General features: G+C 31.8%; 3 protein-coding genes and 1 pseudogene across 7 annotated transcripts; 1 reads left to right on the forward strand and 3 right to left on the reverse strand.

Moving 5' to 3' along the window:
- Nucleotides 1-12,584: 12,584 nt before the first annotated feature.
- On the reverse strand, nucleotides 12,585-27,421 carry LOC116774810 (sodium-coupled monocarboxylate transporter 2). Its single transcript, XM_032667574.2, has 10 exons — nucleotides 27,274-27,421; nucleotides 20,424-20,638; nucleotides 18,452-18,594; nucleotides 16,297-16,499; nucleotides 15,973-16,104; nucleotides 15,327-15,686; nucleotides 15,118-15,248; nucleotides 14,684-14,934; nucleotides 14,450-14,580; nucleotides 12,585-14,326 (listed from the first exon to the last, which is right to left on the reverse strand). Exons 2-10 carry the CDS (start codon nucleotides 20,629-20,631, stop codon nucleotides 13,984-13,986), a joined length of 1,902 nt encoding a protein of 633 aa, XP_032523465.2. The 5' UTR covers nucleotides 20,632-20,638; nucleotides 27,274-27,421; the 3' UTR covers nucleotides 12,585-13,983.
- A 6,965-nt stretch (nucleotides 27,422-34,386) lies between these two features.
- On the reverse strand, nucleotides 34,387-37,314 carry LOC133319472 (uncharacterized; annotated as a pseudogene).
- Nucleotides 37,315-40,817: 3,503 nt separating this feature from the next.
- On the reverse strand, nucleotides 40,818-75,066 carry LOC116774618 (dedicator of cytokinesis protein 1). 5 transcript variants are annotated; one of them, XM_061524000.1, is made up of 37 exons: nucleotides 74,905-75,066; nucleotides 67,239-67,410; nucleotides 65,519-65,621; nucleotides 64,747-64,892; nucleotides 64,231-64,354; nucleotides 63,873-64,100; nucleotides 62,959-63,050; nucleotides 62,108-62,236; nucleotides 61,827-61,944; nucleotides 61,399-61,605; nucleotides 60,881-60,979; nucleotides 60,346-60,522; nucleotides 59,871-60,066; nucleotides 59,337-59,485; nucleotides 58,836-58,996; nucleotides 58,048-58,225; nucleotides 57,370-57,500; nucleotides 56,836-57,010; nucleotides 53,276-53,374; nucleotides 52,424-52,609; nucleotides 51,943-52,148; nucleotides 51,427-51,653; nucleotides 50,763-50,909; nucleotides 49,887-50,184; nucleotides 49,444-49,609; nucleotides 48,719-48,967; nucleotides 48,252-48,387; nucleotides 47,535-47,678; nucleotides 46,759-46,860; nucleotides 46,013-46,327; nucleotides 45,604-45,689; nucleotides 44,978-45,075; nucleotides 44,652-44,702; nucleotides 44,010-44,067; nucleotides 43,444-43,622; nucleotides 43,134-43,255; nucleotides 40,818-42,041 (listed from the first exon to the last, which is right to left on the reverse strand). In XM_061524000.1, exons 1-37 carry the CDS (start codon nucleotides 74,948-74,950, stop codon nucleotides 41,842-41,844), a joined length of 5,700 nt encoding a protein of 1,899 aa, XP_061379984.1. In that variant the 5' UTR covers nucleotides 74,951-75,066; the 3' UTR covers nucleotides 40,818-41,841. The 5 variants fall into 5 exon arrangements, with proteins under 5 accessions (XP_061379984.1, XP_061379985.1, XP_061379983.1 ...); XM_061524001.1 differs by having other exon boundaries at nucleotides 43,134-43,239; nucleotides 43,446-43,622; nucleotides 62,944-63,050; XM_061523999.1 differs by having other exon boundaries at nucleotides 62,944-63,050.
- Nucleotides 75,067-88,080: 13,014 nt separating this feature from the next.
- On the forward strand, nucleotides 88,081-93,861 carry LOC116774929 (uncharacterized). Its single transcript, XM_032667717.2, has 7 exons — nucleotides 88,081-88,487; nucleotides 88,562-88,694; nucleotides 92,419-92,529; nucleotides 93,073-93,170; nucleotides 93,293-93,352; nucleotides 93,428-93,500; nucleotides 93,572-93,861. Exons 1-6 carry the CDS (start codon nucleotides 88,445-88,447, stop codon nucleotides 93,481-93,483), a joined length of 501 nt encoding a protein of 166 aa, XP_032523608.1. The 5' UTR covers nucleotides 88,081-88,444; the 3' UTR covers nucleotides 93,484-93,500; nucleotides 93,572-93,861.
- The last annotated feature ends 50,318 nt before the right edge of the window (nucleotides 93,862-144,179 follow it).

Genomic DNA, 144,179 nt, shown 5'->3' on the forward strand with positions numbered 1-144,179 from the left:
CTAAATTTTTTAAGTTTTTTGAATTTTCTGTTAATGATATTTAAGATTTTTGCACTTACATCATCAGCCTATCGGAGCCCATTGCTGAGCAAAGGCCTCTTCTCACATGGAGAAGGTTAAGGCATTAATCACCACGCTTGCTCAAGACGGGTTGGCGATTTCAATCTTTTAATTTGTAATTATAAAGACCAGGTTTCCTAAAGATGTTTTCCTTCACCAGCCGTCAGTGGTGTCTAAATACTCTTAGAAAGTACATATGACTCGGAAAAGATCACATTGGTACTTGCCAGGTTTCGAACCCGCGGCGTCACGTATGAGAGACGGGCCTTTAACCTCCAGGCCACCACGACTCTTACGTATTGAAATTAAACTAAGTTTTTCGAATACAACGCGTTTTCTGTTATATTGTAAGTACATAATCCTGACGTTTCGGTTCCTTTTACAGCAACCGTGATCGCTGGCAGACGAGATGAAAGTATCAGTTAGTCTTGTTATCTGTCATCAAACTTGAGTGTTTGATATGAATTGTATATCCCTTTCGTCGGGAAATAGATTGCATGTTTGAAATTATAAAATATATATATTTAATAAATTATGTAATAAAGGACTTTTCGTAATTTTCCTTATCCGTGTATGTATCCGTATAAGTTGCTTAACACTACATTTCAAGATTTTGAGTTTATTGAAAGTGCCTTCATGGTTTTTATTTACTTGAGAGTGTCGAAAGTTTTTTGTATCTTTTGATTGTGAAGACATACAAAATATATTCTTTTGCAGCTATTAAGGAAAATTGTCTATTTTATAGTTACTTCGCTTTTAACGGGTTACAATAACATTCAAAGGAACTAAAAGATTAGAACGAAGCGTTTTCTGACGACGAATTGACGAGAAATTAAGAAAAAAAAGCATATTTCAATTCAAAAAAATATAAAATGCAACGCTATTGAAATAACAAGTTCTCAGACGAAATAATTTTTAATTTATGCACATAAATGTTAGTCAAACATTGGCTAAGAACAGCCACTTCATTGTAATGTTATAGCAATAAATAATTAGTTTGTTTCAAAGCTAATAAAGCAATCAAACACTTAATGTGGCTAATTGTTATAATTTGATTGAAGCACAACATACAAATACTAAACTAATATACAATCATATCGTCTATAATTAATTTATCAATGTACAATCTAACTTGTTTAATGAAAGCCTTATATAATTCTATAGCTCTCATTAGGCATTTAATTTTTATAATCAGTATGTGATATTTTTTGATAGTATATGTTAGCTTATGTATTAAAAATTATATTTTTAGGACCACTTAAAGGAATTTTGTATTTTAATAATGCTTCTAAATCTATATACATGCCTACTTTAACCTATTTGCAGTCAGTAAAAAGTGCTGTTCATCTTCATCTGCTCTAGATTCAAGAATCTGAATAAATACTCTGAACGTACTTATAATGTGAGGGCTTTGCTACTTGAAGTAGAATTTAGTTTTTCTATAAAGAGAGCCATAATTAAAACAGAAACTTAGAATTATTTAATCAGACTGGTGCGCTCCCGATCTCTTAGAAATGAGCTCAATGATTTTCATTAAAATATTTTAAAAACACAGTTCCTTTTTATTTATCATATAATGTTAATTTCATATAAAATACGAACTTCAACAAATTTTTATACAGTTTATATTTTTCTATATCCAAAATTTTTGCTTTTTTCAAAATCTTAACCTAAAAATATATATATTATAGTTTTATGAGAAAGGAGTTTATCGTTAAGAATTTAAAAAAATAATATATCCCGAATGAGATAATGAAATATGTTCATTTATTTATTTCTTTGTACAGAAATTTGAAAAGAGGAACGAGATTTGTAGGAAATAAAACAAAAACAAATTAATGGCACCAACGAGTATTGATAGTGTTGTATTAAAAAATAAAGTAGCTCATTAAGGACTAAATAATAATTTTGATATGGTTACAAATCACTAGGTAGTATTAGGTCTTCGTGTAAGATAAATCAGTAAAAGATTTTTGCTGCCTCTGTAATCTTAGATTACATAGATCTTATTAATGTCTCTAGTAAAATTTCTCACGAATATTCTTTTAACACTAAGCTGTCTTTATGTTATAGTAGGTTATATTCCATTTTGACCATCACGAGAAGTTTGCAAACAATCCCGAGCATAAAGAAAACCCAATACAAATGTAATACGTCGTCCCATATCATTGTTGTAGTTGATATCACTATTTCTCAGTTTTCCATCAAACTGTTTGAAGGAAAGAAATTTCCTCAACGTGATATATTCTATATTGTCCAATATGATTGTTACAGTGATATTTATTTCAATAAATGGTTCAATTTCTTAAGATTTTTACGAGTCTTTCGGGTCAATCAACTTAATTATTATAATTTTTCAGAAAGAATTATCAGTGAGTAACCTGTAGGAGACAGACTTAATCCCGATTTAAATAAAATTAGTTGCCATCAGCTTCAAATTAACTAAATAACTTAATTACTTTAGGATTTTAAATAAAATTTTAAAGCCTAAAGTTACTAATGACGTACTTACTCTCTGTTGTCAATAATCTGTTGAATTAATACAAAGAAGAGCAGTTTTTTTATGTTGGTTCAGTAATTGAAAACACACATGTTTTTTCATAATCTAATACTTTAAAAAATATGTTTATAATTCACATCTGCCGGATTCAAATTTTCCTGGTGATTTAAATATTATAAAACGGATACAATTTGAAGTGATATCATTATGAATAAAAAATGTTGGCATGAGACAAACTTCACTTTTTTGTTCTTGTGTCGTTCTAAAATCAATTAATCTCTTTACATTAACATTTACAATACAGGCAATGTGTAACAGAAACCAAAGCTTAATGTAATAACCAAATTTTAAACAGAGTAAATAATTATTAATGTAAGTGCAAGGAAAACTATACTATTATTTCTCTTTACATATTAGCAATATCTATTATAGCGGTAAACAATTGTCAAAACAAACATCCCGGTAAAGTAATCCATAGAGGATAGTCACATATTATGCAAACACGAATGTTGACAGAACAAAGCTGTGTCAGCAGTACAAACTTCAGAACCGTCAAAACATAATGCAAATGACTGGAAACAGAATACAGTTTCACATAAATACAAACACCATTAATTATTCAACAAAATTCTTATAACTTTCATAGTATTTAATAACAACAGGACAGTTTTCATACAATATTGGTTTCTAAATACCTTATGATAAGCATAACCGTTTATTGTTGATGATAATTGCTTTTTTTTTTATTTTATAAAACTATTTTCAGTGACAGAATAATTAAATATATTTGAGAATTTTTTCACAATTTCTTTTCAAAGACTTGAATATGAAAACTAGCTTCAGAAAAATATAAGTTAAAGAAACTCGATTAAGCCGCTGCAAAAGGAGCTTTGATTAAACTCCTCTAACAGTGGTATATTAAAAATAGTGTTGTATATTTTGTGATTATTTTTTTATTTTCTTACGAATAACTCAAGCTGTAACAATAAAGGGGATTCTCTAAAATCAAAATTATAATTTAGAAACTTAATGTGTACATATTTGTGTTTCCTGTCAATCGTACACAAAATGGCGACTATTTAAATATAATTTAGTTTTATTGTAGCTATAGTTTTATAACAAGGACTGGGTTTCATGCCTTCGAAAATAGTTTCAGATGTACGGATATTTAAAAATTTATTTCTAATTATTTAGAGTAAGGGGAAAAATAGTAAATAAGTTTTAAAAAACATCTTAAAGTTGTTGATAAGTAGTTATTATGTATGATCTATATGGTGCTTAGACGAATTCTCCTTCACCATCATCTGTATCAATATCATCAATACATATTATAAAACAAATTCACCTGCCGCGTCTGTCTGTCTGTCTTTTCGCGATAAACTGAAAGACTACAGCACCGATTACCAAGAAGTTTTTTCTATCCGATAGCGTGATTCTTGAGGAAGGTTTTAGTATATAATTTGTTAAGTTTTTATATTTATTTGTGTGTATGTTGACGATATATGTTGAAGATTGCGTGCAAAAATGAGCCGTCAGCAGCAGCAACACTGACCCCATTTTTCACAATTTGTCCTGAAGATGATTTTGCCCGAACTCTGACAAGTGATAAGATCCCAGGTTAGTACACCTGGAACCATGCAACAAAAAGATTCCAACAGCGGAAACAAGGAACCATAGTCAAAGGGTATACAGACGTGCGAAAAATAGATGCCCTTGGCAGAGTTTATGTAGTTCATCCCAACAACAGTGGACGCTTTCATTTGAGGATTTTACTACTTTTCTATTTGAGGATTTTACGTCCCAAAGGGCCCCACTTCTTTCAGTAGTCTTCGTATTTTCCAAGGTCAAACTTATCAAACATTTGAAGGAGTTTGTAAAGCTAGGGTTTGTTAGAAGATTACTCTCATTTGGAAAGTACACTTTCTGAAGCTGCCTTATGCTGTTCTCCTAAATCAATTAGACATTTATTTGATGTCTTTCTGATGTCTTTCTGGCACGTTACTGACCCACATCTTCTTTGGCAAAATTATCTTCAAAGTATGGCTGAAGATATATTGTATAACAGACGTCAATAATTGTTATCAATTATAAAAATTACTTTTGATAAAGCTCTATTTGAATTGAATAAAGAAGTGGAATCTCTATCAGAAATAACTCTTAAAGATTTTGGATTCACATTGCCATTAAATTCCAAATTAAATGCAGTAATCAATAGAGATTACTCGAGATACCAACTATTATATAATCAGTCGAGATTTTTACAAGTAATTCAAAACAGATGTCGCTAGAATCCTGAACAAATAATGGTTATGTCCTAATATTGTCCTCAATTATATGTTACCCTAGCACATTTTACTTCTAAAACAATTTTTTTTCCTTTTTACAAATGTTCATTTTATTAATGTTGTATACAAAGAAATATTGTATATTTTATATTAACAAACTATTATTTCGTTTTAAATTAAAATATGTTTGAGGAAGAAAGATAAAGAAATTTTTTTCTTAATTTAACTCAACAAATATGTACTCGACCATTTTAACGTAACATAGGCTATTTTACATTATTTTTTATAAAGAAATGCAAATTCGGGGTGGGTACCTAGTTTGAACATAAAATCTTGATACCCAAATGAAAGGAAATAATAAAGAAATTGATCATAAAAATGTAGCTAAAATGAAATCGCAAGGGATAAATTTTACAATAGTACTTAAAGCAGTAGTAGTTCTGTTTATTTTATCCAGAGGGTGTCCTACTAAGTGTTTTTCCGATATTTGGTCTTGGACATACGGCTACATCACACGTAGAACACTGGGACTATGCTACATCAGTGGCGTTACAGCTACATTACCCCTATTAACAAAGGCAGGGGCAGTGTCCAAGATTGTGATGGTTATCCCATCAGATGGTCTGAACTCTGATGGAGGCATACAGGGAAAAAAGGACAGCTATGCATGTCGCATTCCTAGATCGGAGCGGAGAGTGAACCTCTGGAAGGGTACACTTGAAAACGGTGATCTTAAACTAAATGTGACGAAGACAGAGTACATGGCTTTCGGGAACCCAGACTCTTGCACTTTCCAAATAGGTCCTGAACCAGCCGTTAAGACGGAAAAGTTCAGGTACCTTTGATCTTTTCTACATGAGTCTGGAGGCATCGATCACGATGTCCAAGTCCGGATAAGCGCCGCTTGGGCGAAATGGCGTGAGGTCACAGGTGTGGTCTGCGACCGCAGAATACCGCCCAAGCTCAAGGGGCTAACCTAAAAGAGGACACTTCGAACGGTTCTCTTATATGGCAACGAATGTTGGCCAGTACTGTCCAAGCATACTCAGGAGCTTCACGTCACGGAGATCTAAGATTTTTGCGCCTACATATTGAAATGACACTAAGTTTTTCGAATACAAAGTGATTTCTATTATATTGTAACTACATAATCCTGACGTTCCGGTTCCTTTTACAGCAGCCGTGATCGCTGGCAGACGAGATGAAAGTCTCAGTTAGTCTTGTTATCTGTCATCAAACCTGAGTGTTTGATATGAATTGTATATCCCTTTCGTCGGAAAAGAGAAAGCATGTTTAAAATTATAAAATATATTTTTTTAATAAATTATGTAATAAAGGAATTTTCGTAATTTTCCCTGCATCCATATAAGTTGCTTAACACTAAATTTCAAATCTTGAGTTTATTGAAACTGCCTTCATGGTTTTTATTTACCTGAGAGTGTCGAAAGTTTGTTGTATCTTTTGATTGCGGAGACATACAAAATTTATTCTTTTACAGCTCTTAAGGAGCGTGTAGAACCACTTTATATAAATTTCAGATAAGATAACTATTTACTATTAAAAGAAGGATTTTGACAGACGAACTACCCATGTACTACCCATGTACTCATGAGACGTCGGGTCCAGTGTGCGTTCCTCCAGGAAACTCGCTGGAAGGGCAATAAATCTCGGAACATCGGACAGGGTTACCGGCTGATATACACTGGGTCGCCTTCAGGTAAAGCTGGTGTAGCGGTAGTGCTATCTGAAGAGCTTCGGAATGGTCTTCTTGAAGTTGATCGTCGCTGCGACCGCCTGATGCGGGTGCGGGTACTGATCGAGGGAGTGATTACTAACTTGATCAGTGCTTATACTCCTCAGGCTGGATGTAGCGGGTCCGAAAAAGAGTCATTCTGGGAGCAATTTGAAGAGGTTCTACGTGCTATACCAGCTGCTGAAGTAATCATAGTTGGGGGGGACTTAAATGGCCACGTAGGTAGGGCTGCGGAAACGTTTGATCGTGTACACGGTGGTTTTGGTTATGGTCGCCGCAATGCAGAGGGAGAAAATATTCTCAGAACCTGTATTGCGTCTGACTTAGCCGTCGTGAACACGTTCTTCCAAAAGACTCCGCAGCACCTTATCACGTATAAGAGCGGGTCCCACTCAACCCAAATAGATTATCTGCTGACCAGACGGCGTCATATCGGCAAGGTGACTAACTGTAAAGTCATTCCTGGTGAAAGCCTGACTGCCCAACATCGACTTCTTGTCATGGACTATGTCGTTATCCCGAAAAAGAAAGTGGCCGAGAAACGTAAGCCTCGCATCAGGTGGTGGTTGCTGAATGGAACGATGCAGACCAGCTTTCGGGCAGAGGTTGAGAGTCAAAATCTGTCGACTAATACCGAAACTGCTCAGGAAGTTTGGGATCGAGCCCAGTCAGCAATTATCACAGCAGGTAAACGAGTTCTAGGCCTTTCTAAGGGAGGACGGGTCATTGACAAGGAGACATGGTGGTGGAATGACGAAGTGCAGGAGGTGATTCGTGAAAAGAAGACTGCCTTTAAGAAGTGGCAGCAATCAAACTCTCCTGAAGACAGACTAGAGTACATAGCAGCGAAACGTGCCAGTAAAAGGGCTGTTGCCAGAGCCCGCAGTGATAGGTTATCACCATTATATGATACACTTGAAACTGCGGAGGGGCAGAAGCTCATTTACAAATTGGCACGAGCTCGGGATAAGGCGACGCAAGATATCGCAAAATGTCTTAGCGTGAAAGATTCCCAAGGCACGTTGCTGTGTAATCATGCCTCTGTGAAGGAGAGGTGGAGATGCTACTTCAAGGAGTTGCTAAATACTCAGCACCCGTGCAGTCTTCCAACCGAAATACCTCCTAATCTTGGACTTATTGCCCCGATAACACCTGACGAAACTCGGAATTGTCTTCGACGCATGAAGAATCGGAAAGCGGTGGGACCTGACGATATTCCGATCGAAGCGTGGAAATCATTGGGCTCTCTTGGTGTGCTCATACTGACGGACCTTTTTAACCGCGTCTTGAACACTGGGACTATGCCACATTAGTGGCGTTATAGTTACATTACCCCTATATACAAAGGCAGGGGCAGTGTTCAAGATTGTGGTAGTTATAGGGGCGTTAAGATCATGAGTCACACCATGAAGCTCTTTGAGCGTATGATCGACCTCAGGCTCCGCCGAGAGTGTACTGTCTCGGAATGTCAATATGGATTTCAGCCAGGATCGGGCACCTTGGACGCCATCTTTGCCATCAGAACTCTGATGGAGGCATACAGGGAAAAAAGGAGAGCTCTGCATGTCGCATTCCTAGATCTGCAGAAGGCCTTTGACTGCGTGCCTCGTCAATGTATCTGGTGGGCATTGCGATTCAAAGGGATCCCTGAGGCCTATATTGACATCATCAGAGACATGTACCGCGATTCCGTTTCAATGGTTAGGACTGCTGTTGGCGATACAAAACCCTTTCCGATCTCAGTAGGGGTTCACCAAGGCTCGGCTCTTAGCCCCTTCTTGTTCAATGTAGTGCTGGACACTGTCTCGGCTAACATCCAGGACCAGCCTCCATGGCTGATGATGTATGCCGATGACATAGCGCTCATTGATGAGAGCAGGTTGACGCTAGAGCGAAGAGTGAACCTCTGGAAGGGTACGCTTGAGAACGGTGGTCTTAAACTAAATGTGACGAAGACCGAGTACATGGCTTGCGGAAGCCCGGACTCTTGCACTATCCATATAGGTCCTGAACCAGCCGTTAAGTCGGAAAAGTTCAGGTACCTTGGATCTATTCTGCATGAGTCCGGAGGCATCGATCACGATGTCCAAGCCCGGATCAGCGCTGCTTGGGCGAAATGGCGTGAGGTCACAGGTGTGGTCTGCGATCGCAGAATACCTACCAAGCTCAAGGGAATAATATACAAGAGCATAATCCGACCGGTTCTCTTATATGGAAGCGAATGTTGGCCAACACTGTCCAGGCACACTCAGGAGCTTCACGTCACGGAGATGAAGATGCTGAGGTGGATGTGTGGCGTAACGCGGGCTGACCGTATACGTAACACATTTATCCGAGGTAGTTTTGGAGTCCGTGACGTAGCGGATAAGCTTCAAGAGAGTCGCCTGAGATGGTATGGCCACGTTGCACGCCGGTCTGAGAATTACGTCGGAAAAATTTGCCTTGACATGTCGGTCCCTGGAGCAAGACCCCCAGGACGCCCAAGAAAGCGATGGCTGGACACCGTGAAGCAGGATATGAGAGCCAATGGACTTACCACCGCGGATGCTAAAGACCGTGCAAAGTGGAGGAGTTTGAGCAGGAAGGCAGACCCTAGCTAATGCTGGGATAATTGTCAGGAAGAAGAAGAAGAACTACCAGGCGATCGTATAAGGGATCCGTATTTGCCTTTTGAAATATGGAATCCTAAAGTCACCAAAAAGATAAAAATTATGACTTTATGTTTTACTTTTAAGATTATCAGAGTCGTTTGAGAAAATAAAGTCTCTACAAGAATATCATAGACCATAAGAAATAAGCATAGAGTAAAAATGATCTCATCTAAATCAAACAGTAAACAATAATAAACGAAGGAGACGAAGATTAGTTTAAAATAAAATTGATCTTTTTTCTGTACTAATAATCTCAGTTTGCTAGCGATGAACATATTTTAAATCCAATAATGGATTGAAATTATTCTACACATGCACTGAATTTTAAATGGAAGAACATTTCTAAAATTCAAAAGAACATACAATTTATTATAATTATTAATATCTTTGTTCGTTTTAATATGTATAATAAATAAGTTTTTAATAAAATTTTATTTAAATGTGTATAAAAAAGACAAATTTGCTGTAATAACTAACTGTTAGAGTAATGAAAATAAGGATTTCTTATTAATATATAGAAAATATATATGGAAAGAATTTTTAAAATTATTAAATACTATGTGATATTAATTTATGTGTATTCATTTAATATACAACATAATTTTTTATAATTTAATAATTTAATTAAAATGTATTTATAATTTATATGAGTACATATATATGTGATTAATTTAATAAAAGATAATTTCAGTTTATTTCACTTCTTTTTATTTCAGTGGTCTTCATGAAACATTATTATCAAGTATGAACAATAATGTTATAACTCTGGCGAAGAACTAGACCAATGAGACGCCTGTAAATACAACTTAAAGCTGTTCGTCAAAATATGTAATTAAATTAAGTTTGAGATTAAAAGCCTCAGGTATTTATTTAATACTCATATAAAGTTATTAGCAAAGTAAAGTAAAGTAAAGTAAACTTAATGACAGGCTAAATGAAATGACAAAGGTCTGAGGTCGTGTTTTCATCACAATAACCACTGGATAGATGTTGAATGTTAATTACTTGAATTATCATCAAAATATATATCGTGAAAACTTCATTTATATTATAATGTTTGTAATGTATAAAGAAACAAAGATTCTTTATCACTAAGTGTTCGGTTATTTGATTGATATATCAATTTGGACTGCTGATTTATTTTAGTGATATTACTTAATAATTAAATTAACTACGTTTATTAAAAATAAGGTACACGTAACTTATTCTTATATAAATAACGTAATTGGTTTTTTTTTTAATTTAGATTCGGATTCCGCAGACAACGATGTTTATTTAATAATAAACATAATTAATTTTATAATTTTCGTACAAAATATTTTCTCTCAATATATTTTTCAAAAATAAAATCCAAATAGTCAGAGTCGATAAAATACAATAACTCCTTTTATTTTATTCCATCAAATTCTTCATATAACAGAAGCTTCTTATTTCAAGCCTACACTATCAATGATGTCCATTGACATTTTGTTTGTTTTGAAATAAATGGAATTCAAGTGATAAAACTTGTAAACTCTCCTCCACTCTACACGACACTGTCAGAACGGACTGTGCACGTCTTTGCACTTATGAAGGCCATATTATAAAAAAAAACATTTTAATTTTTTTTAATAAAAATATCAAATGTTACTGTTATGACAAATCCATAACATACAACTAATATTTTCATTTTCATCTCTTCTGCCCGTGATGACGGTCGCTGCAAGGTCAGCGAAACGTCGACAGTAGGTAGTTCAAAATAATAAACGCGTTCTGAATACGAAAATATTAGTTTTGTTTAAATAAGTATTGGATCTCATTACATAAAAATATATTTAAAAAGGAAATTAATACTATCAATAACCCAAAAACTGCGAATGAATAAGTAGTATACTGAACACAACGAAATAGTTATCACTTCAGATGTCTACAGGAAATTACTTGTACCTTTCATTCCTTCTAAGACATTGATAGATACACCCTAAGACCTTTGTTATACATAGTTTTAGACTAATGGATTCAGATCATGGAGTCCATTTATAATAATTTGTATAGGATTTATTTATTACTGATCAAAATAATAGATTAACGTGAAAGTTTATTAGTCTAGTTTTATGTCTTTAAAAGTGTATTTTGTGGTAGATATGAATATAGGTTTCTAACAAATGAGGATGTTAGTAAATCGGTTGGTATTGCAATTTTTTTTTCACAGGAGATGAACCTGTTTGCACGTTTTTATCTAATAACTTAGAAAAGGCTTTTAATTTAATGCATTCTAAAATTTTGTATTTTCGGTCTAAGAGATCTAGATGAAATGTGCCTTAGCCCGTGTTTAGGCTGACTTAAGTTTAGCCATCGTTTTAAATATATATTTTTTTTAATAACTACTACAGATAGTCGTATGATTGGACATATTGGTAGCTTATTTTGCTTAATGCCAATCCTATATCTTCTTTTAATTAACTTCTACTCGAACGACTTGAACTTCTATAGTTATTTTCTAATCCCAAGTTATACATTTTCCGCAATCTTCATTTTGTAACGTGAAAATTTTCTCAAAATGAATCTTGAAGTCCAGTCCTTAAACAAAATATTCTTAGATTATTATTACGAAAAGTCTGTCTAAGTTAGACACTATTACTTTCGTGGTTAAAACGTCATGATTTACTATCGGATTTCCCCTATGGCAGTTTCGTTGAAGGCGGGCTGTCTGGAGTTTAAATGGGTATGTCTATAAGTGGCCCTATTATATAAGAATATTATAAACGAAGTAAAAGGAACATATTTGACTTTCAATAAAATTATTCACATAAACTATATATATTTGTAGTTTATGTCAATAATCTGTCCACTCTGAATTACAATATAATACATCAGTATAAGGTTACCTGTCAATAAGACGACCTTAAATTCTATATTAAGTTCAATTTCAGATACTTGTATATATAGCGTTTCACGTTGAAATCATAATTTACTTCTGTACTTTAACATGCAATAAAATATTTTAATTAAACATTTTGAAAATGATCCAGACTGAAGTAGAGGGACGACGTGCATGATTCGTTGAGTTCAGATTTAAAATCCTCTAAATAACTTTATTTCAAAACTTTTCTTCTGCTCCTAGTTAAAATAGCAGTGATAGAAAGAGTAGGAACATAAAGCAATATGTTCAGTTGATCAGAGTAATTGTTTGTCTTAAAATTTATACAATATGAATATTCCAAATTTAATATTTCTCAATATTATAATTCTGTTTAAATGTATATTAATATTAATAAAATGAAGGTATTTGATATTCAAATATATTCATTAGTTTTCACCGGTAAAGGGTTCACCGTAAATTGATAGTAAATGACTTCGGAGTAACTAATTTATTCATTGAATCCAAAATTTAGTAAACGACATTAAAATACCGAAGTCATGATGAATATAAATCATGTTTTATTTTAAAATATTATTTAAACATATTTTAGTTTCCCATCTTGAGAGATTTCAGAACATTTCCGAGTCCTCCATTAGAGCAACGCACGTATAAATTTTCTCATAAGCACTAAAGTAGTTTTTACGCTATAACACAACAAATGCAATTTTCCTTTTAAAAGAGGGATGAAAGGAGAGGCTTTTCACATCAAAGTACCAGTGATAGAAAAGGTCTCATCTAAAGGGTAAATTTGATCTAATAAAACTCATATTTAACAAGCGATTGTTAACATTTTCTACGTGTTCTTTGCTTATTGAATTACATAATCTTTCAAGGACCGGAATCCAAATCTAAAACTAAAAAAGGGTCGCATTACACTTAGGTACACTCGCTACAAATGATACCTGTGAAATTTGTTTCGTACATAAACCACAAGTGACTTTACAAAGTACTTTTCACTAATGTAATGTCACGGTTCAAATATAAAAAAATAATAACTAGGAGTTATGTAATCATTCAAGCGACTTTTAATAATTTACAGCGAAGAAAAATTTATTTACAAAAATGTTTTAATATTACAAATACTGAATAACATCACATAAGTACATATTATGATGTGAATTTGCGAAATCATATATAAAAAATGCAATAAATTAATAAAGTATTTTTTTATGAAATATATTAGAAATATGTATTTACAAAATATTTCGAAATCTGTTATATCTAAATTATATTAACAATGATTTGTATCTATTAAAAAAAGTCATACAACAAATTTTAAACAACTACAATTTAAGGTTAAATGTACAAATACGCAGACCTCACATACATTAAAAAACAAAATCCATCGAAATATAATTACAAAAAAAATATAAATAATAGTCCACATTCAAACGTCTATCATTTAAATTCGGGTTGAGTTGTTGTCTTAATCTACTAAAAAAATACATACACACAAATATAACAACAAACAAAAAACATTTATAATTTAATTCGTCTCTCAAACTACCGCATAAAATTAATATATTACAAAATTATGTCACTATTTATTCTAACTTAAAAAAAAAGGATTTATCGTTATAGCAAATTCAATCACATATTTTCATTACCACAGTACAATGCGATGATTTTATTATATAATCAGTCACTTTAGCATATCACATTATGGCAATTAAATATGACTAGCCATACATTAATAAATCTTTCCATTTCATTGACTATCTACACCACAAATTATAAACTAATATTCTCGCTTTTTCCAGATCTAATATGTTTAAGAGTAAAATATTTTGCATGATTTATTACTTTAATCTAAACTTAAATCTATTGATAAATCAAAGTCTGGTTCTTGATTGCAAGTTATTATCATAAGCATCGAATAATCTACTGCCATTAGAAGATAACACTGATTTCACTTCCAGCGTCGTTTCTTCTATTTTCTCAACTTCCTGCACCTCAACTACTTTCTCTTTAATAATATTAGTGAAGGTTCTCTTTTTGCCTGGCATTTTTCTAGTAATTTTTGCCACCAATGGATGAAGGAGTTTCTCGTCAAAGGCGTCGCTTTCACTGGCCGTTAGCAAACCAATGGTAACTCCTAATATTATGCAAGTAACAGTACCTATGACAGCGTACCACATGTATGACACTGAATACATCCGCATAAGAGCAGCGAAACTGTAAAATAAAAATTCCATTAAAACCATATCAAGGAAACAGTAAAATATAATTGCGTTAAATAAAAGCCTTAGTTAGCTTTTATTTCAAGATTTTCATTTTTTATAAACTGTAAAAACTTACATGGGCGATTGATCCTTTCCTTTATTATAAACGTGTTTGTCTAAAACATTCACTATTTGCGCGATTGTTGTATTTTGACTAACTAAGAGTGGTTTATGAGCTAACACGCTTAATGTGCTGTTGGGACATTTCTGAAAAAAAATGAATATTTAAAGGATTTCGTTGTCTTTGTCTGTTGATATTTTCTGAATTTTTCCAAAGTTATAAAAACAAATTCAATTTTTGATAAATTACCTGAACAGATAACGGTAGCATAGATTTTTTATCATTGACGTATAGAATTCTTCCAATGGCCATCCATGATGTGATAAAGTGGGATCCAATCATACCACACAAAGCTCCCTTTCCGTTTGCAACAGGAAATATAGCTGCTAATAAAAATACTCCGAGTAATGCTCCAGAGGTAGCGGAAGTTACTAAGAGTGATCCTTCTATTACACCTCCGACCAAACCCACGCAGAGTGATAATGACATTATTGTTAAAGCTGAAATAAAATAAAATTGAATAATTTTAAAACATAAAGAACAATTCCATATAAAATAAAATAACAACATAATGCTTAAATAAAGTGTTAAATTAAATGATAAAAATAAACAAAAAAACATCCCAAAAAAATGGCGCAATAAACATACATACATATATGTGTGTTGCAATAAAAACATCTTACCGTATATAATTCCAATTATTTTAATGACTGTCAATTGTTGTTTGTTACTGATGCCTTTAAAAGCCGGTGCCTCTGATACAAAGTCTTCCCAAGTTACCGTTGACAGAGAATTCATATTAGATACCAGGAAGCTAAAAATTTATTAAAATATATTTAGTCCAGGTCAAAAAATAGCTATAAAGATAGTTAAACAGAGTATAAAAACAAACCTTAAAGCTCCATTAAAGATGCTCCCCAAAAACAGTCCCAACATTCCCGGCAAAAAAGTAAATTGATCTTGCACATAAAATGGCAGAACTTCATCTTTAGCTACTATTTTTCCCGACATATACGGGTCACAATATTTATAAACCGCATACAATGCCATTCCGACTACCCATGACAGACTGAAGAGTATCAATACTGCTGGCACATTAGCTAAAAGTGTCCTCTTGACTCTTTTTTCACTGGACATAGAGCAGTAACGTTGGACGAAGGTCTGCTGACAGCCGTATATTGATACGGACATGAACATTTGACCAACTAATGCAGAAAGAGTATCCACTCTGACTGTTGGGTCCCATGTAAACCTGAAATAGAAAATCATAGATTTTATAACTTTTATCAATTCATCTGTAGACTTGAAAATGTTCCTAAATTTTAGTTGTCAATTTATATATGTCTAATGCCAAATATGTTTTTATGTTGAAATTTCTAGATTGCAATGGCTATTCAGATTTGAGGATTATTTCCTATTATGTAAAAACCTTCATCTATAAATACACTAGGCGTTCTTAACACGTTATCAACTGTTTTCTGTCATTTTCTATTTCTTCATTTTAAACTATTATTTTCTTTAACATATTTTTAACCTACTTCAGAAATTCCAGTCGTCTTCCTTCGACATTGTCTGATATGACCTGGGCTGGTCCCCCAGCTTGCACTGTCGCCTGGATAATAAAGGCACCGCTGACAAGTACCATTGTAAGGGTCTGGATCACGTCTGCTCTGTGATATTTAACAATATATTTGATGATTTCGTGATTGGAATCCAAAATTAATTGCACGATAGTGAATCTAATATGATAGAAATGTAAAAATCTTTGTCTCGCTTGATGGCATCCAAAATTATTTAATGGATTTATTTTGTACATAACTTAAGGAGAAATAAAAAAGAAACATCATAATCGAAAGGTATACCTGATAGCTGCAGCTAATCCGCCCAACAAATTAAATACTATCGCAACAATAGTTAGAGCAGCTGCTGATGCCCAATGTGGTAAAGCAAGGACAGCGTGTAGAGCAACACTCGGAGTGTAGACTGTGATAGCAAGGTTCAAAGTCTGACGGAGTAGGAATGTAGCCGCGGCGAGACGACGAACCCATCTTGAACCGAAACGCATCTGGAAAACAAATGGATGCATGGGTAGCATAATATCTTAAACTTGAAGAATTAAATATAGATTATAGTATTACAAAATTGACATATCTATATAAATTTAGAAATAGAAGTTTAATATTAAATAAAAATAGATACATCGAAAAGATTTTTGATATTCTTTTTAAAAAATAATTATACTTATGTATTGTACTACTGTAGTAAAATATAAACAGGGGCGAAAATTTTAGGCAATTTTTTTTTTAATTTATGTCAAAGGAGGCAAACGAGCACACGGTCTACTTGACGGAGGTAGTACCATCTCCCACGGACATCCGCAAAATTGACCACAGCTAAGCGCTACCACCATGTATTTAGTAATTTTAGGGTAATATACAGAATATATACAGAAAGATAACAGTTTTGTAATTAATTAAAATTAATTTTGATATTGACTCTATAAGTAAAAAACATTACAATAATATCTCAATTTTTTTCGTGGATATATAAATAAAATTAAACTTTTCGGTTAATACGTATTTTTTATGATAGGCACTGGCAGACGAGATGAAAGTATCCGACACTTTCATCTCGTCTGCCCGAGATCAGTTTTGCTGTAAAGGAACCGAAACGTAGGGATTATCTAGTTACAAGATAATACAAAGAACGCTCTGTAAAAGACTTAGTTCAGATTAAAAGACGTTATGTTCGGATTTTCTTCATGTTCTGAATATTTGGTAAAGACAAGTCACACAATATCCTTTGCTGTCTCAGTTTTCCGAATCACTATCATTAAAACATTTATAAATACTTCCAACATTACAGTAATGCAATTATATATAATAAATTATTTGAAAAGATTCCAAGGAATACATTATTAATTAAACATATATATAATTATTATATAGAATGTATTATTTTTAATAAATTATAATTTTTCTTATACTGTTTTTCCTCGTAACTATATCTCTTCAATTTATTCACTTTGAACTTTGATTATTATATTTCAAACGTTCCAGTCGCTGCTACTTCACATAAAATTAAAATTAATTTACTTTAATTAATTATTTACGAATATTATTTTAAAAAATAAATTATAATAATATTTTATATTTATCAGATTTGATTTAATTCTTTAATTCCAAACATTGAATGCTATACGTATTAAGAATTTTAGGAACTAATGCCTTCGTTTCAGAGGCAATTTTTTTTAAATTTAAAGTATTGATTTTTTTAAATAAAAAGTAAACAACTAATAGCAGTAAATAGTTTTTTGTGATAATATTTATCAAACAGAGATAAATGTAAAAATAGCAAAATAGACTTCATCTTTGTACTCATTTCACTCTAAAATATATGCAGACGGTATATTAAGGATATTATTTTAAATTATATAAACAAATAATTAATAACCGCCTATTCCTTTGAAGCTATTTCCTGTTTTGTTTACATAAGGATAAACTATTTATTATTGGTTCATTACACTATATATGAGAACGGTATGTCATTGTTTCTATATTATAATTCCGAAGAACTGGCTCTATTTAATGTCATTTTTATACTGACACTTATTGCTTGTTAAATTTTCAACGCTATTAATAATTTGATTTTCTTATTCGTCAAGGAAGCCAATGAGATTTTCAGAATAATTTCCAATCTTGTGTTTATACAGTCACACTTAACAAGTCGTTTCAATATGATTTTTATATGAATACCAGAAGTAACTGTTATCTCCAACAGTGACAGTCAATTAAAAATAATCTTAATTCTAATTTCATTTAAAAAATATATTAGTTTAAGTCCAATGTACACGCGATTCGGCGCAAGAATTTTTTGAAATGTATGAAATTTAGTGAATGACTAAAGTTCCATTATAAAGAGTACTTTCATCAAGTTCTGATTCTTGAACACACGTATTTATGCTATATATTATTATATATAGAAGAGCTAATGACTATAATAGGAAGATATGTTTACCTGCAAATATTCGTAGACGGAATTCGTACTGAGTCTGTAGTATACCGGTATGAAGATCCAGCAAACGAGAGGAAAAGCTAAGACCATGCCGTAAAGAGTTTCCCACATTGCTGAACCAAAGTACACTAATTCAGAAGGAAAACCTGAAAAAAGAGCATATACGTAATTAAAGTTGATATTGTTTTGTAAATTTAACTTTCTCATGATTCGAAAAAGATAATCACAGAAAAATAATTCGGTAAACGACAAAGAAAATATAAATATAATAATCTTAAAGTTGACATGTCACAAAATATTCCGAAATTGTCTTTAAGTAATGTGACGCAAGAAATGCGTACATAATTTAATTTAAGCAACATTCTGAATACTCAATAATTTCAGTCAAACAAAATGCAATTTGCATTAAAAAACGAGTATTTCGTAACTAATCAATGTAGTGCACTTCCGTCAAGATAAAAATAATTGTTTTGTCTCAGTCATTATAATAAATCGTTTGTCATTTTCATAGACATAAATCATGAGTTTTAAATGCACCATTATTATTGATAATATAATACAAAATATGTTTTTATTTTTATTCTATTGGATTATTAGAAGCATTCAACAATGTATAATATTCTACAGTGCAAATGTTCAAACAGGATTACACGGCTTCCTACAATTCAGCGACACGTGTGTGACCACGCTATCATTTATTAGCACGTGATGTCTTTTGTTACTTTAATTCGACACCAGCGGTTCAATGTGAGTGTCAAGTATTGTATATGTTGTAGAAAAAATCGCCTTTACATATAGTAAACCGTGATGGACAAACGATTATATTTCACTGATATAATTATTATCAGGTTTTTTGTATTGAATCTAAATTTATATTAATTAAAATTAAAACATGGAATTTCTTTTCCAAACAACTATTTATATGAAAATCACAAATTGCAACCCGTAATAAATAAATGCATATTAATATAGTTGACAAAATAGTTGATATCTACATCAGAACTATGACATAAGAATGTTAAAAATAACTGTAATTTTCTTATTTCATAAACACACATGCAATAGAAAATCACACACGAACATTAGTGAGCAATAATCATTATTGTACATAAAGTCAAAGGTCGCAGATCGAGAGATTTAACTTGAATTACATTATAACCGTATTTCCCCACAATTAAAACTGTTTGTACGATAGATTAATCGGTGTAATGATTTTAATATATATATATTATAAGAGTTATAGTTTAAAATTATCCTCATATGTTAGCTCTATGAAGGCTTCTTGTATCTGATTAAGGATAGCAAACTAATTTGAAGCCTATGAAATGTCTTCCTGATTCATATACTGACATAAATACACAAATAATATACATAATAATCGTTCCAAACTAAAACATACAATGAAATTATCTCTATCCCAAAGATTTCTTATAATAAAAGATTATTTAAATGAATTTACTATTAAAATCATAATCAATATTTCTCACATGTGGTTATTTTAGTAATCGTTATTCAGTTATAATGTATAAAAGAATTTATTCATACGTCAATAAAGTCTATCAAAGAAAGCAAATCGTCGCAAAATAATAGATCTCCTCTGTAGAACGGTCGAAGGATACAACAGTTTAAATTCTTATCAGATCACATTAAATGTCAGAAACGAATGAATTATCATGTTACGCGCAAGTGCGGTTGTAGCGGCATAATATGCGTGAAATGAGATGTGAAATTTTAATTTTTAAAATTGTGATAATTAAAAAAAGCCAACCAAGTTATTGCCCATTAACAATTGCGCACAATGATTGTTGGATTCAATTCATTACAGCAATAAAAAAATTAATAAAATAATAGAATATAAATATGTTAATGATTATAAGAATTAATAATAAACGTGAAGAATAAGTAATAATCATAATTTAATATTAAAGAACAATAAAAATAAGTTATTGTTTATTCGTTTTATGTTAGGACTTACCCAAAAACGAGCGAACTCCTAACGTTCCTCTTGATACGGACAGTATCATAGATAAAGTCGAAACCCCTCCACCGGCGAATATATACGCTCTCTTGGCATCGCCCCCGGCTGCAGCATCCCTTTTCCTCTGCCACAACGGGAAACAAGAAGACGCACACACGAACAAAGCGAACACAACGCATTCCCACGCCAACAACCCGGGATGCATTTTGAACCTGGCAATAAGAGAATATATAACATTTACATGAAGATATTTTTTTTTTATGAACGATACGTAAAACAAACATTATAAGATAGATATTTTGTTAAAGTATTCACTCAAGTAGGTTACAAATTTTCATACAGAATCTTATGTATTGATTATAATTTAAGTATTTAGGTGTTTCGCAATGCCTATACTAACTGTGATAAAATTAATAGAAAATAAAACAGGTATGTATGATCTGTATTGTGTTATATATATATACATATATATATATATATATATATATATATATATATATATATATATATATATATATATATATATATATATATTGGTAATGTGATATTTTAAATTTGATGTCTTTTGAAAATATCCTCAATTGAACAATAAAAAAGGATTTTTTTCTTACTATGTAAACATATTTTGCAACTGAATAATACTGTATAGTATTCTCCTAGTACATGTTATTTATTCATACGCAGAAGGTCGACTTCCTAGCAGGGTGTGTGTTTCTATTTGCATTAACGTGTGAATTAGATTTAATAAACATAACTCACAATGAAATACAGATCAGGTGTTCAGAACGAGGTGTTATAAATATAGTCAGTAATCACTAAACATCCTTACCAACGATAGCCTCAAATTTAAATGATATCTAATTAAGAATGTGTTTTTGATTGAATGTGAGTTAATAGTCTACATAGAGGCATGACATCTGTAACAAGGGCTACAAAGTTAACAATGAAACAATTGTTCTGCACATCTTTGTAATACAAACAATTATACTTCCCGTCAATATTCTTTACAATGAAACAATTTTATTTTTTTAATATACATTGACATTGAAATGAGAATAAAATGGTATCAAATGTATTATAGCAATATTTTTTTTCATTAAAACATAAATTTAAGTTACTACATCAGCATGCAAATAACATTCAGCATTTTTTATTAAATATGAAACAATAAAATAAAGTAGCATTAAATATTGTTGAACCGAACTATAAGACTTTTAACCTATATCGTCATTCTTAACTATCATGACTAACAAACTACCTTGGATTTAAAAAAAACTCTAAAATTATAACAATTTAATTTATAACTCAAAGCTCACACTATTATTACAATGTTTACAATCTAAGCTTTCAAGTAATTCTCAAGAATAACATGAAATAATTATATAATAACGAGTGGTATGAAAACATATGTTTTTGATGGAGTCATTATGTACACAAAACAATTTTACGCTTTACGCCTCCACCTTACTTATTTAAAGTTATTTTAAGCCTTATCACCTGACATGATGAGTAATGAAAGCTAACAGAATTTTCATTAAGCAAAATCTCAATAGCTGCGAGCGTAACCAATATTTTTCACCAGTAAGACTTATCGATAAATATTAAAATAAAATGATTTTTTTTTATAAAACAATGCATTTAAATCAATCGACAAGACCTAGTATTAATAAACATGACCAATTGATATTAAAATCTGGCCCATCTTCACGTTATCTTTTTGTTTCTGGATCTGAATACATCGGATATATATTTACATAAATTTTCCCCAACATCCAATGATGGATTTCAAAAGATTAACTAAGAATGTCAGGTGAAGAGGGAGCCTTGATGACATATCAATGACAACAGTACATCCGTAAATCATTTATACATCTATATCTCTACCTGATCGGACTTAGTTTTATGAGTAAAAACTCTTAAGCAGAAGAAATATATGAAAAAGTGTGCGATTATTCCCAAGTTAGATAAAAGGTTTACGGTTAAATACTATGATGCGTAACCGAATCTATTGTGTGGGTTTTTTTTCTCGATTTTTACATTAATCTCAAGCAAATCTGTTATATGTGTCTATGGATTCATTAATTACCTTAAATAGATCAATCAATTCCACTATAAATTATTATAAACTGACCTGATTTTAATATAATTGAATGATTTTTTATGTATTATTTTATTTCCGATGTCACAACAAATGTTGGTAAGATATAAAAGTCACTATTTAGTATTGAAGGTTTTCAAAGCAAGATCAATGAAGTAGAATGAACGTATGAAAAATCATTTGAATTTATCACAATTAATAGAAACTAATTTTTCCATATATTTTACTTATGTTTCTATAATAAAATTTACAAAATCATACATAGATTAAGAAATACTATAATCTATTCAGACACTCTATCTGGACATCTTAAATATTTAGAATACAGACTAAACTTCTCAACAAACTCGTGAGACTGCTATTCAAAAAGTCTCCAAACATTAATTGGATATTTTATCACACGCTTCCTGAGGTTACTCTGTCTTCCGAGTATTTGTTTGGACATAAAGTAAGACTAACTAAATTACAGTCCAGTCCAGTAAATCAGTCAATATATAGTTTACAACGAGTCTGGCAGTCTTCCATATCAGACCGCAAGCACGTGATCGAAGTCTGAAATAAATATAGGTATTTCAACTGTCTCAAATTTTTAAATTATTATCGAACGCTCGAGTCTTCAGCACAATATCCGGCCCGGGGATAATCAATCATAAGTGACAGCTTACGAGAAATAAATACAAGAAAAAGATGGAAAAACTTGTCCTCTCGAACAATAACAAAGAAAAGTATTCGAATATAAGTAAATGAAATCAAAAAGTGAAAGATCGATCCATTGCCATAGAAGATGAAACGTGGCAAAGTTGGCAACTTTTGCTGAATATGTTTATTGTAAACAAAGCTTGTAACAAATCGTTTTGATTCCGCTAATATATTTTATTATTATGCCTTCAATGCTATCAGAGAATTATTAAAAAATATATTTTTTTAATCATTACCAAATTAGAAATTAAGGTGTCATAAGTTTTAATAACTATGCCGAACTATATGCAATGAGGTCTGATATATAGAAAATTATATTATAAATATTATCAAAGAAACATTGGTTTTTAATAAACATAACGTTAAAAATATCACTTCTACATATATATCCAAGTAATATTACATAATACGTGTACAATAAAAATAATTACCTATTAAAATTTATCAAAATAAATTAAATTGTTAAATAAATCCATATGTATCAGCTAATTAGCAATCCAAGTAGGCAATAATTGTCTATTTTGTAAGGCAATCCTAATAGGCGATATATTTTTCCTTTAACTTATTATATATAAATGCTAAAATCATATTACTTTTAGATCATATATTGTTCTTATATTGAAGGCTTTATGTTATTTCATTAGAGTCACTTAAACATGTCCAGACGCTGTTACAAGAGGTGAAGTACTTTTGCTTTTTACGGACCGCATTATTAGAATAATATTTTTATCAATATTCCCATTTATACGACATCTTGCAATAAATTATATTAAATTAACTCCCAACAATCGTACGTAAATTGATAAGATAATACGTCCGTGTCACGTATCAAAATATTGTAATATATTACAATTAAGTACCTTTATATTGAAATCAAACAGAAAAGAAAGAAAGAAAATACACTACCTGGAATTGAACCAGCAACCGCTGAAATAACGATTTAATGTTAAAGAAATGTAATATGTAAGGAAGTCGTTTCTTTGAATGTAAATGTAAGACATATATATATATATGTGTGTGTGTGTAGGCCTTTATAACTGTTAACAAGCAAACTTTTTATGTAGTGTCTATTTGTAACCCAATACCATAAAACTAGAAAAAATATTGGTGGACCTTAAATTGACGCTATAATGAGAAGATCTTTTTGTTTTCTGCCGCGCGACAAAATAATTATTCACATATTTAATGAAAAAAATTAGCTCATCCGCAGAACATTTAATTATAATTTTGAAATGAACGGGGCTTAATAAATAACTTGAATGATATGATCGTCAAGTTAATTAATCAAATTAATATATTTTTTTTATTTGTTAGTTTATTTTTATTATATATAACCCACAATTAATTACGTGAGAGTAAAACTCGTTACAAATTATATGAAAACTTAATCAAAACTTTGATCGAGGATACCAAAACTTTTTTATCGCCGAATCAGTCCCTGGTTCGCCGAAAAACAATCAAGTTTTGAAAATCAATCTGCCGATTACGTACTCAGAGATGTTTGTCCATGACATCAGAATTGGCATTTTATTTTAAAATCCTATTCATTTAATAAGCTATGGGATTAAAATCCAAAAATAATGAGTTGTACTGTGTTCAACTTCAAAGTTTCTACAATAAAATTGTATATCAACATTACTATATAAATATAAGCCTACATATTTATTCACATCTATACGTAGGCATAAATCCATAGGACACATCCCAACGCTCTCCTAACGCATTTACAAAATATAAAATATTGTAATCACGTTTTTCTGACAATTGAATCAAACAAAATATTTTCTAATTTCATTACTTTTCTAAAGATTATTAAATATTATGAAGACATTCTGACCGTAAGGGCACAGACGGGTCCCTCTAGGCGAGTCACTAATACGTATAACGAAGCATTACAATATATAAACTAGAAACTAAAATTTAACAGTTAAATAATTCGTGATTGTGTTAAATAATCAGCTCATTTTAATCAGTGAGGTCTAGTCTGCGTGTTAGTTTATGACGATTGCGTTTGATGCATATTTTCATAGAGTTTCTTACTTGCAAGACAACATATCCAAGAATATTATTATATGTTAGTCGGTAAAAAGACATCGTAACAAAAAATCTCGTAGAGAAACGAGTTATTTTACCTACCATAATAACCAAATGGAATGTTTTTGTTGTGCCTTGCTCAAAATCCTTATCAAGTTCAAATTTATGCTCAACCTAGTCCGTTCAACTCATCGAGTTTAAAGCTGATGTCGTGGGCCCAATGAAAAAAAGCAGCATCTAACTCAACAAACATGATATTAACTTATGAAGTTCAATAAAAAGAATAAACCTATCAGGGAGCTCCCAGTGACATTACAAAGTTATACATTTCTAAATAATCATCATTGCGCGATCGCAAACTCATTTCAATTCGGTAAACTAACCGCAACATATCTGTGTCTATGGCGCCGGCTTTTTACCGACAGCAATATTAACTTTGCATTGTCACTAATCGATAAATTTATTAGTGACATAACAATTTGTTAATAGAATTTCTACAATTGAAGGGCCTTTTTAATGTGTTTTGTTTCTACAACCCTAGAAGCGCAAGACGGTCTCGCATTTATCCAGTTTTTATTTTTTAACTCATTGCCACTTATAGTGCAATATAAAAAGCAATCGTCCAGGTTTCATTTTATGGTCACTTGTGAGATTCCATAGATAATAGGTTGATAACAGTATGTTTACTATAAGTTTTCATCGTCACACTACATACTAAGCGTTTCCAGTATCTTATTCATTAACTATAGCGATATATGAATGAATAACTTGAATTCTCGATGTAATGGGACGATACACACATGTGCTAAGCATAATGTTTGTTAATGGACCATAAACACATGCTAATAAACATGTATAGTACCTACTAGATAAAAATAAATAAAATAGCTTTCAATTCAAACAATTTAAAAACTATATATAAATAACTAAAAAAGTATGTTTTATCCAAATCTATATTCAAGGTTAAGGAAGTTTTCCAACTAATTACCTGACATCAGTAATTTAGGGATTATTATAGTGTAATCCTATTAAATTTTAGATATAAACATGAATATACGTACAAAAAGTTATACAGCCTATAGAATGATATAAAAATAATAGATCTCCTTATAAATAACAAATCTTGTACCAGAGATGCGATGACTTACATGATATTATTGTATCATTTACAATTTCAATGCCTTCATTTATGGCAATTTTAAAATATAATTCCCTTAATATTGTTTATTTGAAATAAAATCTTCGCGATTGGTTTCTTCAATAACAAAACACTGTTAGCCAATATTATTTGTATGTTAAAAAATAATTTTCGTTCATATTTTATATCGAAATTAGTTATTACTGAAAAGATTTCTGAACTGTCATTGCAATTAGCAGTTTGTACTTTGCCACAGACAGAGTCGTTGTGAATCATGGACTGTTTGTTTTATTATCTTTCATGCCTCGATGCAATACTATTAATGCAAATTAAGTTATGCACCAGACGAAAAAGACCTCTTGAATAACTTTTCACATAGGTATAAATATACTTATTAAACAACAATAAGATTTTATGAATAAAAATGAAATAATACGAAGCATATTTGATATTAATATTAATTTTTTTATATATGTATATGTAATAATAAAAAAATCTTTTACATTAACTACGTTCAAACTGAATATACAGCTCTGCTACCAAGTGTCGAACTCTATTTTAATATAATTAATTTTAATTTATATAAATAATGTTCTCTTTATTTCCAGAGACCTTAATGTTTCAAAATTTTCCTACCATTTGTTAACACACTAATAATACTATAATGATATTAATTTATCTCGACTTTTAATTTAGTTTTACGAGTAAATCTAATCTTAATAAAAAACTCAACGATATATGTATAGCTATAACGTGATGACATCTAATTATAAATTCTTGTTCATTAACATTTAATTAGCTATTAAAAATCGCACATATAAATGTAAAAAATAAATTACTTTAAAATATATACACTGTAATAAACAAAATAGACTCACAATTCCGTGTTCCTTAAATAGTACAAATGAAACTTGGCACAACACGTCCGCACACGTCGTGAGGCGTCACACAAATGGCATTAAGACAATATTGCAACGTGATGGGTATTTATTGCTTTTAATATTTAAAAAGGGAGGATTAATTATTGTTTGTACTTATATTTATATGATAACGGGAATCATACAGACTTGTCCTATAACATCCGAGATGAGGACAACATCAAATGTATTTGATCTGTATGAACAGTGAACTCAAAATTTTCTAAGCTAACTTCATTTGAACTGCATTGATTTTTCGCTCTGCCAAATATACCTGATGCAGTATCTTATACATATGTATAAAAATTGCTATCTCTATAACTATTTTTCCTTAATATTTATTTTATTATCGTCTTTTATACATTAATTTGAGTTTAAAAATGTTGGTTAAGAGAAAAAATTAAAAGAATACAAGCATTTATAACAATAGAGTTATCAAAACTGGGTTCGTCTTTTCTTAATATGCCTTATAATTTGTTTTTTATGTTACATCATTAATGTCTCGTTATTTAACTATGAATGAATAATAACGAAAAACATTATAATAATAATAATAATTAAAAAAAAACTACTTAAATCTGTTTCTATTAAAAATAACCACATACTTATAGGATAACCACATACTATAAGTCATTATAGGAGGAATGTGAAGTGCTGTTTGAATCTCTTGTTCATAGGACACTGCTTCTGCAGTTTATTTGAAGTGCTTCTGCTAATATTACATTATTTGGCCTTAACACAAAAAGATCCCGTAATGCATTTATGGATTTTTTTGTTAATTTAGCGTACAAGAATTATAATAATCAATCCAAGCAATGTTTGGGTTAGACAAATCTGCTGGTGATTTATTTTATTTTGTTATAAGTGTTATTCTACGTATTCAATCCATACGGTTAATTCCAAATGAATATTTATATATATATACTTGCAATTTCCGTATTTTTTTCACATAAAAGTAAATTTATTGAATACAAAAAAATATAAAGATGTTTAACTTATACATTCTTGTCAATAGCTCGGAAAATTCAAAACTATTTGCATGATTTTATCTATCATTTTTTGTTTATAATTTCTTCCTCGATATCAATTTCTATATATCAATCAAAATTCTTATTTATTTTACATATTGATGATAATGTTTTCAAAATCAATATATTTATTTTTATTAATATTTTAATGTCTTTTATATAACGTTATTCTAACTATCATCAACTTATATCATATAAACTTCTTGTCTCTATTCAGCTTAATAAAAAATCTTTCCGATCTCACTCTATATGCGTGACACACACATTTGCGCATAATCTTCCTTTGAATAGTGACTAATAGTTCCCTAGTTATTAGAAGCAGCATCTACGATGTCTTATCTGCAGACTCGTCTCGTGATTGCGTCCACTGATTCCCAACGTGTTTTTACGCTGATGATGCGTGGTCCGATTGACTGCAGAGTTTGCATTTGTATTTTATGAGATTTAAAAAGTACACATTTCTAAGAAACGGGTCTTAAATTATTTTGATTACACGATGTGATCATGTATGGAATCGTGTCCAATTTTTTTTATTTATCATAAAGGAGCAAGCGAGCAGACGGCACCTGATGGGAAGTAGTCACCGTCACGTCGAACAAAAATATCCCATAGCTTGAATTCAAATATATTCTATATAAACCTTCTACAACAAAACATTACATATTTAAGATTTTATATTAATTTACTAATTATAGAAAAAAATTGGATACGTAGGGTTAGTAAAATAAAGTTGGCAACACTCAGCAAAACGAACGATTTAGTAAATAGTAGTAACTTTAAATGAATATAAATATTTTAATCTCCTATAAATCGCTATTCTAGAGTGGTATCATTCGGAACACTTAAACAGAACTCGTCTTTTTGTCGTCGCAGTTGGTTTTAAATACATTCTAACGTTTTAATTAACGATATGAATAACAATTTACTTTTGTATATTTTCGTTACGCCTTGTTCACATTTTTTATTAATAGCACGTGATCGTTTAAATTTTGTTCTTTACGATTTATTCACGTAAGTTAAATAAAGTAATTTATACTCTGTATTCGTATTTAACTCTTTGTTGTATACTTCACTGTTTTAATTTTGTTTAAATTGCCTTTTGTTATAATGTACTATTTATATTTTTTTTTTCGTATGTTTAATGAAATATAATCTACGTATATAACACTGGAGTTGACATTATATTGTTCATCGTTTTGGATAGAAAATTCATAAGAACATTTTTTTTCTATCGATTTTATAAAAAACGTGTATGAATTTTAATCCTTTTCTAAGAACAGAAGATTTAATACACAGCAATGCAATACAATTATCAATTAGTTACGCATAATTTCCTTAAAACTATATTTTGCTAAGACCAATACAAAATAAATCACGATAGGTCTCAGGTAGCTGTTAGAAATGTACTTATTATTGGTAGTGTTCTTAACCTTAATAAGAAAACCTTTTTTACGCTATTAAATATTAATTTGATTTAATAAATTACTTTATTATAATTTCTAAAAATTATTTCTTCATCTGTTTCGAGTATATGTATTGTTTGTATCGATATTTGTTTATTAAATGTAACGAAAAGAACAAAAAAATCTGCCATATAATTTAATAGATTACCGATAAAATTAAATCGTGATGGGATCAACCCCACCCACTATCCTTAAGATCATAACATCATAGCAAAGAAATACTACACATTTATTTAATTCTGTTTGCACACATCCTACTAGAGTGCATAATGTAAAAATTTTTGCTTGTTTCGTTATAATATCTTTATATCCGAATCCTTTTTTCAATTTTGATATATAGTAAGGGTGTAAATTAGCGTAGATGCTCAAATGTTACCTTTTAAAACGAAATACTTAACTAAATTTCACTATAAGATTCGAAAGATTAGACTCAGACTAAAGAACTAAGGCCAGTAAAAAATTTTCCGTGAAATTGCTGTCACTTATCTAACGATCGCGTTGTTGCGTTATGTAAGAATAAATAGACTAATTTCCCTTCAAGTCCTTGACGTTAGTAACACACATAGCTTACTGTTTCAGAATAAAATGAAATATTAATAAGTAATTTTTAGTCCAATTGTTTATTGAGAATTAATTGTACAATTTTGAGTGAATTTGTGTAAAAAAGGAACCATTAATGATCAATACCATCCAAGATTCTGAATAACAGGTTGTTCTGATACATAAAAATAACATTAAATAGATATTTATTCACCCGCTAGCGGTAATAGGTAATAGCGGGTAAATACACGTAAATTACGTGTAGGAGTTTTACGTCATTACGTCGTTGGTGTGATCTGGCGTGATAACTATTCCGTGCCAACATCAAGACAGTTTGATGCAAAGTATTTTTTTAGGTATTGTAAATTTTATTTGTGTTTGCTAATACCTTATTTGTTAGAAATGTGAATGACCTTTCTGCTAATATATAAATTGTACAATGTGGCAAAGACCGAAAAATTACTTCTTGATATACTATTAATTCATGTATGATATTTAAAAAGGATTATATCAGTAAATTAGTCTGTCTCTATCGTCACGCTATCCCATTCGTATCCTCGTTGATATATTTCAATTAATGATAAATATTTTTATATTAATATTGAGTTATAGTAAAATCTTTCTTAACTTTATCAGTCCACGTATAGTATATTATCTAATAGTAAACTCTGAATGGACAAGTGAATTTTAGATGCGTCGATGGGGCGTAAAATATTTGTCAAGAAGTGTTAATAAAACGGTACTATTTGTTTAAAAAATAAGTTGTAATTTATACCATGCGAAGGCTGTGTCATAGAAGTTTTACCTTCTTTATAGTCCCATACATTAACTATTTATTCAAATACATTTCGTGTATGTACATGCATTTGGTTAAAGTCTTGTACATAATTCATTACACGTATTTTTTATGTTCTGTATTTTAAATAAATTATCAGATTAAAATGTAAGAAATAAATAATATATGAATATCGTTCTTGATAGAGACGTGTTGTCAATATTCCTTTGTTTATAATTAATAAAATATTTTTATTCCTGCTCATTCTTAGTTTCTCGATAAGCAAATGTGAATGTAATTAAGGTTAGACCATTACATAACGTAGCAATAATCTCCGTTAACTGTTTTATACAAACCGCATATAATTAACTACATACCTTGCTATATTATAATATTAATTGGACTAAAAATAAGTTATTTTTATAGCATCATATGATTACCTAACATGTGTATAATTATCTTGTGTTGTTCAAACAACATATCGGATTTTATAGAATATTATTGCTTACTGCCTATTCTGTGCGAAAATATATAATTTTTGTGATACGTTGGGCAAACGAGCAGACGGCCTACCTGATGGAGTTAGCTGTCCTCGCCCGTGCACATCCGCAACTATATCAACATATTATACAGTAACAAATAAATTGCATGTAACATTTTCCATCGAATGTATTTTGGAATATTTCACATACATTTTTACGTCTTTTCTTTACAGAATACTAAAGTTTATTATACAACGTAATAATTTTTTAAATACTACGTCGATGGAAAACAATAGTTCGGCCGACGTGATGTGAAGCGGTAGCTGTAGTCTAAAGAGACCGTAAATTTCAATGGTATGACCAGCTCGTTGCCGGCCTTTTAAATACATGTTCACTGCCCTCTCGCAGAACCTGATTACTTCATACAGAGAACTTACGCACCGGTAATCAGTGTGAAGATGGAAATGCCGATGGCTACCTATGCTTTTGGCATCATCATCGTCACTTCTTTGGAACACACCCCATATACAGGGAAGAACACACAGGAAGACAATATATCTACAGCTACTTAATCTTTATGTTTCAATAATGTCTCTTAGATACGCATTAATCATCATCGACAATTGTCATAATATTTAAATGGAGTCGTAAAATTATATTTGTAATAACAGTAGAAATGTTAAAATAATAATCTACCGTATATATACGAAAAGAATACTTTTCCGAGACAACATTATCTTTCCTAAGCTTTCTAATCTTTGAGTACCGAAATTTAAAGTGCCAATTAAATTTGTCCCTCGGAAAGATCGAAACAAAGACATGTAAGAAACAAAGACATCTAAACTATAAAAGAAATAATATTTGTTTTAAAATTCATAAATTATAAGCCATTTTAATCAATGCATTTATCAAAAATTTGCATTTTAATAGTAGTTGTACATATAGGTACAGTTTTCATAATCATATAATTACTTTTTATTTCACACAACCAACTTTATCCAATAAATAACCAGCCGTTCAAATTGTATACGTTATTCGATGTACGTGAGTACTAAAAAAAATAATATATAAATATTTGTTGTTTACCCCTACAAGATAACTCAGAGACGAAGATTTAAGTTATTTAGTTAAAACACCTTTTTTGGGAGGTAAGTATTTTAAAGTTATCCTTGTGAAACGCAGGTGATATCTATTTTCCTTGTATTACAAACGTGGGGTTTGTTTATCTTGTGCTTCCCCGATACCGATTCCGATCAAAACGTTTTATTCACCTTGTTTTTTATATGAATATACATATATATATGTATGTATAATATATATGTATGTATAATATATATATATATATATAACTTTTTCTTTTTCTCCTTTGTATATCTTTCGTATGTTTGAATTATGTAACATTCTAAAACATATATTGTCTTAAATTACTCAACAATTTCTCTTTTTTTTAACGTGCTCCAAACTCTGACATATTATTTTCTTATAGATGAATTAACACTGTATAGTCTAGGTGTAAATCTTATATAATTAATCATGGATTTTCATCCAAAGTATAGGTTTAAAAAAATCGTTTCATATAATTAATTCAACACTAAGTATCAAAATTTCAAATGAAAGTTATAGATACACTTCAAATTAAATTAAAACTTGTTAAAATATGCTAACAGTTAAAAACATTCGTGTGTGATACAGGGACTTTTCTTGTATGTGGATTACATACTTTTATTTAAACAAATATAAAACAGATATATTTTTTGTTCATTGATGCAAATTTCTAAGTTAACGTTTTGATGTTTCAAAGACTGAACAATAAGAGACGTAGTCATGGAGTCGGAACAGACGGTACGCAGATCAATTCTTAATTATTTTATTTATCACATGATACCAATCTATGCCGCGAGCGTTCATTATGATGCCGGATAAAGATTTTGTTAAATGTATTAGTAAATTTTTGATATTAAAATTGTCGTGTTTAAAATCTATTTATATATAACATATAGTCTGTCGAAGAGCCATGTCCAAGTTGATTATTAGGAGCTGTGACGTCAGCGATGTTATCGTCACATAACACTATTTCCACCTATCAGGTTATCCATTTTCACCAATAAAGCACTCTCACTTACTCACACCACTTTATTTTCAACTTTAACTAACACTTAGTAATTTCTCCTGGATAGCTCTCACACCACTGTGTCGTCGCCACAGATGTTTCCGAATATAAATGGTTTTCGTGGAGTCATTACATTTACTCTTAATTTTAAATAATAAGTTACAAAGATTATTCGTAGTAATTCAAATAAACAGTAATCATTACAAAAGTTTTCGTAATCAATTATTAAACCAACTAAACTTTATATTGCCATTTAAAATTTAAAGAAATCATAATGGAATAACATTGATTACAAAATAGTTACTGTTTAAGTTTGTGTTTTACTAAAACTCACAAAATAACTTATCTTTACATATTACAAATCACGATACGAATTGCCATTTACTTTCCTTCAATACAAATCCTACGACGATCTATAAAACAAATAATTTTGTTAAAGTTATTACTAACGCCTTGACATTGTTTATGTCACATCTACCCTCTAAAGTGAAATACATATGAAACAACGATACATATGAAACAACTACCCTTTATAATGGTTTTTTAAATGTCGTTGCGCCGACACGGCCATTCTGCGGCCTGGTGCGTGCCCTGCACCAGTTTTACTTTGTTGTGATATATCAACGTATCAACATACGCTGTATTAAAGAGATCACCTGGATTCTCTGAACCTGTGTTTTTTTTTTTTTTTTTTTTTTTTTTTTAATGCAAAATGCTCCACGCATCTTTGCTTACTTTTATTGAAGTGGGTTTGTTGCTGTGGTCTGGGCGGTCTTGTACGCCGTGGTCCACAGGGGCTCTAAGGGATTGAGGTAGGTCGATGCTGTGGTCTGGGACTTTCGTCCGTGGTCCACAGAGGATATTGATTTTAGGATGTTGCTGTGGTCTGGGCGGTCTTGTACGCCGTGGTCCACAGGGGCTCTAAGGGATTGAGGTAGGTCGATGCTGTGGTCTGGGACTTTCGTCCGTGGTCCACAGAGGATATTGATTTTAGGATGTTGCTGTGGTCTGGGCGGTCTTGTACGCCGTGGTCCACAGGGGCTCTAAGGGATAGAGGTAGGTCGATGCTGTGGTCTGGGACTTTTGTCCGTGGTCCACAGAGGATATTGATTTTATGATGTTGCTGTGGTCTGGGCGGTCTTGTACGCCGTGGTCCACAGGGGCTCTAAGGGATTGAGGTAGGTCGATGCTGTGGTCTGGGACTTTCGTCCGTGGTCCACAGAGGATATTGATTTTAGGATGTTGCTGTGGTCTGGGCGGTCTTGTACGCCGTGGTCCACAGGGGCTCTAAGGGATAGAGGTAGGTCGATGCTGTGGTCTGGGACTTTTGTCCGTGGTCCACAGAGGATATTGATTTTATGATGTTGCTGTGGTCTGGGCGGTCTTGTACGCCGTGGTCCACAGGGGCTCTAAGGGATTGAGGTAGGTCGATGCTGTGGTCTAGGACTTTTGTCCGTGGTCCACAGAGGCTCTAAAAGATTTGAAGAAAGGTAATATTTTAGTACAGGTTCTAAAATTTTTTTTATTGACCTCATGTCAAGTTCCTCAACTTGAGAGATCTTTTAATAAAGACAATTGTCAATAAATTGATACTTTACTAAGCAATGAATGTTGGACCAAGTTTATTGATCGTTCATTGGATTCAACTTCTAAATTTTCAGAAGCTTCAACATTTAAGGGACTGTCGTAATGTGGAGGATCATCAATCTGATCCGCCGACACGGTTCCTGCTGCTGCTGGATTTGGTGCTGGACGTAATTGATCATGAGCTAACTTACGCGGCCGGCCTCTACCGGTTACACGTTTTAGCATGTAACGATCACGTTCCAATATTTTGTATATTTCGTATGGTTCAGTATTTTTCAGATCCAAAGAAGTTTGTTTACGAGGATTAGTTTTGATTAATGCATAGTCACCTCTTTTAAATGAACGTAGCTTAACCTTAATTTTTTTTCAAAACTCTGTTTATCATATTCCGCCGAAGCCAACATTTTCTGTTGCACATATTCCTCTAATACATCAAAATTTATAAATTCATTCCCAAAATCAATTAAACTTAATAGTTCCGATGGCACACAATGCTGCCGACGAGTGAGAAGAGTTAGAGGTGCAACTCCAGTAACTCTATGAGGCGTGCAATTAAACGAGAGTTGCAATGCTTCAAGAGCAGTCTGCCAGTTTTCGGTAGTGTAATTTTTATAATAGTTAGGGCATTTCTTAAAGTGCTCATGATACTTTCAAGCTGTCCTTTAGCTCGGCTTATTCCTGGTGCGATTGAATGTATGTTGCTCCCAAAGCGGTTACAATAAACTTTGAATTCACCGAGAAACTCTCGACCTCCATCAACCATGATCTGAACTGGTGTTCCAAAAAGATGTACTAATCGTTTCAAGGCTGCGAGACTGATCCTTCACTACTCCTAGTTCCTAATTTCCAGGTAATATCCATATGTACTTCTTGAAATGCTGCCGTGGGTTTCTGGATTGGATGAAGTCGTACTTGTTGCTACCTGACGAGTTTTTTGATGTTCTGCAAATTATAAAATTTTTAACAAATCTTCTGATTAAAGTACTCATTTTATCAAAAACATATGTCTTTTATTTTTTGAAGAGTTCTCTCCCATCCTGGGTGATGTAATGCGGTGTGAAATGAATTTATTAAATTCTCGTCTGCCCATGATCACGGTTGCTGAAAAGCAACCGAAACGTCGGGAGCCTGTAATTTTAACAAAATTAAAGCACGCGTATATCCGAAAAATATTAGTTTCATTTAAATGAATTTACTATACTCCCCTGAAATGATGATAGGAACGACAATGACTTCATGTTGGCCAAGCACAGGATCTGTTAAAATTTTCTTTAGGACACCTTCTCTTAGTGTATAGTTTGCGGCTGCGTGGTCGCTGCTCATGCTATCTTATTAAAGGACGAAGTAAATCATCGAGTCTTTGTTCTATTTGTAACCATTCCATGTCTTTGCTTATCATATTGACAGATATTTCATTAGATGGGTTTCTACATCTATGAATTCACGGAAGTAAATCCTTTTTATGTTTGGATGCTTTCAAAGCATTACAATTTTAAACTTTCAACCGTATAAATAGTGTCGAAAATGTTTTGTTGCCCGTACTACTGCCAGAGTCTCGAGCTCATAAGAGTGGTACCGGCTCTCCGCGCCAGTAGTTTTTTTTTTTTTTTTTTTTTGACTCATACTGGATGACGGCGCCCATTAACGATCTGAGCTAGAACTGCTCCGTATCCAATGCTACTATCATCTGTATACAGCTCTGTTGGTGCTGTTTCTTTCTCGAATAATTTTATGTTCAAGTAATTCCTTAATAATTGAACGAACTGTTTCCTTCCTCACAGGACTTAATCGATATGGTCTACGTTCTACATATCTATCGTTATCTTTTAAGCGTATGTGTAGTATTATCATAGTTATGTTCTTTAAAACGAACGATGTCCCGCGAGTATCCAGTCTCTGGTTCGATGTGAAAAGTCGTAATCAAAACATCCCGCAATTCCGATCACGTTGTTGTAAATATTAACCAATTGTCAACCCATAACTTTGTGCGTCCTCTGAGTAGACTCCGGACCTTCATTCTGATTTCGTAATCAGTAAAGTTATAGGTTTCCATTGCAGTTGTAATATGTTGACACCATTCTCTGATTCCAACATTCATGTCCCGGTCATATGATGGCAGGTATCAGTAATTTTAATTTTGGCTTCTGGTTGACCAGGAATACGATCGACATACGCTTTATCACTTTTAGCATTTGTGAAAAAAAAAAAATAATAATAATTCGGTATTTACCACTGCAACAGAGCCTCCAGTATTGTCAGATGGACGAGTAGAAGTAGGTAATCCCACTTCTGATGTCGAAGAGCCATGTCCAAGTTGATTATTAGGAGCTGTGACGTCAGCGATGTTATCGTCACATAACACTATTTCCACCTATCAGGTTATCCATTTTCACCAATAAAGCACTCTCACTTACTCACACCACTTTATTTTCAACTTTAACTAACACTTAGTAATTTCTCCTGGATAGCTCTCACACCACTGTGTCGTCGCCACAGATGTTTCCGAATATAAATGGTTTTCGTGGAGTCATTACATTTACTCTTAATTTTAAATAATAAGTTACAAAGATTATTCGTAGTAATTCAAATAAACAGTAATCATTACAAAAGTTTTCGTAATCAATTATTAAACCAACTAAACTTTATATTGCCATTTAAAATTTAAAGAAATCATAATGGAATAACATTGATTACAAAATAGTTACTGTTTAAGTTTGTGTTTTACTAAAACTCACAAAATAACTTATCTTTACATATTACAAATCACGATACGAATTGCCATTTACTTTCCTTCAATACAAATCCTACGACGATCTATAAAACAAATAATTTTGTTAAAGTTATTACTAACGCCTTGACATTGTTTATGTCACATCTACCCTCTAAAGTGAAATACATATGAAACAACGATACATATGAAACAACTACCCTTTATAATGGTTTTTTAAATGTCGTTGCGCCGACAAGTCTTTTAAACTAATATGTTTAAGGCGAGAACACGCTAAACGAATGTATTTTCTTTGCCATCTTCACGATAAACAGAAGAATTTAAAATATGTATTACAGCATACATTGCTTATATTATTTATATTGACAATACGTTTTATATCAGTATGTATATATAATGATTTTATTCTGATACACCACATAATAAATCTTTATTCGTTACTGATAGTTGGAGTATTTTAATTGAACTTAAAAAAATCTTGTTGTCTTACCGATTCCGTAACATGATTTAAAAAATGCCAAACGAGTAGTTTCTCTGCGTACGGCGCTAATCACTATGAAATCATTTGTTACAAGGGTACTTAAATATGAATAACGCTAATGATTTAAATCAATATTTAATTATTACGGACTGTTACTTTAAAGTATTGACTGTAACCTGATTGGAAATTATAATTGTGGCTGTTAATGTTAATTGATAATGAAGTCAGTAGCGCTGAAACCAGAACTGCCATTTAATCTATCCAATGCATAAAAACGCCATTGATAAACTCTGTAACATAAGTAACTTGTTCGTTAATTATATGATACCAAGAAACGGGTGTCCTAATCTGAAAAATTAACATAGTAGGCCGGAAAAGACAATCTTATTTTTTATTCAACCTGAACACTTTCTTTGAATGTATGTTATTAATTTTTTTGTTGTTATAAATAATAAAACTGCGGTTCCAAAATTGTATGATCTTATGTTTTTTCGTCTAAACTCAGAAGAAATAATACCAGATAGGTATTATTGATGACAAAACAGAAATATGTATCATTAAATAAATCTCGTTATCGCTTACATAAATAAGCATCGCCATGAGCGCGGAACCTTTTGATAAAAAGGAATAATATTTTAGATTTTAGAACATTAACTATTCTGATAATTTTAACTTAATATTAAATTTTCTAGTTACATGTTGACGTCTAAGAAATATATACTAATTAAACAAGCTCTTAATTATATTTACAGAACTGTATTGTTGTCAAAAAAATTAGTTTAGAATGAGGTGCAATAAAATTAAATGCTTTATAATGAATTCTGTTACTTGGCTTCTGTTCATGTGTTATGCTACATAATATAATGTTGTCTGTTAGATTTTTTTAAATACATTTATGTTTTCAGTCATTATGGTTTGAGAACTATTTTTAATACAATACAAAGAAAACAGGAATTAAAACTAGTTTTGTTTGTTCAATTATTCCTAATTTAACATTTCTCAGCTTACTGCTTGATAGTTAAAATTTTTAAAAACATAACAGCGTAGTCTATGTGGGTAGTTATAAAAGCTTTACCTGTAACCAATCTCTCGCAGAAGAGATGGATTGGTCACAGAGGAATTACTTAATAAACTCCTATCTCTATACGTAAATAACTTAATTATATAAAAAAAATACTTTTATTACTATTATTAATTAGGTTCTGCTTGTTTTTTAATTTTTTATGTAAGTACATTTCGTAACACGTACCTCGTGATTTATAACAGTTTTTCTAAAAATACAATTCACCGTTATCAAAGTGGGTGAAGGCCTACATCTTAATCGGTTTAAAACTATGAAAAACATCACCCAAATGTCTTATTGAAGTAAGACTTAGTTTATTTGACGTTAATTGTGTTGACAAACATTGGATTATGATAATTCATATAGAACATGCTCTTGTTCTCTCGTAACGGATTCCGCGGTATATTTACTATATGTTGGAACCACGTAGTACTGTTAATTAATTAGTTTAAAATATTTAAAGTTCATACTTCTACTGTGAAGCTTAACGTAGAAAATTAAATGTGATGTAATTTGTATTATGTTCCAATTGAGACTTTGATAATTTCAGTAAATCACCTTATTGTCACCGTCCGTGTATCGCATGTCGCATTACTGAGATCCGCAGAGGGAGGGGATTGGGAGAGGGGGTAAAGTGAACAGACCTGTCTACATGAAATCTATACTCAACTAATCGTTTAAATTACCGGTTTATCTTTTGTTTAGTAATAGTAATTATATTTTTTTGAAATATTATGTGTCCATTGTTTTTTTTTTGTACATTCCTTACAACAGATACATTAATATCAATATGTTATAGATTGATATATTTATAGCAAATGCAAATTATTTTCAGTTTTGTTTTTTATACAATAATAATCAGTGTTTATGGCGTGTCTCATTACGATATTACCTTAGTTGTCAAAGCTCAGAACTTCGATTCTGTTTATCTTTATATTAATATGGACAGTTGAGACTTATTTTTTCAGTTAAACATTGAATTAATTGATTAATGTATGTACCAAAAGTAGAAATAAAATATATGCGATGTGCAAAGGATAACTTATATATAAAGAGAGATCTCTACCAGAAACACTTTTGTTAGAGGAAACTAGAAAATATATATATATATATATATGATCTCTACATACATTTATGTTATTCATATTAAGATAACACTTAAACAGTGTTCTTAATGATATTCGATCTGACATGTTACATTATATTATCTGTGTTATTAAAATAAAGGTTAAAAATAAAACGAATGAATTTCAGTAACTTGTTTATTAGAAATAACAATTACAATAATTTATATACAAATAATAATAATATAACTAATATTTATAGTTATGTTTAAACTCTATCGAGCTTACGTCGTTTGTTTCAGTCGGTTTGTTGAAAGTTGAGTATTAAAGCAATTTCAAGCGAATATCATGGAAAAATCAACCTTAACTAAACTACAATAAGGTTTACATTCGTTTATATATGAATTAATATGAAGTCACTCTATGGAGGCACTGTTTGTACAGGTAACGTTAGACGACCCGAGTCACATAATGTATAGACTATAGAATATCAATAACGGTTTGATCAATTCTGTATATCATGGCACTGAGATTATAAATAATTATATGTTAATTGTATATATGACACTATACTTTGGAAGATGGCGTACAAAATATATTTTTATCTTTTCTTTTTGGAAGAATTTCGGTGGAAGAAACATTTTTGGCTTAATATTAAAATGATATAATATATATATTTATTTTGTAATATACATAAATGTATAAAAATTACTCAAGAGTTATTTATAATGATAACTAAATGGATATATTAAGTTACTTCAGTAACACGGAGATAACTCAAGATGACGTCATTCCAAATAAATATATCAAACGTAGAACGATATACGTATCTCTGATCGTTTCATGCCTGACTTGCATCGTTATAATGAGAACTGGTCATACTACTTTCCTTTATAAAGCCAGCGTATTCTACAGTTTCATGGAACAAACTTTGTACATAATATAAAATGTCTCAACAAACATTATCTCCTCGCATTCACCTATATAATCGACTCACTCTATCTCTCACATCATAATATCCGTATAAATCTCGTATACATTCCGTCTCTGTCACTCCTGCACGTACTGTTATGTCTACGTCCCTCTCACAAACACTGTTATTCCATCTCTATCACTCTCGCACATACTGCGATATCTCCGTCCCTGTCGCACATGCTCTCGTTCCATCCCTATCGCTCCTACACGTACTGCTCCATCTCCGTCTCCGTCTACAGCTGTTGGTTCCTCTTCTTGGGCGGCGGTGTGGGCGCCCTGTCTCTCTTGGAGGAGTACAGGTAGGAGGTCCTGGGCGCCAGCACCAGGTCATAGTTGTGCCTGACGGTCGTTTCCTCGTCGTGTTCCATACTGCGGGACTGTTTCTGCGGTAGAGGCGGCGGCTCCTCCTCCTCCTGGTTGGAGTCCGTCGTTCCTGGGAATTTATATTTATTGAAGTAAAATGATTTCATCGTAGATCATATTATGTAATACATTTTTCTGTTATGTCCGTATTAAGATTGTAACTAGTGCAAGCGAGTTGTTGGTCTGAGTTCTATGACAACAGATGATTTTACACACTGTAACCGTAGGAGCCAAATTTTATATGTCCGGCCACAGGTTGTATAATGTATATAGTTTTATGACATCAGTACCGCATTTGTAATTTGCCGCGGCAGGCTCCTCGGGTCAGGTTAGGTTCATGTTTATAAAATGCCGAAGCCGCGTGTCAACGGACATATTATACAAATTGCCAGAAATAACTATCACAGTTTTTTGCTCGACTCGATTAAAGAAATTAAAGAGTGAAGTTAAAATTGAATGTTTGTATTAATTATAACAAATGTGTTGCCAGTCAGGGCTCGGGTAAAACACTATAATCAAATTTTAAGCCCAGTAATTAATATTCACTTATAATATTGGGTAAAAATCGCTTAAACAATCAGTATTCTTCCTCGTGACCTCTGGCAGCATGAAACTAATATTTTCGGATTTACTCATTCATTTATTCATCAGCCTATAGCAGCCCACTACTGAGCAAAGACCTCTTCTCACATGGAGAAGGTTAGAGCATTAATCACCACGCTTGCTTAAGACGGGTTGGCGATTTCAGTCTTATATTTTGAAATTATAAGACCAGTTTGCCTCACGATGTTTTCCTTCACCGTCCGTCAGTGGTGTCTAAATACTCTTAGAAAGTACATATGACTCGGAAAAGATGACATTGGTACTTGCCAGGTTTCGAGCCCGCGCCCTCACGTGTGAGAGGCGGGCCTTTACCCTCCAGGCCACCACGACTTTTTCGGATTGACTACGCGATTTAATTATTTTAGCTACATACTCCAGACGTTTCCGTTACTTTGCAGCAACCGTGATCACGGCAGACATCTCGGCTGTCCGTTAAAAATAATAAAATACACTTAATAAATTCGAAAAATGTTATGTGAGAGATTGATTAAAATATTTTAGTAGTTATTGAAGAGTATATATACATATATTATGTATGTGTGTGTCTGTTCCGTATTACCCATGGAATCTCTGTTGGAGTGCGGCTCACTGATAGTAATATAGCTCGTCCGCTGCGACAGCCTCCGCTCGCGTTCCTCGGCCCGCGGCGGCCGCTCCGACACTAACTGGAAAGTTACATCAACCCATTTTTAAATACTTTTGTATATTAAATGCGATATTAATAGCGACTTAATGGAGACGACGACACGTGAGAGGAAACCTGTTTGACTGTTAGCGGGTGGATTGATTGTTTGATGAAATTACTTAAACAGACAAATTGACTAGTTGTATTAGGAAGAATGATTATAAAATGCCACGTTGCTCTACATACCTCCTGCCTCAATTCTCTAAGCGGCGAGGACTCTCCGTGCGAGTTCCCGTTGATACTGTTGTTACTGTTGATGAGCGCGCTGTTGAACGCGCTGTTGATGGCGTTGTTGATGGCGCTCACGTTACCGTTCGTGGGCGCGTACCATTGACTAGTGCTCGACTGCAGACTTACTTCACTCTGGAATTTGTTATGGAATTAACAACGAATTTACAGTTTACATAATTAATTTTAATTGCTTTTTGACAAAAAAAATGTTAATAATGAATTAAAAATATGAGATAATTTAAACAGTTATGGTAACTGGCGGCGCCATCTATAGTCTGTGACACGACTTCATACAAAATGTAACTAACATGACCGGATAATTAGTTACGTACAATATTTCAATAAATCATCATGCCCGTGTTGTTCCGGTGTCTGAACTGCATCACTGGAAAGTTTTATCAAAACCCGTTCAGTATATTTTACGTTAAAAAACAACACACACACACACACACACATCCTCAGCAGCTTCATGTTTACTGTACAAGGGGATAGTTTACTCATATATATTTATATATTCACCTTTCTGTTTTTAACTCGTTTCCCGTGTCGAGGAGTGAGGGTCGCAGTGCTGCTGTTTCTATAATAAATTTGTATATAATGAAACAAATGTATGTCAGTTATTTCGTTATTTTTAATTGCGTACTGTACAATGTGGTTACTGTGATAGGATAAATGAAAAAAAAACATTCAATGTATTGAAGGATACTCAATACTAAAACAGTATCGCGCTTGGAGACGCTGAATTCACTTGAATTTTCTGCACTGTGTAGGCACAACATATATCATCAGAAATAAACATACAATCACATTACAAAACGTCCTGCGATTGATTGATGTGTTAAAAAATTTACAATTTCACAATACAATATATGGGAGAGAAGCAATTCCGGGGAGAAAGGTAGCAGATATAAAAGCACTAATAGCAGGGGGCGCAAACTATTCTCTCATAAACGACTTAATAAATGTAGGAAATTTAAGTCTGGGAATGTATTCACGTGTTCGCGTATTGTGTTTTGAACACAGACAGGATGTTCAAATATGATATATGAAAAGTGTTGTTTAATGACCACGTGGCACTTTAAACATTTTATTGTATGATGGTCCGCGCGTGGTGTTATACAGGATGTATTTATTTATTCGTCTCTCGTATTAAATCATTACCTGGTCCAACTGATCGCCGAGTTGAAGGAGAATTTAGATTTCGGTGTCGTCCTGAAATAGAAAAATGTGTTTGTTAAAGAAATAAATACGTTTTAACTATAAATAAATAAAGTATTGCCAGTTTTTATACGTCTCAAATGACTAGTCATTTGAGATGTATATATAGTGACTTTCGCGTCGTCCGCCCCAGGCCACGGCTGCTTTAAAGCAAACTAACCGTAGATATAAAATATTAAAAGCGTAGTTATTTGAAAAACTTGTGTGTGTGTGTGTGTGACGCTAAACTGTTGTGTGTGAGAGTGTCATATATGTTATATCTATCTCACTCGTTGCCCGCGGAGAGGTCTGAGAGTCTGTTGTCGTTGTCTCGTCTCGCAGAAGGTCTGAGCTGGACCTCTGGAGGGTCAGAATCACCCTCGTACACCTGGAAACAGAAATACTATTAGTTATGATCAAAACTAAATGGTGGAAGCTAAAACAGGCAATAGTTATTGAGCTCAGAACTAACTGTCGATGAGTTCTAAGGACTGTTGGGATTTATAATGAGAAATTTGGAATAAGGCTCATATTTTCCTAATGTCTTCTCAGCAATCATTTTTATTTGATAGCTATATTGTTAGAGCGTATATATCTAGTCCGCTTTCATGAGTGTTCCGCCATTTTGTATTTAGAATGACGTCACAATCAGCTTAACGGAACGTATACAAAACCTCAACGCAAGAATAATTTAAAATATATCTTTCTTAGATACGCGTGTCTCGAGATGTCATATGAATAGACAAACATACATAACAAGTAACATATGAGTTTGTACAAAGTCAATGATTACTTATTCCCGGACTCACCTGACGGAAAAAACGTAACGACTTCATACAGGATAGTGGAGACTTTCTTTCTACTATACGATTTGTGCGTGTGTGTGTGTGTGTGGGTGCGTGTATGTGTATCTCACCTGTCTTCCATATTTTTCTCGGAAACAATTAATAAGTCTCGCGTGAAGGTCTCGTATGGGTTCCCGGGACGCGTGCACCTCCAGACCTGTGTTTATTTATTATTTAATTACAAATAACCAACAGCTTCTGTTACAATCATTATTATAATTATTTGGACGTGAATTGTATGAATAACAAGTTCTTTGTACAGAGAAACACACACCGACATAAATAAGCCGTGTCATTTGACATACATTTGTATTCGACCTTTGTGTAGCCTTTAGTTCATGTGTTAGAACATTTACTAACATTTCATTTCAATTGAATTGAAAACGAGCGATACATATTAAAAATGTATACTAAGTCGATTTTTTTATAACATTGTATGCGCTACTGATGATAATTACGTATTTGATATTAATTTTTTACCATATTTGAGTAGCGGTATCTGTTGCGCGATGAGATCTTTCAGTTTTCCGAGCAGTTCTCTGTGCTCCGGTCTCCTCTCGAGGTAGGCGGGGGCGAGGAATGCCTTCTCGTACTGCGCTAACCCTCCCTGGACCGCCGAATCTAGTATGCCCTGAAGCCTCATAGTGAGAGGGTGCAGGGGAGCGGACGGGGAGAGAGTGGAGTGGATGAGCCCTTTGAGCTCTTTATTGGTGTGAGTCATCGTCTCGACGGCCACCTCCAGGGGACACACCCAGTAAGTCCTGGTCGATACGATGGGAAACCAGCGGAGGATACCTGGAACATTAAGTTAGTATTCATCTATATCAGAATTACTACACCCCTTTCAGTACAGTCACTATTAACTGTCATACAGGTAATTTAATTTTTGATATTAATTCACTAATCTATAGCTATTGAATATATCTTATAAGTAGTGGTTTACGCATAGTAATATAATATTCGATGTGATTAAAATTTTTGGTCGAACGCTTCATTGAAATATAAAGACAAAGTACAGTACACGTGCAGACCTTGTGTCGGTGAACAGACACTGGAAGGTTAGTTCTTAAGGCCAGTGAGATTTTAAAATAGAATTGATTCTGGAGCTAATTTTAAAAGTCGCTAAGCATTTAGCTTTAGACATTACAACTGTTCAATAATACACATATGTTTCAGTGCGTGTGTGAGTCAGCCGGCGTGTCTATTCTGTGTGAGTCTCTCCGTACCGGGCAGGTCGTGTGCTGTGGTGAGCTCCGTCCTCTCCAGCCACCTGGTAGCGAACTCTCCGGCGCCGGTGCGGTCGTCGCGGGGGTCGATGATACAGTCATCTGAAATACAACACACGGAGACGCGTCACGGAGCCTGTCACACGGAACGTCCAGCCAACATTGACTCGGCTGAGTCGCCCCGCCGTCAAGTGGGCGGCGTCCTCGTGTCGCCGAGGACACCGCGCGGGAGACGCGCGCCAGCGTGCGACTGACTTCACTCGCTCCGATAGTTCATCCGTTGGCATCCGCGTCGTGTTTCATTATTTTTAATGGATTGTAATAAAATTGTGATCGTGATAAATCAAAGTAAATATAGAAGCCATACTTATTTAATTGAAGATGACAAAATACGAACGCCCCCTCACTACCCCGTTATATATATATATATAGAATTATGTTTAAGAATGGAGGAATGTAGGGATATTCGTTACACGTTTTCCAAAGATCTGTTGACCGGTTTGTCATTGAGCACTAGTTGTGATCGCAGCTTCGTTTTACTTTTGTGACATTAATTGAGGAAATAAAATTCATAAAACGAAAGTAGCTAAAGTCACTCTCCATTTCCTCAGCTATCGGTCGGTGGGAGGCCCTTTAAAATATGTGCAATAGTTTCAGAGATAATCCGGAACAAACAGATATAGATATTGCAAATAATATTATGTTTGTATACCTTACATATAGTATGAAGTAAGAAGCTGTTATTTGCTATATGGTATAGTATATGATGAAGTTACCGTTCCTATGGAAGGGCCGGGAGTACACGAACGTGTTAACGTTGTTGTGCTCGTAGTAGTTAACGACCTGGTGGTCCACCGCGCGGCTCAGGAACTTCTTCCACTTGTCCGCCATCACCGGCGTCACGGCGTTGATTTGTAGGACTGCTGCTCATTAAGGATATATACGAACAGAACCGGGGAAGAAACACGGGGCTTTGAATAAAACTTCCGAAACCTGTGTATTTTTTCAAACTAAGCCCATTATTTCTATAGATAGTATAGTTTGTAGAAGTTCAACTGGAGAGGAGACGAAACGTCTTAGCATTCAATGGAGTCACCGTGCGGGTGCCGGGGCCATCGCGTTGCAGGGAGAGGAGCTCCAACAGTGCCTGGGACTTGCGACCCAGGTGTAGGTTTAAGGGGCCCCTAACTAACGCGCGTTAAACGCTCAGCTCTACTGTCCAAGCTCCTCTCCTTATCTCACCAAATTTGAAACGAACCTACTAGAGCTGCCTTCGAAGTACGTATCAAGAATTAATTGATGTCAGTTCTGGATACATTGATTTCTTTCATGATATAATAGAATAAAATATATAAGCACTGATTAATGAATGTTGGTCATTTTAGGTGATAGCTACTCGACTGATCCGATATTTATTTAAGATTAAATTATTAACTTTGTCTCTGTCCCGGCAGCAGTCGCGGGCGTAAGGTAGTATTATATAAAAAGGATACACTGTCCGTCCGAGTCTGTGACGTCAGCACCGGGCTCGTCCAGTTTGAGCAGCACATCCGCTTCCGGCCACTCGTCCAACATCCGCTCCTTGAAGTTATGCAGCATGTCGCACGAGTTGCCGCGGTACACGAACCCCTGGAACACTCATTGACTTATTAACCGACAACAAAGATGAGGTGTTGGGGTTTATTGATGATTATTAAAAGAGTATAATTTTAAGAGAGAGTTAAAATATATTTCATATATACATATGTTATTTGTTACTTGGTCATTATAGAACTAATTGTTGCACTGCCATACACGTTATCAATATCCACGACATGCTGTGTATTGAAATCCGTTGGATACTTGATAGGAATAACAAACGATGGCAATTAAAATTCGTCTAAACATTACTTCCTCCCGAACAATACATGTCTTAGATAGAAAACAAATATATCTAGTGTACTAGACATTCATAAATTACCTTGGGATGTCTCAAATGTTCGGGGAATCCCCTCCCCAGGTAGCGCACCCGGAAGTAAGCGGGTTGTAGACGCGTGTGCTCCAGGGGCGCTCGATACAGCCTGGCTAGCTGGTCATGCAGCGCGCCCAGGGCGGCGTACCCCTGGCCGCGGTCCTCGTACACGCACACCAGCTCCTTGATGACCTCCACCGCCAACTCCCACTGGTGACCCATCTCCAACAGACTCGCCACCTCCTGGTATAACGCTATCTGTCGACCCGATACAATGCACGTATGTCACACAGCTGCTAACCGAGACTTAATGAGCATTCATATAAATAAATAATCTAAACTGGAGTATTTATAATGTATTTCTTTTCGTCAGCTATAGTAACGTCCCATCAAAGGTCTCTAATAAGTTTTCCTACGTATAAAGAGCTCTAATATTTTGTCGGGTATTCGTTTAAATGAAACTAATGTTTTCGGATTACTTCCTCTTATTTTATTATTTTTCAAACTACATGGCGTGATGACATCCGTCCGCCCTTGATCACGGTTGCTGTAGTAACCCTAACGTCGGGAGTGTGTAGTTTTTTTTAAATAATACGCGTATTAATCCGAACATATTACTTCCACTTTCTTGCATATCTTCTGTCTTTCTGAGACCATTTTCCGAATCATATTTTAAAGCGTGTTGATTATACTATTGTAATAATTTTTCTATTCTACTCCAGCCCCAATAATACCTTCAGATCCAGGTGTGTGTGATAGTCGTCACAGGCGGGGTGTCGGAGGCGGGGAGGGAGGGGAGTCTCGCTCCAGTCCAACAGTTTGGCGTGTAGTTGCAACGTTAGACCGGCCTCCGCCCAGTGTTGAGACGAGCGGTGCATAGACACCAGGCGATGAACGTAGCTGTTGGAACCGGATTGAACTAGTTTAGGACGGTTATTAACATGGAGATACGTATTAATATGAACGAACATACGACCAGCCGTTAAAATTATTAGTTTCGCAAGAACACCCAATAGATGGCAGCTCGAGTTCGATAGGACGATGTAAATACATACATTATTGACGAAATCGAATAAGCGTAGTATAGTTTAATTGGAAAAATAACTAAAATTAATTGTCCTAGAATTTCTTGTTCTATATGCATTCCAAGTTTAATGAATAATTCTATTCTACCCACCGTATGTACATGTGAGGTCGTTTGATCTGTTCGTAGAACCTCAGTACGCTCGTGACGAGGTACATCCTGTGGTGTGTGGGCGCCGCTCTGTACTGTAGCAAGGCGTCCAGCTGTCGGGCGGCCGCGGCCACCAGGGCGCCGCCCGCCCCGCTCAGCTCGCCGCCGTCGCCCGCCACGCACGCCGCCCCGCACATGGACACGAACTTCGCCCGCCACGCCGCGTCTCCCAGGCCGGACTCCGCCAGAACGTCCAGCTTGTCGATCAGCTCGTTCTCCAGGCGAAGTAGATTCCCTTCACCTGGAATATTATATTATATTACGATAGTAAATATCGATATGTTTATATAAACTTTTATTCCCCAACTTAAGTCAGAACACGATAACTCAATTGGAAAAGTAACTGGAAAACGTTGTCAGCGGCCGTGGCGGGGTCGAGTCCTGCAAATGGCGATTGAATTTTCCTCTATTTTTCTTTGAGAATATTATTTTATCTCGACATTCCTAATACTCGAATCAAAACTGACGACAAATGGAAAAGAGGGGTTTTGTAATATTGTTTGTAAGAAATAATAATGTACAATTTACAAATTGATGAAAACTGTATCATAGAAAATAGTTGTTGACCAATTATAAAGACAATATGACAGAAGATAAAGATAATATAAGGGAATTGAATTAATTTTAACAAATTAATTACAAAAACAGTAATTCATGTTATAATAATATATAAAAAAATGAATGTCTTATTCACTTGATATGAACGCGTTGATGCTTAAAATGTTTATAAGTGATAGTTACTAGTTAGTTCGGTCACGAAACATGATATTAAATACTGAACCCCTCTTTTCCTGCCGTCGGTTAATATTATAGTCTTACCTTCGGTGTCAGCGGTGTACTTGAACTCGGTCTTCATCATATCATAGAACAAGGGTATCGTAGTGTTCCTGACTTCATCGTCTCTCAGGAAGCTCACTTCGAGGAAAGGCTTCACCAGGGACGGGATGAAGAATCTCTTGTGTTCCTCTGAAAATATATATTATTTTTTAATCAACTACCCTCCATATCACTCGATTATACATGTAAGTGTTCAGTTGTATGATACTATTGCTGTAGATATCACTTTGAGAAGTAATATGATAAGATATCTATACATAAATAATTAATTTACTGATACTAATAAAAGATATTTAATACTGATAAGGTATACTAGTAGCCCTCCCTGGTTTTTCTTAACTTCTAAATCGATTTATTAAATATTTTTCATATAACATTATTTTATTGGCAACTATAAAGGATTTTCTCTTTCAATGACGAATTAAGTGTTATTATACTTTAGTAACTCAACAATTAATTATTTACTTACTCTTAGTAGGTCAAGCCATACTCTAAGATACATTCCGTAACTCACTACATGTGAGATATTTCCCTAGTCTCGATTGCAAGCTATTGTTATAGAATCGTAACGAGTTACTGTTATAAGAGATTTGCATATATAAAATGCTCCTATTGAATTGGCCGCTGATGTAAGTATGTTCTTTACCGAGACTGAACCAAATGTCGGCCATCAAGCTCGCGGCGCTTCTCCTGATGTCCCCGTAAAGTATGACGGCTCTCTGCCTCCTCGCCGCCGGTAATGTTTCCAGCTGCAACGGCTTGGAGCACGCCAAGGCGCTCAATGTAACGAACCAGTCTTGTAACGTGGAGTGCACGTGCGATTGGTCTGAATTCTCCTCGTTGAGATCCTCCCGCAGCGACGTCGCTAATAATCTGTGAGTTTTTATTTGCTAAAGTTGTAAAAAATGTGAGGGAAGTTAAGAATAAAGAAATAATAAATTCATCTATATTTTTCGTTAGCATATCCAAAATATATATGAAATATTTTAAATCTACATGCACGATATTTGCTGCCTATAACAAAATTAGATTTTAGATTTATTTACATCGATAACAGAGAAATATTTTTTTATTATAGCAATTTATGCAGTATGATGTATATTATTAAGGTTCCCTCTAATTTAATAAGTTATCAGTTATTATAGTTCTACAATCAAGGTACCTCAAAGTGTGCAGCATAACGTAGTGCTGTAGATGCAGCATGTCAGCCCAGTGCTGTTTGAACACGGGTCGTGCGAGTAGGGCTCCGGTGAACGACAGAGCATCCGCGGCCAGGGCTCTGCCCCCGCCCAACGAACGCACCACCAGCGTGTACTGCTCTAAAGACATCTGACGCATCATGTCTAGCAGCACGCATATTAGCTTACGCTGTTGAATGAAAACGTATAATTATTATTATTATAAGTTTTTGCACTGACTGGATACTTGCTAACTATAAGACAAATTGAAGGTAGATTGAAATTAACACAATTCTGACGATTTTCTTCTAAGATATTGTTAGTCGTTAATATTTTCTACTATTTTAAAGATTCTGGATCTATCGGGAGCGGAACTATATTAAAATTTCATATCTTATGATCTTATTTGATTTTAGTTACTTAAATATAAATCTAGTCCAAGACTTAGTTTGTCCCAAAGCTCACCGGAAGTAGATCATCATGAGGTGTTCCATCTTCCTTATTCCTGTCCTTCATGATGTTGTTCGCTATCCTCAACACCGTCGGTAACAAAGACCTCGCTAGTTCTCCTCTATCCGCAGCCACTGGACCGACATCATCTCTCGCGAGAAGAGAAACTACTTCGCCTAAAGTTTCCACACACAACTCCACCTGATGCAAGATATATAATCAGCTCATAGCATTTCGTTCAATACATTCAATCAACAGTATTTTTGGTGCTTATTCAGGAGTTGTGCTGGGTTAATAGGAAGACAACTAACCTTCACTCCCTCGGTCAACGCTGCGTTAAATTACGTATGTGATTAGTAATATCCATAACATCAACGAACGGTAACTCAAGCTTTACTAACTATACAAGTGTTAATTCAATTAAATCTTATTTACAGAGCTATAAAAAACATACTTTGATGTGATTAAATCTCCTCAACCTTATCAAATCATAATTTTTACTGTTATTTTCTAAGCTGTTAGGAAGCTGTTTACATTTGAAACAAGCTAAAAAAGTACATCTATCACTCAATACAATAAACAAACAATATGTCACAATGAATACTACAAACTCAATCTCTCTTGCAAGCTTTTATATTTTTTGTATTATCAAATCTTACCTCTCACTTTATCTTAAAGCTACAAAGTAATCTTTAATTCCTATATATCAGACAGCCGTTTCGTTGTCCGTCGTAGCTCCTTAACCTATAATGTTCGCGATGCGGTATTTCTACCTAAACTGCGTGTAATGTTACCGCACGAGGCTCGGTCTGCTCTAATATCAGTGTTATCGAGGTTTGTGTGTTCAAGTTTGGCTTCTATACATACGATCTGCATCTGCTGCGTGTGATCTAGGAGGCTGGCGGTGTCGGCTCCCAGCAACCTGGCGGCCTTGTCCGCTGATCGTAACTTGTGCGGCGTGTCCAACTGTGACATACCAACACTCACCACGCCGGCGGACGGAGGACGGTCATATAGCGAGTGATTGACCATGTACGACATTACTTTATTAGAATTATGTGTGATAGTTATTACATCTGAGGACATATTTGATAGTATTTTAAAGCATTTAATGATTACTCCACGTGAAAATTGATTTACAAATATATTTATCACATGCCTGAATTTAAATCATTTATATTTTTATGGCAAGAAAGGTTATACAAAATTATTAGGAAAAAACTTATGAAACCCATATTTTTTTAAATTTTCTTTCTTATTAAAGAATACGTGAGAAGTATTAACAAAATATTTGTTTAAAAATATACTTTTATGTATTAATTTAGAGATCTTTAAAAGTTGTATGAGAAAATATATAAAATTAATGATTTACGAAGTCCTCAGATGTTAACATAAGCAAAATATCTTCTTGAGACACCTATATCAGAACATAATGATCAATCACACGCACTTAATGACGATAATACGGCGCTTACAAAGCAGTATTGTTAGATATACAGAGACAACACGACTCCGATCGGCGTGTTATCTCATTAGTTTCTCTGTTTTATTTTAAGCGTACACCAACTAAAATTTTCTAAGTGAATTAACATGTTTTTATATCTATCATTTTTATAAGGACATAAAACATTTTTCTCATAAATGGCGTATTTTTGTCTCATGACATGCCATGTTTCAGAAGACAAAACATGCTTTTCAGTAAGTTTAACGTGGAACATGTTAATTCAAATAGATTTCCGTTGTTCTCATATGCGTCTTTCATGCTACATCTGGAGTTTGCACACAATAGAGCAAGCGACATCGAAAGCTCGCTTTAGTATAAAACCTTCGAGCGTCACTCAAAACGAGTTATACGTTTAAATCCACACTGTAAGTCAATAACCTCATAGCGTGTGTGTGTGTTGTGTCAGTTATGTGTGAGTGGTGTTCGTGTGATATATATGATATGTCTATACATTAGTAGGGCGACACGCACACTCACACATGTTAAGCTGACGTTACAAGACATACTATCCAACAACCACATGTACTTTCAACCAAACACGACATTTTAAACATATGTTAAAAGAAATCCCCAAAATTAAATTCCCGTCGATTTACTAATTTTTTTTTTTAATTGACATGTTTTTCACAAACATGTTATTTTATATGCGGCCATGTTTTTTTATCAAAGCTGAGCTCTGTGATTTGTCTGACAGTGACACTCGTGACACCATGCACACACGGATGAATAAGCAATATCTTTAACACGTAAAGTAAATAATATAAGGGTTACATAATACATATACGTTTACATAATAATTAGGGTAAAAGAATTATGTTACATGTCAAGATCTATTTAGTATGTAGATATATTATTTTATTTTATTTTTTATATATTTTAAAACATCACTGTTAGGTTACATTGTGTGCATCCTCACGATGGTAGTGCCTTTAAATATTTTAATTGTTCTGCCTCAATGTTTAATATCAATACAGTCGTAAACATGCTTCGTTAAATACAACTATATTTTCTTACTAAGGTATATTATTTTGTATAAAAAACGAGATCAGAAAATATAATTTTATTTCGTTAAAAACTTAAACAACACCTCATGTTAGTTGCATTTTCATGCAAAGCGTTACACAAAACCGGCTTGCAATAACACGTGGGAGTTAGTTACGTGTTGTACGAACTTACCTTCGCGTTCGGACATTTATTACATCCATTCATAATTTTTCCTCTCATCATCACGTATACGTTTAAATTATATATTTGGAACAATCAAATATATAAATTAATTAATTTATATAAAATACTGATGTGGGTATAATGTACTATGACGCAAGTGCAAACTATCTAAAAATATTGATAAAGTATTTTAAAAAAACTTTACATTAATAGGACAATGGAAAATCAATCACAGAAAAATATACCTTAATTAATTTTTATATTCGTATAGATCGTAAGAATTAAATAAAAATATTAATATAAGATATAAAAAGAATTAATACGGTCATGTGACGCGAGCTACTGGAGCTGCCATAATAATCTCGGTTGTAATGCGACATGTAATAGACGAGCAAAATAAATGGATAGACGTAATAAAATTTTCACTTTAACCAACACTCAGTACAATAATTATTCCAAATATATAATAACCCAACTAAATCTAAATCCAAAGCAAAATTATTCCAATATCATTCAAGAATAATGACGCTTGTATATCAAAGTAGATTTGTTCACGACAATGCATACATTATAAGATTTAAAACTCGCGAGTATTCGTTTAAAAATCTAAATAAAACTGATATTATTCGGATTACTACGCGTATTTTATAATTTTTAAAAACTACATACTGCCGACGTTCCGGTCGCTTTGCAGCAACTGTTGTAGTTTCGTAGTGTCTTTGAAATAATAAATTCCGCGTAGCATCCGAGAAATATTAGTAATTTAAATCTACTTCAATATGTGTCGTGTGTGTGAGCCAGGCTCATGCTTAGCGTGTCTTACCTTGGACTGTCGCAGAGGACTCGTTAATAGTTTGGAGAGGATGTATGGCTTGGTCATCGTTACTTGACATTGTTACATATTTTTCGATACTTTGAGCAATAATTCAAGTAACTATTATCTATAACAAGTAAATAATATTCTATGTGCCTGAACACTTTGTATGGGCTCTATATTTTTTAATATAATTTTTCTTTTCCTGCTTTTAGTGTTACGTCACTTAACGTATATATAATATGTTTTAAGTCGGCACTGTTTGTTTATTACGACGGCTATGTCTGTCTGTCCGTGGCCAAGTTGAAACAGAAACAAATATAGAATAAAACAGACATAACTCCTCTACATTAACTCATGATTGTATGGAAATGCAAAAATAACTTTAGGTATTATAATTTTCCTATTTTAATCTAAATTTAATAAATGCAATTTATTTCATGTATGAAGTTGTATCTAGAGATATCTTATAATAATATGGAAATTAAGTTGTCTATCGTGCACGAGACGTCACTATTCGTTCCTATGTGTAGAATTCGAGTTTAAATTAAATAACTTACTATTCTTTTAAGTTTAATTTAATTTAATTACGTCATCCGAGCCATACAACCTTTCCAGTAACAATAGTGCATACATACCAACACTGCAGTGAACACGGACGGACAGTTAATACACGTGACATTCAGCACCATCTAGTGTCTAGTGTCTAGTGTCAAGTATCTAGTGTCAAGTGTCGAGTGTCATATCTTAGGTGTCCAGTCAGCACAAGCGTGTGTGTACTAATTTCTTAGCGACTTTAACAATTTAATTTGTATACCATGATGATTATCTCTCGTGAGCCGTTCCCAGCGAATGATCGGTTAAGAGTTACACGAAATGTCATGTGTTGTGTGTGTATGTGTGTGTGTGTTTGTGTGTGTGTAATATATTATGTGTTCTTACATCAGCAGGATTCCTCAATAGGGCCCTCAGGGTGCTGGCTAAGTGTGGTAGTAATTTGGCCCGGGGGCCCGCCGAGGCCCCCAGGGGGCCCCTAACTAACTCCAGCAGGGCGTGAAGACGTTGGTTCGAGAGACGCGACAGAGGGAGGGCCTCCAATGCCCAGACTAGATATTCGCTGAAAATAATTTCATCATATGTAAATAAAAATCGTCTGAATTGAAATGCGACCTGCATTGTCGGAAGTATTAATGAATAGTTGTGGACGGAACAAAAATACAAGTTCAGGAATCTTGAAAAATATATTAAGCTCGTGAAATGACTCCGGCTCGTGTGAAGTGTTCAGGCGGAGCTCCCCGCTGTCACCTTATCATTATCAGTGTTTGCGAACACGAAAACCAGTGAGCCAAATAAATAATCTTCACTGTGAGGTCTTAAAATGAACGTTCAAGCACTTTTATGAATACAAGCAGACAAATATTTTACTAAAGATATAAGAGCGAGTGAAGTCACAATAACGTATGTCCGTCTGTGTACCAGAGTTGCGTGTCGTCGTATATTTTGATCATGTGAGGTATGGCGTGCGGTAGGTACTTCAGCGCGGAGCCCTGACACGTGAGGGCGGAGTCCCCGCATCTCATGAGGCCAACGAGCGCCTCCAGCAGAGTCTGGGGACGTTAATATGACTTAATGTGTGTATCGAGCTCTTCCAACATCAACTATCGTAGCAAGCATTATGAAAGGATACAACTTCAATCGTCTAACAGACTTCTATGAGGATACATTTAAATACCAGTGACGTCAGATGAAGCTAATCATATAAATGCTGTTTTAGTCTCATACGAAAAAAATACAGCGTATGGATTGATAATATATGTAATGATAAGGACATTATCATTTGCTTGTACTATGTACATACATACTAGGTACCTCATATATACGAGGTTTAGACTCTATTAAATAGCTTTCATATATTTTTCTGTTAGTTGTAAAGGTAAATGTAATGAATCTAATCCATCAACGAGATCTAAGACCGTCAGTATTTTAACCGTGACGACGGGCGGACGAGACATCATCACATCCGAGAGAATACAGTAAAATATAGGGATAAGTAGCTTATAAGAATAATAAAATATGCGCAGTGATCCGAAAAACATTAGTTTCGTCTAATCCACCAATGTGTTCCAGAGTTCTGCGATATATCCAGACGAGGACCTGTAGCTGTGTGCAGTGTCCAGGTGAAGCGCCGGCCAACGCCGCCCTGAGCTGCCGAGACCTCACCAGCACTCGCGCCAGGCTCTCCAAACACTTCATACACTGCAGCAGTCGTTTGGACGCGCCCTCGCCTCGCTCCGCGGAACGAATCGCCCACACCATGATGGATATCAGCCGCCTGGGAGTAAGAATCTTTTGCTTATATAACTATCATCGGATAACAGCGAGTCGGCATTAGAAGCAGATTGACAGAGGAACGTTGAAAATTAATAATTTCCCAAATTAAGGTCATTTTTTTCACAACGACTCATAAATAATTACACACTGAAAAGATTTCCTTAAGTCATTCATACATACTATATCTATATATGTGTTTGTTTTGTCTATAGTATTGTGTATGAGAAATAAATACTGTGTATGTGTATATTGGTATACTAACAGTCCGTCAGCGCCATCTATTGTCTGTCACTTAATTTCTTATACAATACAACTGTCATTGTATTCTTGTGAATAATATAAGACGGAGTGTTGTTCTCATGTATAACTTATATTATTGTAAAGTTTCATCAAAAACCGTTCAGTATATTACAGGGCACCGTATTCACACCCCTACATATTTTAATATTCATAAAATTCATAGGACTGGTGTTCCGTAGTATATATTTGTTTCAGAACAGTGTCTTATCATATGACAAACATATTTGAAGCCTTGACTGGGCTCAATAACTACACGACATAGAAATCATATGCTTCAGTTCAACTAAATCCCATATGTTGGTAGTACTAACTCATAAGCCAGTGTGTCACAGAAGCTGGTGTCGATGTACACCTGCAGTACTGGCAGGAAGTGCTGGTACTTGTGATCCGCTACCAGGGATATGACCTGCAGGAGACAGTCCAGCACCAGCACCGAGTAGCTGTCTTCGGTGTAATCATCGTCTTCCTCCACCTGGAAATTCCATATATTGAGAACTAATTACACCAAATTCATACTTGCTCGGTGTTGTTAAATAATATGTCAAGTGTGAGAGCGGGTCATTTTGTTATATTAGTTCGTCGTTCAGTCTTTATTCTTAGCACAATACTTATAATAGTTTTATTGTATAATATATCATGGACATAGTGTTAGTTATACAGATACTTCCTAAAATTGATAATCATTTTGGACTGTTTGATTACAATAATAAAAGCTTTCACTTAATTAGAAATAAATCCTTAAATCGGTGATGTATAAAAAATACAGGGCGTTCAGATAAAGATGTTTTAAAGTCGTAGTTTTTCTGACCGACCTGTGTTAGTATACTGAATAATGCATCCAGTATATCTTGCAGGAACTTGACGAGCTCGTCGTTTGGCACTCGGAGTAGACTGGTGAGAGAACTCTTCAACGAACCGTCTGTCTGATGATTGCTCCACTTCAGCACGCCCAGGATCTCCTCTGAAAATTACATAATAGTTTTATTTCAAACCAAGCATGTCTTATTTTATGGGCCTCAACAAATTAGAAGCTTACTGAATCAGTAACAACTTAACCTTCTCTGTGAGACCGAAATTCATCTAAGGACGTTATCACTTATTACCTGCAACATCACTTAGCCAACAGAGGAAGAGTCATTACTTTAACAAAAGGAACTACTGAAGACATTTTTATTAGCTACAAAGTGTCTTAGAAATGTCACTGATACAGCAATCGTATTTAAAGACTAAGTAGTTGTAATAAGATGTAATACTCGCGATTGTTCCTTTAAACGGAACTAATATTTTCGGATTACTGCAGATAGCTACTTATTATTTTTAAAGAGCTTCATTTATCTAAGCTATACCTCTCTGTGTGAGTTTAGTGGAGCAGAGCTTGGTGGTTACAGAGAGCGTGTCTCTGTGTAAGAGTGAGAGCGGGCCCCGGGTGAGGCCTCGCTCGCAGCCCGCGGGCAGCTCGTCCCGCCTGGACGGCAGCCCGAGGCACACTGACGACGCCTCCGTATCCAGCTCCGAGGAGGAACATGTCCTCTTATGTTCTATCTGTGAAAATGGGGATGGATAAAAATAAATTATACACATACGTACTATTGCTTTACTTATACGAAGTCTGTCACTAAAAATATATAACATAGTTCTCATACATTTTTGAAGATCTAATATTAATGAGTCTCCTATATTGAGCTCTGGAATAAGCCACCACGGTTGGTGTAGAGTACTAAGATATAATTACATAATATGTCTTTATATTCACTGATTAAGTTTTAAAACATTTTGAAGATCTAATACTATTGAGTCTTCTGTACTGTGTGTATGTGTGACCTTGTACACGGCCAGGTTGTGCGTGGTGTCGGGGATGGTGGTTCCCTCTTTTTGCATGAGCCTGAGGAAGGCGAGGGCGAAGTGCTTCTCGGCGCGGTCCTTCGCCTCGTTGGAGCTGCGGTGACGGCACAGGAACACCATATGAGCCTCTTTGAACTCTTCTATGTTCAGACACACCTACATATAACACAGTTTGGTTTCAGTCATATGCTGTTGATAATATTTGTATAAACGTAATTTAAAAGTCTGTATTGTATGATTGTATGGAACATATATTTAAAACAATTTTCATAGTAATATAACTTCACGCGTTATAACTCGTTCGGCGAGCCTGGTATAGTAACTACTGGGAACAGTGAACTGCTTAATTACTGGACTTCCCTTTGGAAAATGCTCGTAATTATTGAATAATGTAATCTTTCCTGGCCTAAGTGTATCATACAAGTCTCACCGATACCATGCTAACCAGTGTAATGAGATCTAGGATGTTCGCGGACATTCATTTGTATATTAGTCAGTAACAGCGTCGTTGTACCTTGAACACTTCCTGCCAGCGGGGTCGGTCCTCGTGGTAGTAGACCACGGAGGTGTACTCGTCCACCAGCGGAGAGCCCGCGCCCACTGATATTACACCCTGGAAATAATCGACATTTAGGAATTAGAAACCAAACAATATACTGACGTTTATTGGCCTCATTAGAATACCAAGTAACAAAAATACAATAAAAAAAAAGTTACAAGTCAAAAGGATTTTCTCCCAAACACCTAAATCGTTGGTATAGTTGCCGGCACGTGACTTGGCAAGAAACGATAGATGTGTAATGCGAATTTAAGTTGTCATATTCTATGCTCGCTGAGAGTACACTTGCGAGCATTTAAATTGGACCACTTATTTGTTACTGTTCCGAGTTTTTGTTGATTATCATCAAAAGTGGCCAGTTTCTGTTGCACTAAGTGTACATGCGCAAAACTATCCCCACTACGCCAGAACCTTGACAAGCTACGTGATGGCAGCTATATGCGAGGGTACATTCTGTAACACGAGTGTAGTACCGGTAGCGTTTTTCCGTTCTTATCCACGACTCTGGCCACCAGTTCTATGTTCCTCTCGCTGGACTTGCCCCCCTTAGAGAATGACCCGCCACACAGAGTCACGTACAGGTCGTTGCGGGCGTCCCCTGGCAGGATCACTTCAGGGAAGCCCATCTTCCTAGCGAACACCGTGTTGCCTACCACCATGTGAGGTTTCTCGCGACGGACCTGGGATGATAGACTTAGATATTATAGGTGTATATGAATGTGCGTTTGTGTGTGTGTTTTTACGCTGCAGTGTGATTTTTCAACTAAACTAAAAAGTAAAACAAGTTTGTAACAAATTAAGTGAGTTTAAATCATTCCAGACGAACGTTACATTATTCCTGTGATGGGATTTATACCGTCTGTAATACATTCAAGTCATACAAAAGTACAGTGTGATTCACCTGTTGTAGATCTCCCTCCACCATCTGTAGGAACACCCACAGTCCTTGAGAGTGCTTCTGATCCTTCAGGTTCCCAATAACTTTCTTGAGAAGAGAATCCATGTTCTCCTTCTCACATCTGAAACATTTAAAGTAAGTAAATGAAATACGGAACGTTAATAGTTACCAACATAACTCTTCGCAAGCGATACTATGAATGTTAGTGAATGATTTCTTAGAGGACGGACGCTCAGTGTAAGGATGCTCCGTTCGATAGGTATTAATGCTCTGTCCACACTAACGCGTAAAACGGCAGCTGGATCTCCTTGTCGGAGTGGTCGTTGGCGAGGTGCTGTGTGATGTCCGCGCACGCGACTCCGCACGGCCGCCGCATGCCGCTCCCGGACACCGACGGAGATATCGAACTGCGTCTGTTATCACACATATCTCCATACATATAGTTTATAGAAAGTTCAATCATTTTATTTTCAGTTCCTATGTTATGTTCCTATATTATGTTAGCCTTTGAGTCACATATATATTTTTTTTAACCCCCGACGAAAAAACGACGGGATGTTATAAGTTTGACGTGTCTGTGTGTGTGTGTCCGTCTGAGGCAACGTAGCTCCTTAACGGATGATCCGATTTTAATGAGGTTTTTTTTTTTTGTTTGAAAGGTATATCCGTCAAGAGTCTTCTTAGCTATGTTTGGTAGAAATCGGTTCAGGTGTTCAAGGTCATCAGGTCGTTTGTTAGGTGTGATAGGAATGTTACACGCACAGTTTGCTCGCAAGCATATGTGGGACCTGACATTTGAAACACTAACCTTTTGTCATAATAATTACGTACTTTTTTTTGGGTCGGAGGTTTTATTAAATTTTAAATTTATATTATACATATAAGAACTTTTATAATCACAAAGTAAAACATCAAAATGATTTGCTAGTCTGGTAAAACGACTATTCTGTAGGACCCTGAGGATGCAGATTCGATTCCTGCTCGTGTCAAATAATTCATTTTATATTTTCTATTCGGACTATCAGCATATAGTGGGTTTTTGTCTAAAACAACTGTAGAAAGATGTAACAACTATTTTAAAGTAAAATTACGACTACTATCTGACATGAATACTTTATACCTTAATATAGAATACCTGTGATCAACGTTCTGCGGCTCCATGGACCCGATCCTGACCACGTGGCATACCAGGAAGAGACGCTCTTTCTTTATGTCGCTGCCCAGATCCTAAAACGAAATTATTACTCATATATAAATTATGCTCAGTGTATGGACATGTAGCTAGTGGAGGAAATAAACGATTTTGACTAACAATTATCAAAATAATCGATTAGTTTTGATAGATATTGATTAAGAGAGGACTGAAGTATGTTACCTACATAGTACACAAATTGTAACCGACTGTTAGCGCCATCTATGTCTGAGACACGACTTCATACAAATTTCAACTTTCATGACGTGGAAGCTTAAGAAACTAGAGGGAGTTTTGAATAAATCTCAATCGGCCCGATGTTATTTGTCTAAACTATATTGGAAAGTTTCATCGAAATCCGTTAAGTATATTCAAAGCGAGAGAGTAACGAACATCTATACGTCACGAACTATCGCATCCTTAATATTGACAGGAAGGAACCACATAGAAAAACATTTATATCTTAAGGTATCCTCTGTAGCTTGTTATCGTAAGCTTATTCAGCCTTTAACTCGTCGTGTTTTCTCTAGATTCTTCTTGTCAGTATAACTTTATCTGTTAACAGTGAGACGAAACCTCTTAGCATTCAATGGAGTCACCGTGCGGGTGCCGGGTCCATCGCGTTGCAGGGAGAGGAGCTCCAACAGTGCCTGGTACTTGCGACCCAGGTGTAGGTTTAAGGGGCTTCTATCTAACGCGCGTTAAACGCTCAGCTCCACCGTCCAAGCTCCTCTCTCTACACAACCAAATTGAAACGAACCTACTAGGGCTGCCTTCGACGCACGTTCTAAGAACGAATTGATATTAGTCCTGGACAGGCCCAAGCCCTGGAGTAGGTTTAATTTGTTCTTCCTCACCGTGAACACCACGTAAGGCGCGGTGAACAGTTCCTGTGCTGCCAGATGCCCCGGCGGCCACTTCAGGAGCACGTTTTCCGTCAGTTTATTGCCGGCGCCGTCGTGGAGCGCTAGAGATAACTCGGCGGCGTCTCTCAAACGGCACACGAAATTATTCACGTGAGCCACTATAGTATAGGAGCGGGCGGCGGTTATTTGACTAGAAGGACGACTCGTCGGGGTCGTTTCCTGGAAATAATGGAAGTTTAGTTTAAAATGCTCTTAGACTATGTATCTTTTTTGGGATGATTCATTATATATAAATCACGAATATTTTATCTTTGGATATAAATTCCGTGATAATTTCGGTAAACATTACCATGTTCTTATCTATCCTGGAGTTGGCCTCCTCGTGTAAGGCGTTCAGTTTGAAGGTAGACGTCGTTAACGGATCCACCAGCTGGCCGCTGATCGTTCTGACCGCCAACTCCATTCCTAAAGTCCTGAATGAAAATTTTAATTTTAAACTTCGTAAGTACCTCACATCACTGAACGTTCCTTTTGTGCGAGACAGGTTATACAAAATATCCACATATGTTACTAATCTGCCATCTCCTACAATGGTTCTAAATAACGTTACAAAAATTTTAAACAAAATTATATTTTGTTGTGAACTGTTAATAATGAATATTACAAGTGAATTAAAACGGTGTTTTTTTTTATTGGAACGGGATTTTTTTTTAGAAGAGAATGTAGCCCTTGTAAATATGTTTAAAACCTCCGAATAGTAGTGGATCAAAAATCATAAAAATAAGTAATAAAAGAGATAAATACGAAAATATTCTATAATATCAATGTATATCATTATATTAAAGCTTGTTTGGCTCCAACTCACCTATTCCCCTTGTCGATGGTGAAGACAGCCGTCCTCGCGACTCTTCGGAGCTGATCTACAGGCAGGGCTCCGGACGCGGCCTGAGCTCTTAACTCCAAAAGAGCCCTCATGCTAACTTCCATGAATTTGAAACGCTCGTCATTTGTCTGAAGGGTTAATATATAAATAAATGTCGGAATTCATCAGCGACTGTCGCGTATTGTGCTCTACATGCATATATTTTGGCGGGAAAATCGTATTTGAGTCCATTCCATGCATTTTTTCTACAATGGTTCACATTTCTTTTTATTCTCCAAAGTAAAAGCCCATCCTATTCGTTTAACAAGGACTGATGATGGAATTTCAAGCATATATAATAATTATAATCAAAGTTTTTACTTTTAAGGTGAATACGGTTTAAAAACTCATTTAGAAAGCAGGTTTTTTTTTTGTCGTCCCAGTTGTATCAGAAAACATTTTGTAAAACAAAAGAGAAATCGAAATTAATATAAATTTATGGTCTTTTAAATGAAGTGTAGTAGTTTGCATAAGGACCAGTTTTATAAAATAAGGGAAGAAAAAATCATTCTCGATAAGTTTCATTTTATTTTATTCCAGTTTAATTTCATCTCTCCGATAAATACATTTTTTTATGTACATATGTGTTTGCAAATCTCAAACTCACACCAAAATTATTAAACCAATTCTTGTAGAATTTCGTTAGTTCACAGCTTTACGTCTCCAATAACACATTACCCAGGACGCCTTACCGTCTCGAGTGAAGCCTGCTCACCGTATATAAAACCTTCCAATGTTGCAGCCATTCGCGTAACGTGACCGCTATGTCGTGGACAACCCCGCTGCCACCAGCTGAAGCTACCACTGTCTCTCCACATCTACAAGATGGGGAACTTACGATGAATAAAAAATATGACAGAATTTATAGACTAACTGCCCCAATAATACTTATATGTATATATAAAATTTAATTGCTTTTAAAATTATAACCATCTTAATGTGCCAAGAAAACAAAACAACAGTATGACAAATAACAAACTCGATACTAATAAATAAAGTAAATAAAGGTGTAACAAATAACAGAGAACGTGATTTAAGGTCATATTGTAAATGAAAATAAGCTTCTCGGATATTATGCGTATTTTATAGTTTATAATCCCAACGTTTCGGTACCTTTAAACAAAACATATCGTCTGCCCGTGATCACGGTCGCTGCAAAGTATCGAAACGTCGGGATTATGTAGTTTTTAAAAAATAATAAAATACGCTTAGTATTCCGAAAAATAAAGTTATCGATAAATATTTTTTGTCTATCGTTTAATGTAGTGGTTTTCACCAATAAATACACTCTCATTAAAATGCATAAACTAAAAATCCCAAAAATTCTTAGCAGCTGTTATCCCTACAAATCACAAACAACATAGAATAAAGAATATGATACTTACACGCTGGAAAAGCCTAATACTGTTATAAAACTAAAATTGATTTGTCTTATATATCATCTTTAATGAAGGGTTGAATGATTTACTTTATAAATACATGTGCTATGTAAATATAAGTTCAGAAATGTTCAGCATATAATGTGCACGACTGAGGTGCAAAGATTTCGTCGCAGACCTAATAAAGACTGTTTAGACTTAACCGACATTTTGAACAAGCTCCAAATTTCACTAGCTCTCTTTAAATGAAACATTAACTTAAAGATGATTTTTTACTAGAGAAATATACGGTACATACGCTAGAAAATTCTATGGAATAATAACCTGAAATCTTTCGGTTTTTAAAACATTAATAAATTATTTGAATGCATCCATAACATACAACGAGTGTTAATAAAAAACACAAGCAACACAACACTAATAACTATATATCAATTAGTTGTGTCGCCCGTCATGATTCATCGACGAAATTATCAAGGGGTCATTGTACTTTATATTATTATTGTTTTTTTGAATACTTTCGAATGAAATGCTATACAAAAATTATTGATACAAATTGAAATTTGTTTGAGAGTGTCCATATATGCGGGTTTTTGTAATATTTATACACAGACATACTTGCAGTCATATAGTAATGTTCTAAATATTAATGACCGTCGATGCGATGATAAATGAGGCCTATTTCAGTATCCCCATGCCCATGACTTAATTCAACTTGTCTCAAAACACATAATTTCTATTTAAATCATAGTTATTTGCAATAATCGTATTGAAGTTGGAAACAAATGTAAATTAAAAGCTTCATTAATATTAATATGAGTTAAAATCTTTAGTAAATAAATAGTAAAAGGCTGTTTAATTTTGTTTGTCTAAATAGGATCGTTACTATCCTATAATACGATGTCTAGGTACTTATCTTCAAATCCGATGGTATATAAAGTAAAATCCGAACGACTTATTCTTATTATGAACAGTCTTTATTCTTTAGGACGATGAGCCAGAAATTTTGTCTTTATTCAGGATGTTGGGCCAGAGTTCCCTAAGCTATACACTAACCTGTCAACGACACAGTCTCTTATGACGACATATTTCTTGGGGAAGGCTCCACTCTTGTTTCTCCTGAGACTGATGCCCCAGTACCAGTCTTTCGTTTCCCTCGTCAAGTGAACCAGCTCGCCCACCTCCAGCGGCAGGTGGACAGTTGATGGTGAATTGAAATTGTACAGCGCTGGAAATAAACTTACATTTGTATGGCAAGAAAGTTAAAACAGACTTTTATGAATAATATGTTCAAATTATTTTTAACAAATGCTGTTAAGGAAATTGAATCGTCTCTTTGTGACATCAAATTAATAAACTTTCAATATGAAAATAGAAAAGATTAGTACATCAGAACTGATTTATTTTAACTTTTGTAGTTCTGCCTATGTGTTTGCTATGGATAAACCCAGGAAGGTCTGAACATATTTTGATCAAAATTGTCATAAACAGTAACTTGGGATACTTTTTAAGTGAATGCAGAGTAGGAAGCTAACTCCTTCAATTAAAAGGTCTTCTTTCATTTTTTTTTAATCAAAAGGACATTGTCCTGAGGTAGTTCCATTGTAATCAAGTTAGGATCTGAGCGCAGGTATCCTGAGAAATCGGATGAGACTCTCAAAAGGGGCTTAATATGCAGGAAAGCCGAAAGCAACAACTAGTCATAATTGGATTTTTTTTCCTACTAATAACATAAGGATCTCTAACATTTAAATGAAAACGCATTCGTCAATCAATATTAACTTGCTTATTGTCTATTCTCATAAAAATTATAGCTGTAATTATTGTATTATACAAATATAATACAATTATGTATATTTTTTCCCGTTGTATCTAATATTTCATAGTAATCGTGTTTGCAGGAAGCGGTGATAAGAGTAAAACACGGTTTATAAAATAAACAATGCGACGCTTTGAACTTTAACTGAAGAAAATATAACAAATTTTTAACAATTTTAAAAAGTCTTAGTTTTTGTTAAAACCCAAAATAAATACAAAGCCAATATAAGAGTTAAAATTCAATCAAAATCTCAAGCGTCATTAAAATAATTTTTATCGAAAATATTATATATTTTCTTTAATACGTACGTAAAGATCAATTTTTATATATAATTACAATATTCTATTCAAACGAACGTGATCAAAATTTGCTCTTAATCCAATGAAGGCAAGTAGCGGTAAAACACACACCAAATAATTATAAAATATGGATACGATGTCCGTTACAACGTATTTAGTAACAGTAATACCAACATAATATAAATTATTCAATACAAAATACACTAGCTTTCACTGGCGACTTCGTCCGCATGGACTTTGAAATTATATTCAGGATGAAACTGTGTTAGTGATAAAATGATAGCTATAATACATACATGTCACTTTATTTAAAACTAGCTCTTGTCCGCTGTACCGTCCGCGTGAAATAAGAGTTGTTCTCAGATACTTAAAAACGACATACTCCCGAAGTTTCAGTTACTCTGCAGAAACCGTGATCACGGACAGACGAGATGTGAATTTCGTTCCATTCACATCTCGTTATTAAAATAATAAAATACGCGTAGTAATCCGAAAAATATTAGTCTCATTTAAATGTATACTCGCCAAAGTCTTAGACCTCATTCAGTACAGGATCCAATCATGAATTTTCGGTATATCGCAAGAAATAACAAAAAAAGTTCTCTAATTTCGTGTCCCAAAAAAATAATAGCCATTATAACTTGAACCAAGTTTTCGTAGAAATTGTGAATAACTAAGTTTTTATTATAAAGTTCTATGAAGTTTTAATGCGAAATGTATTGTTATTGGCTTGAATGAGGAAAGTTCACAGACCTACATATTACAAGATTATTACATTAAGTCATTATTTATCCTAAGTCTATTTAATATGTCTATCTTTTAAACATACCAGATAGTACTAACTTTTTATTTTAAACAAATTAACTCGTTATCCTTTTATTAAGTACTTAAACACGGTTTCCTATTCCTATTAAAAGATAATTATATACATATATATGTTTTTTGTTGGAAATAATATGATACAAAATATGTTTTGTCCATCTGTCTTTAAATTCGGGGTAGTCATTATAAGTGGTTGGCGATTTACAAAAATTTTCAGTATTTAGGCTAACCATAAATGTATTTAAATCAAAATTAATATTATTTCACCTTAAATAAATAAAAATTTAAAACTAAAGATCTATTACATCGCGCGGATATTTGATGAAAAACAGCATGAGATGAATAATACCAAAAAAAATGTAGGCGTGGTAATTAGTTTATTGAAGTCATGTTTGTTAGAACTATTTAAAATCGAGAATAAATAAAATATGAATGTATTTCTATCATTGAATATTATTTTGCTACCAAATATAAAGGTCGGTTGAACAATACAACAAATTGCTTCTCATCTTATCTGAGACTACTGAAATGAGCAGCTTTTAGACTTTCCTGGGTTAATTAAGATGTTACATTGAGAACACTTTCGATACACTGAGCAAACTTACTCAGAAGATATCAGTGGTATAATTTAGTTTAATACTGCTCTTATTTAATATTAATGGAGAAATTTCTTTCTCCATTCTTTTATAGAGAATAAATACGTATTATTATTGAAAGTAACAAACATGTCGATTAAATCTAAATAACCTTTTCATATAATTATATTGCTATCCATAATATAAAATTTATATTTATTGATATAAATGAAATAAATATTAATACAACCCTATGTTTTTCTACATAATTTTAAGCACATAAATGAATTGAAACCTAATGAAACAAATACGGTATTTTGGTAAACTTTAAAAGTTATTTTACGACAACAATTCGAAAGACGAATTTTAAAATATGTTGCATCCCATCCAATTCCCACAGGAACTTACCAAAAAGAATAAAAGCATCAAAACTCGCAGCAGATGTTCAAGAGCGTGGCCGTATATTAACAAACATAATTGATTTTCTCAACTGACTCAGTTTAATGACATCAAAACTATTTAACTGTGACAAAATTTTCGCCGTCAGATATACTTTTATTCTATGTACGACACACGATCGTGGCTTAGAGATGCTGTGGACTATGGATGTCTGTTACCTCTGACTGACGACGCAGCGGAACATAATGATGACATTAGTTATACAAGTATAATTGTATAATTTTATTTTAAATTATTTTTTTCTTCTTAATATTTCTGTTTATTAATTTTCTCTACATTTCGCTATCGTAATGTTTTTATTATAAAGGGAATTATCTTTGCGCACATTGGTCACAGGGTATAATATATGTAAGGTATACAGATATAACGACATCCAAATTACAATATGTATATATATAATTTGTGTAATAATAATAATAATTCTAATTTATACTTTGAAATTAAATCTGTAGAGCCACATACATATTTTTTGTCTCTTTTTGATGTATATAATAAAAAAAAAGCTTCTTCAAATAACAATTTATCCGTCTGTTTGTTCTGGCTTATCTCTTAAACAGCTCGATTTTCATGGCATTCCCACTGGTGGGTAATAATAAGTTACATATTTCTTTATTAAAATAATAGCTATTTTAGACGGGCGAAGTCACGGACACAGCTAGCAGAAGATGTTTTGAACATGTTATTATAAAGTATTTATATGATTAAATTAAATTATTAAATTTAACAAATAGTTTATGCCATGTCGGAGTATTATTGGACTTCCTCAGGTGGGGGAGTGATGTGACACACGGACGGTACGTGTGACAGAAACGACCTCACAGATGTATAAGGTCAATAAATTACATCAATTTATATATATGTGTATGTCTGTTACTCATTATATCGTAATAGGAATATTTTTGCGAAACGTAGTAGGTCCGATTTATTTTTATTAGACTATAATATTATTTTAAATTTTTATATATTATAAATCGGTTTAGGTATGAACGTTTGTCTTTCACACAATAACTACTAAACTAATTTTTGCAACCAATGTTACTCTACTTCGGTTTAAATATAAAAATCGATAGCAAATTATGAAATAAAATTTACTTAATTTCAAAATATACGATTATTATTAATTATAAATAATCACAAGCTTATGTAGGGTTTATATTTAAAATACATTAACAGAGGTTTGAGTGCATCCGACTGATAACATCTCTTATCAGCCACCCTTATCTTATCACTTATCAGCTTGATTTAAATTTTGGGTGCGATACACAATAAGTTACCAAGGGGACTAGTTCCTGGTAAATATTTAAAGTTTTTTGAGGTTTTTTTTTTGATAAAATCCTTGTAAAAACAAATCAAAATTATGAATTAAAGACATTAAAGTCTAAAGTATTTTATATACGATTAAATTAACAGTCCTATATTTTATATGTTTCTTAATTAACATTTATAATATTATTCAATTATAGAGCCATATTTTGTTCCATTAAGGAAACGTTAGAGGAAACTGTGTACCTTTTATGTATTGAAAACAAAGAGTGACGTTTATTGTGCCACAGATTAACACATAATAACATTTAATATAGCATCTGGGAATGTTTTGTGAACGTTTTGAAAGTATATAGTTTGTATGAACCAAAATCTTTATTATTATATTAACTATAGATTATGTTCTACGAAAGTTGTATTTTAAAATCGTCCAGGTTTAGAAGATAAGACGGAAGTCAAATACAAACATATTACAAGCAGTTTTTATTTGGGTAAAACAAATACGTGTTCAATAACTTGTATGTTTCAAATTACATATCGTATTGCGATGTTATTATCTCTCACATAAAAACGAATTATGATTTTAATAATTTAAGTATTATGTCGAAGGGAAGCCTACAGCATCTCAGTGGAGATGTGCGTCGGACGAAGCTTAGATAATGACGATGGGACGATAGCTTAAGACGTAACCTAAGAACCCAATAGGGGTCACAATAAAGACTGTTATGAGGATAATTTTGACAACGTGTATAAGGTATATATATAGCGTATTGTTTTGTTTGCGAATCCACCAGATGGCGGTTCCATCCCACGGGATTTGTAAGACTCGTGTCATTTAAAAGTATTTTATAACTAAGCAACAAATCGATTGAAAATATTTGTTACACTAACTAACATTTTTATTTTGGGCGCCGAAATGAAATTCAAGCAAATGATAATACTTTTTACACGCGAAGGTAATTCTTCATCAGACACGCCCAACAATATTTCTTAATTTATCTATTATATATAACAAAACACACAACTATGTATAATAATAATTTATATATGTATATATAGTCACTGTGATTATTCCTGTCTGTTTGTTCATGATAATATTTCAAAAAATATCCGTTAATTTGTAGAAATATGTATGTGTATTTTTTTTTTCATAGAATTATCGTCAAATTTTCTGGGCAACCAAATAACTGTGAATGGCATTCAACTAACATCAATAGCACAACAATTCTCCATAACAAATGCTTCGCCATGACATCCAACCATGCACAACGAGCCTGCCTTCACACGACCTCAACGAACACGAAATAATTACAATATTCGTTAAACATTTATCCAGTTTGCTAAAAACTATTCATACTAAGACATTTACAGCAAAAATATAATAATTTCATAGTAGGAAATAGTCATATATACATATATAATGAGACATAGATGACTAAATCCTGTGATAAAAGTTTATTCGTCTGAAACATGGAATAACATTGAATAAATTGAAAATGTAAATAAAATTAAAAATTATTATTATCTTGCTCTAAAGTTACACCCTAGCTGAATATTATTATCTTGCACCCTAGCTGAATATTATTATCTTGCTCTAAAGTTTAGACCGTTGAGAGGCATATGCATAATTTGATTAATAAGAGTCTGTTTTAAAAAGTCAATGAAAAAATCTTCAATTAAAAATTATATTATTGGATATGCTCTATTTTGAAGTCATAAAAAATGTAATATAGGACAAATAAAAATATCGTCTCTAGAATGTGGCGATACTTATAGAATTATTATTTTTAATACATCAAATGTACACACAGAATTATCAAAATCTTTTAGTACAGAATCAAATATCTTTCACTTGACCAATATATGATTACTTGTACATTACATAGCACATGATGTGTTTTGTACACAAAATTATGTATAAAACACAAAATTATACCAATTCTAAGAATAAACATTAAGTATTATAATCACTTGATTATAACAAAAAATATTGTATTAAAGATCTGATACACATATTGTGGTTAAAAAAGCGATATCACTATCTTGAACAGTTTACTAGAGCCCACATAAGTTTCCTGGCGAATAAAATTTAGAGTATTCTGAGAGAATAGTGAAGATCTACCCTGAAAGCTACTCTTAAATAATCAAGCCATCACTAGTGCTTATAACACTTTAAAAACACTCCAATTAATATCTCAAGAAAAGTCGAGTCTAAGTAACCAAGTAACCTAGAAGACTAATATTTTCAGATTTACTATGCGTTTATTTATTACTTTAACCACATACACCTGACATTTCAGTAATCGTGCAACATGCAAGATGCAACAAATTAATAACGCATAGTAAACCGCACACCTCGTCTGCCCGTGATCACGGTTGCTGCAAAGTAACCGAAACGTCGTGATTATGTAGTTTTTAAATAATAAAATCCGCGTAGTAAATCCGAATAAAACTAGTTTCATTTCATCAAACACATAGTAAATCTTGCAAAAGTCTTAGATCTTAAGTAGCCTAGTATTTCTTAAAGCAGGTTTTCACAACTAGCTTCTCTGCTTAAATACATTTTACATGCTAACCGACTAAACAATGACATAACTCAATGAATATAATCTGTCTGCATCGTAACCGGAGTTAAACTATGTTTTGTTCACTAAAACATGCTATTGAGGTTACCATTTTTTTTTTCCTGTTCGTATCTTCTTCCTACTTCTTATTAGTTGAAAATAAGTTTTCTACGTTCAGAAACATCTGATAGCCTGTTCTAACAAGACATTCCATATTGTGTTGTTACTCATATTCAATAATATTGATGTAAAAATATTAAAACATCAGCCACAGTACATTTATTAGGGATGAGTAATCATTTGAATTGATTTTTCACACCTATGTTACAGAAAAAAGTTATTATGTCTGAAATATTATCTATAAATGATAATTATTGTTATGTGAATGATAAGAAAAGTGTTATAAATAATATGTGTAACAAAATATATTGTTTATTTTAAAAGAAACTTATGATTTAAAATGTTAACTATTCTTAGATGATTCTTTCAGGAACTTGTAACAACTAGATAAGTTAATTGAAAAATTGATATAAATTAACCAACTTTATGATCTGCTTTTAATTATTATGTACATTTTATATATCTTTTATATTTTCTAAAACATATTTATTCTTAACATCAAGCAAAATTTCTAAACGTAAAATTTATCAAAATAATATTTTTTTAAATAAATCTTATGACATAAGATAATTTAATCTCGACTAAACGTCATCAAATAAAACTGACATCAACAAATAATTAAATAAATAAAGGAACATTTGGGAGTGGCCAGCATACTCTGGGATTTAAAATTAGGCATGTTATCAAATACATGAGAAACAAATGAGTGTTTATATTTGTCACCCTTTGCGGGGGGCAAATCGGATATGATTTGTTTATTATTTTTAATGGTTAGCGAAAAAAAATATATAGTTAACTCACCGACGGCATAGCAGTTTTCATTTTCGAGTTCTTGCCACACAGTCATATTTGTAAAACACTTAATTATTTATTTTTTAAACGACTGTAGAGCTCGTCATTTTTATCACGATCAAAACTTTGTCAAAACACGCTGTCTATGGTCGGGCGTAGAGATGAGCTGTGGCCTGTGACGGGTGGGAGAAGATTTAAAGTTACAATGCATTGTCTATGAATCCTAGTTGTTGAACATGTTTTACATGTTATGAAAAAACGTTGAAAAAAGAATAACTTCATATGAATACATAGATTTATTTAATTTGTTAACATTAGAAAAAATAAAAATAAAAAAACACAAATACCGTACAATGATACTAAAATAATCTAATAGATGGCACTAGAGTAATAACTTTTATGTTAAAACTTTAATAACGTTGTATGTTATAAAAAGCAGTAACAATTATTAAATATTTCCAATTTTTATATTTTTTATGTCACATAAGTATTAGTTATAGTCTGATGTAATTAATAAATCTTGGTGATTTCCTTAAAAAAATATATAAATATCACAAATACACAAAGGTTACAATAAATATGCCAATTGATTATTTCAATCCCTTTTACCAAAAAAAATTATAAATGTCATTAAATACAAAATACATTTAGTGATATTTTAATAAATGTATAACGAAAAAGAGGACCTTAAAATAACTGTATTACCATTTCGTTGCTAAGTTAAATTGTTCAGGCTTTATAGAAAATATATTTTACGTACGTACGTTACGAATAAAAAGTTTTGCGTATAAAATCGCGATAATGATAAATTATTTTTAGACTTTGAACGCAAATTAGAATACATGATAAAAATTTATTGTAAAACAAGTGTCGCGTAGTATATCCGAAATATAATAGTTTCAATTAAGTGGATAAAACTCGCGAAAGTCTTAAATCTCACAAGTGTCGGAAGCTAAGCCGTTTTATTTTATTTTTATAATTTATCTTCCATCTTGAATTTAACGTGTTAGTTATATAATTGTTAAATAATTCTTCAGCATTGTTTTCTCCTTTTTGTGCTGCAACTCATAATCATGTCCGTGCTCTATTTTTTTAAAATGATTTTACTTTTCATTTCCATTTTGATTTTATAGGTTACTTACCATGTGAATGTGAATCAATAGGTAAACGATCTATTAAATATGAATTTATTATTAGCGTTTCTTCCCTAAAACATATATAACCAAACTCTTGAACACTTTGGTACGATTGTTTCTGAATTTTCTACAGTTTCAAAACTTTTAATGTGACACATATGCTGATTACTAACAGATGCGGGCTCATTTGATTAATCTAAGTTAATAAGAGATACGTTTATAACAGTAATAAGTAAAATTTTATTTAACTTTTACTCAACCCTGAATACTTGAAGATATTAAAACTAAAGGCCAGGTTAATAAAAATAAATATGTGATAATAAAAAGTCGTATCACATCTTTTTTTTTAATATACACTCGTAAGATTCATAGATATCAGTAGTATTTGGCAATTTTTTGTCACTAGCAGAAGTAATAGTGCCCGGGGTATTTGTTTTTTTTTTACCTAGTCTTTACCAATATTATAAATACGAAAGTAACTCTGTCTGTCTGTCCTTCTGTCTGTCCGTCTGATACCTTTTCACGCCCAAACCACAGAACCAATTTTGATGAATTTTGGTGTAGACGTAGATGTAAACCTGGAGAAGGACATATGCTACCTTCTATCTCGATGCGATACCAATCCTGATCCCGATCCCGACGCCAATCAATAAATTATAATGGCAGAGAATAACTCTGATTATACCTATAATGTATAAATTAAAATTAATAAATGTTTGTCTGTAACTGTCTATATTCCATATTGACACATCCTGGACTCTCATCAGAAAAATCGTACTGGCTAAGTGGTAACTTGAATAAAAATTATGACATACTAAATTTCATTCAAGTTCCATTCTTACTTCTTGTTAGTTTTTTTATGCTCACATAGTATAATATAAAAAACTTAGTAAACAAGTATGGGTATGGCAAAGATTAAAAATAAAATTAATTAAAATTTCAACTATAATTCTTTGGAGAAGTTGTGAGAAAAAAATTATAGATTATTTTTATAAAATTATATATGTTAGATTTTTAGCAACTTCATTGATTCAGAATATCTATTGGACAAAATTCCTCTCGTCCAACATCACGTTTTAAAAACACTTTTTATGTTCCATTTTGTAGAACTAAACATAACAAAACCCTTTTTTCGTAAGAGCTTAATAATGATTACCAACTATTTAATAACATTGAAATTTTAATCCAAATATCTTTTTTTTTGTTTTTGAATCCCTCTGTCCGGAAGAAGTGACACTTCGTAGTGTGGAAATGAAAACAGGAAGGGGTAAAAATTAATTTTTAGTGAACTCATATTGTTTCTTTCAGACAAACTTTATAAACATTGCTTGCAATTCACAATTAACCCAGCCATTTACTTCCGCTCCACCTCTTTCTATTCCCCCTTCCAGGAGCGTTGGACGTTTAACGCAACCGTGTTGGAAGTCGCATTGGAAATTTAACGCAACCGTGTTGGAAGTCGCATTGGAAATTTCACTTCAACAATATAAGTAGATTAAGATACCGGCGTAGTTTTTTAATATTATTATTGTTATACACATATTGTTTAATTTATAAGTGAGTATTGTCTTAATAATGTATGTTTGATACTCCTGTATGTTAATCTCCTTGTTTTATTCGTAATTTTTTAATTTAATTGTTTCTACTTCATACACTCTCCTGTCAAAATAACTGTGGAAAACGTTCGGGCATTTTGTTTAAATCTTAAGAAATAGCTTGATATAGCTGTTGTTTCCCAAAGAATAAATGAATTATTGAATTATTGAATGATGGAATGTATAAAAATTAAAAAAGTAAATATTAATATAGTCGTGGTGGCCTGGAGGTTAAAGGCCCGCCTCTCACACGTGGAGGCGCGGGTTCGAAACCTGGCAAGTACCAATGTCATCTTTTCCGAGTCATATGTACTTTCTAAGAGTATTTAGACACCACTGACGGACGGTGAAGGAAAACATCGTGAAGCAAACTGGTCTTATAATTTCAAATTATAAGATTGAAATCGCCAACCCGTCTTGAGTAAGCGTGGTGATTAATGGCTGGCTCCGATAGGCTGATGATGATGTATATTAATATATATTTACTTCATTTCTCTTCCTACCTAAGGCTAAGATATGATATACTATAGTTACATTTAATTTTGTTTAAAGTAATATATTAAATAAATAGACTAAAAATAATGCTATTGAACGAAAAGTATTCTGTTTTAAAGAAACGCCTCGAGTGTTACTTAAGTGTCTGATAGTAACGTCAAAGTAATTATTTTCGCATTATTTCAGTCTCGTTTGTTTCAGTCTAAAAATACAAAGCTTGTAAACTATTAGCACATACACTGATAGGACTCAAAGAAGCTCAGGGCTACAGAATTATCATTTAATATAAAATAAAAATTCCATATAACAGATAATTTATAACTATAGGTTGTTAAGACAGCTTATAGTTTACTCTGTAGACCTATTACCCAAGTTTGACAATGTCAAATACCGACTACTAACTTGAATTAACTTGTAGGGAACTATTGAAACAGATTACGACTTTGTCTTAATTCGTCTCAACATTGCGGGTTCAACAACTTTTTCAATTCAACTAGACTTGACTTCAATTAATATTTTTGCTAGTTTTATTAGAAATAAAACATTTAAACTATGACATTGGCGGAATACCGTGCACACGTATCATTAACTGACGTAAGAATTATTACTATTCAGTTTGGCGTGTTTTGAAAATTATTGTTTGTTTTAAAACTTGCTGTATCACTGATGACTAGAGATATCATGACATATTTTATTTATGTCTCAAATGTTTTAAATAAAGAGCTCGGGATTTCATTCCAGCAGGTTTAGAAGGATTGTGATTCAGTAGTATCATGCAAGTACTTTCACAATTATAAATAAAAAAGATATATTATTTTTCCATCTCAAGACATTTTTTTACATAAAAATGTATAGTTATATTTGATAGATTTTTTAATATAATAATAATTACTTAATAAAGAACTGCTTTTCTAACCGTTGGTGGTTTTTTCAATACTACCTACAGGCTATAGCAGTGGCGTGCACCTCATACATGCAAATAAGCACTGCTTACCCTACCCATATAACAACTAAACCTATATGATTTAGTTCTTATTTACATACTTTTAATCATACAATACGAAATACAAATGTTTACAGACATTTAAAATGACATTTGTTAAAAGTGCCATCTAGAAAACGAAAAATTTTCGATCGGCTGCTGCTAACTGTTAGCGCCGCTATTTTCAATACAAAGAATCTCAAGGACGATCTACAAATCTCGTGTTGTATGAGAAAATGTTTGCATGTGTATGTGCAAAATCTTTGCATGTGTTGTATTCGAGAAGCACTTCTTCCTCTTTTTCGTTTAAAATGTCGTAGAAAGTCCATTAATTGTCAAATGAAACGGGACTCTCTGATTGGTCGCTAAACTGTTCATATATTTTTGTCGCCATTTTGTTATTATTGAATATTGTCATTTGTGTTTCGTTTCCAAGCGCAAGTGAATAAGTTATAATTAGCTAATTAAATAGTTAATAAATTTATTAACGAATAATGGATAATAATCACTGGTGATGTGTGTTTAGCGAAATTAATTACGAGTAGATTTTCAATTGTCGTTTGAATTTCGAATTTGTCATTGTCGTTTGTTGTTGTTTGATGATACAATTAAAATAATTACAAAGGGAAGGTGTGTGACCAGTTGAGAGTGAACTAAAAGAAAGGTAATGTTATTCGTTTTAAAAAAAAGTATTATGATAGTTTTAATTAGCTAGCAGGTGTACACACAAATAAGTTATTTTGTTTTCCCTTTTTGTTGTTTTCAAATGATAATAATAAGAATGTTTGGATCTCCATTGGATATTCCGATTTAAATAACTTTTATTAAGCGGTGATGAACAGATCGTATTCGTTGTAAGGTACTTTTGTGGCTCAGGTAGATCAGAGATTCATAAAATATATAGATGTTCGTTCTGATCGGACTGCTGTAACTTTATGCGCGGATATTTTCAAATGTTTAAAGGAAACTAATATTTTCGGATTACTTCGCGTATTTTATTATGTTTAAAAAGTACATAATCCCGACTTTTCGGTTACTTTGCAGCAACCGTGATCACGGCAGACATCTTGTCTGCCCGTTAAAAATAATAAATTACGCGTAGTAATCCGAAAACATTAGTTTCATTTAAATGAATACTTGCGAAAAATATCATTATGATCAATGTTTTAGAGGAGGAAATTATTATGATTTTTTTTCATATTATTCTGCTTACCCTACCCCAAATCTCTGTGCACGCCACCGGGCTATAGTCTTTAGTGCTTCAAAATTTACGTGGTTATTAGAAAACAAGCATACATTGTCTTGTTTTCACTTAGTTTATGATAATTACTTGTAAAACGACTAGTCTAACAGAACGTAAGGACAAATGATAATCATGTTCACTTCGGCACAATACTATGCAATGCCCGGGGAATTACTTGAAATACGGCTAAGTTTGACTTCATTAGTCCCGGGGGACATTTCGCTACAAATCTAATAATTGATATTAGTCCACCGAGAGGCGTTTCTTTGTTAACCTCACCAGCAACAATTCTCTATTACTTATATTGATTGCTGTTTGTTTTTGAGCTAAGAGTATAAAAAGTACACGAGTTTCGAGCACACTGTCTACATTATGTCAATTTTTTGCCCACAGACATCGCCAATATAAGTCTGTATAGTAAATTGCAAAACTTATTTAAATAGAAAAAACTTGACCTTTAAAAGACCCAGTGTTGTGAGTTTCAGGAAATCGGGACTAGACCTATTCTCACGTTGCACGTGCGAATACTCTTAGGCACCTATTATTTTATATCCAGATGATAGAGATGACGTCCAATTATAAGATGAAGAGATTATTGTTCAAAATGTGAGGTCATCACTATGACGATTGGTTCCTTTAAAAGTATTACAGATTAATCATAGAACACACTAACATATTTTTAAAATACAATTATGGAGTGCGGTATATGTAAATCAATAGAAAAATTTTCAAACCAAGGGAAAATAAATCAATATCCTGCAACATATACGAATCTTTTATTTACGAGTCCGATAAACAGTTGATCAACAATTAATTAAAAAACTAAAAAAAACACGCTTCTATATCATTATATCAAATAAAAAAATTACTTAACTATTAATATAATAATAAACGAAATATTATAATAAAAAAAATACTTATGATTAAAAACAAAATTTCGCAAATTAAATAAATCAACACTTGTAGGTATGTTAAATATTTTGTTGTCAGTAAGAAACCTGTTTGTAAAGCACACATATTATATTATGAATATTATACAACAATAGCGCATTAGATTTGTCGGTATATTTGTAAATGTGTACGCGCCAAGACGCAAGTATTATAGCATAATAAACTATTTACCTATCCGTGCGTTTGTGTATGCTAAGTGCCTGTCGAGCTCTACCTGTCTTACACGCAAAGTATGCGGGAAGAAACTGATGAATTCTGGCAAATCCAATGAGGAAACGGGATAATTCAATCCAATTATTGCATTGTCACCCGTCAGTGTTAGGTGTGCATAGTTTAACAAGTTCCTATTGCTAGAATAGTGCAAAATGGATTTCAAAGACTTAGATTACATGGAAACAAAAACACAAGTGAATCTTATAATATATTATAATGACTATAGAATGTCATAAACGCAACTTTTTTAAACATAACCTATGTACATTAAACAGTAAACACTATCATATGTTTCTTGAAAAGCCATATTTTCTTTATCAATCTCATAACTAATTACGAGTGACATAGAATCTGTGTTTCAATAAAAACAATATTTTCAATGCGAACACATTTGTTAACTACAACTCAATGAGCGAGTTCACCGTGTAGTCGAGGAATTGTTTGCTAATGAGTTGGAAATGCTAGCATCTGTTGATAGTGAAACATTTTTCATTTGTACCTTCAGATTGTTTCAGCAGGCAAATTTTTAATATACTTCATTTGTATTTCAATTTTCAATACTATAGAATCATTTTAAGTTATTTTCATGTGATAATACTATTATGTTCAGCATAAAACACGTACATTTTGGGTCGCGAGTAATTAAGATCGTACGGAATTAAACATTTATCTTGTGAGTCATCTCAGTGACAGAGTTATTAAAGCTAGTGCATTGTTGAGTTGCGAGCTGTTTGTGACAGATACTTAATGGCCCTATTGTATTTATTAACATCCTGATATCACTGTATATATAAATAAATATCAGGAAACGAAAGTAGATGAAATCAGTTATTTTACTATTTGATGATATTGTAGAAAAAAAAATTAGGAATCTGACCAATTCTTTTTTAAAAATTAAAAAAAGAAAACAGCATAACGTGTCTGTTCAGTTAAAAACAATATTATATCGATTTTAAATATAATTTGTTTCTTTAGCATAAATGGTATTTGTAAACTAACGTAAGAATGAGAAAGTTTTGATCGTAATTTTACTATACTATCTTTAGCAAGGTATGGTAATCGTTGGAATTAATCCTTGGATGGGTAACTTCCCCGAACTAGCTGCGATTTTCCCCTAAATTCCTTTTTTATTTAAATGATGTCGAAAATAAATCGGTTCTGAAATTGCGACAGGAAAGCATTTTACGGTCGCTGATTTTTCTTTGAACGGTGTCGAAGAAAAATAACTTTTTTTACATATAAAAAAGTGTAACAGTCGGTTCATGTTTAGGTAACTGATAACGGTGATATGGTTAGAATTCTATTTTTAAATACCTGATAATCGAAATATGATTTACTTAACAACAAAAACTAATCTTTTAGTATCACATTTTCATATATTTATATATTCATATACTAAATTGAAGAGGCGAAACCGCTCATCATTCAATGGATGCACCGTGCGGGCGCCGGGTCCATCGCGTTGCAGGGAGAGGAGCTTCAACAGTGCCTGGGACTTGCGACCCAGGTGTAGGTTTAGGGGCTTCTAACTAACGCGCGTTAAACGCTCACCTTCACCCTCCAAGGTCCTCTCGTCTTGTATTTATAGTTCACCTCTAAAATTAATTGTATTTTCTACTACCGCGATTACGACTTGACTTTATTGGTCGCTTTATCTATCCTACAATATATAAAATAAATCAAGGATCCTAACATGCTTCTATAGAATTTTACATTTTTATTTTTATTATTACTCCTATTATAAATGATTTATTTAAAAAAAAAATCATATAGTCCCGTGGTGATACAGTGATTAAATGCTTATCTAACAAACCTTGTTATTTATCACAGTTGTGAACTTTGTATGAAATATATCAATACTTTTACACGTTCAATTTAAATTTAAATACATCGAGTTTTTTTTTTTATATATATTCAATAACTCGATGCAAAATATATTGTTAGTAGAAATGAAATAAACTTTGTAAGTATCTTTTAAGTTTGACGCTGCGCAGTTCATTGGAAAATTTTAGGTGAAAATGTATGCATTAAAAGTTTCACTGCAAGCAAATATTGCCGTGAGGTCGTATTAGCAACTTTTATATAGCAATTTGTTTGCGATTTATAAAATTTTAATCTACCCGCACTTACCTGTTTGAAGTATATCTGTGTTTATACGGGCTATTAATGATATTGTTATAACAAAAGACAATAATGTCTGTCTGTCGGTTTGTTCGGCTTTCAGTTAAATAAAAAACATTACGCGAGACGGTTCAATTTAATTTATTTATCAGATTTTCAGATGTTGATCTAATATTTGTTTGTATGAATGATAAGGAAATTAATAATAAAAAATATTATATCTCTTCGTATCGTCTTTGTTTTTGACGATGTCAGTATATTTAAGGCTTTGATAATTTTTGTCTAGACAGCCAATACACTTTTTGATATTTTGAGTAAAAGATGATCTTTTAAAAGGCCTTTTTAATAAACCTTTCTATAAATATACTTGTTAGGGATTTTAATTTGAACGTATAAAGGGATGCGAAACAATTATAAGGCTAAAGCTAACGAAACGCCACTTCACATAAAAGAGAGCTGCCTCACGAGGTCTAAAATTACCTCCAAATGTTGCCTTTGATGATAAAACTCATATTACATGAGATTTATTTTGCTAGAGGGTAGAATATATCACGCGGTAAGTGGTTTGTTGACAAAATGATAGGAATAACATAATTATATTTCAGAGAAAACATAATTTTGGTTGCTTAAAAGTCTAAAGAAAGCCAGATAGAAGAAATAGTCGGTAGGTATTTTATGTCTCGAGAAATGAAAAATTGTAAATTATCAAATATATATTAGAAAATTAAGATGATTTAAATTTAAATGATATTTGCATTTAATATTTAAACAAACACCTATGATGAATTGAACGGAATATTTTCTATCCCTTTAAAAACACTAAAAAATGTACAAGGTATTCAGTAATTTTTACATATTTTACATCAACATTTTCATAACTAATTTGTTAAGATATTCTTTGAAAAACTTTTGTTATTTATATTATATAAAATATAATTTTATTTGAATTAAATTAAATCAATTAATTACTGACAAGAACAAAGCTGCCCAGAATTGGATCTGAAGAGCTGAAATTATTATATATTCGTGTACCGTGTGTGTATTTTAAGGTGGTAGAGCCTAGCTGTGGTCAAATTACTGCAGCTGGAATATGGGCTGATTCGCCCGGGGCAGCAACACTCTCTCACAGAAGATCGGCGTGAAGTAGCCTTTAGTAGCCACTAATCTCACTCATCGGACGAAACGCACATGCGTTGCCCTTTTCCCGTCCCCACCCTTTCCTTCCATTTCCTTCTTCCCACCTCTCCCTTTTCCTCAACAATCAAGATTGGCAATCCATGGGCGACGGTCACTACTGCCCATAAAGTAAGCCGTCTGCTCTTTTGCCACCTTTCACATAAAAAAAAAAACCATAGAATAAGGAAATACTTCAATGACTAAAGATTATAATTGATAACAAAAACTATCATATATAACATTCTGAAATTTTTAAAAACAAAGCTTTTTACTAGTAAATATAAATGAAACTGATTTACATTTTTAGAATGTTAGTAGCAGTATATAAATGAAAAATTCCGCCCTTAAGGCTCAATGTAATGTGAAAAAAATTCTTTCTAAGAGCGTTCTCTTGATTTAATTATATTAAATATGTTTTAGCTTTTGAACTCTAGTTACTTCGTGTTTGAAGCCGGTGGTACGTTATATGATATGTTTATTTGTGTTCTTCATTTTGTATTTCTTATTACAGTTTAAAATATTTACTTATAGATCTATGAATATGTATATATGTATATATATATATACATATATATACATTAATAACAGGTATTGCTAATGTTGACGTTAGTTAACTTCGTTTTCGTTTTACAATAGTAATTTTTATTTTTTAAAAATTGTAAGTGATATTACTAGTAAACTACATTAACATATTTTTATGAAGGTAATTATTCTAGTACTGTTTAATTAAATAGTCTTATAGTACTCTTGTTGTATTCGAGAGATGTTAATTATGTATTATTTTTTTCATTCGAGATTAATTTTTACTCCTTACTATAATTATACATAAAACTATATAATACATCCGTGTTATATATTCTTATAAGTAAATGTTTTTTTATACGAAATTTAATTCATTGAAATATAAAATATACATATATATCCATATATAAGAAGTCGTGGTAGCCCGGAGGTTAAAAGGCCCGCCTCTCATTCGTGAGGGCGCGGTTTCGAAACCTTGCAAGTACCAATGTGATCTTCTCCGAGTCATATGTACTTTCTAAGAGTATTTAGACACCACTGGCTGGAACAGGCTACAGCAAGCCTTAGGGTCTAAATAGCCCCAAAAAAATGCTGGTGCACAAGGCAAGGGAAACTACTGCAACTATTTTTCCATGAAAGTCATCATGTATACGGATCACTGATACGTGACGACCAAGAGGAGTCTGCAAAGACTCTTGCGCTAATGATGATGTCCATATATACATATATATGTTTTACTTTATTCCGTATGACACGAAATCCGAATATGAACTTTTTGTTTGTTGTCTGTTTATCCTTCAAAGTATTAAGATATTCAGATATTTTGTAAATACAACGTAGAGGTCAAAAATTATATCAAAAAACTTTGGAGCAATGAAATAAAAAATTAATTCAATAAAAAACCAATTATTTATTATATTAAAATAACTCAGGTCAGTGATTGTTAAATTCGCGTTTGTTATGTTCTTCTCTACTCCACTAAGCAATGCATGCCTCTGAGCAAACGATTTCATGATAACCACATGATAAAATATTTCTTAATTAATAGCTTGATATATAAAAACGTACGTATTTTCTTATTTATACGATTTAGATATAGATTTATACGCGGTAGAAGTGGGAGCGAGAGGTATAAGGGCTAAATTTCTACAACCTACTAAAAGACTTGGGCCTGTCCAGAACCCACGGTAATACATTCTTGGAACGTATTTTGAAGGCAGCCCTAGTAGGTTCTTTTCAAATTTTGTTAGGTAGAGAGAGGAGCTTGGACAGTGGAGGTGAGCGTTTAACGCGCGTTAGTTAGGGGCCCCTTAAACCTACACCTAGGTCGCAAGTCCCAGGCACTGTTGAAGCTCCTCTCCTTGCTACGCGATGGACTCGGCACCCTCACGGTGAATCCATTGAATGCTAAGAGGTTTCGTCTCTTTGGAATGACAAAATAAATATTATGTTTTCCGTCTGTGCGTAATAATTGTTATGAAACGTGCCGGCATATAAAATTTATCAGAAATTTATAAAATATAACCGGAAAACTCTGTTCATGATATATTATATATAAATACGCATTAAAACAAACGATATTTCGTAGCTAAGAAATAATGTTTGCTTAAATTAATATTGAAAATTATTTGTTATATATAAAATCATAATAGAGAGATTCTTTTATGTATGTTTTTGATAGCTGTGAATTCAAAAACTATTGAACATATATATAAAAATAATAGATAATTATATTCAGTTTTATTTGATTCCATCATCCAATAGCCCACGCTCAACTTATAGACAATAATTATTAAAGACAAGTTTTTGTCTGCGACTTCGTCAACGTAACTCTAATATAGGGCTCGAAGAGAAGGATATTATTTAAAGGTTGTTAAAAAGATAGATGCGGTAAACAACCGGCAGCGTCATATATATATGAAAAACGACTTATGGCTTGTTCTCAGGGAAGCTTACTATAATTTCAGGATAAACTATGGCTCATGTCTTAGTCTGCTATCTTATCAACATTAATGGAAAGTTTTATTAAAAACCGTAAAAGAGATTTTGTGTGAAAGAGCAACAAACATCCATACGACCTTACAGCTTCAGACATCAACAAAACATAAAAGTTAACTGTTCTATACTTATAAAATCTCAGCAAAAATTTTGGTAAAACTTCTATCATCAACTGCTAATATTGTAATAACTTTTTACTCTATTAATATTCCACCCATTGTTTTCTTCGCGATATGTAAAAAATGCAAATAATTATGTGATGAACTCCCCAAGGCAGAGTAAAATAAAATTAAATATTAACTGGATAAAAATATATCCGCATTGCGATTGGCACAGAATTTTTTAGAAAGATAAGGTAAATCCGTGTTTAGTGTGATATTATGATAAGGAATCATGAAATATTTATCATTAGAAGCTTAATATTCTTCACTATGAACTGACATAAACACGAAAAATATCAAGACTGTTAAAGATATAATTTTGAACGAAAAGATACAGACTATAATCGTAACAAAGAAAACAGATTTTTAGGGACTGATTTATAGAGCATAGTGTTTTCTCAGACGATTTTATATTATATTTTGATAATTAATAGTACACATTTTTTTATTCACCTCATTTTATATATTGTTTTCATATTTTGTTATATAATAGATAGGGGCCCGTTTAATCTAAACCTGGGTCGCAAGTCCCAGGCACTGTTAAAGCTCCTGCAACGCGATGGACCCGGCACCCGCACGGTGACTCCATTGAATGCTGAGAGGTTTCGTCTCTTAATATAAATACTCTTAAATAAATTGACGGTTGAAAGAATCGTTAGTTTCCAGCTGGTAAAATAAAGTTATTTCTTTTGGTTGCAATGAAGTATTAAATATAAAAAAAATATTTTTAAACACAAAAGAATATCGAAAAAATCGATTTATCAGTTGAGTTCATTACATTTTATGTCATTAAAAGCAGTGATGCGAGAAATAATTTCCATTGGATTTATGCTTTAAACTTTCAGCGTAATTTTCGTCCAGGATGTTACAAATTAATTTCACTCAATATTTATTACAGTGTACATAATGTATTATACTATATTATGTAATACAAATATTTTAAACACAAGTTTATAATGTCCTGTGTACAGCACATTCTTCAATTCTTTTTATTCTCTGGTAAAGTGAATTCCAATTTAAATTCGAAATCACTAATGGTTAATGATAATTAACATAATTTTTTTTACAAATAGCACTTTTCCACTTCATTCGATGCAATAGAAGGTCCGGAAATGACAATGGAGATCCGCTTGATGACCTCAAGGGACCACAAGGAATACCAGGTCAGGGACCTGCTGGGTGGGCTGGTGAAGCCGACAAAAATAGGTAAACATATCGTAGATTTAAAATCACTGACATATGTTTAACTATTACGTGTCTTCCATAGAAATTTCTTAGCTCAAGACGAAGGCAACCGTTGGGTATAAATATAAAAGTAAATATTCCTCTTACGAAAGTATGCAAGTCTATTAGAAATAATGTAAAAAGAATAATTTATTTTCGATAACCATGTCTTAAAACTTGATATTAATTTCCGGTTACCGTAGTATTTGATAAAATTTCTTAATCTTAAAACTGTAATAAATTTTGATATAATTATAAATTTCGTATTTTGCACTTATAGTTTATAAAATTTCATCTAGCCAAATTTCACGATTCTTTTCTCAGTCTAAAAAAATCCCGGACCTAAACCTAGGAAGTTTTTAGGTCCAGATATTTTTTTCAAAGGCAAGAAAATACATGAAAAGATAAAAAAAAAATTGATATTAAAATGTTAACAGCAGCATTAGACTGACATATTTTCTTAATTTTCACATTAATTGATTGATTGATTGATTCTATTTGTTTCTGTGCTTTTGAAACTCTGGTCCTCCATAAGTTGCCAATAGACCTAATTTTAAAGCGGTCAAACGCACGTTTAAATCTCACCTCCACTGTCCAAGCTCCTCTCCCTACCTAACCAAATTTGAAAAGAATCTACTAGGGCTGCCTTCAAAGTACGTTCCAAGAATGAATTGATGTGAGTTCTGGACAGGCCCAAGTCTTTTAGTAGGTTGTAGAGATTTAGCCCTTATACCTCTCGCTCCCACTTCTACCGCATACAAATCCACGACGAATCTATTTCGAGTGAGTTACATCTTACTAAATTACTCTGATCTGGGAGAGTCATCTGGAACGCATTGAGATAAAATTTTAGCAATGCTGGCGACCTATCATAAATTAAGGTGCGCCATTTTAGTGCTAATGGGATGCAAAAATCTCCTATGTCTAACCACTCGTTCTGTATCTCTAAACTCATTGCATAGATCTTATATTTATCATTCTCGTCTTGCCGAATAAAAGACTTCAATATATCCGTATCTTGGACTTTCTTACTTGATCCTAACCCTATTTTGTTACTTTGTGCTCCTATCATAAACTGCTTGTGGAAGTGAAGTCGTGACTCTAGCTTAGGGGCATCTTTGTCTTTTGGGAGCGGTATAACGACGTCATCATGGGATTTCCCCAGGATGTCTCTTGGAAACTCTCAGGTGTTAATAGAGCTCCTGTGGTCTTTTTAAACTCAGCCCGAACCACAACTTCAACATCTTTATGGCGCCTGTATCTAACTTTGACAAAAGGGTTTTAATTAAATCATAGACGAGGAAAGGGCATTTAAACGTGAAGTTAGGTAGTTATCGTAAATTCAAGCTTTTTTGACGTTATTGATCTTTCTACCTTGTTGAGGCTATCTACCTTGTTGAGATCGTTTAGAAAGCTATCTACGATTTCTTTTAAAGATGGAGTACCACCTATATAACCAACTAGCTTTTGCACGCGACTCCGTCCGTGCAAAAGCTGGACAGTCCGTGGACATCAGAGTTGTTCTCTGCCACTACAGCCATTGAAATCGAACTGCACTTCATGCTTCCACCCGTGCAGTTTCGGGGTCGGGATGCAATATTTTATAAGCAATATTTTATTGTTTGAATAATTGATTTGATTGCAATATTTTATTATTTGAATAATGGGTAGATATCGATACAAATGTGATGCGCATTGTAATTCGAGCTTTAGGAAATTGTAATGATTAGAGCCTTGGAAAAGATTAGACTTACGCTTTCGCGATACAATTCTTAGTAAGTACCTACTTTTTACACTTCGAAAAAATACAATATTTCATTATTCAATTAAAATTACAGCAACACAATAATTTTAATTTGCTAATTGTAAAACAAAGGCGTTTTCGTTAAAAACTTATTTTTACCGACATTGTAAAACAAATATCGTTACTTATTCGGTTTTGCCCCTGTCAACCGGGATAAAAATAGCCTATATGTTAATCCAGAGTATCACCTATCTACATACCTAATTTCAACCAAATCGGTTGAATCGTTTTTGCGTGAAAGAATAACAAACATATATCCATACATTCTCACAAACTTTCATATTTATAACATTAGTAGGATAAGACTAGTAGCATCTTCCACCGAGAAATTTAAATGGTGCATTATCCGTAACCGTATAAATGCATTGACCGCCTAATAATCCCGCATCGTATGAGGTGTATCTTGTATTCCGCCTACCGCGACACAGACAGTGACATTTACTTGGTTTTGTCCTCAATCCATCGGTCCACTAACCGGATTTATCCACTTCATCCAATAGTACTTAACATTGTTTGGGGTTACGTGTCAGTATTGCGAGATCGTCAGCGAGGTTAAAATGGATTCCGTGTATTTATTAATAAACTTGAACCGATACCCCCATTTTATTCTTGTTGCTGATTAGTTTATCTACTGAGATATTAATTACAATATTAAACACAATTGGACATAAACAGCAACCTTGAAATAGTCCTACATTGTAACTGAAAGTTTTCGAAGGGTCTTCTTTAGTTATTATAGTCAAGTCTTATTTTTAGTAATATGACGCCATCATATCACTAACTAGGGGTGGAAAGTTGTACCATCTTATCGCGAATAGCATCAATCCATGTTGTATCGGCATGAACGCGTTCTCTAAGTCTATCCAACAAACTGTAATTTGCCTCTCGCTTTTCCTAACATCTTTTAAACTCTCCTACAGCAAAGTGTTGTTCTCTAGGCATCCAAAAATCCCGTGTAAAAACCCTTTCTGGTGATTTGGCCTAAAATACCAGTTGCTGATAATGAATCGCGTCATTCTGGTTTGTAGAAACGAGAAAAAGATTTTAGCTGTGGTGTTTGTTAAGGCTATCATTCTAGTATCTTTCGGATCAGTTACTCGATCTTTTTTGGGAATGAGGACAAAAATGGCTTTCCCAAAGTACTCCGCGATTTGCTTTCTTGATCAGATTCTAACATATATATTTGTGAAATGTTTACGAACCGATGAACATTTTTTAGACTATACATGGGAGAACCTCGGTTCCGGTGCAGATTTAGACGATATTCTCTTTTTCTGACTACTGTCCGCTAGCGTTGGTGAATTGCCGGGGAAATCGATACGAGGAATTCCAGCTTTTTGTTTTGTGGGATCCGTATAGAGTCTTACACTTTTAGGCACTTCGTATGTGCTCTTAAAATGCTCGTATATTTATTCGTTGGTCAAGAGAAACTGTCCGCGTTCTCTCTTAAAAATGGTTTTCGAATACTCAAAAGGGATTTTGTCAAAATCTACTTCCTGTTTTGCCCGGTCAAAACTATATGAACCAACAGACGCCGCAGAACGTACATGGGATTTTATTTTAAATCTTCAAAAAATATGAAGCCAATCATATCTACAATAAATTACTTAGTTCAACTCAGTACGTTGCCATTTGAATTGTAAATTATGTTCATCGTAGCGATTAAATTATGTAATGTTATTTCTTTGAGCCAATTCTTGTTTATAAAGTATCTTATGCGGGAGAAATGAAATGTACATCTCAGACTTCCTTTTATTAGGATAAGGGTAAGGGTTTACTATAAAATATATATTTAAGCATCTTCGAGAAAGAAAAAAGAAAATACTTGTAGAATATTTCTTAGTTTTATACAATAATTACATACGTCACCTTTTAAAGATTTATGGAACTCCTTCCTTGCAGATTCACGATGCCAAGCACAACAATGGTTATGATATATCGAAAAACAGAGAAACGTATTGAGTTCAAGCAGACGTGCAATTATTTAGTATACTATTGTCTCCACGCCTACAGGCACGTATTTAATACTTTATACGTTTAATAAGAATCCTAATGTCTTTTAAAATTAAGAAACTAGTTTTGCAATTTTGGTACTTTTGTGGTCGACAGAATACAATAAAATATATATATTTTCCTTTTAAAATTTCGAGAAAAACGTTTAATATTAACTTGCAAGAGTAAGTATTAGATTAATATTAAGATAAGGGAAAATAATTTCTTTACAAAAAATATTCTATTACTCGAAAACAAATGATTTTATGAGATTGTTAGTATATCAGCATAAAAAGGATAAAGAAAATTCTATTAAACTTAAATTTATCAGACACAGATTATTTGACCCTTGAATCACTTCTTCGGCTGTAGAGAGGATGACCTCAGTGAAATTTAATTCTCGACAGCAAATTCCTTAATCGTGCGTCACTTGGTCGTGCTTAAAAAAACAAAAAGGCTTATAAATGTATAGTTAAAAGACAAATGACCAAAACGCTTAACGATGTGAAGTATCTAACGACAGGTATTTACAACATGTTAAGAATTTAAATCGGCTCGTTCCAGGACGGGTCAGGTTTGCGCCCGAACGCTGTTTTATACTTACTACACTTTTAAAAACTATTGCTTAATGGATTACATGAACTGCATGGAAAAGGCTAAAGGTTCAGACATATTATACATTCATATATTTATTTCTATATGTACAAAATTAGTTGAAGATATTGTTGATAAAAAGTTTCATTGAACGCTATATACATTTTTTTGTATGAAATGTTATTTTCAGTTTGGCAGATTTCGTATATGGGTAAATGCCAGGTAACGAAACCTTACGAGCACTATGACCGTGAGTCGTTGATCTTTATATCCTAATCCATACCGTGAATAAGCTTGAGATATTTCATTGAACATTGTTTTTTAGTTTATTACTATGATGACGATTATTTTCTCGACCACATTTATGTAATGGATAAATGAAAATTAAATTTAATAAGGTAAAGAAAACATGCTTAGTAACTATCTGTCTTTTTATATTAAACGAAAAAAATATTATTATATATTGTAGGAATATGAGAGGGTAGGAGAGGCTCGAACGACATATGAGCAGTTGACAGAGGAGACCACCATGACTCTTTCGTTCGTAACGCGCGTCGGTGTGATAGATTAATCAATCCTAGTTTTTCGCAGTATATGTGTGCGTGTGTGTGTGTGTGTGTGCGTGTGTGTTAAATCTTTTGTTTGTTTTATATTGAGATTTAATTTCACGATAACTTTAAAATCGACATAGTTGTAAGTTATTACTTTAACATTGTTTTTAGTTTTGTGTAAATGTATTAAATTAATAGTGAAATTGTATTGAATATTATTTTTTAAAATAGTCAATTCTGATCTTGTTTTTAGGAGTATATTTTCAAACTACAGCCACAGATGAATAATTAAGTCCCTGTTCATTACTTTTCAAATTAAAGCGACTGTTTTCCGTCCTTCGTTTCAGACCTACGTTGATACTATCATGTGTAAAGATTTAATTCCCATTCACAAATACACATCTATACGGCCTTAGCCGCTAACGGCACGGGCGTAGAACTCATACGATTGTTGTCATTCAAAATGCCTACACATACTAAGGAAGGATTAAAAAAAATGTCTTAAAGGGACAAAATGGAGTTGGGAAGTTTATTTGGAACCAGCTATAATTTTGTTAACTTTTGAGAGTCAAACTGTTAAAAATATTTAATTGAAAACGTTTTTCATGGCTTATTGAAATTCACTACCATATTTGAAATAGGGCTTGAAATTTTCCAGTTATAATATTCAAAATCTGCTTCAACGGCTATGAAATTTACTGACAGAACTCCCAATTATAAATACCAAAACGAGAGCTTTCCTTTTCTTTTCTTACCATATTATCCAGAACAATAAATTAGAGGTCCTTTGTAAGGGTTATATTTGAAAAAATTACTGAGTTTCTTATGACAATAAACTCTCTGTTTACAAGCTCGACGCACTTATTTAAAGCTAAACTAGTAAATAGTGACTGGACATCAATATGCCACACTATCACTGTTTGTTAATTTAACTTGTTTAATATCATTATGGATCAGTTCAAGCAATCCTTAAATGATTTTGCAGCTGAACCAAGCTCACTCACAATAGGGCGGAGGAAGTATCTTGCTTGGTTCTTCGGTTACCCATACAATTTTGATGATTTTTTCCGTAGCATATTTTATGTATTCAGAAATTTTGTGATTTTACTGCGTTCCTGCAAGAGGGTTAATGATACCAACAGAGGTATATAAGGAGAAGTAAGCTCCTCCTTTGGTATTCCAAGGACTTTATATCTGAGCTTCCGCCACTGGCTTTTCCCACGTGAATGATATTTGACTGCACTAAATATTTATTCCATACTAATATTATTTTTAAATTAAAATCACTGGAAAGAAACTTGACATGGAATTTCGGGCTATTAGGATGGACAGAGGCTTGTTTTGTCGCAATAACCGACATCCACTCAAACAAAGCTAATCTGTTATATGCCTACACTCAGTAAACATCCTGAACATAAAGTTACACTAATTATACGACTGAATTTTGTATGTATCTATAGACATTTATGCTATGTCGCTTATAATATATACGGCTCTATAGAATGCTGAATCTCTTCACAAGTTTTGTTGGAGAAAACACTCAAGTGATTAACAATTAATAATTCATAGGGGGGGACATCGGAGAAAACAATTAAGGTAATGTATGTAACCGTCCGCATGAGAGTCAGTTTAATAAATCTAGTATGATACCTTTATATAATGTTGTTTTTATTCAAATTTTATTGGCGATGTTACATAAGCCTTCAAAATTAATTGTTGTAGAACTTTATCAATTACAATTCTGTCGTACCAACGTGTCAGATAAAAATGAAGTTATTCTTACAAATTCATTTACTTCTAGAGGCTTTGAAAGGTATAGAGCCAAACTTATTATACTTTTTCATAGTAACATGTTAAGGCTTTGAAGCTTTAGTACGATTTTATATTTGTAAATTCGAATAAAATTTTAGTAGGTATGTTTTTTTTTACTAGATAATATTCTAAGTTCATTTCCTCGTTCCGCGAACACTCTTTTCCATTAACACAGTAACTTATAGCCTATCTAAGGTTCAGAGAATAACAGTAATTGGCCACAGAGAAAGACATTAAAATAAACTAATTAAAAATAAACTAACATAGTAAAAAATAATAAGGTTACGAATAATTTGACTTATATTCGGAAAAATCTAATTATGTCTACAACTTATGGTGTCCGCTGGGGATAGCTATCGATTATAAGCCTAAAGATTTTTACAGGAAAGTATTTTTTTAAGTGAGCGTCATACGCTTACTTTGGCCGATTGTGTATCAACTCGTAAAATGATTAGGATGAATCGAAATGATTTGTTCTTGCGACAAATGTAAAAGGATATGTTTTAAATTAAATATCTATTATTCTTGAACAACCTTAGATAGTTTGACTTCACATATGTTAGCTGACCATTTTGTTTATTGAAGACCAAATCAATAAATGATATCTACCTTAGGTACATCATCTTCATCATCTTCAGCCTATCGGAGCCCACTGCTGAGCAGAGTCCTCTTTTCACATGAAGAAGGCATTAATCACCACTTGCTCAAGACGGGTTGGCGATTTCAATCTTATAATTTGAAATTATAAGACCAGGTTTCCTCACGATGTCTTCCTTCACCGGCGGTCAGTGGTGTCTAAATACTCTTAGAAAGTACATATGACTCGGAAAAGATCACATTGGTACTTGCCAGGTTTCGAACCTTTAACCTCCAGGCCACCACGACTTCACTTTAGGTACATATAGAGATAAATAAATAAGTATAGGTTTTTGAATATTTCTTTGCTTTATGTCACAGCTAACGATCAGATTCATATTAATTCAGTAATTTTATTTATTATTATTACAGATACAAAATTATAGATATTGTTTTACATAGTCCATTCAGCTGTGAGAATCTTTATATAACAACATTTCTTCACATGCAAAAATACGGACTAAACAAAACAATTTCCATAGAAAATTTAAAAAAAACCTTCACTGCATACAAAAACTGAGAGACGTGTTTTTAGAGTAACTGAGCTGTATAGTAAACACACAAAAGAGCTGCAGGTGGATTGGTCAAAACTTCTAACGAAAAATATCATTCGGATAAAGCTTATTTTTCAGAGCAAATTGAAAGTGAGTGCTCGATTTACGTATTTATGTATTAAGTGATGTAGTACAAAGTCGCTTTTTAACTTTTACGTCCTGATTTAAATATTTTCTCTCTAAATAAGAAGTTATTTGAAATTTAATTCATATAGTTTTTTACTATGTTTTTGAAATGAAAAAAAAAATATCCATTACGTAGTTTAAGTAAACATTAACATCAGGTTGCTATAAAATATTCCAGAGACTTAAATTATTTTAATAACAATATCTTCAAATATCCTATTATAATATTATAAAGAGAAAAAAAAATCATCCTGAATGCCAAGAACCACTAATAATTATTATAAGAATATTGTATTCAAGTCTGCAATCAGAGAGATTAAAATCACTCGCTTAACTAACTTTCTCAATTACAACTTTGAAAACACATCATGAAAATTGAGCGTCTCTTGTTTTACATTTTGTATTTGGATTTATGATATTTTTATATCTAAAAGACTTGATTAGTCCTGGTATTATTATCATTGTTATGAATTCCTGCTCATTCGTAAGGCAAAATAAACGATAGTGGCTTGTTAACACGTTGCTATTCCGCGTTTCAATAACAAAAATATCAAAACATCTTGAGGCCAAATATCACCGAGTTGCCATTTCGTTAATTACACAGGCAAAACTGAGGTATTACATGAATCTTTCCATCCGATCTAAAAGTTTTAAAACGTATCAAAAATAAAATCTAAAAATGTTTTAAAACGTATCAAAACGTAATAATTATTATAAGTCAAACTTATTAAAAGAACTTAGCAATGACTTAAATATTAGCTGAGTAATAAACTCTACCAAGGAAATAGTCAGTGTTCTCCCCGGTGATGCCGTCAACTAGGTCTGACAGCAACAGCAACAGTCAAGCTATTAAGTCAACAAACTAGTACATTACTTATTCTAACTCGAAATATTTTTGTATTACAAACAATATTGGATGAAGAAAGTTATTATACTATAGTTATATACTAGCTTTGTAGTACTAGATCCACTAGTGGTGTGGATGTCTGTCATAAGAGAACCGCAGTCAGGTAAGCGAGGTGGTGTGCGATTACTCCTGTTCAATATATTTTATATAGTAAGGAAAATATGTTGGCGCTCGACATTTAAAGCCACTATGAGATCTAAGACTCTCGAGAGTTTTAACCATTTAAATGAAACTAATATATTTCGGATATACTACGCGGATTTTATTGTTTTAAAACTACATAATCCCGACGTTTCGGTTACTTTTCAGCAACCGTGACCACGGGCAGACGAGATGATTTAAAGCCATTTTGGGGATAGTTGTTTGATAAGCATTTTACTTTAGAGGGTAGATTTGATATAAACAATGTCATGGCGTTAGTAATTTCTTTAACAAAATTATTAGTAGAACACTACAGATCATTGTGTGATTTGTATTAAAGAACAGTAAATGTTAATTCGTATCGTAATTTGTATTACGTGAAGATAAGTTATAGTAAGTGTAAGTAAAATAAAAACTTAAACAGTAACCATTTTGTAATCAATGTTATTTAATTATTTTTTTTATAAAATATTAAGTAACAATATAAAGTTTAGATGGTTTGATAAATAATTATGAAAACTTATATAATGATTTTTGATTATTTGATTCACTACGACTATTCATCGTAACTTATTATTTAAAATGAAAATAGTAAATGTAATGACTCCACAAAAACCGTTTATATTCGGAGACGTAGTGCAGGAGTAGTAGTGTGAGAGCTATCCAGGAGGAAGCTCATTTAATAACTAAGTGTCAGTTATGGTCTGAAATAAAGTAGTGCAAGTAAGTGAGTGCTTTATTTGTGATAATGGATAACCAGACTGTTGGGAATAGTGTTAGTAAATTAATAATCAACATGGACATGGTGCTTCGACGGATATCTCTCAAGTTAGTGCTATATTTTTCCTTAGAATTCCTTTATTTGTTTATTAATATTTAATAAGAAGCACAAGTACACTGCACGTGTTCATTGAATTTTAGTTTATATTTGTCATAGCTATTTCAATATTGTTACAAATGGCGTGTTCACTCAGAAAACTTTTCTAAAAAAACGATTTTTAATAAAAACATGCAGATTTATAATAATATCCGTGGGCTTATAAATGAGTTATCTTGAAACTGTCGACTTTTACAAACAAGTACATTAATAACCAAGATAAATTAGCTTTCAAAACTAACTAGAGGATAATTAAACGTTGTTTTTTGTTATAAATATCTACGTGATTTATGATCGATTTTAAAGATATGTATTTTTGAAAGAGTTGATGAAAGTTGACAAATATTTTGCGAAGAATTTATAAATTCATGAGTTTCATTGACGTTCTAAATTTTTAAATGCTTCGTGAATTATATCATAGGCCATACAAAATGACGTCTATATATTTTTTCAACTATTATAATGAAATGATTTTTTTATATTCATCTTATACATAAAATATATATATATTTTACTATAAGACGATGTAATCTTTAATAAAATTATATAGTGATAAATGTTTCGACATTGAGATAATTCTTTGTCATATAAGCGCTGGAAAACACGTACTTCACCAAAATTGTTAACCTACCTACATACCTGCATACATCACACCAGAACGACGCAGGTGGTTTATATTATCTTAATGAAATCCCGTAATGAAGTCAACAAATTAATTTGTGTATTTTACACGTGACGTGATTAATAATCAGCTTAGTATATTATTAACTCTTATTATAAATCCTTTAATTCAAACGCTAGGTTTAGTCCTTGGGGTCGTTTGCTTTTTGTGAGGCTACTTCTGTAGTTAACTTCATAGACGGGCGGCTTAGGATCAGACGTTTTAATTAGTTATATATTTCAAATCACTACTTTAAAAAATATTATGAAAGAACCTGAGCTATGCAACTTATTATAGTTAGCAAAGAATTATTAGAGCCGAGTTTAACCTTTGTTAGCTAAATAAACAGTTTAATTTAATTTACAAGAAATTTTGCCTACCACAGTAACTTCAGTCAGTTGCCAAGATTCCTGTGGCTTGAACGCAGTGCTGAGTATAGCGTGGTTTCTAACTCGCTGACGTTTTATGTAATAATAAATACTTACACGAAATAAATTGTCATATGCAAGTGCGATTAAGTAATTAATTATCTCCTCAGAAAAAAAACGCCATTTGATAAATATATATTTCATGCCTTTAGATTCAGTAGTTTGAAGACTAATAAAATATTATTTACTTTCATTGTATAGAAGATAGAAAATCTCATGTATGTACGTACTTCATGTATGTACTTCTGTATAAAAATGTAACTTATATTGTACACAGTTAAATCTTCCCTATATTATGATATACTTATTGTTTTGGAAGCGCATCAACATTATTCGGTAGGTCTCGTAGATTTTATCGTAACACTAGTTACGGTATCTCGGTTCCAGTTCCAGTGTTATAGTCTAAGGTAAACGGAACCCAATTAATTGATATCATCAGTTTATTAAGTCTTGTGCGAAACTCGTATTTGTGTTAATATATGTATAACAATAATTTTTAATATAATAATACACGTACATTAAATCATATCTGATTTAGATAACAAACTTTTTGAAGTGAAATCGACGGATAGGTTGAGTTATTAATAAATATATTATTTATACGGTAATGTACAGGGAAGAACCTCTTTATCACTCTCTTATAGCTGGTGAAAGAAAAATCAATCCTAAGATTGGCCAGTATTACAGAAATGACATTAAAAATTAGTGATTTATAAAAAAAAGTTTTTATAGGATGTACCTAAAGAATATAACTCGTGTATGTAAAACATTTTGTTCCTAACTACTGCAATATAATACTTCTTATATGATCCTAAAATTACACGATGTTTCTCCGTCCTAACAAGGGTAGAGGCAATTTTCTGTAATTCACCTTCAAGTAAATTGACCAAACAACCATATCACGTAAATTTGCCTGTACCGTCCCAGCGACATACGGCGTTTCACTGAGAGTTAGTAATTTTTCATCAGATTTAATGCTGTTGCTTATTGTTTGTGTACAAAATATTGTTTTATTCTATATTTAACTAAGACTGATCTCATTCAAATTGTATCATTTTCATTAAACATTCTTTTACTTCCATATGTATAAATAGCAATGTATAATTTCCGTCAAAACTCTTGGCATGTCAAGCATTCTATTTGACTGTAAATTTTGAATAGATTTATATTTAAATATATCAAAGAACTTCAAAATGCGCTGTAAGTTTGTCAATTTGTGTAGATTTTTTTCATCTAAACACCTAAGTGTGTAATCTAAACACTTTAGGAGATGTTATTACAGCGGGCCATTAAAATTATGTTGTCACTAGCGGAAAATGCGAATTAAAATAAAATACATACTCACGAATACGCATAGGATTTTCTTTATTGTAGTGTACCTACAAAAAAAATTAGTCAAGGAGTATCCAGTGGAAATTAATAATAATAATTAAACACAACTCAGTAAATGAGTAATGGTAAGGAATGGCCGTTAAACGCTAAGATATTAGATCTCGAGATATTCTCTGATGAGTTTTAAAATGTTTCTTAATTTGCTGAAGTTATGTGAAAAATATAATCCAACATGTTAAGGGATTTTGAAGACAGATTTACAATGTATGTCCGACATAATTAATAGACGAGAGCTATTGAATCAAGATGTCGTAAGCAAGGGTTATATTCATAACTATACGCTTTATTCCTAGCTCTATACTCGAAGGGGATAAATATATAAGACGTCGCATTGATGCTTATTCGATATACAAAATCTGTATTTATTAATATGTTTTTTCCGATGTTTAAAAATATTAAAATATATTTTAGAAGAAGTTTTATATACCGTTAAACGGATTTCATTTTCATAAAATAAATGTAAAGGCATTAATATTTATACACTTTTAACTGTACATAAAAGTTTGTCGGTAATCTATCAGCCAATTCTCACGTTAAAATCACATAGACTTATTAAAAGTATTATCTATATATATATGATTGTCTGAGCAGAATAGGTCTTAAGAAGCAGAGGACTTTATACAGAAGACGGTATGTTTTTTGTATTTCAATAATAATAATAATAAATCATAAATAATGAACGTATATTAATGACAATTTCATCTCAAAACTAATGTTTCGGTGTGCAATGTTTATAAATATCATTATCATTAATAAATAATGGAAATAAACTACTGATACTTAACATGGTGTCCGCGTCAGCACAGAATCATTAAGTCAACATTTTATTATACTTCATAGTCTAAAAATATTGAAAGCCGAGAAACATCTTGCCGGTACAGTCAGCAAATAAATTTTAATTGGGCGATGCTGCAGTCTCGGCATACAATTAAGCCGATCCATTTAAACGTCGTTACTTTATATTTCAAATTGTTTATTACATGCAGATTTTTAACAACTTTAATGAATATTCACGAGGTAACGGAACAATAATAACTATTAAGTTAAGGTAATATAAAATAAGTTAATGATATGTTAAGACTTACAGGAATATATTATGGCTAGCTCTTTCCACTAACGACGCCGCATACGGACCAATAAAAATCGTTAAATCGGCACTCCGCGGCGAGCTATACCCAAAATTCGATTGCTCTGGCCACCTACATTCAGATGTCCAATGATTTCGCTGAATATAATTCTTTTCATTAAATTAGTCATTCGATTTTAATATCTTGGTTAAGTTTAATTCTCTATGTTTAAGATACAATCCATTTTTAAGTTTAAATAACAAATGATAATAAACCTTTAGTATATCGTTGTAACTGACGCTCACCGCGTATTTTTTGATTTTTCACAGAACAAACATATAATAAATTTATATGTTTGTTCTGTGAATTAGTCTTAAAGAAGATATTATTTTCGGATCTCACCATAATTCTATTATGATAGTAATTTTAATATAGCCTTTGTAATAAATAACGTTGATGTATGCCAAAAGGCAATAGAGTAGAAACTATTTTCTGTCTATTATATATCTGATCTTATGTATAAACACAACCCTCTTCTTTAACTCTCCTGCAGTTGAAACATACCTACAATCGCTATATATATATATATACTAGGTACCCACCCCGGTTTCGCACGGGCTATTTACAAAATATATAATATAAAATAGAAAATTATTAAACTTATATTATGATAACTTTAAAATGGTACGCTCGATTTAAAGATTTCAAAAATTAATTTACAGATACTGATGTAGGCTTGAAAACGAAACAATTTATTTTGATAAGACTTAATACCGTATTTATGTAAATAGCTTTCCAATAAACGCTTTATGAATGCCAATTTTTAAAAGTAGTAAAATGGATATAGTACGTTATCTTTAAGGTATAGACATATGCTACCGGGGATTTTTCTGTAGACCTATATAAGATACACAATTCCGCCATACATCATTTTGTTATTCCTCAAAGGCAGCGTTTTCGTTAAAAGCTCCCAGACGGCTCCTTTTTTCCCGACATCTTCAACAAATATCGCTAATGTACCCACAAATAAATACAAAACCTTAACAAATTATATAGCAAGATATTTCTCAAGAATCCTGCTACCGAGTGGGGAAAACCGCTTGATAATCGGTGCAGTGGTTTTGCAGTTTATCGCGAACACACAGACAGACAGACGCGTCGGGGGACTTTGTTTTATAGTATGTATTAATTAATTAATACTATACTTGCACAGTCTGCTCCGCAGGTGATTATGTGGCCGCCACCGGATAATTTCAACTACCCTCAATCATTAGTTATTCAAATAATAAGAATATATATTTAGAAATTAAATACCTATCCAGTTTCTCTCACAGATTGTCTGTATTAAAATGTTATAAAATGATAATATGTTTTTTAAGTATGAGAGAATTTAATACAGAAGAAGGCATGTTTTCTGTATTTGATAATAATAATACTACCTTCAACCCGTCTCTCATACCTTATTTTTAAATTAACTTTCGTTATATGAGAAAAAGTTGAGTCTCAATTAATTACTTACGTACAAAGAGTAGAAAGAACTTCTACATTAATATGAATGGAATTTTTCGGTCGGAGTAAAGATTTTTATTCTGATGTTAATTTAAGGTTTTAAGGAAAAATTTTTATAATTAAAATACGTGTTTACTAATTCTATGTTAAAAATTAAATGTGTCATGAGTGTAGGCATGGTACATATTAAATGTGATACATTAATTAAATTCTTCTTCTTCGTCTTCTTCATCAGCCTATCGGAGCCCCCTGCTGAGCAAAGGTCTCTTTTCACATGGAGAAGGTTAGAGCATTAATCACCACGCTTGCTCAAGGCGGGTTGGCGATTTCAAACTTATAATTTTAAATTATAAGACCAGGTTTCCTCGCGATGATTTCCTTCGCCGTCTGTCAGTACTGTCTAAATACTCTTAGAAAGTACATTTGACTCGGAACAGATCACGTTGTTACTTGCCAGGTTTCGAACCCGCGCCCTCACGTGTGAGAGGCGGGCCTTTAACCTCCAGGCCACCACGACTATTAAATAATTAAATACGATAATTAAATTAATGTTACTATATTGGAGTCGACATTTCTCTTTATTTGTAACAACCTTATTTTATGTGGCATCGGTGGAGTTAAAATAATAATATACCTTGAACAAGTGTTCAATATATAATAAAATATAAAATAGTTGCTATGTATGTATATGATATGTACAAAATAAATATTAAAATAATATATATTTATATATATATCTTATATTAATATGTTCGGGTATAATTACATATGTATACGATAGACTGACATAAATCAACATATATATGTGTACATTTTGAGGCAAAATAAATATGAATATTGAATATTAAAATTTCATGACAAACTTTTATAAAATATAAATTATGCAATAACCTATGTAGAGAGGGAAAGTTTTAAAGCAAAAATATAGGTTATTCATTTTAACGCCAAATAAAAGCTTATTTTAAAAAGTTTTTTTTTTATTTTAAATATATTTTCACAGTTTAATATTGTTTATCTCAAGCAACGTAAATATTATTATTAACGTGCTTGAGTTTTATATTAATTAATAGATATTTCATTCTCAACTTGATCAACTTGATGTGCTATTGTAAAAGAATTTCCAGTTTTACTACAAAATATTGTCAATATTTTTGTTGTTACAATTTTGTATTTTGTATTTTAAAATTTTACTTCTGGATGGTGAGGTTACAAGCATACAATATGAGGTTTATCGCTAAATATAAGAAATTAAAACAGAAGAATAGAATTAAAACCATGCTTATGAAAATAATCGAAGGTATGCCTTTTGAGTACAGCTGTAATCATGTGATAAATGCTTCTAAGCGACAACAATTAGGTTGTCTTGTATAGTCTTAATAAGAATGTTATATCATAATGTCTCTCAAGGTTACATAAAAATGTTATGGTGTAGAATAAACAGAAAATTAAAAAAAAAACATGTAAATAATTTACCCAAAGAAATACGTATATCTTCTGTATGTTAACGATAGGAAAACGAAATTGGAAAAAGTTTTATATGTTATATTTTAACCTGATGCATATTAAATACGAATAAATGAGCCCCGGAAAAATTATTAGTAAATTTTCGAATTAAATTTCAAAAATCTTAATACTTTGAGATGCATGGATATGGATTTTAAAATAAGGGGACATATCTTCGCATTTTTTCTCTCTCCTCGCTCGAAAACAAAGCTTTCAATACAAGTTAGGCGAAGTGACGTCACCGTTTTTTTGGACATGCGTTTCTGTTTTTCGGTTCAATAGTGAAATTGGTAGTCAGATCTTTTTTTTGTATTAAAACCACCTCCAATTAACGGGGCAGTCAAACAAATAACCTTGACTCGACCGGACATTCGGTTGCTGAGATCCTTTCCGTGGACGAATGACCTGAGTCGCCAGCATACCGTTCCGCTCGCATCACTCAATAAACTATGTTGAAACTATCAAAAAGGTCACAGTATTTTGAAACAAGTTTAAGAGTAGATATCAATCAACTTGGAAGTTGATCAATAAAAATCTGTTAAAGTTAAAATATCAAGGCTTATTTGCAAGTCTCAGTGCATCTGACACCGTTGGAGAGACGCCAAGGATTCTTAAGACTTGTTCGTTTGGATTTATTACAGACGTAGCGTACAAAATTCAAAATATTCTCCGTTACATAATATCAAAATGTAAGTATAGATTTATTAAATTTAGGATTTTTTGAGATTACAAATAAATAAAATCAGGTCCAATATTGTTAATGATTTTATAAAGGTATATAAATCTCAAATTCTAATATAAATAAATATATATAAATATAAGACATTGTTATAAATATGCCTAGGTTTTGAAATTCCTTTTTCAAAATCACATTACTGATAGTTTTTAAGAAACTTATATATAAATTACATTCTATAAAGACAAGATTAAATTAGAAGATTATAACAAAATACATATACTTTCAGAGGAGACAGAGTTCAAAATAGTAATTATTTATTTTGAATCAATATCTACTGGAAACAGATGAGAAAAGAAAAAAAATTGCCACCAACAATTTTCAATGCCAATATCCGGAGTGAAAGTATTTATTACTGTTATTTGAAAACACAATCGTAAGCGGGAACATTAACAAGATTATTATTAATAGGGAAGGCTACGTACTGTGGTATAAATTTTGTTAGTAGTTTGCTGTCATAAGTATCGTATAATATGTGTTTGTAAATAAAATCATTCAGCCGATATAACGAAAAGGCAGTACATACGTAAATAAAACATACGCTAAAATAAAGATAACTTGATTCAGTGATGCGTATCAAGGCACAATAGTTTAATTGGCAAAGCTCCTGGATTGAAATAATTTAGCAGTTACAGGTCCAGGTCCAGGTCTAGGTCGTGTTAAAATATATATAAATCTTACATTGCATATTTGAATTTTAATTCAAATTTTACTTATTCATTATATATCTTCATAACAGAGTTGGAATAAAACTGAGCAATGGACAAACATTTAACAAATATAAAGTTTAATTTGTAATAAGCATGATATTATGTATCAGCTATGTTTGGTCTCCGGTCATCACGTTAGATCTCTTAGACGATGGGTCAATGTACCCTAATTTCAACCATTTGCCCCAGAACGATCAAATCACTTTCATTTAATGATACATTTAGGGTTTCGTCAATTGCTTTGATAGCGGGACCAAGAACATTTAAAACTTTCAAATCATCAAACAAGATTGACACATAGATAGTAATGTAAGGTCATCAAAATTTTATTTTACTTGTTTTGTGTTATATGTGTATTAAGTAATAATTCATTATGGCGTTTATACATATTTTATATATGTATTAAAAAGACAAAGACAATTTTCCGAGGATCATTTGTTCGAGTCACGAGCGGAACGCGGTTACAGATTTTTTTTGGAAGCAATGGAAATTAGAGTCTTTTGTCTACCTTGTTATAAATTTCGTTGATGCGAAGTAATATAATTGTATTAACAGTTGTTTAATGAGCGATTTAAATGAATTTTTTTCCTTAGTCGTTGATTAAAATAACATTTCCTTCACATTACAAAGGATTCAATCTTATTTTCCATTTATTGATATTTGATATAATAATTAGTAGCTGCATGCTTGTATAAATGTAACGAGCCAAATCTAATGTATAAGTTACTAATTATGTTTTAATTAGTATGCATGTATAATTCAAAATGTATTGATGAATTAATTTTTTTTTCAAAGGTACATTAGTATCGCTATCATTGCTATTATTTTTCAGCAGGGTCTTTTAATAAAATGATTTCTTTTAAAAAATAAAATAAAATTTATGAATTAAATTATTGGAATAAATAAATATTTTTGGAAAACACACTCTCATATATTGTGTTTGTTTTTATTATTCTCACCCTAAACACGATACTTATTTGATTTCTGAAGCAGTGTCGCTCAAGAGTTATAAATAAAATGTCTGCAAATAATAGCTCCGTATTTCACGAATATTACTGATAATAATGTCTAACGTTTTCCTCGTGTACTTTAGTAAAACAATACAAAGAAAAGAAGGCAAGTAAAATTGAGAATATTTTATTTATTGTAAATTATGTACTTCATTGCTATTGTTAGTTATCGATAATATTTAAGAATAATCTAGAAATATATGAATATTTGAAAAATATTTTATGTTTTTATACTCACCGGTTTTTAAAAACGATTTATTTGTTAAAACTTTAAGCTTGACTGTGTATTTAGTAGTATTTTACAAATTAAGATATCATGAACCGTCTCTCACGTGTTATGATGGGGTTTAACTTAATATTAATCAGTATATAAAAGTAACGGATAATAATCGTATTCTCTAGTTAATAATATGAACAATATAAATGAAAAACAGTTTTATAAAAGGAAACGTTTATAGAAACGAAACAATTAAATTAAACTGTTATTGCGACAATTTTAAAATGCGCCGTTGTGTTTTGTTCTGTTTGTATTAACTTAATATAATTATTTCTATTACTTTAGCAAGTCTTGTAACTTTAGCACGTAGTAATCGTGACACCAGGTGTCATGAAAATTTTTTTTAGACATGTTCAAATACAATACATAATCTTCATAACGCTCTCGATTTAAGCCTTCGCAATATTTCAAAGATTTTTTCTGATTCATATTATAGTGTCTTCTCTCTTATTTTTTTTTCTTATGTTTTATATAGCGTGTCGTGTATGATGTTTCTTTTTGTGAATGTGAAACAAGGAGAGTTATGTTGCTCTAGTGTATGTACATATCCACATCTCTTTGGACACACTGTTGTGATCTATAATCGAGTGTTTTACAAAATATATAATAAATTTTAAGTTATTAAAGAAAATATTTTAGTTTTAGATATGTCTAAGAGAAATACAATATTTTAAATAATTCGTAATTGGTGAAACGGGTTTTATAACAGCAAAACTATCAGTTTCAAATAAGTTTCGAAACATATCCATCTGAATATCTGAATTATCTAAACAGATGAGTGTCCATTAATGTAGATAGCATTTTTATAAAATACAAAAGCATTATGACAATATATTGATTGAGGTCTATAAATAAATGTGGATATTTATAACGTTTAATGGCTCCCATTAGTTCAAATGGATTGTATAAATCAAACGGAAAATGTTCCGTTTGACATTCACTTTATGTACAAAAAAATTTGAATTAAAATGCACGCAAACGAAATGATTTGAATTTTGGAACATTGTTTTATAAAATAGTGTATGGATAATTATTAATTTCACAAAGTGGAAGGCAACAACATTGGCCACCGCATACCACCTCTCAGAAAACGGTCATGCTCCCAACTTATTCGTCAGACTCCAAGATGTTGTCTAATGAAGCCGCTTGGAGGTTGGGTCAGAGCCTTATGTTTAGAGCTGAGTGCGAAACGCTAATATTTCCATCGGTTTTCTGCTTAGGGAGGGTAGCGGGAACCGATGGCTTACGACTATGGTCAGTAGGGGGTCAAATTGGTGGGCTAGTCATCCATGAAAGACTGTTCCAGCAATTGCGTTTATCCCCAGGGTGACTCCATAGTACCGGTTATATTCTACGCACTATATCAAAAATGAAAATTTATAAAAAGAACGGTAAGTTTAAATTCAGGTCTTGACAACAACAAGCCACTTCGCATATCTTATTGGTCCTTTATGAAAATTCTCATTACAAATAAACAGGTACCAAGAACTCTAATATGACCCTAAATATATGTACACCCTTGCTGTTTCCTGTTTGGACACGATTCTGCCAATTATCCTTAATAAACTGCCATAGTTCCTAAGTCTTGAAAGCTTGACAACGTGGTTCCTATGCCAAGAAGGGAAGTGGAGCAGATCCTGCTTATAATCATCTAATTTCAATAATATCCATAATCTGAAGATTACGTAATGCATATTGAACGGACGCCTCATGGCATACTTAGCAGACAACAATCTTTTCCAGTGACAGATAATACGGGTTTAGAAAAAATCGGTGAATTGGAGATCTTCTGGTATACGCTACACTTTTATGAGGGAGAGCTGTAGTGAATAACGGTGAAGCTCTCGCAATTTCACTTGTCGTCTCAAAGGTTTTCGACAGGGTCTGACACGATAGTTTTCTTGATAAATTTTTGAGCTAAGGCATGTTTCCTGTATCCATTTAACACTTCAGACACTCTCCAAATTGGGTAATGCAAGTCTTTTACATTTAGTTAGGTACTGCCAAATGTCATCTCACTGCTTTACAATCACGCAAAGAGGCCCATCGATAACTACTACACTTGATGAAAATCAATCTTTTGTACATTGAGTAAGTAATCAGCATCTCGGTATTGTATAGGATACACTGTGTGCGGCTTTGGACACCTTAATTTCTGCATCCCCTTTTTATCACCGGGCAAAATAAAGGTACGTCTTCCAACTAGAACATAATTTTCATCCCCAAACAGTTGGGACAATAATCAAGCACTAACAGTACCAATATTAGTTTCAGCACTTTTTAATTTTTAATGATGTTTCAACTTTAAAGTTTATTCAAGATTAATTGGATTTCGTGACTTGATTTAAACAAACATTTAGGCGTTTCGGTATGTTCAAACATATCAATATTTTATATTAGCAATCTTCATTTTTATGCTATACTGTAGGTATTCACGAAAATTTTTAAAAACTGATGTTTTTCTTTTGTATAAAACAATTTGTTAGATTTTTCAAGACTGAAAAATGATTTACATAAAAAGAATACCCTTTCTTCAGCGGTTCGATATGTTTTCAATAAACTCTTCCAAGATAACAAATAATTTTATTTAAGAGAACTGAAATCCATTTCAACATTTGTTTTTTAATGTGAGAAGTGACAGTGAGAAAAATATTCATCCATCAGTCAAAGTTGTCGCATAAACGAGTGACACATGAGGAGCATTGTTGGTTCGTGATCGAGACAACATATTTTATATTATATGAATAGTGAAGGTGAAATATTTATATTTTATTAGTAGAACATATTTATATTGAATTGACATGTACATGTTTACCTTTGTTCATATCTAACAACAGAAGTAATGTTATGTAACAGCCCAGGTTTGAATTTAGAAACAAATTGATAAAATGAAAGAAAATATTAAAAAAAAATCCAATCTTCGTTGTACCGATTATTTTATTTATAATCGATAAAATGTATTAATTAGGATAAAATATGAAAGAATATGTTGTTCAATTTATTTTTAATTCAAAACGCAAAAATAAAATCCTTAATCAAGTAAATAGAGCAGTAAGTGCGGTATACAAAGAAGTACCTACATTGATTTAAAAAGCGTAGCATTATTTTTTCTATGATATTTAAAATTCAATGATAAAAATCTATGTTTGATTTCAATTGAATAAGCAATTGGAAATGGCTACTTTGATTTCATCCATTTCATAATTTTATCCGCATGAATGGATTTGTGTAATATATTTTCATTGTATTTACATTTCGATATTTAGTTAAATCTGTTAAAAAAATATTGTATTATTTTCAAGATGATTAAAAGAAAATTATCTTACACCTTCGTAGCAGGAATAGTGTCCACTTTCTGTAATCGCCCCTCAAGTAGTTTAGCCACAACAACCACATCACATACAATTGTGTGTATATTATCATCTCTGCTGCCACATATCACATTGTAGTCAGAGTAAGCAGTTTTTATAAGGACTTATTACAAAATTCCTATTTCACTCTTGTGCTAGTTATACTTTCATTCAAAGGGTACCTACATACTTTATGACCTGTCTGTTAATAATATAATTAAGGCCTTACAACTTTATATTTGTTTCACTGAAATTAAATAATTTCGAGACTTCATTTAAAAGGTCAAAGGTACACAAATAAGTTTATCAAGTTATTGAGTCTTCTATACTCGTTAATATGTAGGCCCTGAGGCTTCAGAAGTCTCTCTAACAGCAAGACTTCTACTACCTTATTAACGAACTTAGATATTTTAAATAAAGTAAGTATCTAAGTTTGTTAATTGAATAACAAAACTTTGGTTTAGCGTAGGTACGATATGTATTTTTTTTTAATAACTTCAAATAAATTCAATACTGAAATCTGTTTTTCTAAAATGGATTTCAACTTAAACGTCAATATTTACATTTTAGCCACTTGAGTCGCGTTAGATAAATTTCCCATTCGGAATGTGCACATTTCAGTAGAATATGTTTCTGTATAGAGAACGATAGGTACATTTAATTTCGTATTTATTATTTTGAGTTAAATAGAGACAATAAAAAAATATTAATGAATATCCTGATACATTTTTTATAAATATTCATTATATTTTTTAAGACTATCTTATTATTCGTTCGAGACTCGGATGCGGTCATCTTAACTGAGCAATGTATGGTTGCTATTGGGCATACAGCCGACATGAGCGATTAACATTTTTATAACAGAAATTTGGAACATTATGGTATAATATATCAAAAAGTGGAATATATTAATTTTAGAAATTAAAATATGTATGAATAGCAAACGTAAAGAAAAACTTTAAAGACTATCAATCACTTCATCCCACATGAGATATTTGCACGACATCCAAAGACGATAACTCCAGGCGTGTTACGAAAAACTTCCTTAAGGCTTACATGTGTTAGCAAATGAATGTGTACATGACATATTTTCTCCATTTACAAATCTTTTAACTTGAATAATTTGATTTTTTTTACTGCTTTAATTTTAAAACCATTTTATAAACAGATTCTCATCAAAAAATACTTTATTCGATAATGATCATTAACGTTAAGAATAATTAAACAAGACGTTTGAAGCATCTAAATTAATAAAATATTCTGTCTTAATAAACTCAAGATAACTGAATGTTTTATTTGTCGATCAATTTACCAAGATTCTCTACATAGGTACTGATATATTTGTTTTTTTGCATTAATATAGAAACAATGAATCAGTAAGTCTTTTAAGAGTTTTTCTTTAAAAGATATATTTGTTTACTCTTCAGTTTGTGGAGTTATTAAATGCGGATTGCCGGTTGAAACTGACCCACAATCATTTAATACATTTAACGCACCGTGATCACGGTTGCTGAAAAGTAACCGAAACGTCGGGAGTCGCGAGTATGTAGTTTTTAGTAGAGTATATAAATTTAAGAGTATATTAATTTCATTAAAACATAAAAGCAGTTGTCAGAGTTCAAATATTCCTTATAATACTTTGTTAGAATTTAGGAAAAAATTCTCAAAGTTTTCATAAAATAATTATAGGTTAAACTTTATTCGTTTTTACATTTTTATTAATTCTCATATAAAAACAAAGATGTAATATTAAAGAGATTATTGTTATTAAATAAAATTTTTGGGCCCCTTCCGGCTGATAGGAAACGGACTACGCTTTTCAATTTTAAAATATAATTGATTCCCAAAACAATTCAAATCTTAAACTAGTATCAATGTAGATCACCAATTGGTATGCATTGTGCATCTAAACCTACGTCCCAAATATTTTATGTGACTGGAAATACAATTATTTTTAGCAAAATTGTTATTCATGTAAATTAAAAGAGGCGCTCGTCCATTTTGTGTACGAACTATCTATAATTTTTAAAAACTCTTCACCTGAAAAAGGGCTACTTAATAAATGTTACATATTGATGTTTAAAGTGAATCAGATACGGATACGTTCGTGATTCGTTAACGATAGGCCTAATAAAATATAAACGTAATAAATTAACATTTATATTTTTTCTTTAACTTTGAAAAAAAAATCATTAATATGTTTTTAAATATTAACAAAAATGGTTAAATACATTTCGTTAAACATTCGAGTCATTTAAATTCTAATGGTACGGAAGAAACTTCCAAATAAAAATATGGCCCAAAAAATTAATGATTATTATATTTGCCATAACAACACCTCATCATCTTTTTTAATGAGTTTTACTCTTATAGTCAAAACAGATACACTCTGTCTTTTAGTTACTCTTACAAAAAACGTTCAATTACGTTACATTCTTTGAAACTATTTGTTTTATGAAATAAATGTGAGCCTTTGTTAGTGGCACACGTTTAATATAATCTCTTTCTCCTTTCTTCTACTTGGATTCTAAACAAAAATAAGCTGATATTATATTTCTGTAGAGAGGTTCATTAACATGAATTAAAAAGATAAATTAAAAATGTTGGTATTTTTATGTAAAAAAAAAAATTGTTTTACCTGATGCGAAGGGTTAAAAAAAATTAAATATGGATAAAAAGGTGTCCTAAATATCCCTTTGATGTTCAGATATAAATATAAATACATATATGAATCCATAACCTTGGGTGCTTATTATATAAGGTAAATTAACTAAAAATATTCACAACAGTTGAGCCGCTCTTCAACAAAGAAATTTATTAATAGAGCACACTGTAGTCTTGTATAACCATCAAGCTAATAACCATCAATGATAATGTAGTTAATCTTTCAATTAAGTTATTTTTCCTCAATATTTTGTCAATATAAAAACAGGATTTCCTCTAAGTTTCCAGTTCGCTCTATGTCAGTATGACAATGCTAGTTTTTTTATTTAGAATTCTTGTTTGATAACGTATCGAACAAGAATTCTGTAAATTCATTATTATTTAATATAAAATTCGAGAGTCTTAAGTTGATAACAATTGGCCTGCGTCCTGTACTATATATATGCATAGTATGGGACATTGCTGGTTGTAAATATTGTATTTTTTAATATTTATATTTTTATGATATTTTATTTTTGCATGACTTGATAGAAATTAAATTCCCCTGAGGAATATATCCCGTATCCCTATAACGTAACTTAAACAAAGGAAAACGTTGTAGTCAAATGCATCATGTTATCAAAAACATTTTAAGTAAGTTTACTCTAATATTACACTGTTCCTGATACATGCATGGTACAGACAATAAACCTTTAATATTAAATGGAATACTGGCTCTGTCAAAACGACAGAATAAAAAGTCTCTATGATCTAATATAATGATCAAAAGTCTGTACAACGTCAATTTTAAGTTATGTATTCTCTTTAATAAAGTCATATGTTAATTGACTAAGCTTACGTATATTTTACAAGCTTCTATTTAACTTGCAAAGTATGTATGTATTTTATTCTGGTAACTCAATTTTGAAGCAGATATCCTCGACGGATTAAGTCGCTTTATATAGAAGTTCAGACTGTATGGAAATGTTTCATTAATTATGTGACGTCATTCTTAATCCAACATGGCATCATATCAAAAATATAGTTTATATACAAGGACTGGTGTACAAAAAGAAGTAAATTAAATAATTGAATGTCATTTCTTTCAAGTTAAACAAATTCAAACTATGTAAATACGAGTAAATGTTTTTTTAATTAGATGATAAAAGGTTTAAATGTAAAAACAATATGTTTTTGTTGAAGTTTTGAAGCACATTCAAAGAAAACTTTTTTTCTTATTTTGATTTAAATTGTAATTTAATTACAACGTAATAAAAAAGTGAGCATCTTATCTGGGTTTTATAAATTTTAAGGCTCTTTACTCTTTACGCTATACTGTATTAGTATTAATGATTTATTATGTATGGACAAACAATAATCTATGAAACATAAATGTGTGTTTTTTCTTTCACACATCTATAGTCTTGATTTGTAACGATAACTTATATTAAATGAAAAGCCTCTTAATGTATGTCAGTGTTCGACATTAAGGCTGAAATTTTATCCATTTTAGTTTCGTTTTGTTCCTTTGAACAAATATGATTTTTCCGTTAACACAAATCTTGAATTAAATGTATCTTTATATGATAAGATCTTTTATTTTAAACAATGTAAACCAATTAGTTTTTCACAATAAGTTCCAATTGCAGATTTTACTTCCTCATCTTTAAACTAGTCGTAGTTCCTCGTATAGGCGCTGATTTTCGAAGTTTTTAATGGGTCTCGATAAGTTAGATTGCCAACTTAATTGACTCCATAAACTTTTACTTTTGACCAAATAAAATAAAATCTTAATTATTTTCAAATTATTATTCAATTTTATGTAACTTGAATTTATTTAATTTTTCATGACTATTTCGTCCCCTGGTGTGGTGACAATTTTATTATTCATATATTTATCTAAGAAGCACAAACAAAATAACTATCGTAATAACTATGTTTAAAATATTTTAACAGAAATAACTAGCTTGCGTCTTAAGCTGACTATAAAGTTAGAAGAAAGTTAAATTCCAATAATTATATAGTCCAAGATTCATACTCGGATTGGGCGGAAGACTCTAAATTGGCAATTTCGTACAATCTCTTGAATCCTGAGAAGTCTCGTTTATAAATAAAACATTACTATATACTTTGGACTAACATTATTTCATCGCAAGGCTATAAATATCACTCGAAATATATAAGTGTCATATGTTCTTCTACTTTTTCTTAAAATACTTTGATGTTTTGTTGTTTAATAGGTTTTAAAGAAGAATAATATTTTCGTCACACATTATAGCTTCCAACCTGCCATACTATTTTTCTGGATATTTGTATGCAGTTTGTTAGTCTGGAACACTAAGTTTAAAACACAATCCGCTTTCTATCTTATGTATTTTATAAACCTGTATACATATACCTCAATACTTTTACATTGTACGTCAAAATATTAGGTCCGTTGAATAATGTTTCGACAACGTGAATGCAATAAGTTTATAGTTTTTATAAATTAATTTTTGTATCAAAATACATATTATCTTTAAACGTCTTATTTTTAAAATTAAAGTGTACTTTTATCATAGTTGATAAAATAGATATACCAGGACAAAATAAAAAGATTTATCTTAGTTCTTATTCAGAAATAAAGTGGAGAAGATATGTATTTATACATATGTAAATATAATTCCTTTTTAAAGTTGCCTTTATAAGCTTACTCTTGAAATGTTCTTATTTTTTCTGTCTTTATATATTATATTATAAAATGAATTCACAAGAAGTAATGGAAATTTAACTGCTGTACTTCTACTAATGAATATTTTATTCTGAATTTATTTTAAGTTACAATCAGAATTCTTCTAAGTTTTTATGTCATTTGATTAAACTAATTTTGAATTGTATTATGGAACAATTTTTTTTTATTGATAAATGATAATTAAGTTCCAAAGGCAGATTTTCGTTAACACCCCTTACAGATACAATGTTTTGAGTCCTATTAATATCGAATAACAGTATATGGCAGCTTATATTTTATGTGGTATTATGATAGGTTATGTTATTAATAATATAAAGTTATTTTATTTTATCATGGTCACTTGTAAGGCACCTTGGTTCTTGACACTTGTAAGGCACCTTGGTTCTTGACACACAAAATTTTTTAAAGACAATATTTTTTTTAAAAAAGCTAACATTTATAAGACTGTACTTATTTTAAATGAAACTTACTATGGATATTAATATAATTTAAAACTCTTATCTATATCACAGCGCCTTAATACATTAGATATAAGTTCCTTATACATAATGTATATCTGTTTAAAGTTATATTGTTATTCGTCAAATTAGTTAAATAAAATGTAGTACAATTTGTTAATACAAATTTATAATTGACTCTGAAATTCAATATAAATTTTGTTTTAATTATATTTTAAATGACTCATATAGATTGAATTAAACCACCGTCCAGTCTCCACACTAGTTAAGGCTTCATCAATTCGCTCGTATCCTTACTTAATCGAATCTCAAACTTGTGACCTTCCATTAACCTTGTAGTATTTAACAGCTGACTACAGATTGTGTGAATGTTTACTAATATACTTACATTTTTACTTACGCATTGGGTCTCTACTTAAGTGAAAGTCATTATTAGTTTGTATATCAATCGATATTCAAATCAATTAGGTGAGTAATAGTTTTTCAATACAATTATAACAGAAAACTATATTATTTAATGAGATCTAAGACTTTCGCGAGTTTTATTCATTTAAATGAAACTTATATTTTTCGGATATACGACGCGTGTTTTATTTTTGGTTAAAACAAAATACTCCCGACGTTTCGGGTACTTTTCAACAACCGTGATCAAAGGCAGACGAGACGTGAATGTAACCGAAACGTCGGGAGTTTGTAGTTTTAACAAAAAATAAAGCACGCGTAGTATATCCGAAAAATATTAGTTTCGTATAATTATATTATTTCTTTTATTATGCACGTAATTGATTTACTAAAACAATCAACTGAGCGGACGAGAGTTCACTAATATAAAGTTATTTTTATTTATGCATTAATTCATTTAATTTCTCCTATTTAGTATCGATTTAATAAAACTTCTTTACTATCTGTGAGCCGTATTAAATTTATTATTTACAATTAAAAAAAAACAGTTTTTCTGTAATAACTATTGTACTTATTGTTTAATATCTTTCCATTATTTTCGGAGTGAAACTTAAAAAAAATTAAAGATTTTTCTATATGTGGTTAAAATTTCCAGGTACATACATCAATCTCGTTGTTCTGTATTTAGTATGGATCATTAACTTTTTACTCAATACTCAATACTCGATCCTTAACTTTTTCCACTTATATGAGAAGTAATGGAACGCACCATGACCAAAGACCCGTAGGCTTATTTTTAGTTGCTTTTGTCACGGAACAAATGGTTTGTTGATAGTTATTCATTCATCGAGCTTCGCACATACTAATATTAACGTGAGTTAATGATTGAATTACTTTGTATGTGACGATACGAACCTAGAATAAGCCTATCGTTCTTTGACATAATTATCGCTCTAAACGTAATGGTCTGACAGTGTTTATGATCGTTAGTACATTAAGAACACATTGTATTTACGCAAGCCTATTCAATGTCTTGAAGAAAACAGACTACCGGTATTTAGAAGAACATCAAGAAATACTAACATAAGTATCGTGTAAGATAAGACTTGAGGTTTTGAATTACTGATGTAAATCATGTTATATAAGTATAGGTTGTTTTGTCTATCCAAGTTCTTTTATTTACAAATCCATAAGTACTAAATAATAAATCTAACTTAGAGTTTAATATTGTTTTATAAAGTGTAAGGGAAGGTACTCCGGAACGAGCTTTAAAAAACTGTTTCTAAGAAGCACATCATGTGTGGATACGAGGAAATTCCAATGAAAATTTATGATTATATCAAGATTTAAGAAGATGCCTAGTTAATGACCTGGTCATTTAAGCATTCATGAGCTATGAATATGTATTGATTATATCATCATTAATTAGGCTTTATTTGATGAAGGTTACGTGATAATAGTTTACGCAAACATAAACGTTATTCGCTTGTTTATAATCAAGTAAAAAACTGTTGAAAATTCGTATATTACCAATCATCCCATTTCATTTATATTTTTTCTTCCAGCCATCGACACCAAGAGGATTTAACAAACATATTTCCAACAAAACAATTCAGTGTTTTGCTTTCAATTGAAACAAAAAGTATGAATCGGTGTTTTTGTATGAAAAATTGATAATTATTTTAAAGTGTTTTTGGGTTATAAAAACATTAAAATACTACTGTATTTTAAATTAATATTTGTTTTATTTTATCATCACATCTGAAATAAAAATAAGACTTAAGTTTGATGTCTAAAATTCCATCACTTTTGTGGCGAAAGAAAATAATCCTGAAACATTATATTACGCAGTTTTTCTCTGAAAATTGTTGTCTTTTTTTTAAACGAGGAATGTAATTTTTTTCGGAAAGTACAAAAAAAAAGGAATATTTTCAGTCATGGAACTTTTACCTTAAGTTGTTATTATCTTAAAATAATATTTTATGTTTTAAATTATGTCCGTAAATGTTTAGAAGTGGTGTCCAATAAATTTAATAAATTAAAATTAATTTAAATCACTATGAAAGGACATTGTTGAGAGTAAATAAAACTGTATGTGTTTGAAACTAGTTAAAAATATTAACATGTATTAGACTGGAATTTATATAATTTTGTTTAACGTAAACATTTTATAAACGGAATCGTTGCAAGATTTTACTCACGATTCTTTATTGTACTGAAATAATAACGGGCAATTGAGATTGCAAATCTTTTCATTTACTTCTGCAACTGGGTAGAAACTTCACAGCGAAAGCAGTGCTTATCGCCATAACTTCAATGCTTTTAATTACGGAGCATAACTTTATGAGTAATTCTGCATTTCATTTAAATTTAGACATTTAAAATTTATTTCTATATTATTTTAGTAATTACATTTTATTTCTTCTCAAATCGGGTTTCTTTCTGAATCAATATAATAAAAAAAATCAACATATACATGTAAAATTTTCTTTACATCAATTTCTATGAAAGTGTTAAGTATTCAGAATGTATTCAGTAAAATATAAAATTCGTAAAAATAATTTTTATTTCCCAAGTCAGTTTTTGACTTTAATTTTTATCGCCGGTTCAGTATTTTCCGATTTAAAGTAGGCTATTTTATAATTTTAGAGTTGTACACATACATTTATACCGAGATGAGTATTATCCGAACTACTTAAGACAGTTTCGAAATGATATATTTATTTCTGACGGGTTTTTTATTCATCCTTTTCGAACAAGGTACAAACAAGTTATTCTTAATATTCATTTATTAATATAAAGTGGTAATGCACTTGCTTAGTAAAATACATATGCAGAAATAAATGTAATTTATACATTTTTTTCTATTTTTCATCGCATAAGGCAGCGTTTTGAATATTTAATTATTTTCAAATTTAACTTTTAGTTGTACTTACAACTACAAATCATTTAGGAATTTACTTGCTAACAAAATATCACATATTTACAGAACTTTTCACAGATTGTCCCTTATGTAATGATAAAGTAATATAATAGATTTTAGTATCCTTGTATTTTATTACCTAAAAGACGTAAAGTAAATCACAAAATTTTTACATATATTAAAATCTTCCTAAAGCAATTTGTAGTATTCGAAATTGGGTCAAAATATAGACGTTCTCCCTTATAAGACAAATACAAAGTAATGTGAGATCCGATCTGACAAAGGATACAAGGAAATTGATGTAGTTCTGACTTGCATCGAGTTCTCAAACATCCACAAATTCGATCTTCAGATAAATGAAGTTAGGAGCACTATTCGGCTGCATATAACACTATTGTAGCTAAATACTTGATTCACGCTTCTTATAAAACTTTATTGAAATGCTTAAGACATTAAGAACATTTGTTTTTGATTTAAACCTCTATCAAAACGTCAAAGTTTTCTTTTCGTGTCGTTACTACTGATGGATTATAATGAATTGGTCACTTAAGATATTTCATATTTCAAATAAAGGTGCAATAAGTGATTTTTTTGGTGTTTTATGATGTTTAATTAAGAGTAAGAGAGGTCACAAATAAAAAAAATATGTGAAATAAATTTACAATACTTAAATAAGCAACAAGTCTTTTAAATCAAGGTGTATTGATTAAATAGGTCATATTTGGCAAATACGAAACGAGAGATCTGGTGTTAGATATTGAGGACAAGTCAGTATTTTAGTTCGATGGTAGAAAAAGAGACATTGAAATATACATCAATTATTACCTCCTTTTAATGGTTTAAATTACTCTATTTCAATAAGATACTGCATATTACTGCATACTGCATATTTACTATAAATCTATTGAAAAGGATATAGTAAATTATAATACTTTACTTGACAAAGAAATAAAATAAACTCTTTATAGTAGTTGGCTTGTGGGTACTGCAATATTCGAATCAATAATTTTTCTAAAACTGCATCAGGTATTGCTCTAATGATCACGTTTCACACATCGCTTCATGTTATTTGATTGGTTATGACCTGAAATATTGGATTACATATGAAAGTATTTTTGGATACGAAATGTATGAAATTATTGAAGTGCAATTTATACGAATATAAAGTTGCTTTGGTCATTATTTAATACAATGATACAAGAAGTGAGGTGCACGGATGTAGAAACTTTTGTCCAATGAGTGGATTCTGAACTAGAGTGTATTTAAAACTTACTGTGTACTTGAGTGGATTTAAAACTTGGATTTTATATCTGCTGTGTTTTGTATTGACATACATACAAGAACAAAAACACATATGAAAGACGGAGTTACTCCTTTAATCTTAATTAATAAAATTTAAAAAAATGAGCAGGTAATATGTACACTGCTATTAAATACTGTCTGTTTCCGGAACTTCAGTACGGTTACTTTTTTTAATACATTAATAAAAATAAATAATATATCATTAATAAAAGCAGTTCAAGTTACTGCTTAGAATTTTTATTTGTTTATTATTTTATGTATTTATGTCATTAAGTATCGTAGTTTTCCTGTATCCTCTCGCTGGCCGTCTACCGGACCCTGTATAACCCACTCAAATTTTATTAACAGTACTAATAGCTGCCTATTTATAATTATGTAAAGAGAAACCATCAAAGAAATGGACATGGTTCTCTCCTAATGGCTTGTATAAAAACGAGTTTGACTATGTCATGTCTAACAATGTAAAAGTTTTTGAAGACCTATCCATTTTAAGCAGTTTTAACTTTAACACAGATCATAGAATGGTTAGTGCTAAACTATGAGTTACACGTACTAAAAAAGCACGTCAATTTCGCAATTATATTAAAGCCATTGAATGCACTGGTAACACGGATGAACTTCTGAACAACCTCGAAGCATCCTTGCTAAGGGAGGAAAATGAAAAAGAAGTTAAATCTACCCAAGAAAAATAAACAAGATTGCTTAAACAATTAAAATCAGAAACTAGAAAAGTAAACATGAGTAGTAAGGTAGCGATATCAGTTTTAAAAAGTATTTCAAGAACGGAAAGAGCTTATTCAACAAATAAAACACAGTAATAATTATGGCCAAAAGATAGCAGATTTAAGCAAAAAGATAACCAAACAACTTAGAGAAGAACGGAAAGCAAGGGGTTAGCTACATTTAGAAAACACATTGATAAAACAGGAGGAATCAAGAACGCGCTAAAAGAAATGAATTACATACAGGACCGGATTCCAAATATGAAAAATAAAAGTAGTATAATAACCTGGAAAAGACCAGAAATACTACAAATTGCTACGGAATACTACTAAAACTTATACCAAAGCTGTAATGGGGTAAAAGTAATAAAGGAATTCAATTCAATAAATAACGAGGAGATTCAACCAATTCTAAGGGAAGAAACAATAAAATCGATTGAAACACAAAAACTAGATAAGGCACCCGGATCAGATTTAGTCACTAACGAACTATTAAAAACTACTTTACTAGTGATAGTACCAAGACTTACAGACAAGTTCAATGAAATTCTTGAAACGGAGAAATAAAGGCAGACAAACGAAAAGATAATTAAAAAAAATTAGCTGGTCCGGTATGGACCCGCTATGCTATGCGTAGCAAGAGACAGAAATATGTGGAAGTCTTTGGAGGAGGCTTATGTCGACAGACAAGCTGTTACACAAAAATTCGGTTGCCGATAGTTGAAATGCATTTTAGAACGAAATAAGTCAATTTAGTTTAGAAATTAGGCATATATTAATGTAATTGTAAAGAAGAAATAGCAATAAAGGCTATTTATTTTATTATGTAAAACGAGCTTTCACGTGTCACATATTATTCAGTTTCAGGCTAATAGGTGTCACGGTTGGCGACAGTTTGATGTCAAAGTTGACTAAACCAGGTCAGTAGTTGATTTGTAAGCCATTGAATATATCACACAGTCAGCTCTAAGTGACTTTTGTTAATAACTGTTACGAATTTATCTTTGCTCTTTATTTATCTTTGCCAAAAAATAAAATAAAACATTAATGTTAAATTAACCAGTCTTTCTTAATAGGTACCGATTGACACATATAATATGCTTTCAAAATAAAGAAAAATACAATTATTATTTTTGCACCAAGAAAATCAAATAATAATTAAGATAAACCCCTTAAACCTATACCTAGTTCCAGGTACTGTGAGGGCTCCTCTCCCTGCAAAATAAATAATATGTAAAAAGAATCCCCAACAACCAATTTTGAGGTTAAAAAGTTTTAATACAAAAATATTTAGAACTTAAATGTTTTGCGATAGATTTTTATTTTGTTGTATTTTAACGTGATTATTTAGACATTAAAATAGGTAATCTTTATTTTTGGAGTATCAAAATACATAGATTGTAAAAAGTTTTGAATGCCCAGTATAACATCAGTGGTTTTCAAAACTATCGGAATAGTTATCTTAAAGATTACCGATAAAACAAAGACAGTATAAAGCTATTGTTATCTCTACATCGCAATAGTAACTATATTTTGAAACTCTTGTTGTTTACTAACTAACTGATTATGTTTTTTGCAAGACTTGTTCTCAAATCTAAACATTTTCAAGAGATCTGAAGAAGCTTGAAGACATAAAAAAATCTTTCGTCGTACTACTCTAATCATTTTAATAATTTTCTAGCCTATTTCTTACATACAAAATATTAGCAAACAAAAGTTTAGCTCTAGATAAAATGGATATATGTGGATAAAATTTCTACACTTGCAAGTTATAAATGATGCTAGCACCTTAACGCTGTGAGCTCCTTTGGACCAAAATCAACAAAATAATTTTTCGAGACTTTCTCTTATCTTATGGAGGATCTTAAGAGAAATTACATAACTCATACAACGTTAATGTGCAGAAGATACAAAGAACATGAGGAACAACTTGGAGAGAATCCAATAACGCTTTGTGAAATTTATTCACTGGTTATTAGAATGTCTATTATAAATTTAATGCTCTATTATTAAAGAGCTACTTATTAGTATAAAAACAAAAAGAAAACACCATACCACAAAAAATAATTCATCAGTGCAAAAACGACAATGTAATATTTAATTATAAAATTTATTATTTATGTCTTATTTGTATTTTAATATATAGAACATAAAAGTTTTAAAATTTTAAATTCTCGATTGTAGTTGTCGACGATGAATAGTCAATTAAACTGACTTTTACTTTATTAAATAAAAAAATATTGTAATTTTTATTAACACACATTGTAGTACTTAGTAGGTAATTATTTTAATATATATACAGATATATGTACTTTTAGGATAAAAATTATAACTGATAATCACTATCACTATCAGGTAATCGTTATCAGTATTGCTTTATCAATTAAAGACGAAATTAATATTAAAAAACTGGTTTTACCTATCAACCACTTCTTTGTAACCAAGGATAGCATATTTTGAACGTGGTTAAGTAATTTAATAGCTATAGTGTCACATATACTTCCCTGAGTGGCTAAGATACATAGCGTATTGCAGTTATAACATTTTTATCCTTTGTATTACAAAACAAGGAGTCCGAGACAGGAGTAGAAGTAACCTTTTCTATTTTTCCTAACTTTCTAGATATATTGCCCCTAACTTCATCTATATAAATGAGTTTCCGAACAGATTGACATGTGTCGAAAATACATATATCATTTATTCGATTCCAATCCTTTACAATAAACTATTGGAAATATTACTTTTTAATAGTGAATGAGTAACTGATGTACGATCATCTGAGGGACACAACTTTAAAAGTTATATTATTTACTGCGTCTTGTAAAATCAAATTAATATCCCATATCAGAAAAACATATATATAAGGAGAAAATTATGTGTTCAAAATGCTGTTTTTTTTCAGGTAGCTTTAGACGTTAAATCTTATCGCCTTCACTGTTCAAAGGACGATGGCAGAGGAATTTAGATCCTCCTTCCATGTCCGTAATAGCACTACGAAAGTGACATTGCTAATTCAACAATCATCTCCACCGGGTTCACGCCTCTAAGCTTAGTAACCAGACGTGTGCCCAAAATTTGCAAAGACAATTGGCGGTCTTCATAGGAGTTTCTGATTTTCCGTGGTTTGGACTTTGATCCATATGGGAGCACAGTACAATGTCACTCTCCTTACGATGCCAGATCAGGTACATTTGTCTGGACGAATAAGTCGTTCTATTGTTGTTGGGCGACAGTTATTTCGAGAAAAATAGACGTTGTAGCTTTATCGCCTACCCAGGACGAGACCCAGATAACTCATTATGGCCTGAAATGTTTCACCCACTATCCGTTCAATGTTTTTACAGCTGAAGTCCTTCTATTCTAATAACTAATGAGATAATTGAAATATTCCATTCGAACAAAGTACATACTATCCTAAAGTACTAGTGATTTCTATGGAACAGTCACATGTCTTTAAGTCTGGTCTAAAAGAAATCTACAACTGCTTCATAACACTATTGTAGTATTTAAAAGTATTTGATATGGAAAACAAAGGACTTTATATTGGTCCATCACTATTGCATAACCCATCACCCAAGTTGTTCGATAAAAATAACATTGAAAACTAAAGCAAAACTTAAAATTATATATATAAAAAAATATCCTGCACACGTTACAACACTCAGGTGTGATCCAAAAAGAAATGGTTTACAACATTACAGATGATGAGTTCGCGTGCTGTTTATAGAAAATCTATGTAGCTTTACGTTATACTGATGAATATTAGTAAATTGCTGGAGGAAAAAGAATTCGTATTTAAAAAAAAAAAAAAAATATATTTCAAAATACGTTGAAAACCAAATTTCAACAATATATTCAATAACATACAGTGGCAAAAAAAATCATGATTAAAGGGTCATCCAAAGCAAACAACATTATACATATATAGACTTCAAATTTTAGCGTGCCTTGTAATTTTTATTTTAAAATTCACTTTCGATGCTTTTATTTGTTTTTTCGTAATAAAAAATGAATTATTCTCAATTCAAAACACGAAATTCTTTACAGGAAGTAAAAGACTATTAATTTAATAAATTATTTAATTTATCACCCGGCCGTTGTAATTATATTTATTACGAAAGCCTTTAGCCGTTTCAGTAATTTGTCAACGCTAAAATTTTGTATACTTTGGCCAAAACGTGCTAAAAAGTAACTGTTTGTTTTTGATGCAAATTGTAACAGTCACGTTCGGCGAACCATCTGGCAAACCACTATTATAAGGCTATGGACATACTAGAGTTCAAAATAAAATCTCTTACATTTATTGTTAATTATAAACGCTTGCATGTCCGGGGATTTACAATTATTATATTTTATTTATTTATAACTTTGAATACAAGGGCTGCCGAACAATCTCGTCGAATAAATGTATTCACAAATAAATTTTGGTCTCAACTTCAATTCCATATTTAAAGAATTTATTTTATACAATCGTATACAATGAAGGCCTACGTGCCAAGTTCCTATTCCGAATACAGAACAAGACACGTATCTGGTTGTGAAAAATCAGTATTTAACTTTTAATATTACCACAATGATTTGTAAAAATATTGTTTTCATGTTATAGAACCATTTTATCAACTCTTTCTGCAAAATCTCTTAAAATTATAGAGCTAAAATTGTTAAAAAGTATCACAGGATATAATGACACCCCAAAATTCCGTTACTACCCTACAGGCTGTTGGTAAAAAAAAAAGAATATAATAAAAACTTTATGGCCTTCAATGTTTAAAAATATTATAAGTTTTTATACCGTCGATAAAATTAAACTTAAACTTGCGTTTCCGTTACGAGATAAAAGTCATGGTGGCTATTGCTAATTATGACAGATACATATATTTGTAAAAATGCCACACTCTTGGATTTCGGTATCAACTATGAGTTAATAAGATTTTTTCGATTTTTCCGTGAAAGTAAACTTATTTAGTTATGATATCTGTTGTTAAATCTTTTTATATGAAGATAGTTTTTACATTTCACGTCTTTTAGGTTTTAGTGTAAATCGAGTCCGATACAAACATGAAACAAATGAAACAATCTCGTATCATTTCAATTCCTCTGCAGTGCTGTAGCAACGAGAGCTATTTTACAAGCTTTACAGACGTTATGAGAGTTATACGACAGGAAAGTTTTATTTAGCGTTGAGATGAAACTTCTCTTTTCGCAAAGTAGGTTAGTTTACTCCGAATTACAGAGACATTAAACTGAAAAGCTTTATCACGCCTCTGCTTTAGTCTAACATAATTTTTGGAAGATTACTTTTAAAATCGTTTCTAGTGTTTCTGCAATATTTGACAGTTATTCTTCCTCATCCAATGTTACTTAAAATTAATTTTATTAAAAAATAATTAGGAACTTTACGAAATAAGAAAGATATCAAAATCTTTCTATATAATAATATCAACATTCTATAAACAACGTCAGTGTAGTCTTTGATAACAAGTAATGTCTTGTGAAGCAATGCACCCGATAAAGGCATAATTATAGTGTTAGTATGTTCAAAAGAAAACAAAGCAATTTTTAGCTCAGTATGATATAATTTAATTCATTTTCTAGCAACAAGACGTTTTCTTTCCGGCATCAATACACAGCGTATAAAGAGGAATGACACGTGGCCTCCAGCAGAATGCTGCCAATTGGCCGACGTCCAGTATCGAGAGATCATGATACAAAATACATAGATCAGTACAATTTAACAAAACTTAAAGTGCTTTGTGTTTCTGGTTACAACAGTAATGCGTTTGAAAACAAAATATAAACATTAAATTGATAAAACATTTTTAATAAATACTTACTTTGTATTAAATTCAATACAGCCGTGGCTAGTTATGGTTCTGTTTCCATATTTATAGATATCGGATAGGCCAAGATGGTGGCAATGTGATGTGTGAAATATATGCAGAAAATATAAAACCTAGTTAACCTAGTTATATAGGAGTCGGTTCAAAACTATAAAAAAGCTTCAAAATATAGTAATTAGCCACATAACTAAAACTTATAATCTAGACTTAAGCCTCCACGATTGCTTCAATGTTAGTTTAACATTGACATCTCATTGCTTGGTGGTATCAGTAATCTTCTTTTTCACACGGCGAGGTTTTCGTTGCTAGCATTCAGCGGCATCACTTGCTATACGATTTCATATCCATACAACTGCGTTTCCCCGGAGGTGTTCGTTAAGTTTTAGATATAAGTTTCGTGTACGTAACACGATAACATGTTTTTAAAGCAAAGATTCGGCGATGGCTAGAAATAAATAATTCATAGTGAGACATGTTTTAAATAGGGCTTTTTAGTTAAGTAAAATATTTAAAAATATTTATATTTTCGTTTATATTAAGGATTTGCGTTAATGATCTTTGTCCAGAATCTTTTTAAATAATAATACACAAGTGGGAGTTGATTATAAATTATGAGCGTTTATAATGTCCGGGTAATATTTTTACTTTAGGTTAATCTCAGCGGTTTTGTCACCTAAAAGTATAATTTTTCACCTGTTTATCTCTTACAGTAACTGAGGCCAGTATTTGAATTCAAACTTGAAAAAAGTTTTTTTTTAAACTACCAATCTATCTTATCTTATCTTAGATATCTTATCTTTTAATGGAAACGATACCATAGACTCTCTGAGTATCGATACGCCACTATTTCCCAAAAACGATCCGGTGACTATATTTCCAGTATTAGTATCCAGTAGTAGTAAATTATTATGGAATTGTATTTAACCTTATGTGAAGAAAATAAGTTAAAAAACTGTTTCGTTAAAGGTAAATAATCACGAAAAGGCTGAATATCTGCAATTGTAGTTACTTTATTGAGATGGCAGAGTGCCAAGATTAAATTTCCTAGGAAGAGAGTAGTGTCTTTGAATAGTTCCAGGGAATTTTAGAACACGGTAATCATTTGCTTGCAAAATCGCTGCTATGCTTTTAAGACGCCAAAAATTAATTAGCTAGCAATACTAACAACTCTTCATTAAAGTTTAAATAACAATTTAAAAAGTGTCATTTTCAGAAGATACAATATTATAAATTAAAAAAATATTAATAATAATAGATTAGTTTTTTATATATATCAATAGCAACAATAAAAAATTAGGGCTGGTAAAAATTTTTTGGTTTCATGAGAACGAATTAAATATTATAAAGAAAAATAATATACAATAGAATTTATATTTTAGACAGTTAGAGCCTTGACCTTAATATTAACCGCTTCGCTTCATATGAAGTAACTCTCGTCAAATTTGAAGCAAGGGCTTATGAAGGAAGTTTGACAATTGTTAGTCATTGTTGACTCATTGAAGAAACTTTGTATTCTATTAGCTTATTATTAGTATAGAAGTGTTATGAACATTGTTAATAATTATAATACGTAACGAGTGAGTATTATAGTTAAATCACTAAAAAAAACTTTTTAGTTATTTAACATACGGCAGCGTTATTTATGTTTTAAAATTTAGCTGGAATCATGAAAATTAGCTTTAATACGCATATTCTAAATAATCAGATAAATCCCAACCCTCTTTATAAGTCGGGAACATAAAGTAATACAGAGAATTGTCAACAGTTTATTATATCTAAAAAAACAATTTCCTTTCAAACAACCAACATTTTTTAACATACATTTTAGAAAAAAATATCATAATTTGAATGAGAATGTCGTGGGTATTGTATTGTGTACAAATATTTCTACAAAATTATTGCAATAATAATTAAAGCCCCAACCAGACCGCGTACCATTATTTCATTAATAATTTAGAACTGTGAAAATGTCCCCAGTTACAATGAATTTGCAAAATAAAACCTAATAGAACCTTAAAATACTCTAAATGTGTGGAAAACTTAAATTTATTTATGTATTGAAATCTGGTATGTAGACTAAACGATAACACGTCAGTTCAAATTGTCGGGGTTAAAGGCCGGCCCCTCATACGTAAGGTTTCCGCGCGGGTTCCGAACCTGACAAGTACCAATGTGATCTTTTCCGAGTCATATGTAATTTCTAAGAGTATTTAGACAACACTTACAGACGGTGAAAGAAAACATCGTGCAGAAACCTGGACTTATAATTTCAAATTATAAGTTTGGAATCGCCAATCCACCTTAAGCAAGCGTGGTGATTAATGCTCTAACCTTCTCCATGTAAGAAGAGGCCTCTGCTCAGCAGTGGGCTCCGATAGGCTGATGATGATGATGATGATGACGTCAGTTCAAATGCTTTTATTCTAATCTTCGATAGATATGATTGTTAACGACAATTTGTGTAAAGTTTACCCTCAAAGTTGTATTTAATATATTATGCAATTCTAGAGAGATGAAGTAAATATCCTTATCTAATTTTTATATATGACAGAACTTATTTTTTAATTTACAATTTATGTTCAGAAATCGTTGGTTACAAGCCTCCACCTATTCGTTGAATTTATTTCCATTTCAACTTTTTAATTAATTTATTAAGTTCTACTACTAATATTTAAAAAATCCAAAAAATATATCCTAGCATAGTCTTATAAGAGTTTAAAAAACGAAAAATGAAGTACATTTAATAATTTAAAAAGAACCTTTGTCTCAGTTGAAGATGTTCTTCAAATAACAAAAAAAAATGTATTTTATTTCATTACTATTCCGCTAAGTTAAAAGTATATTTCATTGCATTTTTAGACTTAGTTATTACTAATTGGTTACTACCAATTAGTTAAATATAACTCAGAGGTAGTGAAAGTAAAAAATTATAGTTACAGTTAAATATTACATTTATTTTGCTTTATGATATCTAAGATTTTCGCGTGTATACATTTAAATGACACTAAGTTTTTTATTATTTTGGGTCTGACACTTACATCTCATGTGCTCGTGATCGCGGTTGCTGTAAATGAACCGAAACGTCGGGATTATGTAGATACAAAATAATAAAATCGCTCGGTATCCGAAAAACTTTGTTTCATTCATTTTGCTTAAGACAACGCATGTTACCAATTCGTAGAATTATTTTTTGCTCCCTATCTCAAGGTACTCAAAACAACCTTTTTGCAATTTCGCTTGAAAAAGCAAGAATTGAGGATAATTGAGGTAACGGAGTGCACTCGACACGAGCAGTTTGAAGTGCTGTTGATGTTTTGTAATAATTAACTCATCTTTTTATACGGAGTAAGTTGTTCCATTGTAGCTCTAGTCTTAAAGTAGCGTGGACTGCGGGTCAGTTAATGATTATGTAATTTTTATTCACTAATTATAATACACCTTTATGTAAAATTACTAAAATTTAACATTGACGTTAATTTTATATTTAGCTGACGTTAATTTTATATTTAGCTTTTGTTAAAAGTGATGAAATATTTAACAAGTTTAATTAAATGAAAAATTATGGACGAGAAAATGTTAAAAGTAATAATTTTGACCTGCTTTCCTAACAGATACACAGATTTTCATTTCCTAAAGATCACGCTAGCAAGTGATCTTTATGATAGCATACAGATATCCACTTTCTAAAAATAATTTTCACAATTCAGTATTGTTCCTGAGATAAGCAAGTATAACCTAAGGAACAAATACTTCAGCCGTAGTATGTATATTTAGGACATATGTAGAGCTAAGTTAAGCTAAATATAACGTAAGTCTACTATCTACATAAATAGCAGAGATCTACGCTCTAAATTTATATGTATGAATTACATAAATTAAATGTATTTCAAGGTGAGAAAAAACATTTTAAATATATTAAATAAGATTTTTGTGTACCTTAAGCTATGTTCTTAAATTCTTTGCTTTAATAATTGCAAACGGAATTTTTTCGTAGTAATCGAAAACCATTATAAATATTCAATTTCATTGTTAAAGAAACGACGATGGAAATACGAAATAAAAACAATGATTCACAAAGAATCTGAGGAAACCTTGGAAAATATCATTAGACATAACTTATTTAGATCCAATTGTATACAGGATTCAATTTATTAAAAAACAACCGTGGATGTATTTGTTTTCACATTTTATTTATTTTAAATTGGTTTTATTAATTCAAAAACAATTAATTTTTTTAATAAAGTTTATTTTATAATATAAATATAAGGCTTACTTGCCCCTTCAGTCTAATAGAGTTAAAGAGTTGAAGGTTTTATAACAAGAAATAAGAACATTGTAAAAGTTTGATGTCAGATCTGAGAAGTCTCTTCGGAGAGTGTAAGTTTTGTAAAAGCAAAGCAGAAGAAAACAATATCAAATGTAGGGATATAAAATTAGTTTCGTTAGAATAATAAAAATACAAAATTGTGCTCTACTTTTGGGCCCCTTAGGTTATTACCCTTCAAGTAAAGCCTTACTATTTTTATCTATGACTATTATTTTTAATTAAAAAGATGAAATCCCAAAAATTAATCTCTTATAAATGGACAATTTAAATTTTTTTGGAAATTAATCGTTATTGATTAAGATAAAATTAAAACATAGCGCGTGTAATTGTTCCCAACATTTTAATAATTATAAATGCCACTAACTACAAAACAGCAAATTAAAAAAGGCATAAACAATTTACTCTGGCTAAATCAAAGCAAAACCTCTATCGTTATAGTTCAGTACAAATAATCCAAGTGAACATTTAAACCCTAACCACAATAAATGGTCCTTGCATTATTGTTGTTTGCGATTCATTATTTAGAGTAACTAACTTAATTAACCGATGCTGCTTCCAACCGATGTCTAACTTTAATACGGTTTTGGTGATAACGAGTCATTTTTGTCGGCAAATTTAATATTCTCCCGGAACAGTTCATGTCTTCTTTTATATTATGTCAGTTGTATTTTAATGTTTAGAGAGAAAATAATACAAACAGCGATATAGAATTTCGTAATAGAAATTGACAACAAAAAATATTTTTGTGCTGTTAAAAATATAAGGTTTTTTTTTAATTAATTTTAATATACGACTTTGGTAAAGAAACTGAATAAGTTAATAAAGACAAAAAAGGGGAAATTATACAATGATATTAGTCATTTGGGCGAAATATATTAAGATGCTAGAAATAAAACAGTGTTCAGTTTCAGGTTTAAATGAAACTAAGTTTCAGGTTTGTTAAATCGACCAAATTACTTTTAAATGAATATTGATTTTAAAAGTAAAATGCAAAATATAATGTATTTGATGACAACAGAATTGCCTATTAAAATGTAAAATTATGAATCAAGATGTCGGCGCGTCCTCTGATAAGCTTTTGAGCAATTTTCATACAAATAAATCTTATCACAGACAACGAATCCTAACTTATTGTAATCTTATTTTCCATACTGGAATTGTTCCGTTGTCATTTTCAAACTTTAATTGAAAAAGTTTCTTTGCGACTGATTGCGAAAATTATTTTTATAGAGAAACGTAATTTTTAATAATAAGAATTTTAAAATAAAATACCAAATTATGCTGTTAAATTTTCTTTGACAACAATTTAGATGCACAAGATGTATTTTTATTATCATGACCACCAATCCTTAAACTGCGATAAACTGTAGTCAGTATTTTAACAATTAAGAAATAGGATCCATGGTCAAACATTCCTCACGAATTCTTGGTTTTGTTATTTTCTTGTTTTATTTCGAATATAACTGACAATTGAGGTTCATAGCAATGTAAAGTACCGACGTAGTGATAATAACTTACAAGTTGAAACCTTTAAATAGAAAAATTCTTTCTTAAATATAAGACGGATAAATTCTAGAGCGAAAAAACATTCTATGTGAAACATAAAAATAATGTCTATATTTATTTTTTAGTATAAGATTATCTGGCTACTGTCTCTCAAACACGTAACTCGAGATTTGACTTCGTGTTTCCAATAATAAATACTGAATAAAGAAAAAATTTCACGGTCATGTAAAATCTATATTTTTTGTTAATCACAATTATTATTTTTTAGACATATGTCCCTTAAATTAGAGGTCAGCCTAACAGTTAAATCTATAACAATTTGCAGCTTCATTTAGAAATTGCAGCAATGACTTTATTTTTATGAAAGAACAATTTACCAATTCTCTATTTGTCGAAATATTATTTGACAGACTTATATTATTTCGAAGTATTGTATTTTATTATTATAGACAACGTTAATAAATATATAATTCATATAAAATGCAATATGTTGAAATATGTCCCATTATACAATTTACCATCATCAGGCCAACCTTCTATGATGAGAAGAATATCCGATTTTTGAAAAGTAACTGTTTTTAAATGTAAAACGACATCTTTAGTCTTATTACAGCAAGGAATAACCTTATTAAAGGACTAAAATAATTTTTGCTGAGTCTCCCAAAATACAACTAAATACAATAACTTAAAATTCGTTCCGTTACAAAGAAACCTTTCACTTGCTAAACCTAAGTTGCGAGTTCACTTTTATTGTGATGTCAAATAACTAACTTGCACACTCATTAAAATAATCTAAGCGTTCAAACAGTTGTGTTTAGCTGGCGAGTTGTAACAACTTTGAAACAACAAGTCGTAAATAGAAACCTCGTTAAATGTCGAATGTGTTTCAATGTAGCCGAGTATTTGTTATTTGAAATTGGAACAACTAATTCGTATCTCGGATTAAGTACTTGCAGTATGTTCCAGATATTGCCTCCGTAAACACTAAAAGCAATTAAATGGATTATAGAGATAAGTTACTTCAATTATTACAAATAAATTAAGAAAGGTATATACTACCTTTTCTATTAATTTTTTTTTAGCTTAAATGTATGAAAATCTAAAACTGATTAAGTCATACGTTTCTTCCGTTTTATTAACACAAAAAAATTTGTACGGCATTTTTTAGGAAACTGTATCGCTCATTCTCAAGGTTGACTGTCTTAATATAAGCTGATTGATTACACTACAGGCGAATTTTGGATTTTTTCCTTGTGGCTTAGTGTATCCCACCTTTTAAAAGGAGTTACAAGGTTGCAGGATGTTGATGAACAAACAGCCAAATACCTGGATTTTCTACTGAGTCATGCATATACACCATGCAAGTGTTGCTCCCCAGCGAGATAAGTTAAAATACGACGTATTAGAGAATACTCTTCTGAAAATTCACATTGTCTCACAAATCATAGAGCATATGCATCGTAATCGAGGGCCTCGAAATCAGTACTGAATTTTAGCAACTTTTTGCTGAAAATAGAAGCAGAATATCACAAGCACTCGCAAGGGAATATAGCGACGACAATTCACTTCATCTTTCAGCATAAAATGCCCGATCATCACAACTACATGAACGACAATTGAGTGCTAAAGACTTGCAGCAACTTTCAGAGAACAAAGTAAGGAACTCGCAATCCCGTATATTTAGCGAAGTCGCTTGTGTCTTAACAACAACAATCAGTATGCTCAATGCGCAAAAATAGTCCATTGCGACAGCTCTTACGGGACATTACGGGATATTTGGAATCAGTGCACCAGGAGCCATAGAACTCACGTAGAATTTGTGAAACGCACATTAAAAGACAATATATCCACAGGCAATTTGATGGTTGGCGTAACCTTAGTGTTGAAGGAGACGGCTTCCTCCCAAACCGCGACTTCCGCTACAGTTTCTTGAAAACATTTAGTTTTTCCTCATTATAAATATTTTCGATTATTGGCATCGACCTAAAAAAAGTGCTCCTCTCACGGACAATTATACGTTGTCCTCTCTCGAGTAGGATATGAAAATCGAGAAGAATATCACTGCCAACTTTGCCTACAGTGAAAGCTTAAAATAAAATATAATATAAACTTAAGATAAAATAATATTTTTGTGAAACCAAAAATGCGATAAAATATTAATTATAAACGTAAAAAATAATAAAAATATAAATTAAAATAATTTAATAATACTCTTTAAAATTAACACGTAAAACAACAAAATATAAAAGAAATTAAAATAGTTGTCTAGCTGAAAGCCAAATCGGGCTTTCAAGTAATAATAATCAGGTACTTAAAAGATTTACAGTTATTGAATAGAATGAGAACTTATAATATATTGTACAGTGTTGTGACAGTTTTGAAGCCTTGGTTATAAAAAATAAGTGCATCCAAGTTGTCTCTTGTTTGGAACGTGTATATTTTCAAAGAATTATAATCGTTTATTTTATAAAAATTTTAACACCAAGGACTGATACACTTCTAAAGTTAAAGATATTATAATTTTTTATTTTGATAAATCAACGCTTCGACGTGTTAATCATATAGAAGTTTAATATTTGTAAACACTGCCACAATCTTTAGTCAGCCGTTAAATACTATAAGTGTAATGGAAGGTCCCAAGTTTGAGATTCGATTAAGGAAGGATACGAGGAAATTGATGAAGCCTTAACTAGTGTGGAGACTAGACGTTGGTTTAATTTGATTGTTTCCAAGTCATCACAAGTACAACACTTTAAAACAGTACAAAATTTCAGAATTAAAGCAGTTTTTATTCAACTTTATATTCGTTTATTACATACGATTACTTTGTATAGATAATTTTGTTTATTATATTACACTTACTTCGAATGAAAAAAAATTATATTTGGGATTCCAATACAAGATTATCTGTAATCGATATTTCAGTCTTTTCTGTAAACTTGTTTTTTTTTTCTCAATAAATTAAATATTTGAATCTTTTATTATAGTCTATTGGAATTCCTATTTTTAAAATAGTCTATTGAATTATAATATAACAATTTCTAAGAATTCCAAGAGAATGCTTTAACTAAAACATGATTTAGAATTTATGTTTCGTATATTTAAAATTTTTATTCTTAGTCTGAAATTTAGATTACTTTTTAATAAATCTGACAATGAGAAAATGTTATTAAATTATCAAAATGTAAATACATCTCAAGATAATTCCGAAAAAAAGTTCTATTTAAGCTCAGGAAAAAAGTTATGAAAAGTTTTGAAACAAGTTCACTAAATGATCCATAACATTTTATAGAATAAAAAAACCGTCTCTTTACAATAATTTTAATTAATTAATGCTTTTAAATTACAATTATAATAACATATATCTACATAAAATATTAAACGGAGTAACATTTTCAGTGCATTTGATATAATATATTCAACTAATGAGATTAATATGTTTTTGTGTACATAAACTTATTTATTTATGTTCGTAGCACGTTTGTTAATGAGATTAGATTGACCGACTTTCAGACATCTAAAGATCTGTTTGTCATTCATTACAGATACCATATAAATATGCTTTGAGGAATTCAATAAGAAAAAGACAGCAACAACAACAAAAACATGTTTTTGCACGAATTATAAAGGATAGCAACCAGAGGTTCCAAGAAAATTATGAAGCTCACTTATATGCCTATATCTAAGACTACATGATTGCCCCAATGTTAGGATAGCAATCCCATTCCATAGCTTGTGTGGTATCAGGAATCTTCTGGTTGACACGGCTTGGTGTTCGTTCCGCGGATTCAGCAACTTCAAATATGATATTTTATTCATACAACGATACTGCCCCGGCGAAACTCATTTATTTTTAAATATGTTTCGCGTACGTAACACACGAACATCTCTGAAAGACCACATCATAAAAGGAAACATGTCATAAAAGGAGACCGGTTTGTGAGACAGATTTATTTGTCTACCAGTGAACAAATAGAAGGTACTATCAGCTCAATGGGGAAGCTCGAAGGATTTAATAATAATAATGATAACAAACCTTTTATTTCCTATAACATTACAATGCTTTTTTTTATTACTTAAATCTATGTTAGTTAAGTTTAGAAGATAGTTAATTCTAATTTTAGTTTTTCCTTAAAATCTATACTATAAGAACCCCTCGTAGGGTCTAGGCCTCCTCCAATTCCTTCCATTTTTTTCTATCTTGTGCTACTTTTGTCCAGTCTTTCCCGACCGTCTCTTATATGTAGTCCTTCCATCGTTTTTGTGGTCTGCCCACGCTCCTTATTTCATGTGGACCGGACCATTTTGTGCTCTTCAGAGCCCATCACTGGTCTGTGCATCTCGCTGCATGGCCAGCACAGCTTCATTTAAATTTTAGTACTTAGTGTAATGCATCTGTCAATTTGGTCTTGTTTCTTATTTCTTGGCTTCTTGATTTTTGAATTTTTCTCAGGTGAAGCATGCTCCTCTCCATTGCTCGCTGACAAGTTCTTATTTTTTTACATATTTTGTTAGTGAACTCGAAGGATATATAATATATAAAATATACGAAAGCCTAGAACAGAGAGACGAATGATCTTTATTAAAAGCTGAAACTACTGGATATATTGAAGCTGATGCTGGAATTTGTAGTCCACGACCTGAACTAATATCTTTTACTTGAATACTACGCAATACTACGCAATACAATAAATGCAATACTACGCATAATGTTAAGTCATCTCAGATAAACTAATCATAATTAATTTGTACTCGGATAATGAACCCGATTTAATTATCCGGAATTGAGCCAGCTATAATCGCTCACAAATAAAGAACAGTGACGACGGAAAGATATCAGGTTAAACTATTTAATAAGATAGGTATAGTTGGCATGCTTGTAATAAGAAAGTTATGCAACTTCGCATAGAAGTCAAGTGTTTAGTTTACGGAATGATATGTGTCAGTGTTTGTAAAATTTCCCAAGAAATACTTCATACAGGATTGTGATATCTATCGAATACAAGTTTTAATAATCGAATTATAGCAATCAAGACCCAGCTCTATTAAGTCAGCGTCTAAAGTTCTTTTTGGTACAAAAATTACTAGCAAGATATAAGAAAAGGGCACCCGCTATCACTGCAAAACATGTGGCTCATCATTGTAAGAAGCATTGAATTCCATAAACTAACTATTTTAGATCTTGTGAGCTACACTAAGGAAAATCACTCTTACATTAAGATATCCTGTGGTCTGTTTCAAAAAGTATGAGTTCAAGGGGCAAAAAAATGCTCAATGGCGAAACTTGGCCTATCAAAATTAAATACTGAAAGACAACGTTAAATATTGAGGGCTTTAAAGTATGGTCCGAAAGAAGTACGTTACAAACACTCTTGACTGCAATACGCTTAATGAGTCCAATCTATAATATGGTACAGTTATCCGTTATAGAATCAATAAGTAGGAGTTTCCAACCTGCAGCACAATGATCCAACTAACTAGGAGCTAAACAATTTATATAATATGTGTACCCTACATATGCAGGTAGGGTACACAAATTTCATGAACTGTTAAGAATTCCATTATTCTCCAAAACTGACCACGATGATACGTCATGATGGATACGACCAAGAGGAAAAGAACTTTAATACTGTTAAAAACACTGTAATGCAACACTATCAAATACAATGAAATAGCCAGTATGAACTACTTTTTTTATGTGTAAACTAGACATTTCTGGTCTGCTGTTTGTACTGAAATCGTATAGAGTAATGTTTATTGTCACTTAAAAATGTTGTTTCATGTTACAATGGATGTATAAAGTAAGGTACTTTGACAGAGTTTGTTACAAAGACTTTTCAGCATGAAGTCTACGGTAAAAAAAAAAATTATGCCTTTACTAAGATATAGTTAGTCGTATACTATGAATATTACATTAAACTACGAGAGTATTCTATCATTATTTTATGTTTATATTTAGCCGTGTACATTAAACCTTAATTTAAAATAATGTCATATAAAAGCAAAACAATAGACAATGGAAACATAAAACGTGTAATAGGAGAAATTAAATGAGCCTCCATTGCATAAAAGATCATGAAGTTGTTAACAAAAGCATTTGTATATTTATAAAGTAATTAAAACATTTTTTATGTGTATACTCGATGTTAATTTGACTTAATGTTGGCTTCACACAGAAGCCACAAATAAAGTTGCACTACACAATACAATACACAACGACGTATTTATACATATATATATGTTAAATTATATAATACATGATATTTGGTGTATGATCCAAAGCATTTGTGTACATTTAATAAGATATATAGTAATAAGATTACATGTATTGTAAATTTAAAAATCGTTAAGAATTTAACTTAAAAATTATTTTAGATTCATAAGTTTTCATTTAGGTAATTATTATTTTTACTTAAAATGCGAATATATATATATATATATATATATATATATATATATATTTATTTATTTATTTATTTAAACAAGCATATATACATATATACTTGGGTAACAATGTTTATGGTAATGTAATCATAAAACAGCCCAGCTTAATTCGTCAAGTGTAATTAGTGTTATTGTATTTCATAAAACGGCTTAGTTAAGATTCCTTATAATATAAAAGATAGACCCTCCCGTAACGAACTGTTGAGGGGACACAATTCATGATTTAATTTATTTGTAAACGGTCATAGAAATATAAAATATATATGCAAAAATTGTTCTGACTTGCTTAGTCTCTATTCTTAATATAAAGTTGATAGACAGGGATATTATGAATAGTAACGAAACAAATCGCCTTTTCGTTTAAATATATGTCTAGTTTTTTTAAAAAAAGTCATTAAGTAATATATTTACAAATACGAATTTCAAGGTTCAAGGAAATCATTTAAAATGTTACAGTTAAAACTTATTAACCTTTACAATAAAACCAAATAAAATAAGTTTTCATGAAAACGATACCAGCAGTTCTAATTTAGCATTTGGAATTTGTAAATGTATTTCGCGCCAACAACTTTTCATGACAAAGCATGGGTTCGCTTTTTAAGCTTAATAAAAGTGTTTCCAAAATAACTTTATAATGGTTTGTAAAATTTGATACCCGTAATGCTCGGTGTTCATGAACTTTGAAAGGGAATAAAACATTACGTAAATATTTAACTTATAATGTAAGGATTTAGTATTTCAACCCATTACGCTACATAATGTAGATTTCAGTTTTGTTGGTTTATAGCTTTTTAAAGATGAATGACTCAAAGTAAGTTTACGAATCAAGTAAATGGCAACAACCAAAAATAATCACATAATATATAGATAGTCTTATATATTCCTATTACTTATACACTATCTAGGTCTAAAGGGAGAGTTGGACAAGTACTATTTATATATTTTGTTTCCGAACTCTCCGTTTTCGGCATCCATCGTCTTCTAATGAATCTCGACCCTATAAGCGCTGGAAATTTTATATTTTTAGTGGCTGAATCTCTCCTATATCTCTTTAAAAGTAACCAAAAATTTGGTAAGATTTTTTTTTGTGGAATATATTAAAAACCCTTGTTCTTTGACCCATTTGCTGTGAATATTAATTAACTTTTTTTAAATTCTTATGAGCTTTGTACATTTAAAAATAAAATTGTATAGAAAAAAATTTCTAGAATCCTTTCAAGGTAAAAAAAAATAACAATTAAAAACAACTCATTAAATTAAAATTCTCTTCTGTATAGTATTTTAGTGAAGTCTATAGTAAATTATGTATATTTTTATACAGACAAAGATGAAACCTCTTAGCATTCAATGGATTCAACGTGCGGGTGCCGGGTCCATCGCGTAACAGGGAGAGAAGCTCCAACAGTGCCTGAGACTTGCGACCCAGGTGTAGATTGAAGGGGCCCCTATCTAACGCGCGTTAAACGCTCACCTCCGTCGTCCAAGCTCCTCTCCCCACCTAACCAAATTTGAAAAGAACCTACTAGGGCTGCCTTCGAAGTACGTTCCAATAATGAATTGATGTGAGTTCTGGACAAGCCCAAGTCTTTTAGTAGGTTGTAGAGAGATTTAGCCCTTATGCCTCTCGGTCCCACTTCTACTTCTTCTTCTTCTTATATTCCTAATTATTTACTGATAATTTATTTATAAGTAATAAAAGTCACTTACAATAATCTATACCAATAAATAAAATAATAATGAACGATCTGTCTGTAATACTTAAGTTTACATTTTGTTCACATTTGAAAAAAAAATTACATTTCTAGCGTTAATGAGACATGGTTGGAACCAAATAGTGCATTCTAGATAAAATATATAAATAGTTTAGAAAGCGTAGAAGTATTCCTATGTAAATGCTATTTCACAATATATAAATATTTTATGTCTAAATAAGAAGCACAAGCTCCGTGTCATTCTAATATCGAAACAATTACTATTCAATTAATCAACATTGGAAAAATAAAAAAAATATCGCCTATTTTTACCGTCCACCATTAGATCAGACCACTAGGGTGTGACTGGAATTAAATTGGGTCCTTTTATAAAAAGAGGACTTTCTGTGCATCTTCAATGGTCACACACCGCTCGGTCAACAAATAGTGAGAAAAAATGCTTAATCTTACGAGAAGCAATAAATGACAGTATGTGTGTTACACTGAAAAAACGTAATTCAACTCGGTTGCACATTAATGATAGCACAGTAAAGCATCTTGACAGTTGCGCATGCGTCTGGGTTTCCTTTGAGCCATATTTTGGGCGTTTCAAGAAAAAGGTGAATAGGTTGTTATTGAGATAGCCATTTTACCTACGACTTCATTGCCGTCTACCAACAGATGGAATAACAGTCAAGTATTATATCATAAAAAAAATAAAAGAAATCTTAGTGAGATATTTCTGTAGTACTATGTATTATACATTTTAATTATTTGTTTTTCAGTTATTAGTTAATAGATAATATTAAATTTTAGACCTACACATGCAGTTGCTTCATTCTGCGTGCATCCAGAACAGAATGAGAGAAAATATGCAAGTCGTTTGCAGTAAACATTAATTAACAATACTAACTGGCAGGCACTTTCATCTACTCTGCCTGTTATCACAACTTCTTTTAAGTAACCGAAACTTCGGGTTAAAGTTAAAATAACGTAATAAAAAGAGTAGTAGGTATATTAAAAATAATGACATCGTTTCATAATAAGGTTAATAATCTTTAGAATAATAATAAAAATAAATAATAGTTTAAAAAAAAACTAAAAAACAAGCTTTTTATAGAAAACCGAACTAAAAAATTGAAAATAAATTTTAATAAATTTAAAGTAAGAAAATAGTGTTAAAAATTTCAATAAATATAAATTAATAATGGTGTGAATAAAAAAAAAAATATTTTATTTTTAAAAAAGCGTGGGGTGCTTGGTGTCAATAGTTATAAATATTTTATTGACAAATATGACTAGAGCGATTATCATTTCGATAATATCTTAAAAAGGACTTTTTAGTTTGGTTTATTTATAATAGCTTGTTTTTTTTAATTTTAAATTAGTTTCTTACCTTATCGACTATAGATGAAAATTATATAAATTAACAAAATTCATATTTTGCAAATTGAAAAATGGAATAATTTTATCAAATTAGTGTATTGTCATCGGTCCTCGATAAATCTACAAAGTTTGAACGAAATCTGGCCGTTTAAAGTGGGTCAAAATCGCGCCCAAAGAAGTCGGTTACAAACAAACATACAAACATACATGTGAAGCTAATAAAAAGTTAATAAAAGAGTTTATGTGTATAAATGTATGTTTATGATAATTTATAACTTGAAAAAAAATGTGATGCGAAAACGATTTGATAAAAAACACGACGGTAGATATTTATCTATTTAGACGTGAAATCTTTGATACAAATCCATTTATAGCAGAATATAATATAAGAGTGGAATATCTGGCTTCCAAATATTTTGATATGTTATTTATAACTTTATTTTTCAAACATTAAA

Source organism: Danaus plexippus, chromosome 23 (assembly GCF_018135715.1).
Source record: "Danaus plexippus chromosome 23, MEX_DaPlex, whole genome shotgun sequence".
Classification (NCBI taxonomy): domain Eukaryota; kingdom Metazoa; phylum Arthropoda; class Insecta; order Lepidoptera; family Nymphalidae; genus Danaus; species Danaus plexippus.

Bases quoted from the DNA above. Each gene is read 5' to 3' on its own strand.
- LOC116774810 (XM_032667574.2), bottom strand. From the start codon at position 20,631: ATGCATCCCGGGTTGTTGGCGTGGGAATGCGTTGTGTTCGCTTTGTTC. The intron at 18,595-20,423 runs GTAAGTCCTAAC...CTCTTTTTTCAG, and splicing joins AGGAGTTCGCTCGTTTTTGG to GTTTTCCTTCTGAATTAGTG. The intron at 16,500-18,451 runs GTAAACATATCT...TTTGTTTTCCAG, and splicing joins CCGTCTACGAATATTTGCAG to ATGCGTTTCGGTTCAAGATG.
- LOC116774929 (XM_032667717.2), top strand. From the start codon at position 88,445: ATGTCCTGTGTACAGCACATTCTTCAATTCTTTTTATTCTCTG. The intron at 88,488-88,561 runs GTAAAGTGAATT...TTTTACAAATAG, and splicing joins TCAATTCTTTTTATTCTCTG to CACTTTTCCACTTCATTCGA. The intron at 88,695-92,418 runs GTAAACATATCG...CCTTCCTTGCAG, and splicing joins GGTGAAGCCGACAAAAATAG to ATTCACGATGCCAAGCACAA.
- LOC116774618 (XM_061523999.1), bottom strand. From the start codon at position 74,950: ATGACTGTGTGGCAAGAACTCGAAAATGAAAACTGCTATGCCGTCG. The intron at 51,654-51,942 runs GTACCTTGATTG...AAAAACTCACAG, and splicing joins GTTATGCTGCACACTTTGAG to ATTATTAGCGACGTCGCTGC. The intron at 44,703-44,977 runs GTGAGATAGATA...TTTCTATTTCAG, and splicing joins GACCTCTCCGCGGGCAACGA to GACGACACCGAAATCTAAAT.